We start from the raw sequence: 131501 nt of genomic DNA, 5'->3' as shown, positions 1-131501 counted from the left end.
TCCGGCTGAATAGGTCACATCACCGCAGAGCTGAGAACTTCAGTAAGGTTTTACTTATTCTGTCAATCCACATGCACGCACACACACACACACACACACATACGCGCACACACACAAACACACACACGCACACATTGTATTCTAACACCACTTCATGAGAGGAAATAGGCAGATTTATCTTTCACAGTACGGAAGAGTTATCTTTGTCCCTTTGTGAAAACAAGACAAAAGTAACAGGGTGTTTCACCTATTGCTTCACCTGTAAGATTGATCCAAGCCCTGCTCCTGGCAGTCTGTGGGACTTGAAGCTTTTTAACCAATGAAAAGGCAATCTATCACAGGCCACTCAAACTTATCTTCATAACTATGAGAAGACAAAAACATAACTTGAGTCCACCACTGTAATACACGACAAAGAGCTCAATTTTCTGTTTGTTTTGTACTGTTTGAATTGACTGGAGGCAGACCAGTCTGACCCCGATCAACTTAACAAGAAAAACTGTATCTGTAGCCTATCTTGTGCCATAAAAACTGACCGACACTACCTCACACACAACAACCAGACAGTGCTGTACTAACGAGAACTAGATTACAGACGGCAGTTTGCATTGGTTATGTAATGTGAAACTGATAATATAATAATGTCAGATAAGACTATTCATAAATAGTTTCTCAATATGGGACATTCATAAAAGTAACCCCTGCTTGTCCTCACCCAGCAGAGTTAAGTATAATGAACTGGTCTGAGGGGGGCTAGATGCTCATGCACAGACAGGCTGGACGTCTCAATGGCTTAAAGTGCGCTCAGTTTAACATGACTCAACACAATAGCTTTATTTAGTTTACATTATAGTCTATTCTTCCTCATGGCTGAGACAGTACCTGATGGGCAAACCAAACCGGAAGAACCAATACTGTTTTTTTCTCCAGAGAATCTGCAGGAGAAGAGAGAAGAGAAAGATTCTGGGAGTTGCCTTGATGACATCAACAAAACCTGATGACACTCGATACGAACATTCTTTGCTTCTCCTTGGAGCGATCATCCTTCACTTGAGAACTGGCTGGCTGTCACGATTGCTGCTTTTCTCAGGTGACAGCTGAGAAAGGCTTAGGGCTAGGCAGAGCGAAGTTCTGGCCTCTGGATTCAGGGCCGCATTGCGCAGGCACAGACGGCTGCTTCACGTGCACCACTGTTGTGCACGCTCGCTGAAAGTGAACAGGCACACACGATTATTAACGTGGATATTACACAGTCAATGTTCAACTGCCCTGGAACGGTCTGCTAAGTAGCTAAGTATACTACATGGCCAAAAGTATGTGGACACCTGAATACTGAATCGATATGTGCTTGTTGAACATCTCATTCCAAAACCATGGGCGTTAATATGGAGTATGTGCCTTTGCTGCAATAATAGCCTGCACTCTTCTGGGAAGGCTTTCCACTAGATATTGGAACGTGGCTGCGGGGATTCGCATCCATTCAGCCACAAGAGCATTAGTGAGAGCAGACACTGATGTCAGACAATAAGGCCTGGATCACAGTCAGTGTTCCAATTCATCCCAAAGTTGTTTGATGGGGTTGAGGTCAGGACTCTGTGCAGGCCAGTCAAGTTCTTCTACACCAAACTCAGCAAAACCATTTCTTTAAGGACCTTGTTTTGTGCACAGGGACATGTCATGCTGAAACAGGAAAGGGCCTTCCCCAAACTGTTGCCACACAGTTGGAAGCACACAGTTCTCGAAAATGTCATTGTAAGATTTAGCATTAAGAGTTCCCTTCCCTGGAACTAAGGGGCCTAGCCCAAACCATGATAAAAAGCCCCAGACCATTATTCCTCTTCCACCAAACTTTACAGCCAAACAGTGAAGCAGGTTTCATCACTACAAAATAATGTGTTTCTACTGCTCCAGAGTGCAATGGCAGTGTGCTTTACACCGCTCCAGCCAAGGCTTGGGATTGCGCATGACGATCTTAAGCTTGTGTACGGCTACTCGGCCATGGAAACCCATTTCGTAAAGCTCCCAGTGAACAGTTCTTGCGCTGACGATGCTTTCAGGGGCAGTGTGGAACAGGGTAGTGAGAGTTGCAAATGAGGACAGATGATTTTTGTGGAACAAATCTAAGCAAGAGTATGGTGCATGATGCTGTTGTGTAAGCAAAAACAAAAACATAATATTTTATGGACAATTATATTTTCACTACAGGTCGCTGTAAATTGGAACGTCGCATTAATATTTCATAAAAACAGAAGCAGAGAACAGTTCTGATGAACACCACATTGTGAGGAAACAAAAACAGCAAATAAAATATCTAAAACATTTTTAAAGAAATCCCAGAACCCAGAACAGTGCAGGTCTTCACTGATGTAGGGAAGCCCACTGAATCCTTCCTTTCTAGTGCATTTGCTCCACTCACATTGACAGGGGCCACATTCTGTAACACAGGGGCCAATACTGTAACACAGGGGCTAGTGCTGTAACACAATGCTGTAACACATGAAGAGGCATCCCATACTCCTGAGTGAGAAACCCTACTGTGGAACAGAACAAGCTCGTGAGCTCGTCGGGTTGAAAATGGATGTGCATCTGCAACCCACATTGGACATTCCTCTCACATTGGAAGCCATAGGTCCAACGCTGGGGTTCAAAATGGTTTGCCTGTGTTAGTTCCAAAGACCTCGTGCTCCAAGAACTCATTCTCTCCCTGGGAACTGCCTGAGGGAGAGCTGCAACAGAGCCCTGACTCAGAACTACAAGCACGGCACCTCCCTATCACCTCCCCATCAACTCGCAGCACCTCCCAGCCCCTACAATCACTCCCCAGCACCTCCCATCATCCCCATCACCTCCCAGAACCTCCAAACACCTCCCTACATCTTCTCTCTCTCTGTACCCCTTCACCCTGTGCCTCTACACCTCCCTGGCCAGACGTCTTTTTGTTTCACTTCCTGTTTCTGTGTTGCCATGAGAACAGCATTTGGTTCACTGTATCTCTTCTACAGAGGTTTGGACTTTAGAAAACAAACAAGAAACATACCCATACTCACCCACCCCCTCCACACACACACAGACACACACACATACACACAGTACCTTTCTTTCTTCTAAACATTAATTCATGATATAGGATAGTTTGTTGTTAATATGGCCTGGGTTAAGAACTGCATGTACATTAAAGACACCAGCCTTTAACCCTTTGAAGAGTACGTTTTTTGAGAATGTATTTTCAAAATGGCAAGTCAGTGTTTCAGAACTCCACTGCTTTCAGTCACCAATAGCAACTGTTGCATCAGCATTAGAATATTCAGTCAACAACATTCTATTCGCATATCTGTGATCTCACACCTTAAGGAGTTAAAACCCCATTGTGGTTCCTTTACTGTTTTTCCTTTCTCTTGCATTCCTCCTATTTTGTGCGTGTCAGTTCAGTCCTGTACGTAATCACTCAGTCTTATTTAGCTGCTCTGCAGAGAACAAAGCTTGTCCTACTTTTCCTCTCCGGAGATATAATGTTGACCCCCTCGCCTCTAACAGTCTGCTCCCTCCAAGGTTAGCTTTGCCTTTTGTGCAATATTTGTTGCTGGTGATTAAAGTCCTTTTAAGATCTCCCTCTCTCTCTCTCTCACACACACACACACATATAACAAACTTGTTAGTGCGCACTCTGGAACATTGGCAAATCCACTTGTTTGCTGCCTGCTAAGCACTGTAAAAATGGCATCTGAAGCTACTCGAGCGCCAGGACCTGCTAAGAGCAGTGACCTGCCGCAGGCTAAGGAACGAAGAAAAAGGCGACGGCACCTGCAATCTGTCGACCCGGTTTCTCAGGCGTGAGACAGAGGGATAAAGAATATATTTCATATAGTTGTGAGAATATATTATCTCATAGGCAGAATGCACACTTGCTTTTTTCTTTTTTTTTCCTTTTTATTTAGACATTTATTTTACCCGTTTAGACATTTAGGGAATGGATGGCATGTTTGACACCTGTCTCTGTCCACACAAACGTTGCCAACAACAAACAGTACTATTTATCCCTTTAGGTTTAACAAACAGTCACAAAAAGAGTGATCAGCCGTTTCCTTTGAAGACGTGGGTTTACATAGGTGAGTGGAAAGTATCCAGAGATAAACAAACAGCCAAAAGCCCAGCAAGAACTGCAAGTCTTCTCTTTCTTCTTCCTTTTTTTCCACCCTGTCATCAAGTAAGCAGAGAGTAGGGGAGGTGGCCTGTTGCAGGAGAGTGTGCTGTTAGCACTCAGCTGTGGCTTCTGCCGATCTGACGGGCATATCAGTGTCAGAAAAGGTGGGGCAAGGTGTGGGGAATTTCCATTCTTACTGATGTTGGATGATTGGCATGACCTCTCAACCTTTATCAGACCCTGTCTGTGAATTGAGAAGCAGAGTCTAAGATTTTGTTTAAATGAATTTCATGAATTGCCAGACCAGGAATTTTATGAAAAATAAAACTACTAACAAGCTCTTCAGTGGACAACAGGTTTTGCAACAGGTTTTGCCCGTCTGAGGTCAATATTTATTACCTTCTGGGTCCAAATAAAATTCCCAAACCAATTCCCTTTTCCCCTGGCCAGTTCTAGAATCAAGAAATAAAAAACAGCATTTCCCATTTTTCATGCATGTTCTGATTGGCCCAGAAAGTCATAGTGTGCGATGAAGGAAACATTAGACGCTATACCTTAGGGGTTTAGAGGTGTGCAAAAGAACCAGATTTTAAAAAGACATTTAATCGCGTCTTTGTTTGGAACTGTTTCCCACGGCACATGTGCTCAAGGAAAGACATTTCTGCGCAATATAAAAAAGGATATTTATGTTTATTGTGAATAAGCACCATAAAATTCAAGTGTTTATATGTATAGCCTCTGGTGAGAATAACACTAATGTACAAGCTGCTTTTTAGATACTTCATGTGCACTTCCTTTCTATAAACCACAAACTTGCAAAAGCTGCGATAACACCCATTCTAAAACTGACAGGTGGTAGAAAACCTCTGTATGTATGCAAATAATTTTCATCCCACACACAGACTGTCAGGGCTAATCAGAAAACATGCACCGAAACTGAAATAATTATTTTTTTTTTTAACTGCAGAAAGTGAACAATCCCTTTAAAATGTTGAAAGACAGGGAACACACAAGTTGGAACAGTGAAGTGTTTGAAGTTTTTTTTTTTTTTTTTTTAAACATTACACATTGCATCTGTGACTCAGCACCCATGGGCCCAGAGGGGGTGAGTCTCTTCCCTTTCTGAGATTAATCAGTGGATGCGTGTGCTGGAAAGGCAGCCGGTTGTGCCCTGTCACGGTCGCGGTCAAAGGCCCTGCATCGAAGTGGAATTTTCCACTCCTTCCACTGGGACACATCTAACCGGAGCTCCACCAAGGATCTGCGATGGGACAGGCCTGGCCTCGTATCGGGACTCCAGGGAAGAGAGGGGTGGAGCCACACCACTGTGGCATAATTGGAAACCGGTCTAGAGGGTTGCAGGTTTGAATCTGGCGATTGTTGAAAAAGACACAAAGTGTACTGCTTTTAGAAAATATTTAAGCATGTGGTGTAAATGTATAACATTCATCTATTGCCAGTCGTGCATCACACTCACCTTTGTCCACAAAACAACATAATTTAAAAAAAAACATATTATCCATTTATAGATAGTTACACACATTCATAGTTGGTTACAAAGTGTGATGGCTACAGACCTACGCCCTCGAATCGGCAGTGGGGGCTCACACGTGAACACGGCGGTAGCACAGAATTGGATTTTCTGTGGTGACAGAGAAACTACTCCTCACCACAGGAGATGGTTAGTTTACCACTCCTGTGTGTGTGTGTGTGTGTGTGTGTGTGTGTGTTTACGAGTGTGTGTATTTATTGGGGTGGAGATAGAGGATGTGGTCTGTGCTCTCTGGTAACCAAGTCGACATGTGGCATGGTGGCTCACCTGATTGGAGGAGCCAACCTGTCAATCGAGGGAAAGGGAGAGGATGCTGGGCCAGGGAGGGTGGGGGAGTGGGCGGGCGCTGTGGATGGAACCGCCCAATCTGATCTAACGGGATCTTTGCTCACCCCCTTTCAGCAATCGAGGTGACAGAAGCGGACAGAAGGTGGAGAATGAACTAGGGCTGCATCGGAAAGCAGGAGACCCCAGACTGGGGGGGGGGGCTTTGTGCTGCAATAACAATGAGGTGCACTGTTGTGTTTGGGTCGGGACGGGCGGGGGGCTGTTTGGATTGGTGCCCGGCGCGGCCTGTCATGACGCAGTTCAGCTGGACCGAGGTCTGTGTCATACCCCTGCCCTGGCCCAACGGCTGGGCACTAGCCTAGAAACGCCACCCTGGCCGAAGGGCGTGTGCTCTCACAATCACGGGACACACGCTGGCCGCTCACACACTCCCACACACTCGCAACTTCACAGACAAAAGCACAAAAAAAGCCTTTTCAGGGCTGTGGAGATTCTTTCATGCATTATGAAAAGACACAAACAACAAATAAAAAGGAGTGAATGGTTTCTACTGGGACAAAAAAACTCCCCAAGCTCTTTGTACTGCCAGCTTTTAGTCTGCTCCTAGAATGGAATGAACCATTCCCCCCCCCCCCCAGAGTGGAACATACCACTCGACAGTAACTGGAACAGAAGTAGAAAAAGAAGAAGAAAATAGGAAACCTCAACAACAATGGCTGTACGCACCTGAGAGAGAGAAGGTGGTCTCGGACAGGGTCTGGAGATCCTGCATAAAGCCTGGTGTGCAGACTGGGCAGGGCTAACCTGTGAGGGGGGGTGGGGGACGGGGGGCACAGGGATCATATTTCAGTGCGACACAAAGAACATCGCAGAGCGACCTTCGGAAAGGCTACTTTGCATGAGAGAACACCCCCCCACCCCTTGTTCCACCACACCATTACACCCCCCCACCCCATGCAAGGTTCAGTGAAATCAGGGTTAATCATTGCGCACCTATACTGCACATGTCATACAGTCGTTTTGTCTAAGCAGGAAGTGTTTACGGAGCATCAGAAGGAAAGGAGGGGTGGAAAAACAAACGGGACTCAAAGTTGGTTGAAGAAGGTCGTCTGGCCCGGCAGCATGAATCTGCATCTCCTGTTGGACCAGCTTTACAGCAGAGAGCGCTCAGGACAGGTGGGCCAATCAGTGGGGCTAAGACTCTCTCTCTCTCTTTCTCTTTCTTTCTTTCTAAGGGCCAGACAGAGTGGGGCTAAGACTCTCTCTCTCTCTCTCTCTTTCTTTCTAAGGGCCAGACAGAGTGGGGCTAAGACTCTCTCTCTCTCTCTCTCTCTCTCTCTCTCTCTCTCTCTCTCTCTCTTTCTTTCTAAGGGCCAGACAGAGTGGGGCTAAGACTCTCTCTCTCAATTTTTTTTTCAATTTAAGTTGCTTTATTGGCATGAATACAAACGTACTTATTGCCAAAGCATACATATATAATATGTAAAATAATAATAATATTAAAATAATAATGGTAAATGTAACATTATGTAACATGAGAGATGTAACATCTCTCTCTCTCTTTTTAAGGGCCAGACAGAGTGGGACTAAGACTCTCTCTCTCTCTCTCTCTCTCTTTCTAAGGGCCAGACAGAGTGGGGCTAAGAGTCTCTCTCTCTCTCTCTCTCTCTCAGGCCGGTATGACAGACAGGGCCCTGGAGGAGCTCCATGCTGCAGGGGGAAGTTCCGCTCTCTTTCCAACACAGGAAAGACCCAAGCTTGCCCAACGGGCAGAGGACTGCAGGAAGTTAGAATTTAAAATAGATGCACGATGAAAGGTGGAAGCCAAGAGCTTGTGATTGAGAGATCTTCTGAAAAGTCACATGTTGTGTGTGTGTGGGTGTGTAATTTTGAAACCTACATTTTAAAGCACAAAAATGAAAAACCGTCATTGCAGAAACACCGAACACACGGACATTTCACGAGTAAGACCATCCCTGGGTGTTGTCCTCTCTCACAGCCTCTGTAAGCCAGACCTGCAGCAGCTTCCCTCCAGCACGACGGTCGCTGGCCGTATTCCTCACAGAACCAGATGGACGTCGTGTCTCAGGACCCGCGCTCGCACCGCGGTGACACGCCCCTAACCACGCCTCTCAGGCAGATCTCCACCAATCCCGCTCCATCCCTTTATTTATCTTCACTTAGTTTAAATGTGGATGTTGTCAGATTAGATTAGATTACATTACATTACATTACAGGCATTTAGCAGACGCTCTTATCCAGAGCGACTTACACAACTTTTTTACGTAGCATTTTACATTGTATCCATTTATACAGCTGGATATATACTGAAGCAATTTCGGTTAAGTACCTTGCTCAAGGGTACAACGGCAGTGTCCTTACCCGGGAATCGAACCTGCGACCTTTCGGTTACAAGCCCAGTTCCTTACCCACTGTGCCACACTCCGACCTGAGGCCGGAGATCTGAGGCCTGACAGGTAGAGGGGTCCTCTCCTATGACGGCGGCTGCTTTGCGGCTGCACACACACACTCCACAGCCTGGGCTCCTGGGCAGATTAGGAGGATGTCGGTTAAAGTAAACGGAGCCCAAAGCGTGGAGATGCTGGCTGCAGATTAACTGCAGAAATTAACTGTGGGAGTTCGGCTCACTGAGCGATATCAGCCTCGGAGAACAAACAGCCAATTTCCTGTGCTAACAGCCGGAAGTAGAATGAGCTTTCTTACGCGCACACACACACACACACATACACGCACACACACACACACACACACACACACAACACACACATACACGCACACACACACACACACACACACACACACATACACGCACACACACACACACACACACACACAAATGCACAGGCACCTGCATGGTGGCGTGGTGGAGAGATCAGTGAAACAGTAGGTTTATATCTATGAGCTCTGCTGGCTTAGAGTGGAAAAGCCAATCACCTGTGAAACAACATTTCCCATGCAGAGAGAAGCTGAACACTGAATGCAGCATGTCTGAGACATGACTGTCTACTGGAGGGGGGGGGGGGGGGGGCGATTCGTCTCTCTCTGCCTTTCCTGAACACCTTCCAGCCCTGTGGTTACTAGGATACGGGTGAAACGGAGGGCAGAACAGAGGGTACGCTGTTGCCAGCTGCTGCGAGATGCCAAATGCACCCCCCCAGCCCCCAGCCCCCAGCCCCCAGCCCCCATTCCCCAACCGCCAACCGCCAAATGCGCACATCCTTCGCTCGCTACCAGAGCAACGGCTGGAGCCTGAAGCGAAAGCTGTACAGGATGTTCCCTCGCGCACATACTTACCACGCAGCGCGGAGACCAGCGCGCACACAGACATGTGCTGTCGGACAAAACCCACCAATAGCGTGAGGGATGGGAGGGGCGGAGGCGGGGCGGAGGGGCTGGCGGGGGGTGACAGTGGTAAATGTGCGGGTGGGGGTGGGGGGGGGGGAGAGATATTCTGCTGTTCTTTGGGGGTGAAGGTGCAGACATCCTTTTTGGCGATTTTGTGTCAGAGAGAGATTGGAGGTGAAACTGCTCTTGGTTGGAATCACCTGAGAATAGTTTGTACCATTATTTACCTCGTCACCAATACATTCAGTACAATATAATCTAAATATAATGTTTAGGCATATAAGTGTTGAAATGAAGCACTGAGAGAAAGCAGAAGCCTGTTATTTCTGTATGTGAACATACATGCACTTTGTACCTTTCATTGACTATAATGAGAGAAAAAAGTCTTGAGATGGTCACCTGGAAAGAAACAGACAGATGGTTTAAAACAAATCCCCAACAGGCAATTACTTTGCCAACATGGAGCTCTAACCATAAACATAAACATGGCATGGATACATAAACCAATAAGAAAAAAGAACAAAAGAAATCCCAAGACTCCAGGCTGTTGAGTCACGCTAGGAAGAATGTCGATCGGATTGCTCATACCAGTGACACAGAGGAAGAGGCCAGCATGCACAGGGGAACACACATGGTCACACAGATACACACGCTGGATACTGCACATTTTAACTGACCAATGGGAAGATCACTGGTGGGCTATGTTGTGTCCTTACTTGCAGGAGCACAACAGTGTCAGTAAGCAGTAATGCAGTAAGCAGCAGTAAAGCAGCAATGCAGTAAGCAGCACTTTTAATGGGGCTGAGAAAGAAAGTTCTTTGGCACACAGACGTTAAGGCATGCAGGTAGAGACTCCATCCCAGGACATCCCTGTTTACCAGCACATTCTCAGATTCCCCCGCCCACATGGGAGAGATCACATGACCCTTGCCATGGCTCAGTCTCTCTCCCCGCTCTCTAAATGCCATGTACATGAGCACACGCGTGTGTGGACACGATTTCAGCCTGCACCAGCTGTGCACTAAACATCTGTTCTCAACAGGGCTGAGCCACGCTGGCTGTCCACTAGCTCATTTTAATTGGCATGTAAGCAATTATTTTCATGCATTAGATTCTCATTAAGTCACCAAAATGAAATTGGACATGTGCATTTCTTCCTCTATATAAGCATACGTACACACAGTTAATGACTGATTCCCCCACACACACATGCAGTTGCACAAGCAAACGCACACACACATGCACAGCCGCACACACACGCGCGCACACACGCACAACCACATGCACAGGTACAGTTCTCTTTACAGAAAAGAGAAAAAAAAAGCAACCTACTGCAAGTTTCTGCAATTGATTTTTATTGACTTGGCTAGACATACGGCTTTTTAATAACTTAGAACAAAGAACAGGATCTTGGGAAGTAGTCGCACACGCTGGCAATCTGTCCTGTACTCAGTGGAACTGTAGAGTCCGAACGGAAAGCGCTGGAGCGGCGTTCAGCAGCAGAGCAGCGCGGCTCCGCGCCGCAAACGAGCGGCCTAACACACAAGAGCCCTCAGCGTACGGCCATCAGACCCTCTGAGGTTTTTATGGGGTTGCTATGGGAACTGTGCAGGTACATTTAGTACAGTATAGACGCAACAGTAAAGACAAATGTGTTTGACCAGAAGTAACACGTCTCTTCTGCAGCAGCCACCACAGATTCAAATATATACATTTCTGAGGTGCCTAAAAAAATGCAGGGGGGGGGAAGGGGGTTGGTGGTAGGTTTTAAAAAAACAAAATAGGCAAGAAGTGAATGAATTGCTGTTGAATTCCATATGAATGTCACCAATTAAAGGAAATACAGCGAACCCACTGAGACGTTGCAAGCAGCTATCTTACACGTGATACTGTCCATTCTTCTGCATATTAAACAGTAGCACACTGCCTGAACTCCACCTGCTCCATCTCTCGAAAATCCCCTCTCCTCCTCCCTCTCTTTCTCTCTCCCCCTCTCTCTCTCTCTAAGCCAGTGCCATGCGTTGCGGTTTCTCCAGATTGGCCCGGAACTTGTCCAGGAAGCGAGACGCCAGCTCGTCGTCCACGAGCCGCCCGTCGCTGGACAGGGTGACGGTCATGAGCTCCTGCCGGCTGAGGCCGCCCTGGGCGGGGTCCTCTGGGGGGCGCAGTTCGGCCCGGGAACGCCCCACAGCCAGGATGCAGGCCTGGGGAGGGTTGATAACGGCGCTGAACCCGCTGATGCCGAACATGCCCAGGTTGGAGATGCTGAGGAGGACAAAAACATGTCAGTGAGCTCACTCAGAGAAACAAGTGACAATGACCAATCATGTGTTCATTTCTGAAATCAGCGGGTGCTGTGATTGGTTGGAAAGAAAAACCTACTCTCTACCCTCCATGGCACATGACTGGGCACCACTGACATACTACTACTGCTACTATTACTGCTAGGGCTACTCCTAGTACTACTGCTGCTACTGTAACCGCTAGCCTACTACTAGTATAATACTAATACTAACAATAATACTAATAACAATAATAATTATTCTCAAATGAGGATAACTATTATTAATAAGAACTATTGCTAATAATATTGCTAATATGAATATTGTCCTTATTATTCGATTGCCAGACACACTTAACTTACCTATCAGACTGTAACAGTTTTTAACTGCCTAATCAGGCTCGCTCCTAGCACGAACACTTCCGCATTCCGTTTAATTATTCTCCCGCATTTCCGGTGCGTCAGTCCTTATTTGAAAATAACAGCGCTATTTTATTCTCGGTGTTTGCAAGCGCTTCCATGGATAAAAATTAACAATAAATTAACGTTGTTAATCAATTCGCAAATGAACTTGCAAGGCACCACACCTTAAGTTGGAGAAGGGACTTGAAAATCATTTTCATACAGAAATTACTGTAAAGGTAAGTAAACTTATGCAAGCCTAACTAATGTTTCCCTTTAAACTGGCTGGATAGGTAGCTAACGTTAGCTTCTGGAGGCAGTTGGTACTGTAAATGGACACGCACAGACCCAGCTAAGGTTAGCATTACGGTCTTTGTCAAATGTTGGGTACTTTCATTGTGTGACGTGATGTGTGTTTAAACTTGTAGCTAGCTATGACCATGTCAGGCATCACAGTGTTTTGTTAACCAAATACGACCGCCATGTATCACCGTGTTTTGTTAGCACTAATCAGTGTGACACAGCGACTGGCCCAGGGCGGTTAGCGTGAGGGCCTGTTGCTACAGGCGACTAAAAGCTCAGAGAAACTCCGTTTTAATAGTTTAGACCTTTGAAGTTCAACAAACAGTTTAGCCATATTCAGCTGGCAGATCTAATGTTCTAGATAGAGATGCAGGAAGATAAGTCACACGGTTTATAAGTTAATGTAACATTAGACTCAGAATCGGCTTTGAAAAGGTTTTTTGGTGATTCACTTGCTGTTCTCTCAACCTTGAAAACTAAAACAGCTCTGACGTTGTAAGGCGCTTAGCCAACCGGTGAGCCGTGCTACAGAATGCTACATCAGTATTTCATCACCTGACATTTCCTTAGAAACAGGACATGACTGTTATTTTCATATAAAACGCGTTTTCAAACGTGGATGGCATCACCACTTTAAAGTAAATGGAGGAAGTGGTTCATGAACTGCTTGCTTAAAGCATGCCACAGCCTGCGATCAATCGCAGGCATCAATCCAGACCGCCGGTTTGTTGTGAGTGAAGTAGCAGGAAAAATATATAGACGGAAACAGCATTGGCTACTGACAGGTCTAATGTGAAACATACCGGGTCATTCCGCAAATTTATTGTCTCACACTCTCTTTCTCTCCGGCACACAAATTTGATCTGTCTTTAAATGCCCCCCCATTGCCTCTGATGAGGCAAACAACAAACAAACAAAAAACCTAATAAAATAAATAAATAAATAAAACGGTCTCCCTTCCCCCTTCTGAAATGAATGCTGCTGTAATTTATGCGCTTGGGTGTCTTCGCACATCGACCAGCGTGGGCTTCCGAAGGGAACATCAATCTCCACCTCCGTACGGCATTAACTTTACATAAACGCGCGCGCATTTTTCAGCTCCGTGTTTTATGTGGCGCGACGGCTTTTTCACACAGCAGTTTGCAAAGGATTCTGGGCAGTGCAATTCACGTTAAAGCAAATGTATCAGAGTTTTGAATTCTGCGTGCAGAAATGTTGTCCCCTCAGTGAGTCAGATATCCTGAAGTACGTACAGTATATACAGATATGGAATTTACAAACCCCTGGGTTATGCCAGTCACCTTGAGTTAAAGTGCATCTCTATGAATGAACAATTCCCTGCGCTGAATGGGAGGCTTTGTGTGGGCAGTCTGGCTTCATCCACATAAGAGAGTCATATTTCATGTAAATAATCTAATCCATTTTGGGCTCAGTTGGTTAAAACTTTGGCTGCAAGTGTTGGCTGGACCCTATAGCCTGTATATTTGTTTCTGTAACGGGAGACTGACATCTCCTCAAACTAAAAATAGGTGGAGCTACCGTATGACATCGTCGTCTCACAGATTTGGACCAATCACTGTGCTGATTGTTGGAGAGAAAAACATTTTGATTTGTTGGGAGCGAGTACACTGATTGATTGACAGTGATTAGCAGTGAGTCTGAGCAGCGGTAGTGGGGGATTAAGTGGGTCAAAGTTCCTGCGGTTTCCGCTGCGTTAGCTCTGCTCCATGACAGGCAAGATGCCTGCAGTTACTGTCAGTGAGAGGCAGGCCTGTATCTCTCCATAACACTGCACTCTTACGTGCGCTTCATTTAAAAACTCCACACCCCACATGAGCAGGGGAAACACCACCAGCCAAAGCCAAACATGCATACTGACCCCACATACTGACCCCACTTACTGACCCCATGTACCGACCCCACGTATACACCCCATGTACTGACCCCACGTATACACCCCATGTACCGACCCCATGTATACACACCATGTACTGACCCCACGTATACACCCCATGTACTGACCATGTGAGATCCACGTATACACCCATGTATGACCACGTATACACCCCATGTACCGAGCCCATGTATTACACCATGTATGACCCCCGTATACACCCATGTATGACCCAGTATCACCTGTACCGACCCCATGTATACACACCATGTACTGACCCCACGTATACACCCCATGTACTGACCCCATGTACCGATCCCACGTATACACCCCATGTACTGACCCCACGTATACACCCCATGTACCGACCCCATGTATAGACCCCATTTAGTGGCCCCATTTATTGTTGTGGACTTATGGGTGAATCTGACCCAGAGTCGATGCTTTAGTGTGAATTGTTTACACGCTGTGTGTGAGAGGCGGGGGGAGGTTTTTACCTGTGTGAACTGTGTTTACGCTGTGTGTCAGAGACGGGGGGAGGTTTTTACCTGTGTGAACTGTGTTTACGCTGTGTGTGAGAGAGGGGGAGGTTTTTACCTGTGTGAACTGTGTTTACGCTGTGTGTGAGAGGCGGGGGAGGTTTTTACCTGTGTGAACTGTGTTTACACAGTGTGTGAGAGACAGGGGAGGTTTTTACCTGTGTGAACTGTGTTTACGCTGTGTGTGAGAGGCGGGGAGGTTTTTACCTGTGTGAACTGTGTTTACGCTGTGTGTGAGAGGCAGGGGGAGGTTTTTACCTGTGTGAACTGTGTTTACGCTGTGTGTGAGAGGCGGGGGGAGGTTTTTACCTGTGTGAACTGTGTTTATGCTGTGTGTGAGAGACAGGGGGAGGTTTTTACCTGTGTGAACTGTGTTTACGCTGTGTGTGAGAGGCGGGGGGAGGTTTTTACCTGTGTGAACTGTGTTTATGCTGTGTGTGAGAGGCGGGGGGAGGTTTTTACCTGTGTGAACTGTGTTTACGCTGTGTGTGATGAACTGGGGAGGTTTTTTACCTGTGTGAACTGTGTTTACGCTGTGTGTGAGAGGCGGGGGGAGGTTTTTACCTGTGTGAACTGTGTTTACGCTGTGTGATGAACTGGGGAGGTTTTTACCTATGTGAACTGTGTTTACGCTATGTGTGAGAGACAGGGGGAGGTTTTTACCTGTGTGAACTGTGTTTACGCTGTGTGTGAGAGACAGGGGGAGGTTTTTACCTGTGTGAACTGTGTTTACGCTGTGTGTGAGAGACAGGGGGAGGTTTTTACCTGTGTGAACTGTGTTTACGCTGTGTGTGAGAGACAGGGGGAGGTTTTTACCTGTGTGAACTGTGTTTACGCTGTGTGTGAGAGGCGGGGGGAGGTTTTTACCTGTGTGAACTGTGTTTACGCTGTGTGTGCTGTCTTTACCTGAAAGAGCCGCCCTGGTATTCCTCTGGAAGCAGTTTGCCGTCCCTCGCCTTCTGTGCCAGGGCCTGAGTTTGGGGACGCAAACACACAAGTGTGCTAGTCAGCTGCTGGGTGACACACACCATCCATTCTCTCTGTCCATCCTCATACTGTCCATTCTTCCTGTTCATTATCTATTCATTCTCACAGACTTCTCATACTTTCACCTCGCAAGTGTGCCAGTTAATGATCAGAACAGCAGATACTAATGCACACATGCGCGCACGCACACACATACAGAGACACACACACACACACACACACACACACAGGTGCGCACACTCACACACACCCTCAGGCATTGCTGATGCCAGAAAGGGTTCAGCACTAAGTATCCTAACCCAGACACACAGCCAGCCTTTGTCTTCACATGATGAGACTGAAACGGTCTGTTTCTGGTAGAATACCATCATATAAAAACATTCCCACTTGAATGTCAAAAGTACAATTAACTATTTTTTAAAGCCTTTTAACATTTGTGCTGTTTGTTCCCAACAAAATACGGATTTGAAGTGAGAATTCACTTTTGACATCACACATTTGCCAATGAAACAATATTATCTCAATCAGGGAACACCATCAGGATGGTGTCCACCATGACATGAATGCTACTAAGACAAAAGCACAGTGTGTATAATGTAAGATATGCATGTAGAAAGTCAGGTCAGAGGATTTATTTGAATACTAATAATTTGCTTACAGCACGGATTCATTCAACAGTAATGTATTTTCACAGTGTTCCAGTGAGCATAAGACTGGGATATTGTGAGCAGTGAATGAGCAGTGAGTGAAGGAACAGGAACTGGAAGCTGAGCTTTCATAGGTTGAGTTTGATCTGAAATCTGAACCGTACTTCTGAGACCACACCACACAACAGGTGGTTGTTCATTAATTTAACGTCTCATACTGGGGTTGGGTTAAGTGGTTCTGCCTCAGAGGTGTCTGGGTGTGTGCGTGTGCATATGTGTGCATCCACGTGTGTGTGTGTGTGTGTGTGTGTGTGTACGCGCATGGCCCTTCGTCTACTTATTAGTAAAGTCAGTGCAGTGCAACCTGTGATTATTTCAGCGAAAATACTCTAGCGCTACACCAACAGAACACTCTTGCCAAAACAATCTAACACTGTATCAGCAAATTTGTTTCCTCTGCATAAAATTAATGGTAGGGTATCTGCTCACAAATAATAGTGTTAACGGCAAATCAAATGCAACTATACTTACATTTTGGCAAAGTTTAGAGAGACTTCCAACTGCAGTACAACATTCAGTCTTCAGACTGAAGGGTGATAAGGGAATCGCTCTCATTCACAGCAGCCATCCTTGCATCATTATTCTCCTGTTTACATTATCTGCTGCACCATATCTGGTTAATCATTTAAATTATTAGAAATTCAGTTATCTTAATTATCTTAATTTGAAATCAGTAGCCTATGTGCAAAGTACAGAGGGGAATATGCTGGGGAAACAGACACTGAATTCAGCAGCACAGCAGGACCTGGGCATGTCAAAAATCATTGTTTTTTATCTCTACCTGCGATTCCCCCCTCCCCCCTTCCCGGCATTCGCTAATCTCCATTCTCTGGCGCCCCCATGATAGGAAGATTTTAAAGCCCTGCGCATGTCCTTCACAAAGCATATTTTCCATGTGACAAAACCAAATGGCAATGCGCTGATTTCGGCTAGAAACTGAAGCGCTTCTGAAAATGTCAATTTTGACTGGTTTCAGCAAAATTAATTCAGATGTGTCGGGGGGGGGGGGGGGGGGGGGAGAGCACGACACATCTGAATCAATTTAAACTCCCTGAACACCAGAGGAAAAATTTGAAAACACCTCTTGCAAATCCCCAAGATTCTTTAAACATTATTATGTTACAGACAAAAACAACAAACACACGATATGAATAAAATAATTCTGTTCCGAGTATTGCGGAAAAAAAAAGTTTCTTCTTATAGAAATTGTTGGTAATCTGTGGAGATCTTTTTTTGGGTGACCAAAGAGTTGAAGTACCTCAGATAAAAGTATGTGAATCAGGAGCACATACATGAACCTCTGACTGCCCAGACAGGACTGTTAATTATTCACCTGCTGGGATATCTTACATGTTAAAATGCCCTGAGGAGATCTGGTTCTGTTTACAGTCCCCCTCAAAGACAACCTCCATTTTGTTCTCCCAGCTTCGTTTCTCTAGCTTTGAGTTCTCCGGTTCCTCGTTCTCTCGTTTCAGTTGCGGTACGCGCTGCACGCTCCGTGCAGGCAGCCCCTCTAATCCTGAAATCTTTCACCTTTTTTTTTGCTGACGGGAGAACAGATAAATGAACCAACCGTTCTCAAACCATTCCAACTGATTATCAACCGCCAAATAAGGGGTGCAGGGAATACTTTTTATATTTCTTCCTCCATGTTGGCTCAAATGTTAGCTTTTGTTTCATATATTCCCTCAGAAACAAATCCCAGTATGGTGCACTCTGTGGCAGTGCACTTGTAAATGCTGCAATTCTACACAAAAGTGGACATACTTAACAGACTACCATTCGGAAGCCCAGTGTGTGTGTGTGTGTGTGTGTGTCAGGGTTGCCTGATTTCCTCATGGTTCTCACAAATTATAAATCTGACAACCCTGTGCGTGTGCGCATGTGCATCTGTGTGTGGAAAATAGCCCGCATTCTAAACCACGTCGCGCCTAGACGCGTATTTTATAAAGCCGAAATCTCACGGGGCATGGCCGCATCGACTCTCGCGGGCGGACCGCCAGCCGGGCTTAATTAAAAACATGCGTGTCTGTTTAAAGTCCAGGGCGGCTCGCGGATGGATTGCGCTTTAACCGAATTCTGCAGACACCGCGCCTATTCGCGCTTCTCTCCAACCGAACTCTGGACGTCAGTCTTCGCTGCTGCCAGAAACTCCAGGAAACCGACGGCTGTACTGCACGGCTGTACCGGCGTGATAAGACCGTTGCCTGTTGACCTCAGAGTTACCGGCGGATGCTCGTATCTTTGTGAATGAATACGAGAGCGATACGGCATTTCCTGCGTCCGTGCAGCCCCGGTGAGCGCGGGTATTCATGCCAGCATGCTCGGTGATGGATGTTTAATTTCTCCACGACAGGTCCGTGGCCGAACCACACAAATGCGCCTGGGTGCGACAATTAGATTTTTTTTATTTTTTAAGTTCTATACAGACATTAAGATTTTCAATCAGTGACTTGAATGAAATGTCACAGATTGCATTCAGATTTGAAATCAAAAAGGGAAGCGAGGTCCTTCTGCGTTCTGCAGCCATGCTGGGCCTCTGGACCCCAGTAATTTGGGGGTCCTGTGTTTTAAAACTTTAAGAGGAGAGAGAACTGCAGGACACCCCAGGTCTGCAGAGATAAGACCTGCAGTGTGTTCCTTCCCATGCCTGTGGGGCACAGAAGGCAGATAGAGAGATAGAGGGAGAGAGCAGACAGCAGACAGAATTTCCATATCAAATTATACGGTCTCTCTCTCAAAGGTGATAATCTAAAAACTAGATATCCAACACAATCTACTACTATGTCAGTAAATAGACTGACAAAGAAAACAAAAACAGTTAACCATAATACCAGCGGTGTAATTATTGCAGGTCTGGATTGCGTGCGCACACACACACACACACGCACATGCACACACAGTAATCCATCGCTCAAAGCCCTGAATGGGTGAAAAAACTGGTTTTTCACCTTCACTGCTAAGCTGCATCCATTTGGACTCACGATTAAGCCTGAAAGGGAATCTCCTGGAGATCAGGTGTCTGAGCTGAACATGCTGCAGCGTGGAGCTCTCTCCACAATCTCTCCCCCCTAATCAAAGCCACATTCTCACCGTCTGAACACCTCGCATTCCCAGGCCTTTCCCCTTCCCTCTCATTCCCAGGCCTTTCCCCTTCCCTCGCAAAACAACAAGTATAGGGATCTCAGAGACCAGCTCTAGTTCCCCTTCCATATTTACTGAATCTTACTGAAGTCTGTAAACTTTACAGGTGTCAGGGAATTGAAGAAATTGTGTTTTTAATATAGGTGTCTAAAATTATTCACAACTCATCACATTAGAAATCCCCAGGCAACACAAGCCCTGAGCAGACTGAAATATGTGTGTTTTATCAGATCTGCGATGAGCCCACCTGTCAGGCATGTACCAGGCGGAGAGGAAGGGGGACCCTCTGGGTATTCAGGTCCAGGCTGGAAGCAGCGCTGGATGCTCTGTAGTCTGTGAGAACGTCTCAATGGCCCGTTGTGTACTATTCAGTTATTAAAATACGGAAGCAAAGCAGAATGGGGATTTGTGCAGCAGTACGGAGGACGGTTAAAATGAGTCTCAATTTCCAGTCACTGCAGAAAAATCTAAAGGGAAACGTCTCCGTTAAAAAAAAAAAAGAAAAGAAAAGTCAAAACTCAATGCATGTATCTGGGTTGCCATTTATATGCCTACGATGCCTCTTGGCACAGATTCTGCAAGTCTCTGACACTACTGGAGGGATGGAACAGCATTCTTCCCTCATTTGGTGTTTTGATGGTGGTGGAGAGCACTGTCTAACACGTGTCCCAAATCTCCCATAGGTGTTCAACTGGGTTGAGTTCTGGTGACTGTGAAGGCCAAAGCATATGATTCCCATCATCTTCATATTCATCAAACCATTCCATAACAGAGCCACCAGACCCCCTCACTGCAGGGGTCAGCATTCAGGCCTGTACTGTTCTCTGGGCGTGGGCCACACCACACGGCCCACTTGTGGAGAATATGGTGAAGGCTGGCTCATCTGAGCATATCACTTTTTTCCACATCTTTGAAGACCAGTGCCTTTGATTTTTCCACTCTTTTTAACTCTCAAGTGTGCATTCGCCTTTGCAATGAGGGGTTATTGCACTGCAACCCTATTATAATATCCCTCTCTATGTAGTAGTTGATGGACTGTTCTTGCTGACAGTCTGATCATGTCCTGCATTGACATTCTCAGCCACCTGAGGAAGAGCTGCTCTTCCGTTTTTCCTTACATATCGCACTGATGCACGAGCGTCACCGTCATCGAATGTGTGCTTTCGACCGCCATTTCAGACCCTATTTACTGATGTCTTTCCCATAGATCTGAATGCAGATGTCGTTTTAGTCACTGGTCCTATTGAAACAATAGCCAATTGAGCAGTCTTTATGACTGAAGCTCCTGCCATCTGTGCCCCAATAATGAACCATCTTTCAAAGTCACTTATATCTTTTCCTCTTGCCATTGTGATCCAAAATCGAGGTCAACTGGGCATGCTCAGCATTTTTATACATGCCACAGAGCCTGATAGGATGTTAATTGCGTAATTGTATCATGCCGTGTACACCTGTATGAAAGCATCTGCATTCGTTATGTTTCTCCACAAATTTCTGCAGGTTTTTATTTTAATTTTTCACCCGTCGGTAGGTGTGCGTGCTCTTGTTAAACCTGGACAGCCTGGCATTTAGCAGTGGTTGTGTGTTTGAGTGATCTGTCCATCTAACCGCGGCGGGTTCCTCTCCGGCCGGGCCGGGCACTCCTGCCGCTGCGTTTGGCGGCACAGCTGGAATGTGCCGGATGTGGGCACCCGAGCCAGCGGGGCGTGTGACAGGGTTATCGCGCTCCACGCCCCCGGCGAAATTCGATTCTGCAGTAATCACAGCGATCTGCGGCCCAAACGCGAGCCAGGCCGCCGCATTAGCATGCCCCAGACGGGGCGCGGGGGCGCGTTTATCTGAACGGGGGGAGGTGGCGGTGTGCGTCCGCACGCACCTGGAGGCAGGCAGGCTGGCGGCTGCAGGTCCCCCCCCCCCCCAGGAAGGCACTTTTGCGCCGAGACGAGCGGCAGGGCCCCAGCCTGCTCTGCGTCACTGTTCACCCAGCCAAGCGTAATCTCACACACACACACACACACACACCATACACACACACACACACCATACATACACACACACACACACCATACATACACACACACACACACACCATACATACACACACATGCGCACACACACACCATACATACATACATACATACATACATACACACACACACACCATACACATACACACACCATACACACACACCATACACCATACATACACACACACACACACAGTATAGACACCGTACACACACACAGTATATACACACACACACACACACAGTACATGCGCAGAACAGCAGCTTTTCAGATACATAACTGCATTGGCACAAATGCATTTTCATAACTTGTATATCTGATTTGTAGGTATTAATTATTTATGCAGTTGTTACAGAATAGTTTTCATCATTCCATATTTTGATTAGCCTTGGTTGATTTGTGCAGCTCTTATGAATGTTATGTGACTACATTTATTACATGGATATCCTGCATTACAGCTTTATATTCCATTCATGACCACAAAGACCCAATACAGCCACCATAAAAACCACAAACCATGCACTCGCTTCCACTGCAATAACCCACAGTGGATATAATATAGTCAGGTTTGGCTGTTTTATAAGGAGGACCACACATGTCTGGTTTTTAACACAGTCAGTATCATCCTGATATTAAGCAGTGGTAACCGTGGCGACCGGTTTCCCTCTCCGTACCTTGGCATTGGCTGAGATCTCCTGCACGCCCTTGCTGGCTGCATCCCGGATGATGGGGGTGATAAGGCCTCGGTCCGTCGCTACGGCGATGGAAATATGGATGGAATCCAGGGCCTGTGGCCCCTCCCCTGCCCAGGTCACATTCACTTCCGGGAGCTCCTGTTTGGGGGTGGGGGGGTGTTGAACCACGTACTATCAATCACACTGGCAGGAAGACAAACCCTAGATTACTAAGCAACAAAACAGAGTAAAAGTGGACACAGCTAAAAGGGAGAGCAGTGTGGCATAAGATTTAGGGAGCCGGGCTCCAGACCAGTAGATTATGGTTCTGAATCCCAGAGTTTCTTTATTTATTTTTTTCCTTACTTTGAGAAGGGTATAGACCTTTCTGTGTACAGATCTACCAGGTCTGTACATGGAGTCCTTAGCAAATGAATTAGTCTTTTTTCACTCAGAAGGGAAAGAAAATGCTTCCAGACTCCAGTGCATGTGCGGCCAGCCAGTGGACCAGCAGAACAATCCCAGTGGAGCACGTCATCGGGCGTGGCTCATCCCTGGGGGGGGGGGGACGGGGCATAAATGCCTCCTGCTTTGCTCAGTGCCATCACATGTTCCGCCTCGACGCTCCGATTGTAGTGCTCATAGGGTGATCATTTCTCGCCCTGAAGAGACAGCTCACTGCATTTCCAGGACTCCCCATGTTTCCGTCACATGACTAAACTCCTGACTCCTGAATAAGCATGTGAGTGGGCGGGGCACAGTGACTGAGTGACAGAGCCTGCAGTGAGTACAGATGGCTCAGCTGGCTGTGAATCCAACTAGGGGGCCAACATCCCCACACCGCCCCCCCACTCTGGCTGATGAGAGAGAGAGAGAGACGTGTATTTCAGTGTTTCTGTAAGTCCGCTTTGGCAGTATTTACAAGTGTATTTCCTGTCATTATAGCATTTTTGCATTTGAGAAGGGGTGGGGGGGGGGGGGGGGGCTCTGCCAGCTGTCCAACTGAAATGACAAGGCGAGGCGGCTACGCTTTGGCAGAGACGGAGAGAGAGAGAGAGAGACGGAGAGAGAGGGAGACGGGGAGAGTGAGAGGGAGAGATATTCCCTGGGCTACCTCATCACTGCCAGGCAATCAAGCCAGGGAGGAAAGACAGCGTCTATTTTTAGCTTCTTCAGGCCGAAGCATTTGATATAAATACACGCGGCTGTGAATGAGACAGTTGGAGGGGGATGTCTTATTGGGGGGGGGGGGATTAAGTCATTGCCTAACCTTGCCACCCGGACAGCGCCACCGTATTCTGCGCCTTTTAGGAACGCTACAGAGCATCACAATCTTGGATTTATTTCTGTTTATTTTAATTTGTTTATCCAGGAGAGGAAAAGGGTGCAGCTCTGCTTGCTTCTCATTGGGTGCCATCGAGGGGGGCGTGGTGTCAGGACACGCGTGCGCGATCGCCTGGTTACGATCAGAGCACCGTTCTGCCCGGAGACCAGCGCTCTTCCTCATGCGTTCTTCCTCCTGCGCTCTTCCTCCTGCGCTCTTCCTCCTGCGCTCTTTCTCCTGCGTTCTTTCTCCTGCGTTCTTCCTCCAGCGCTCTTCCTCCAGCGCTCTTCCTCCAGCGCTCTTCCTCCTGCGTTCTTCCTCCAGCGCTCTTTCTCCTGCGCTCTTCCTCCAGCGCTCTTCCTCCAGCGCTCTTCCTCCTGCGCTCTTCCTCCTGTTTTATTCCTCCTGCGCTCTTCCTCCAGTGCTCTTCCTCATGCGCTCTCTCCATTTCCCGCCATCCTTTTTACAGGTCACCCCCCCCATTTAGCCCACGTTCACAGCTTAATTACCAACTGCCAGCCTTCTGGGTTCAGAGTGACGCTCCACATCACCGCATAAAATGACTGAACCCTGGGCTGTAGATGAAACAGGGTCAAAATCTCCTCATTACACCTGAAGGTACGAGCACATTAGCACTGATTGATTTGATTGATTGATTAACTACAGCTCCAATGGCATGGGTTCTGAAACTGCCATGCCCCCTCAGGATGACGGGCCTACCAAACCTGCATGCTCGCTGTGAAGGTTTTAGCATAGTGTGTGTTATCACTGGAGTCACCGATATCGCACGGCTGATTCGCACGGCTGATACTCACTTTCAGTGTGACCGCAGCGGCCTTGATGATGAAGTCATTGACGGACACCTTGATTTCCTCTGAAAAGCACACATAAGAAGCTGGTGAGAGACGGCAAGATCTGTGCAAAGACCCATAATGGCAGCCAGTGAGATACGGGCAGGAAGCTCCAGGGCTAGAGGCATATTGGCGGTTAGTGAGAAACAGGTGGTAATATCTACGGCCAGAGCCATAATGGCGGTTAGCGAGACAGGCGTTAAGATGCACGCCTAGAGCCATAATGGCGGTTAGCGAGACAGGCGTTAAGATGCACGCCTAGAGCCATAATGGCGGTTAGTGAGACATAGGCTACATGAGAATGTTCTCATAGGTGAGAACGTTCTGAATGTGTGAAATACTGCAAATGTGAATTTACACGGCTGAGAAAAAAAAACAACATTTGTTCTACTGACCCTCCCAAATTGTTCTGGGTCACCCCCACACCTTGTACTGAGCCATCCCCACAGTGAGGGGGAGGGTGCTCATTGGCACACTGGGGTCAAATATTGATAAAAAATTCCAAACATTTTGCTAGTCTTAATTAGAGGTTTCTAACCAAAACATAGTATCATATCAAAAGTAGCGGTCATGAAAATTGGGGAAATTCTTTTTAAATAGTCATCTGCAGGTATTTCAGCGGCGCTGAAGGAGTTAACGCTCAGGCGGTTGGGGGCCTGAGGCAGATGAAATGGCGCCTGGCCAAGCCTGTCCCAGCATGGCTGAGGACTGCAGCCCTCTGCCTCCAGCCTGAGCGACACCTGGTACCAGGAAACACTCCTTCCCGTCTGAGCTCGGGGGAAGCACGGCTTCGCAGCAGGGGTTATAACCATCCAGGAAACAAATGTAAAATAATCTTGGCGAAACATTCAAATTTAACCGTTTAAATTTCCTTATTCAACATCTGCTGTAGGTCCTGCCAAATTTTAAACAGCCACTGCAGGCCTTCGGCTATTCTTATGGTGAGCGACCTGGGCAACAGCTCTGTGTGTGTTGCCCTGTGTGAGTCTGTGTGTGTTGCCCTGTGTGAGTCAGTGCGTGTTACCCTGTGTGAGTCTGTGTGTGTTGCCCTGTGTGAGTCTGTGTGTGTTGCCCTGTGTGAGTCAGTGTGTGTTGCCCTGTGTGAGTCAGTGTGTGTTGCCCTGTGTGAGTCTGTGTGTGTTGCCCTGTGTGAGTCTGTGTGTGTTGCCCTGTGTGAGTCTGTGTGTGTTGCCCTGTGTGAGTCTGTGTGTGTTGCCCTGTATGAGTCTGTGTGTGTTGCCCTGTGTGAGTCTGTGTGTGTTGCCCTGTGTGAGTCTGTGTGTGTTGCCCTGTGTGAGTCAGTGTGTGTTGCCCTGTGTGAGTCAGTGTGTGTTGCCCTGTGTGAGTCAGTGTGGCTGTACATGTGACCACTGTCGGCGATGAGTCGCGCTGTTATTCCCGACACCCTGAAACCGCTTGCGCTGCACGTGCCCACATCCAAGCGCTGGGTTTGTTGGCAGGACAAAGTCTGAGGAAGCAGGTCTTCGGCAAACAGATGCAGTTCTATAGGAAGCAAATGTCAAAGCCACTCCCAACTGGGCCCTGCTGTCGGGGGCAGCCCCAGCTGCCCTCCATGCTCCCGCTGGCCATGGGCCACCAGCCACCATACGGCACTCAGCACTTTTCATTCTTTTTTCCTTTAGGGTTCTTCTCGTCTAGCTCTCTGCTCGCGGGTGGAGCACTGGTGGCGGTTGGAGTGAACGCCCGACAGATTTGAAAACTGTTACTCGAGTGACGAATGGCTTGATCTTTGAAGCCATTCTGCTTTTGAACAAAAGATAAAAAGACAAAAGAAAAAAAAAACAAAAAAGCACTCCAACTTAATGGTATAAAGAACCCGACAACCTGCATACTAAGAATAGAATAGAATTTAAAAATCACAAGGCACAGCAATTTGTCATCTGCATGTCAGGAATGATATACTTGTCTGCTGCACTGACAGGTACATATTTACAAATTTTACTCATTTTACGAGCTGCAAAAATGGAGCACATGGCGCCTTTCTGTCCTGAACCATAAATCACTCTTTGGATCTTCACTAATAACGTCTGTAATATTATTCAGATTATCTACGTGTTCCTCAGCGCCTAATGCAGGAATGTTAAAGATGTGAATGGCGGATTTGTTGGGCAGTTGCTGGGCCCAGGAGGGGCAGCTCCAGGTACCAGTTGGACAGGGTCAGGCCAGCCTGGGTCAGGACAGCCCAGGCCCTGGGGAGCTGCTGCTGGGACTGAAATGGCTTTGGACAGGCTCTCCATGCAGCTCCCACAGAACCAGGCCTTTGGCTAGTGTAGCCGCCGGCATCATCCTGGCCTGGTGTGCTCTTGGATGAGAGTGCCAGTCAGTCATTAGATTAAGGGGGGGGGCAGGGAGACCGAGGACCCCTGCTGGCTTGCGGTGCAGAATAGCCAGAACCTGCCTGATCACATTAACCAGGCCCAACACTCAGTGAGGACCAGGCCCCTGAGGCCCAATCACAGAGCACCAGGCCCCTGAGGTCCAATCACAGAGCAAGCCAGGGCCTTGGGAGAGGGATCATGGGAAAAAGTGTATTTTTCCAAATAGAGAGTGATTGCTGAGTGGGGAGGAGAAGTCTAAACGCATCAAGGAAACAAAAAACTAGTCTAGTCTTACTTCTAACTAGAACTTATAACCCCTCCCCCTCCCCCTGGACAACCTTCATTCAAGGACGTGCTGCAATTGTGCTGAACTTTGTGTGTTTCCATCACAAACCTCAGACCCCCCCCCCCACCCCCCAAAGCATGGAGGTCGTTGTTCCTCCCCCAGCTGCTGTCATGCTGGCATGCACAGTGCGCGCTAGACCCTGGGCTCGCTGTTGCGTTACCTAGGTAACCCCACACCCCCGGACAGGCAAACCAAAACATCAGAGAGCCGCTGAGAGAAGTTGTCCCTCACACCGATGAGCATCCCGGCTGGCTGCAGCCGCTGGGCGCACGTCTGGGCTTATGGTTCAGTCCGATGTGCAATGTGCTCAAGGTCAGACGCTGTGCGTAGCGCTACGTTTGGGTGTAAGCTCTGTGCGCACGATGGGAAGTGAAACTTTCAGACTATTTTCCTCGGTAACTTAAAAACAACCTCTGAATACGGTGTCTCATTTATAGGTTGCACAACCAGCGCACTTCCAGACACGAGGGAATATCACAGGACCGAATAAATCCTCTCCATATACATGGGGATAGAAAGTTGATTGACCGCTTTTGTTTCAGCTGGGTTGAGCGGTTTGAATTAATCGATGAGCTCCTACCTCAGTTACAGCACGTCTCGGACCGGAGTGGTGTGCTGTCTCCAGCATTGCAGTTGCTAATACCACTAAGATTTTATGCCAGTGGTGCTTCTCGGAATACTTTTAGGGGATATGACTAATGTCAAGAAATCCAGCAGTAGTGGTATTGTAGCCTAGCAACGCACACTGCCTAGCCACATTCGTAAGAGAGAATGTAGCAACATGAACGTGCATTGTCTACGCTGGACTTAACTTTGCCTAGTCATATTTTTAGATGGTGCAACAGGTGTAAATATTGATCACAATGCTGGATGTAGCTACAACCAACTTCACAGTTAAGGCCACCTTACGTCTTTCCTGACATGTCAACTGGCCCCAGCCCTCGACTGGCCCCGCCCTCGACTGGCCCCGCCCTCGACCGGCCCCGCCCTCGACTGGCCTCCGCCCTCGACTGGCCCCGCCCTCGACTGGCCCCCGCCCTCGACTGGCCTCCGCCCTCGACTGGCCCCGCCCTCGACTGGCCCCCGCCCTCGACTGGCCTCCCCTAGACTGGCCCCAGCCCTCGACTGGCCCCAGCCCTCGACTGGCCCCAGCCCTAGACTGGCCCCGCCCTCAACTGGCCCCTGCCCTCGACTGGCCTCCCCTCGACTGGCCCCCGCCCTCGACTGGCCCCGCCCTCGACTGGCCCCGCCCTCGACTGGCCCCGCCCTCGACGGCCCCGCCCTCGACCGGCCCCGCCCTCGACTGGCCTCCGCCCTCGACTGGCCCCGCCCTCGACTGGCCCCGCCCTCGACTGGCCCCGCCCTCGACTGGCCCCAGCCCTCGACTGGCCCCAGCCCTAGACTGGCCACTGCCCTAGACTGGCCCCAGCCCTAGACTGGCCACTGCCCTAGACTGGCCCCAGCCCTGACTGGCCCCGCCCTCGACTGCCCCGCCCTCGACTGGCCCCCGCCCTCGACTGGCCCCGCCCTCGACTGGCCCCGCCCTCGACCGGCCCCGCCCTCGACTGGCCTCCGCCCTAGACTGGCCCCGCCCTCGACTGGCCCCAGCCCTAGACTGGCCCCCGCCCTCGACTGGCCCCCGCCCTCGACTGGCCCCGCCCTCGACTGGCCTCCGCCCTCGACTGGCCCCAGCCCTAGACTGGCCCCCGCCCTCGACTGGCCCCCGCCCTAGACTGGCCCCCGCCCTCGACTGGCCCCCGCCCTCGACTGGCCTCGCCCTCACCTTTGGCCAGGTCTCTGCGCAACTGCAGGACCGCGCCCAGGTCGCAGTCGATGGTGGCGTAGGCATGCGGAATGGTGGTCTTGGACTGCGTCAGCCTCTGGGCGATGACGCGGCGCACGTTGGAGGCGGGGACTTCGGTGAAGGTGCCCTGCAGGGGGAGGGAGGAGCGTTAAGGGCGGCTCAGATGGAAAAACGCCCAGCTTTACAGCGTCTTGTGATGACTGCAGCCTCACAGTCTCGAGTTAAACCCCTCAGTCCCACATCACTGTGCCATCCGCTGTGCCCTCCGCTGTGGCAGTTTGGGCTGGACTTTAGCTTCACTGGGATGCAGCAGAGGTGCACATGGAGCACAACCGCAATTTGTTCACTTTGGGATCCGCTGCTCTGAGAGCTCACCTCCTCGGAGCACACAACCCTCAGCACTCAGAGCTGCAGAAATCCCTAAAGCAGGGTAATGCAGGGCCGAGACGCATGCCACAACAGAACCCAGCAATGTAAACATCACTGTTCTCAAAGGAAAATAATCATTAGAAAAAAACATTCCTGAAAAGGGCAGATGCACAACATAAACAGAACAAAAGCAGCTCTTGCGGTAGGATAGAAGTTACTTGCGGTCACAGAGGACAGGTGATTATCAGGCTTGATATCATCATTTAAAAAATGTAAACATGGTGGCAAACATTTGAATGGCTGGGAACTACGGACAACCCTCGGCTGGCTGAGGGTTCAATCACCCTGCCTTGCAGGCCGCCCTGCCCAAACACTAAAAGGAAAAAAGGAGACCACTTGAAAGGACCGGGATTGGGACCTGGCCCAGAGGAGGATCCAAGTCCTTGCCCATCCACTTGCGTGGGGAGGGAGGGAAATAAGTTCTCCACAGAGCGTAAATGCTAACAACGCTGATGCTCCGATTTCGCCTTCCTGCAGAGGCTCCTGGAGGACCTCAAGAGCAAACTGAGGATGAGACGACTGTCTGCCAGATGTTTAATAGCAAATGTACCAGCTGTGGGGTCTAGGGGGGAAAAAAATAAAATGCATATCAATAAAAAATTGAATAAAGACGGCTGCCAGGTGGCTCGTTTAGTTAGGGTAAACGGTGTGGTTAACGTCTTTGGGCTTGCGCGCCCCCCCCTTTGCACCTGTCCCCCCCTCTTTGGACCTTGCGGTCCCCCCCCTTTAGGTGGTGCACGGAGGCAGATCCTGGGATGAACCATGACAGGTTAGTCGATTATAGATTTGGGGAGTAGGAACGAGCTTCGCCCAATCTCTGAGGGCCGTATGGAACATGATAGAACATGTCTGGGCACAGTCACCCACAGACCTAAGCACACAAACACTGGGCCCCACTGATACAGGGTACTGGGGGTGGGGTTGGGGGGTGGAACTGGGTCAGTTCCAGTTAAAATACCTCCAACCCTTTTCAGATGGCTGTTTTCTGTAGGGAGTGTAACCCAACACTCCCTCCAGTCACGCTCGGTGGGGCAGAGTGAAGGTCTCCATCGGCTCAGATCAAACCCAAACAACCGTCTCCAAGCCTACTGTGCATTCCGCAAGGCTAGTACCGCTGGAGCCGCGTAAACCTTCCCAACACTACCCACTGGCTTTGTGGTCACATACAGGCACAGGATTCAAGTCGGGACTAAAAACTCACTTTGGCTGAGGTTCCACTCCTCTTATCAACTGGCAAAACCGAAGCTGTGCTGTCACTATATTTGCATACACCTGTGTGTTACAACTTGTATTGACAGAAAAAACGGCCCAAACTTTTTTCTTTGGAAACAGGAGAGATGAAAGGCTGGGATGGTTCCGTGACGACTGTGTGTGTCTGCAGGAAGAGGTCGTTAAACCTGCCGGGGCTGTCATAGCTGCGTCGCCCTTCATCCTGTTGCGTCTGTCGTTGCTGCTGCGCTTGTTTGCTTTAGGCTATGCGCATATCTGCACTGTTTATTTTCGAACTGTCAGGACGCGACGCGATCCGCTATTGAGGTTGAGGCCTTTGGCTACAGGCCACTCCAGCCTGTTTCCTCGCCCTGAGTCCATGGGATCGCTCCAGCCCTGTCCCTCGCTCCGTGGTCATGGACTGCTTCTGCCCTGTCCCTCCCCTGCCCTATCCCTTGATGCAGCCTGGAGCTTCACATCTGTCCTCTAAACTGCACTACACTGAACTATACCATTTGATCTTCTGTTATTCCTATTAGCTATTACCTCAGCTGTAACCTGCTTAACCTGTTTTATTTTCTCTGATAGATCCCTTGGCTATAGCATTTCTGCCACATTCTGTTCATCTGCTACTTTACACCAGGCTGGAGGATGGGCTCCCCCTCTATAGCCGGGTTCCTCCTGAGATTTATTCCCATTGGGTAGTTTTTTTCCTCACCACTGTTTGAGGGTTTTCTCTCCACTGGGAGTTCTTACCCTATGTACTCGCTATTTTTAGGGTTCGGGCCTCCACCTTTGAAGCCCTGTCACTCACAGGCATGGACTGAGCCACCACAGGCATTACACCGCTCAAAGACAGCAGAGCCCAGAGCGCATCCCACACATGCACACAGGCCGCCATTTTACATTTACATTTACATTTCAGCCTTTTGGGTCAAAAGCAGATGAGTGCAGACCCTAGGAATCCCTTAAAGAGACTCTTGAAGTTTCTCAGTAAAGACGAGTGAAGTGGTTTAATATTTTAACTGTGAAATATTGCGTGTGATTCCTTTATGGATGTAGAAACAGTGGTGCTTTCCATCAAATTTACAGGCCCTCGCTCATAAAAATGTATATTTGGCAGTTATTCATTTTATAACAATTATACTATTATTTATATATATATATATATATATATATATATATATATTATAACAACTATTAAATTATAGGTTAAATAATGAGTTTTTAACAAAAATGTAAGCACTTATATAAAAGTACAGTAATATCACTGCATGTGTAAGTAAATGTATATTTACCATGGTTAAATTACGGGTCTGGTTAGGTCTGCCTTTTGCTGGCTGCTAGTTACACTGCTAACTACAGGTTGAAATCAGTTGATACTAACCGGCGCTCCTGGCTTGCCCGGTACTGAGACTGGAGGGTACATAGGCCGCGCAGAAGCCGGGGCAGCGGGTGGTTTGGTGGCTGGTGTTGGGGCTGCCGGGGTCAGGGCGGGAGCAGGGGCTGCTGGGGCTGCTGGGGCTGTGGTTACGGTTGTGGCTGGAGCCGCGGCATCTGTCTTTTTTAACAGGTTCAGGACATCTCTGTCAGAAAAGAGAGAGTTAATGTTAGCGTTTATTTACGTGTGTGTGTGTGTGTGTGTTTGTGTACATATGAGTGTGTGTGTGTGTGTATGTGTGTGTGTGCATTAAAATGATGAATGGAAGGAAAATGGTCTACAGATTGATATTTCAGGAATTGCTCAATACTGACCAGATACCAACAATAACAAGCTAAAAACGAACACGTCTCCTGTCTGTTCTGGCCCCACGATGGTGGAATGACCTCCCCGTGGAGGTCAGAACAGCTGAGACACTGACCCACTTCAAGCGACAACTGAAGACTCACCTCTTCAGGCTGCAGCTCTCCCCATCCCTCCCTACCCCCCTGTAAATGACTGTAAGCTTAGGGTTGTAACTAGGTAGCTGTTTTGTAGGTGACTTAGTTAATGCACCTGTCTTAACTACTGCTTGTATTTTTGCATAGACTGCGTTGTTGCCGTTCTCGTTGTTAGTGTTAATCAGTTTAACCTACAGGGTCCAAGTTGAACTATGCGGTTGTTCCCTGCACTTGGACCGGTACTTCTCTCTAGGGTTTTCGTCATACTTGTTCCTGGTTATGGTTATACACTTTGTTGTACGTCGCTCTGGATAAGAGCGTCTGCCAAATGCCTGTAATGTAATGTAATGTAATGTAAAAAAAACAGCCTTAACAGTGTGAATTGAACCAGGCCTCCTCTTTCTGAGGAAAGACTGCAAATGTACTCGAGATAATCAAGCGCTTGCTGTGGATCCGTGACTATCTGTGGAAGCCCAGAGGATCCACTGTTTCCCTCCACACTCATCTGACAACATGTCATCTGTCACAAACACAAAGCACTGCAGCACGGCCTGCACTCACACGCACACACACACACACACACACACTCAGTCACACAGTCAGTCACACACACACACATGCACACACACACGCGCACACACACTCAGTCACACACACACACACACTCAGTTACACACTCACACAATCAGTCACACACACACACATGCACACACACACGCGCACACACACTCAGTCACAAACTCAGTCACACACACACACACTCAGTTACACGCACACGCACACACACACACACTCAGTCACACACATATACTCACACACACACACACACACACACTCAGTCACACACTCAGTCACACACACACACATGCACACACACACACACTCACTCACACACACACACACACACACATACACTCAGTCACACACTCACACAATCAGTCACACACACACACATGCACACACACACACACTCACTCACACGCACACACACACACACTCAGTCACACACACACTCAGTCACACACACACACACACACACACTGTTACACACACACTCACATGCACACACACACTCACTTGCACACGCACACTCACACACTCACTTGCACATGTACACTCACACACGCAAAACAAATAGTAGAGGAATGTTGTTTTTATGTGAATGGGCACACTGTACCATGGTCTTTGATGTGTGAATGGAGCCATTGACCATGTACACTGTGAGACAGAAATTCCTGGTGGGATAGGCTAAAACACAGCCCCCCCTGTTACCCCCACCCAATGAAACCTCAGAAGTAAATATGTCCCACTGAGGCCCCAATGTAAACACTGCCTAAATCTCCATCTTACCGGCTACAAGCAGGCAGGCCCAGGTAGCCTAATGAGTTCTGATTATATAATCCCACAAACATTCACAGAGTCACGTTTTCTCTCTCTCCCTCCCTCCCTCCCCGTCTTTCCCCTGCAGCACAGTTTCTGCCATAGCTACTGAAACTGAAAACATAACGGCAATGGCAAGACACCAGTGTGCCTTTTGTCTTGAAGCGCAGGCTTAATTACTTTTCCTCCTCCTCCTCCTCTCCCCGCGTTGGCACGGTAACCTGGCCACGCCGGGAGTGGCAGAGCCGCGGCTGGCGCGCCGCCACAGCGCTGTGGGGACGCGGGCGGCGAAGACATCAAACGCCGCTTTAATTGAATTGCTCGGCCTGATTGGCCGCATTAAGGCCCTGAGGCGGGATGGCGGTCCCACCTGACCGCGGCTCGGCGTGCCGACGCAGTTAAACAGCCCTTCTGAATGACTGCTCCCTCCTGGCACCCGTCCGATTCGCTGCCGGAAGGAAAGCGTAGCGCGGTCATGTGTGTTTCAGGAGATCCTCCTGATCCCGGTACTGAACCTGTAACGCGCATATGGAGACTCCCCCCCCCCCCCCCCCCCCCCCCCCCCCCCCTACAGTACCCCCATGTGCTGATGCTCAAAACAGCTTATGCCCCGTGTGGTTGGCTGTGGCACTGCAAGTCTAGTCTTCATCACGGGCGTGAAAGGTGACTGGCATGGACCTTACAGTCAGAGACAGGAAGAGCGGGAGAAAAGTACTGTGGATGTAAATCAGTCCTGTTCTCAACTTAAAATAGGTCTCAACTTAAGGCAAATAAAAAAACAATGTCATATGTACAAAGTAGTTAAGTATTAAGCTTAGTACTAAGTTAGATATATGCATTTTGCTTTGTACTACGCGTATATGTGTGTTCTGCAGTCCATTCCTTACTCACAATGCACTTATTGTTTTCAGGTTAATCATTGACTGGGCCAGTACTGAATGTTCACTCCTGGAGCTGTACTATTTATGCCGCTCTGGCTAAGAGCGTCTGCTAAATACTAAAGTGTAATTGTACTAATTATTAAAGAGTTAAAACGGTATCCGTGTACATGCACATTACATATTATTAAATATTAAAGGTCTGGCTGTGTGGTTTTTCATTTCAGATTAAGTGTTTAAGTAAAAGCACTTTAATGATTCAGCAGAAAGGACTGCTTGTGTGAATGTTAAGTATTCTCACATCAGTGCCCCCCCATCCCGTGCAACGCACACCCGAAACCAACTTAAAACATCCAGGTGCGCTGCGTGAGTCACACAATACACCCCCCAGAGCAAGATTCACTTCTGTAAAAGGCAGGCGGAAGGAGATCGAGTGAACATGAATGCAGTTCTTCATGTTAGCGTGCCGTGACAGTCGTGTGCGGTAGGAGAACATGACTGCAGTTCTCCATGTTGACAGTCGTGCGCTTTTATCAGCTGTAATGTAACGCTGGCCGTTTTGACATCGCACACACCTCCCCACCCCTGCCAGGCCCTGAAATGGGACATATTTACACTGTTCCCCCTGTCCCGACAGCAGTTACCACGTCCTGTATATCACAGCCGGGCACCTTTCCCACAACGTATCCCCTCCAGAAAGAGCAGGAGGCTGGGAGATAGGCATGGACTGGGGCAGAGAAACAGAGAGAGAGAGGGAGGGAGAGGGAGAGAGAGGAGAGAGAGGGAGAGGGAGAGAGAGGAGAGAGAGAGGGGAGAGGAGAGGGGAGAGGAGAGGAGGGGCAGAGGCATTCACCTGCCCCAGTCTGGGAGATGTGATGTGAAAGTCTTGTTCCCTTCATAGTGCGAGGCTGTTTAAATGGCTTATAAACTCCATTTCCTGAGTCGGCACAGCTGTTGCTGGTTATATTCTCCTGTGTTTTGGCAGCAGGGATGTGTCCCTGAGATGCGCTGAGCGCGTCAGAGACGGGCGGGTCATTCAGACCGAGTGCCAGGCAGGCGCTGGAATCTCCTCCAGAAAGCCGCTCCCTCTCCTGGGAATTTTCCACTGCGGGAACGCCGCTAACCGCACTGGGACGGAGCGCTCCGTTAGGGAGCGTCCCACGCACTGACCGCGGGGGGTGGGGGGTGGGGGGCAGTGACTGAGCAGCACCCATAATGACTGATTCAGAGGCTCCACTCAAACCCCATGGGGACGGACCGTATTGGGCTCATGCTCCGGACAGACACTGTTTAACAGCGTGCTGCAGAGGGGGAGGACAGGGCGAGTGAGTGAGCTTTCTGCCATCTTGCCTTCACCTGTGCATGCTCCGATCAGGAAGGAAAGTTTTCGGACAGGACGTAGCCTGCTGTACCAGCAAAAAATGGAGGTGGGGGAACTAAGCAGTGTCCCCTTTCTGTTTGCTACAGCGGGTGGTGGGCAGGGCGGGTCTGAGGAGTAAGAGGATTGGGCCTGAGCATTCTAATGTTGATGTCACAATCACTACTGCTGACTGACAGCAGCAGAGTTCCAGAACACTGAAAAACATTCCAAAGAACGTGCTCTTCAAAGGGTTAAGATGTGCTCCTTCGTTCTCCCGCCCACCACCTTAGCTTTAGAAAGAGGGGCTGTCCTGGTTTAATATGGTGGTGGACAGCACTCAGGTGTGCTCTTTCTCTCCCCCTCCCTCCCCCTCCCTCCCCCCTCCCCCCCCCAGGGGCCCCTGTGTGCAGTAAACAGCAGCTCTTTGTCTGTCCTACACCGCTCTCCACCCAGTCCTGTCACACACAAAGACCTCGCCTCCATCCTTCTTCCTCAAGCCTGTTCTCTTTTCCCCTTCCATTGTTCCCTGCATGTTTACAGGCATCTGCGCTCGCTTAGGCTAGACCCCCCCCCCCCCCAATCGCTCTTCTCTCCTCACACGGGGGCCCCACAGGACTAATTAAGAGCGATTTAATAATTACAGAGAGGTGGGTGCTGGGGCGGTTTGTCCGGATTAGCAGCAGGCAGGTACATGTAGATGGCAGCTCCAGGCCAGCCCACCTTTGTGTGGGAGGACCGTCTGAATAGAAGAAAGGAGACCAAGGAGAAAAGTAAAAAAAAAAAAAAGTCTTTGTGCCATACGTGTGAAAGACGGGGAAACACAGGTAGAAATTCTCGAGGATGTGAGCGTGTAAGACACGGCCTGTCTGCACCTAAAGCTTAAAACAAATGGTCTGTCACACTAAATAAACAGATGCATAAATGAGGAAATTAGAAAGTGGATGTTTTGCTTCCCCATTCCAGCCGTGAATGGGGGTAACATGGCAAACCGTTCACAGTACACGTGTGTTCTTTTATCTGGAACACACGGAAGAGCAGGTACAGCTGCCGTTAACAGAACAGATACGTGCTGTTAGAGAGACTGCAGACATCTGCTATTCCAACACTGTTCTCTCTCTAATCCAACGCGCTTCTCTATATTCCAACACTCTTTTCTCTCTAATCCAACACTCTTCTCCATATTCCAACACTCTTCTCTATATTCCAACGCTCTTCTCTCTCTAATCCAACATGCTTCTCTTATCTAATCCAACACGCTTCTCTATATTCCAACACTCTTTTCTCTCTAATCCAACACTCTTCTCTCTCTAATCCAACACGCTTCTCTATATTCCAACACTCTTTTCTCTCTAATCCAACACGCTTCTCTTATCTAATCCAACACGCTTCTCTATATTCCAACACTCTTTTCTCTCTAATCCAACACGCTTCTCTTATCTAATCCAACACTCTTCTCCATATTCCAACACTCTTCTCTATATTCCAACGCTCTTCTCTCTCTAATCCAACATGCTTCTCTTATCTAATCCAACACGCTTCTCTCTCTAATCCAACACGCTTCTCTATATTCCAACACTCTTCTCTCTCTAATCCAACACTCTTCTCTCTCTAATCCAACACGCTTCTCTCTCTAATCCAACACGCTTCTCTATATTCCAACACTCTTTTCTCTCTAATCCAACACTCTTCTCTCTCTAATCCAACACGCTTCTCTATATTCCAACACTCTTTTCTCTCTAATCCAACACGCTTCTCTATATTCCAACACTCTTTTCTCTCTAATCCAACACGCTTCTCTATATTCCAACACTCTTTTCTCTCTAATCCAACACGCTTCTCTTATCTAATCCAACACGCTTCTCTATATTCCAACACTCTTTTCTCTCTAATCCAACACGCTTCTCTATATTCCAACGCTCTTCTCTCTCTAATCCAACACGCTTCTCTTATCTAATCCAACACTCTTTTCTCTCTAATCCAACACGCTTCTCTATATTCCAACACTCTTCTCTCTCTAATCCAACGCTCTTCTCTCTCTAATTCAACACTCTTTTCTCTCTAATCTAACACTTTTCTATCTCTCTCTCTCTCTCACACTGCTCTCTCCCTTTTATAACGCTCCCCATTGACAGCCATACCAGAGGAGATTCTGGATGTCTGAGAGGAGGTGACTGGAATACTAAACCGAAATAACCCCCCCCCCCCCCTTGGCTCACAGACCCGGCACAAAGATTGCCTGGATACAGGGGTAAAGGGGGCCGTTTCTGAAAACCCTGCAATACACCAAAACGGCAGACTGAAACACCAAACCGTAAGAGTCAAACACCAAAACGGCAGACTCAAACACCAAAACGGCAGACTCAAACACCAAAACGGCAGACTCAAACACCAAAACGACAGACTCAAACACCAAAACGGCAGACTCAAACACCAAACCTGCAGACTCAAACACCAAAACGGCAGACTCAAACACCAAAACGACGCAGCTCAAACACCAAAACGGCAGAGTCAAACACCAAACCTGCAGACTCAAACACCAAAACGGCAGACTCAAACACCAAAACGACAGACTCAAACACCAAAACGGCAGACTCAAACACCAAACCTGCAGACTCAAACACCAAAACGGCAGACTCAAACACCAAAACGGCAGACTCAAACACCAAAACGGCAGACTCAAACACCAAAATGACAGGCTCAAACACCAAAATGACAGGCTCAAACACCAAACCTGCAGACTCAAACACCAAAACGGCAGACTCAAACACCAAACCTGCAGACTCAAACACCAAAACGGCAGACTCAAACACCAAAACGACAGGCTCAAACACCAAAACGGCAGGCTCAAACACCAAAACGACAGGCTCACACACCAAAACGGCAGGCTCCAACGCGTCCTGTGTGCCACAAGAGTAAGCTCATTTGCCTGTTAGCTGGTTGTTATGGCAGCTCGTTTATTGGGGGGTTTTAGGGTCTAACTGACAGAGTCGTACTCCAGGTCTGCAAACATACATGAGCCCCAGGGCAGACCTGTACCCATGCACTTTCCCTCCTTTTTTCCCTCCCCTTTTTTTCCTCTTTCTCGAGTCTTGGGGCGCGATCGAATCAGATTTTACCCTCCGCTATTCACACCTGACAAAGGGGTAGGCAGCTGCAAGACTCAACATGTGAGCTCACTCAACTCCCCGATTGTACTTCAAACAAAAAAAAAACAAAAAGGAAAAAGCTACCCCCTACCCCCCCCAAAATAAATCAAACCTGCTGTCTTAATCCTGCCCCTCCACCCTCCTCGCCCTGCCCCCCAGTCTACTACTTGTTTTGAATGTTTAAAAGAAAAAAGAAAATCTCACGGAATAATGCACACAGCCGAACAGCCACCTGCTGCATGGGGCTCAGAGACACACAGGCTTGGACACTGGTCCGTGCATCAGGCACTATCAGCCACAACTGTAGAAATAAGACGTGGGCACTGGCTGCAGAGATGTGTGTTGGATAGGCACTCAGGCACCAGCACACACCACAGGCACTTATTACTGCATGCACCTGGGCACACACACACACACACCTACACGTGCACGCACAAGCACACACACACGTGTGTATGCACAAACACACACCTACACAAACACACACGTACCTACACCTGCATGCACAAGCACATGTCCATGAACACACACACACATACACCTACATGTACACGCACAAGCACACACACGCGTGCATGTACAAGCACACACACACACACACACACCTACACACACACACACACACACACATGTGCATGCACGAGCACACACACACACACACACACCACCCACACGCGTATGAACAAACACAAATTGATATAACTGCTACACTCATTAAAACTCACTTGAATCAACAGCCGTTTCTTTATCAAATAAAAACCATGCAATATAAAATAAAACCTGGAAATGAAGTTAGCTTGGGTTAATGTGTGATGCCAAACAATGCAAAACAAAATATCAGAAAGTTATATAAAGACTTAGCTATTAAAAGAAATAAAGTGTTGGCATAGAATAAGAATCCCAGTCATAAGCACGGCACCAACACTCAGAAATAACACAAAAATACAAATGCAGGTACCGTCACACATGCATAAATTCAGAACTAACGCTACAAACCAGCACCACTTGCACAAACACAAGCCTGCAACAGCAACATGCACAACAGAGCTGCCAATACCCAACACAAAGAGCAGACAGGGCAGGTCAAAGTGTCCCCCTCTGGAAAAATCCGTCCATCCATCTTTCAAAAGTAACAATATCCGATTGAGTGTTCTTACAGAGTTCATTATGTGGAATTACTGAACAACACTGTACATTAAAGGCCTGACTTCTTTAAAGTACACACACACTAAAAATACATATGCTCACACATTCACAATCACACACAAAAGTACATACGCGCACACATTCACAATCACACACTAAAAATACATACGCGCACACATTCACAATCACACACTAAAGATACATACGCACACACACACACAAAAATACACACACACACACATACACAATCACACACAAAAGTACATACGCCCACACATTCACAATCGCACACTAAAAATACATACGCGCACACATTCACAATCACACACTAAAAATACATATGCACACTCACACACAATCACACACAAAAATACACACACACACACATACACAATCACACACAAAAGTACATAAGCACACACATTCACAATCACACACAAAAATACACACACACACAATCACACACACACTAATACATATGCACACCCACCACACGCACTGTATTGGCTTCTCCTTACAGTCTCTCACACGTGCACAGTCACACACAAAAGTATGTATACACCCACACACACACGCATGCACAATCACGCAAAAGTATGCGCACACGCGTGTGAAACGTGTGCTGAGCATGTGAAGGCCCTGCCTCAGGCAGTGGAGGAAAATAAGCAGTCCGGAGGCTCGAGTGTCATTTCGCAATCCTGTTTGTCAAGGACAAACACAGTGTGCTCTGATCACAGCCCCGCCCCCCACAGCCCCGCCCCCCGCCCCCCCACTGCCAGTATCTGGGGAAGACGGTGCCCCCGTGTCTTAGCCCCCTGCTCCCCTCAGCCGGCCCACGCACCAGGCCTGGGCGGGGTCTCCACAGTACCGCCGTCTGATTGGCTGACTGCCCTCCTGCCGTCCTCAATGGGCACCTGCCTTTACACACGACTTCCACGCACCGCTGTGCATTGTGGGTCGGAAAGTCCATCCCTAAACAATGCGCTGCACTCGGTGTGCCGCTGTTAGCCTGGTTTCGTCCTCGGCGTTTCTGAGACGCACCTGCAGGGGTGAAAGTCTGCGTTTGCAGACGCAGCAGAGCGGAGCGTGTCGTTAGCACTACCGGGGGATTCATCACGCGCTTCTTTACGCTCTCAGACGCAAACATCATAAACCGGCACCATCGACCGCCCCCCCCGCTCGCTATCGTCAACGAAAAAATGAGTGAAACCCGGTGGGTGGTAAGAGGGCCGGGGCGTGGAATTCAGCTGGAAGAAAAGAGAAAAGCCACGGGCGTGTCCCTGCCCCTATAGCCCCCCCCCCCCCACTCTGCTCGCTCACCTGTAGCCCCTCTCCCCCCGCCCCCTCCCCCGCTTATATAACGGGCGATGAGGTCATTCTCCTGTAACGTACATTCTGTTCAGATCGCTTTTAGCTCCTTCACCAACAACAGGAGGAAAGGGGAGGAGCCTGCCCAAGTCTGAATCGTATCTGAGGCGGGGGGGCGGGGGGGGGAACAAAGAGCGCGAAGCAGTGATGGAGGGAGGGAGAGGGGGAAAGAGAGAGAGAGAGAAACAGAGAGCACTTTTAAAAGCTCCTCAGTTGCCTTTTGGGGTGCGGAGGGAAGAGGGTTTAGGGAAGTGCAATACCTGCATGATGTCCAGTGTTAAATCACTGAACACACGGTACATTCGATCCCATTTGGATCCATATGAATTAACACTGAGCACCATGCTGTGGGGTTAGTGTGCATGAGCTCATCAGAGGACTGAAGAGCACAGCCCCCCCCCGCCTCCTCCCTGCACACTGCTCCAGCATGGGGGTGACTGTGCTGACCCCCCCCAACGCGCTGAAATGAGGAAGAGGAGCGCACTGACCCTTCCTCTAACGCAATGACTCTTCACAAGGTTCCTCTGTAGAAACCACAGCGATGGCTCTGCCCGGCTCAGCCACTGAGTCAGCGGCTCGCTGAGGAATGGCGTCTGATTGGCTCAGTAAGAAGGCAGGCGCTTCCGCACAGCCATGTTTCCTGTGTGCTGGGCTACCTCCGAACTTCACCGAGCGCCACAGAGCGCGAGCCTCGTTCTGGGTCTGACATCTCACATCCTTTAACTCTAAAGAGGAACCACTGTCACTCACTTCCTCCTCTCTCCAGCACATACAAACACACAGACACGCACAGTCCGTTTCCATGGGCACGGCGGATCCTGGAGACTGGGTTGCCTTGGAGACAGAGACCCCTAATGAGATTCCCCAGCAGTCTCCTTGGTGTGATGTTGCCGTGCCGACGACGGCCCCAGTGGAGGGATTCATCGTCAGCCGCGGTTCCCAGAAGGCCGTGCGACTGCGGGCGGCCATTAGAGGTGATGTGCCGCGGTTCTCGCCTTCTCCGAGGTGTGAGCGCGCTCAGACGACAGGGCTCCTGTCCTTTGGGACGGATGCAGGACGGTCCCGACCCGCGCTCACTGCCACGCCCACCCCCCGGCAGACCTCCCCACCCCCCGGCCCACCCCCCGGCAGACCTCCCCACCCCCCGGCCCTCCTCCCGGCCCACCCCCCGGCAGACCTCCCCACCCCCCGGCCCTCCTCCCGGCCCACCCCCCGGCAGACCTCCCCACCCCCCCGGCCCTCCTCCCGGCAGACCTCCCGGCCTCTGAGACGCCTCACCCCTGCACCCCTCAGACACTCCCGCCCTGGGCATGTCGAAGTGTCCTTGAGCAAGACACCTAACCCTAACTGCTCTGGCGAATGAGAGGCATCAATTGTAAAGCGCTTTGGATAAAAGCGCTATATAAATGCAGTCCATTTACCATTTACCATTTACACTCCACTCTCCGTCCCTACAGAGCTCCTTATTACTAACACCATCACTAATACTGTTCCTGCTCTTATTACCAGAAATCTGACTCTTTAATCTGAACCAGGTAGACAAGCCCCCCACCATACCCTATCGGGGGGCCCTACTCCTGTTAACCCACGCCCCCCCCCGCCGGGAGTGTCCCCTCACTCACTCCTTAGTGACGAGGCCTCGGGGGCCAGTGGGCGTGGCCAGCTGTGGGTCCAGCCCGAGCGTGTCCAGGATGTGGCGGGCAGCCGGGCTCAGTCTTAGCCTGTGATTGGACAGAGAGACACAGCACACAAACCGTCAGCCAATCAGCAGCCTCCTGCTCCTTGCTTGCTTGCTCCTAGCTGAGACCCCCCTCCACATAGAGTGTCTACCCCCTGAACAGACATTTTCACAGCAGTCTGTCACTGGGTTTACTGGTGTGAGTCACCGCTCATGGGGGGGGGGGAGGAGGGCTCAATCCTGCTTGACATAGCCCCCCCCTCACATGAACACATTTCCATGGTGACTGCCCCCCCCCAGTCTGCGGTCCTGACCCCGTCACGGTTCGTGGTGTGTGTTCCAGCAGTGAGCACATTCTATACCGCCCGCAAACCGTACACCTGTCTGCGGCGACCCGGAACACCAGCAGGTCAACTCCCAGCTTAATGTGTACAGGAACCAGCACCAGACACGGGCACGCACTCGCCCTGCACCCTGCGCCCTGCACCCTACGCCCTGCACACTGCACACTGAACCCTGCACCCTGCACCCTGCACGCTACACTCGCACCCTGCACCCTGCACCGCCCTGCACCCTACACCCTACACCCTGCGCCCTGCGCCCTGCACCCTATACCCTACACTCATGCCCTGCACCCTACACCCTGCACCCTGCCACTGCACCCTACACCGGCCCTGCACCCTCACCCTGCACCCTGCACCCTACACCCGCGCCCTGCACCCTACACCCTGCGCCCTGCACCCTACGCCCTGCACCCTACACCCTACACTCATGCCCTGCACCCTACACCCTGCACCCTGCACCCTACACCCTACACTCACGCCCTGCACCCTACACCCTGCACCCTACACTCGTGCCCTGCACCCTACACCCTGCCCCTACCTACACTCGCGCCCTACACCCTACACCCGCGCCCTGCACCCTACACCCTGCACCCTACACTCGCGCCCTGCACCCTACACCCTGCAGCCTACACCCTGCAGCCTGCACCCTGCACCCTATGCCCTGCAGCCTACACCCTGCAGCCTGCACCCCGCGCCCCGCACCCTACACCCCACGCCCCGCACCCTACACCCCACGCCCTGCACCCTGCAGCCTGCACCCTACACCCTACGCCCTGCACCCCACGCCCTGCACCCTACGCCCCGCGCCCTGCACCCCACACCCCACGCCCTGCACCCTACACCCTGCACCCTACACCCTGCAGCCTACACCCTGCAGCCTGCACCCTGCACCCTACGCCCTGCACCCTACGCCCCGCGCCCTGCACCCTGCACCCTACACCCTGCGCCCTGCACCCTACACCTGCGCCCTGCCCCCTCCATCCTCCACCCGCGCCCTTCACCCTTCACCCTACACCTGCGCCCTGCACCCTACACCCTGCACCCGCGCTCTGCGCCCTGCACCTACACTCTACACTCGCGCCCTACACCCTACACCCCGCACCCTCCCCCTTGCACCCTACACCCTGCACCCGTGCCCTGCACCCTTCACCCTGCACCATACACCCTACATCCTTCACCCTACACCCTGCACCCTACACCCTACCTCCTTCACCCTACCTCCTTCACCCTACACCCTTGCTCTGCACCCTGCACCCTACACCGTGCACACTGCACCCTACACCCAACACCCAACCATGCACTGCAGGGATGGGGATGAGTCCATCTCTCTTCAGGCTATCAGCTCAAATCCACTGCGCAATTTAAACTACTCCAATAATGTACAACGGGTGAGTTCTCAGGGAGTTAATTTACTTGCAATTAATTTTCTGCACTGAAGTAGAATCGACCCTGATCCTGGTTCATTGTGGGTAATTCAAATGCAACGATTACAACTTCCTTTCTTCAAAAAACATCCGACACCTTTCTTCTATTACACATCAGGACCTGGGCTTACCTGAACAAAAGAACAATACTTTAGAAACAAGGTGTGCTTGTTTGATTCAGTCTCATTAATATTCCACAAGGATGGTAACAAACCAAAAAGAAAAGAGGACCACTCTTTAGGCCCTTAGAGAACTAGCGCACGCTGAGCCTCAGCACAGCGCTGTTTGCAAATCAAATGTGTGCGGCTTTGAAGTGCAGCTGAGCTCCCCCCGGTGGCGGGGCGGTGTTTAGGGTGTAAACACGTCCAGCGCTGCCAGGACGCAGCTCAGCACTTTGTGAGATGGGGGTCCCGGGCGGGGGGGGTGCGGGACGGTCACTCACTCTTCCCCGGGATGGGCTGCGCTGGGGGCGGCCTGAGCGGCTGGGGCGGGGGCCGGGGCAGGGGGCGGAGCTATAGCCTGTGGGGTGGGGCCAGCGGGGCTGGGCGGAGCCACCTCGGGGGGCGGGATCTCCACCCGTTTCCAGTCCTCGCCCTCTTCCACCATGAGGGCGATGAGTGTGCCCAGACGCACACCACGACTACCCTCCTCCATCTGAGAGAGAAAGAGAGAGGGAGAGAGAGAGAGAGAGGAGGCTTATGGAAATGGGGGCAGTGGTTTCCTCTGCATGTGCAGCATGTGCAAACTGCCCAAACGCATACACACAGCATAATGTTATGCAACAGTTCAGTAAAGTACAGTGTGCTTTCAAATTGTGGCCCCCCGCCCCCTTTAGTTTCAACTCCTCGACACCTAGCAGCCACTTGTTGCCCCCGGCGATGACTACATGCATATTTCACACATGAAGGTAATGAGCTGTTTGCTGTTTATTTAAGGCTGATGTCACGCGATGTACACTTCAAGTTATTCTAGAATGTTCCCAGTGACTCGCAGGTGCTGATTAAAGATAAAACAGAAGGAACACCCCTTTCGCTTAGACCTGTAAGAGCAGTCTTTTTTTTCTCCAGTGCGATTAGGCTAAATCCCCAGGCAACCACAATGCAGGTTGCTCTCAACCTCGCGAAACAGATCAAGAGGAGTTTCCACTGCTGATTTCACCAGTAGACTTGAAAGAGGACATAAGCTGAAGCTTGGCGAGGCTCACTGAGGTCTGACTGAACCCAGCCCTTGCTGCCAATGTAAACCTCTGATTTTCACAAAGGCTGGTTCATTTAGGCCACTGATGAGAGCTAAAGCAGGAGTATGTGCTGGTCATCCTATGGGGGGGGGGGGGGGTGCTTGGGTAAATGTTTTCTGAAGGAGTGAGAAAATAGAGTGAAAGATAAACCATGAGAACAGGGAGAGTCTTAAACTTTTAAAACCCAGCGTACATTTTACACAATCCTGCTCCCCTGCTCTGCAGCCCCCTGAGTCCCCTGAGAGATCAGTCAGCAGGTCTGTCACCTGAGAGATCAGTCAGCAGGTCTGTCACCTGAGAGATCAGTCAGCAGGTCTGTCACCTGAGAGACATCAGTCAGCAGGTCTGTCACCTGAGAGATCAGTCAGCAGGTCTGTCACCTGAGAGACATCAGTCAGCAGGTCTGTCACCTGAGAGATCAGTCAGCAGGTCTGTCACCTGAGAGACATCAGTCAGCAGGTCTGTCACCTGAGAGATCAGTCAGCAGGTCTGTCACCTGAGAGAGATCAGTCAGCAGGTCTGTCACCTGAGAGATCAGTCATCAGGTCGGTCACCTGAGAGAGATCAGTCAGCAGGTCGGTCACCTGAGAGAGATCAGTCAGCAGGTCTGTCACCTGAGAGAGATCAGTCAGCAGGTCTGTCACCTGAGAGAGATCAGTCAGCAGGTCTGTCACCTGAGAGAGATCAGTCAGCAGATCGGTCACCTGAGAGATCAGTCAGCAGATCTGTCACCTGAGATAGATCAGTCAGCAGGTGTGTCCAAGTACACTGAATTAAGAAAGGATGTTTCAGTAAGACAGGCCTGGATAGTACGGCATTCCAAGTAAAATAAAATAACAACAATAATAATTACAATATTATTATATTATTATTACAACTCATTATTATTCTCCTTTATATGTGAAATCACTTTCCAAAATCTATTTGGCGATCAAAATGTGAAAAATGACTGTAGTGAGAGCAAATCTATAGATACACCATTCCCCTCTCTTGCAAAAGATTATTTTCTAAAGAAATGTGGAAGGAAGATGAAGAGGAAGCGAGAGAGAGAGAGAGAGAGAGAGAGAGAGAGAGCTGGGGGGGGCAGCAGCTCGATGTGCTGGAGTGAAAACGAATGATGTGCTTCTGTCAGTCTCAGTAAATCAGGTTTAATTAGGTGCCCTTTTCTCTCACTCACTGATCGATGAACGGGGAGGGGGGAGAGGGAAAGAGAAGGAGAGAGAGAAACAGGGAGAGAACGATGGAGAGAGAAGCAGGGAGAGAAACATTCGGAGAGAAAAATCTTATTGTGATGGTGAAAATGTGGATCAGTAATGAGCTCATGATCCAGTCATTAGCACTGCCCCTGCTGTGTCAGATACACACCTATAATCATTATATCACTGCCACACACTCTTATCAGATACACACCTGTAATCATTACATCACTGCCACACACTCTTATCAGATACACACCTGTAATCATTACATCACTGCCACACGCTCCTATCTAGAGCTGCTTACAGTGAGAACACAAGCGCAGAAATCTACATTAGGGCCAACAGCAACCTGATCATTCTTAAAATCATTACTGCATAAATCCAATCAAAGAAAACAGTGCAGACATCCATGGTCATTCTATTACACATAAACATTATGTCATGGACCAGAACAGGTGTGTGACCAGAGCAGGCCGTTGCCATGGAAATCAGACCAATATGGCCACGCTGCACACACTCATAAAACACACCCAGCGTGTGTAGAAGCCGGAGGAACAGCCGGTGTTCCTGTGACACAGGCGTGTGTGTAACTGTGTGTGCGATACAGCCGGTGTTCCTGTGACACACGCGTGTGTAAATGTGTGTGTGATGGTGTTCCTGTGACACACGCGTGTGTAACTGTGTGTGCGATACAGCCGGTGTTCCTGTGACACACGCGTGTGTAAATGTGTGTGTGATGGTGTTCCTGTGACACACGCGTGTGTAACTGTGTGTGTGATACAGCCGGTGTTCCTGTGACACACGCGTGTGTAACTGTGTGTGTGATACAGCTGCTGTTCCTGTGACACACGCGTGTGTAAATGTGTGTGTGATACAGCTGCTGTTCCTGTGACACACGCGTGTGTAAATGTGTGTGTGATGGTGTTCCTGTGACACACGCGTGTGTAAATGTGTGTGTGATACAGCCGGTGTTCCTGTGACACACGCGTGTGTAAATGTGTGTGTGATGCAGCCGGTGTTCCTGTGACACACGCGTGTGTAAATGTGTGTGTGATGGTGTTCCTGTGACACACGCGTGTGTAAATGTGTGTGTGATACAGCCGGTGTTCCTGTGACACACGCGTGTGTAACTGTGTGTGTGATACAGCCGGTGTTCCTGTGACACACGCGTGTGTAACTGTGTGGTATACAGCTGCTGTTCCTGTGACACACGCGTGGTAAATGTGTGTGATACAGCTGCTGTTCCTGTGACACACGCGTGTGTAAATGTGGTGTGATGGTTTCCTGTGACACACGCGTGTGTAAAGGTGTGTGATACAGCCGGTTTCCTGTACACACGCGTGTGTAACTGTGTGTGATACAGCCGTGTTCCTGTGACACACGCGTGTGTAACTGTGTGTGCGATACAGCCGGTGTTCCTGTGACACACGTGTGTGTAAATGTCTGTGTGATGGTGTTCCTGTGACACGCGCGTGTGTAACTGTATGTGCGATGGTGTTCCAGGCGGATTAATCCCCTGATGATGGCAGTGGGCTAATTAACGGGCCGGGCCGGGCGGGGGGAGGGCCAGGCGGAGGGAGGGCCGGGCGGGGGGAGGGCCGTTCCTCCAGCCCGTCGGCGCGCGGTTAGCGCTTAATGATCTAATTGGGGAGAGAGACGCGCTTCGCCATGGCGACAGCTACAGACGCGGCACAGATGGCACGCATCAAAAATACACCTCTTCTACACCTTCATGTGGAACGAGGGATGAAAAAGAGAGGATGAAAGGGACCTGCTGGTTACTTGATATTTAATGGTGTATGTATGTATGTACACAGCCTGGATAGCCACACTCACATAACACAGGTGCACAGCCAGGTTAGCCACACTCACATAACACAGGTGCACAGTCAGGTTAGTCACACACACACACACACACACACATAACAGGTGCACAGTCAGGTTAGCCACACACACACATAACACAGGTGCACAGCCAGGTTAGTCACACACACATAGCACAGGTGCACAGCCAGGTTAGTCACACACACATAACACAGGTGCACAGCCTGGATAGCCACACTCACATAACACAGGTGCACAGCCAGGTTAGTCACACTCACATAACACAGGTGCACAGCCTGGATAGCCACACTCACATAACACAGGTGCACAGCCAGATTAGCCACACACACACAACACAGGTGCACAGCCAGGTTAGCCACACACACACATAACACAGGTGCACAGTCAGGTTTAGTCACACTCACATAACACAGGTGCACAGCCAGGTTAGCCACACACACACAACACAGGTGCACAGCCAGGTTAGCCACACACACATAACACAGGTGCACAGCCAGGTTAGCCACTGCACACTACAATCAGAGCACACTGCATACTGCACACTGCTCTTAACTACCGCAGGACACACATCCATAGTGCTGCTGTCTGGTAAGACAGCAAAATCTTCCAAACCAGCTATTAGACTCTCGGTAAACAGCAGTTACAGGGGGAGGGCCGGTTTAATTGTGCTTTCTCAGGAAGCTGCTGCTGTATCATTCAGTCATCTGACAGGGTACTACAGTCCCTCCCCTTCTCCTCTCCCCAGCGGCCGAATGAAAGGCTTCTCAGCCGCAGGCCTTTCTCCCGCGCTCGATGCTGCCACCTGCTGGCTGGCAGGCTCCACTGCACCCCCCGGGCAGCCCCCGGGGTAATCTCGTGTTCTCGCTCTGCGTGCTCCCCCCAGCCGACCCACTAGCTGATGGTGCACTTGCTCCCTCCTAAAAAAAAAAGCCTGCAGCTGTTAATTGGGTGGGGGTGTGGGGAGGGGGGTCTGAAAAATTCTTCACTTTTAAAAAATGTGGACCTGGGGGGCAGAAAGAGACACGGGAAAACTCCACTGAATTTCATAAGAGAGACATAAACACCCCCCCCCTTCCCCCCATGCCTCTCACTGCAGATCCTTATTAGGAGGGGGGAGGGGAACCTCGTTCTCCCCATCAGGGAATAAGACACCGCTCGGTGCTCTATGCCACAGCCTTCCACATCAGGTCAGATAGATTGAACTGACCCCTCCTCTGGGGGCACACCAGGGAACTCCTAAAGGGTCACAACCCCCCCCCGTGATTAAAGCTAAAAATATACTGCACCACCCCATCGAGTGGAGTGGGGGGGGGGCAGGCTCTTCGTGTGTGTGCGCAGAGGGGTGTGAGGGAAGAAACAATCTCTACATGCATGTGCGCACACACACACATATAAACACACACACACATGCATGCACACACAGACTCACACATACATATGCACACACGTGCGCTCACACACACAGACACACACAGACACACACACACACAACACACATACACATATACACACACACACAAGCACACACATGCACACAAACATGCACACATACACACATTATGCACACACACACACCATACATGCTGTCCAGTTGGACCCAGTAAGCTGCCGTAAGTTAGGCTTTGGTTCCTCGGTCTTCCCCTGTTTGGATCTAATAAAGTCTGGATGTGAAGTCTGAGAGTGTTACCCTCTCCTCAGGGTCCCTTCCGAAAAAGATTCAAACTCACGGAAAAATAAATTAAAGAGCAAAATCATAAGTGGGTGAATAATGCAGCCGCTGGTTTGGGAAAGCCCTGATCTGGGAAAGCCCTGAGCGTAAATTTAGGTTTGGCTGAGGGTCCCATCTGTGACCGATCGGCAGGGTCCGGGCGTGCAGGCTCCGCCTCCCTCTCTAACCCTGGCCTCCATCGAACTGTGTAACAGGATCATCTGAACCGCGAAAGCACGGGCCTGGGGGGGGGGGGCGATGGGGGGGGTAAAACAGAAGGTAAAATCATAATAAGCTGCAGATGGGGACGGGGGACAGCGTGTGACGCTGGGGGGGGGGCTTTGAAACGGGGTAACGAGACAGAAGCACAGCTCCACGGGTCCGTGCCCCAGTCACAAGTGGAGCGCACCTGCCGTTACCACGGCTGCAGCACGCCAAGCCGCCAGAGTACAGACAGCCCCCACCGCGCCGCTACAATAACCACTCTGCTTCCTCTGTGTGATAGGCTGAGACTCTGCTGAGACTGTGTGTGATAGGCTGAGACTCTGCTGAGACTGTGTGATAGGCTGAGACTCTGCTGAGACTGTGTGTGATAGGCTGAGACTCTGCTGAGACTGTGTGTGATAGGCTGAGACTCTGCTGAGACTGTGTGATAGGCTGAGACTCTGCTGAGACTGTGTGTGATAGGCTGAGACTCTGCTGAGACTGTGTGATAGGCTGAGACTCTGCTGAGACTGTGTGATAGGCTGAGACTCTGCTGAGACTGTGTGATAGGCTGAGACTCTGCTGAGACTCTGTGATAGGCTGAGACTCTGTGTGATAGGCTGAGACTCTGCTGAGACTGTGTGATAGGCTGAGACTCTGCTGAGACTGTGTGATAGGCTGAGACTCTGCGGTGCTGTGACTGTGAGCTCTGCTGAGACTGTGGACTAGGCTGAGACGCTGCTGAGACTGTGTGATAGCTGGAGACTCTGCTGAGACTGGTGTGATAGGCTGAGATCTGCTGAGACTGCGTGATGAGACGCTGAGACCTGCGAGCGTGAGAAGCGAGAGACGCAGAGACAGTGGAGAAGGCAGAGACGCAGTGAGACAGCGGAAGGACATGGAGAACAGCAGAGAGACAGCAGGAGAGACAGCGGAGGACAGGGAGACAGCAGAGAGACAGCAGGAGACAGGGGAGGAGACAGCAGAGGGACAGCGAGAGACAGGAGACAGCGAGAGGACAGCAGAGAGACAGCGTGAGACAGTGGAGAGACAGCAGAGAGACAGCGGAGAGACAGTGGAGAGACAGCAGGAGACAGCAGGAGACAGCAGTGAGACAGCAGAGAGACAGCAGAGAGACAGCGGAGAGACAGCGGAGAGACAGCAGAGAGACAGCAGTGAGACAGCGGAGAGACAGCGAGAGACAGCAGAGACAGCAGGAGACAGCAGTGAGACAGCGGAGAGACAGCAGAGAGACAGCAGAGAGACAGCGGAGAGACAGCGGAGAGACAGCAGAGAGACAGCGGAGAGACAGCAGAGAGACAGCAGTGAGACAGCGGAGAGACAGCAGAGAGACAGCGGAGAGACAGCAGAGACAGCGAAGAGACAGCAGAGAGACAGCAGAGAGACAGCAGAGGGACAGGGACCCTCTCCAATCCGCTGTGGTTCAGCCAGCAGGGGCCTTTCAGTGTCTAAAGAGATCTGCTCCTGTCTGTGCCGGCCGCCTGGTGTGTGTGCACGATGCCAGTTGACGTGCAGCATGTGTTGGGAACACACATTTCTCCTGCTGTGGCCGTTAGCAGTGCAGACTCCTGGGGGGGGGGGGGTCTCTGTGAGCAGAGTCAGTGTGTGGGGGGGGGGGGGGTAACCGGGTTACTTGGGTCAGTATCCAGCTGCACCAGGACACGATGCGCAGACTGCAGGCTTTTTATAGGCTGCATTAGGGAGCCTCAGCTGCGGTGAAAGACCTGCCTCCCCCACCCCCCACTCTGCCTGTTATTCCTGGCCCAATTATCCGGCAGCAGTGGGGGGGGGGGCAGTTCGGTCTGGTGGGTACCCACTTGCTTCCCCCCCACTGGGATGTGAGGGGGGGGGTGCATATCCAGGGAAAGCGTTTAGTTAGCCATGCCAGGAAGCACAACTGCAGAGAGTCTGAGGTCCCAGTATTCCACGCTCCTGAGAGGAGGTTCAGGTAATGGAGCCCAGGCAGGTACCTTCATTAATGAGGGTCTCAAGCTCTCGTTTAAAAACAAATTAACTTCAGTTCTTTAAAATCTAAAATTTTCTATCCATCCATCTCTCTCCAACATTTCGGTGTGCCGCCATTTTTGCGCTGGCTTTTGGGTGAGCTCGGCTTTTCAGATTAACAGGGGAGGGTGGGGGGTGGGGGGTGGGGGTTGGGGGGTGGGTAATCTGGTGCATCCTGGTTTCCATTCCAGAGCGCAGAACTCGCGCTAAGTGGTCACTAGATCTGTCCGGGATTATCACAGGAGCGTCAGCCGCGGTAACGCCGCAGTAATGCCACGGTAACGCCACGGTAATGGCGCAGTAACGGCGCAGTAATGCAACGGTAACGTCACGGTAACAGTGCAGTAACGCCACGGTAACAGCGCAGTAACGGCACGGTAACGGCGTGGTAATGCCGCGGTAACACCACGGTAACGGCGTGGTAACGCCATGGTAATGCCACGGTAACCCCGCAGTAACGCCACGGTAACGCCGCAGTAAGCCACGGTATCGCCACGGTAACGGCGTGGTAACGCCATGTAACGCCACGGTAACGGCGCAGTAACGCCATGGTAACGGCGTGGTAACGCCATGGTAACGCCACGGTAACGGCGCAGTAACGCCACGGTAACGGCGCAGTAGCGGTTTATCAGCAGGTTGCCGTGGCAGCCCCATATTGAGCGCAGGCTCCTTGCCTCCCCAACGCAGCGGAGGAACGGCCCGGGTCTCAGTAATAAAAGGGGGGGGGCTGCCTTCCTTTCTGCGCTGTGTCCCCCACCCCCAACTCCACCCACATCTGTTTCCATGGAAACAGCCTCCCTACCCCTGCTGCAGTGGAGGCTGATGCAGGGAGAGTGTGTGGGGGGGAGGGGGGGCAGGGCTGATGCTCATTCCACACCATGTAATCCACCCCCCCAACGCACAGGGAGGTCATGTGACCGTGTGATAACCGGGCTGGGCATGTTTTTGTTTTTTCCCCCTGGAAGCAGCTGTGAATACGAGGCCATGTCAAGCTTTAAATCCACAGTAATACCTGATCTGTGACCCCCCCTGCCCCTGCCCCCCCCACTACCATGCTTTGAAGAGCTGCAAAACGGGGGGGGGGCGGGGGTGCTGGATGAACATTCTGATATTCGCGCTACACACCTAATTACCGACTCCGCCCACTGTGTGCCAGATAGATGGGGGGGGGGGGCATCAGGTGCGGAACAGGAACAAAGAGAGGTGCTCCAGCACGGAGCAGGGAGGGGAGGAGCTACACACTCACACAGCGCCATGGAGCCTCTACCCAACGGGGTCTGTGTTTCTGCCTCCCGTCTCTCACACACACACACACACACACGTACACTCACACACGCACGCACGCACACACACACACACACATACACGCACACACACACGTACACTCACACACGCGCACACACACACTCACACACACTCATACTCACTGTCACACTCTCACTCTCACACACACACACACACACACACACACACACACATACACTCACACACACACGTACACTCACACACACTCATACTCACTGTTACACTCTCACTCGCACACACACACACACACACGCACACTCACACACTCAAACAGACACACGCACACGCACGCACACACACACACACACATACACGCACACACACACACACACATACACGCGCACACACACGTACACTCACACACGCGCACACACACACACTCAAACAGACACACACACACATACACGCACACACACACGTACACACACACTGACACACATCTCACTGTCACACTCTCACTCGCACACACACACACACACACACACACACACGCGCACACACGTCTCAGCTCCTGTGGGCTCCGTGCCGGGGTCACTGCGACGGCGACAGACCCACAGACCCAGAGCTCCGCCCTCCTTAACCCTTTCACCAGCAGGATTTTCAGAATGTGGGTGTTCTAGAACACCACTGCTGTCAGTCAGCAGTAGTGATCGTTACATCAGTCAAGAACATTCTAATCACATACTTGTGATCTCACACCTTAAAGGGTTAAATGTGCTCAGTGGCTACTGGGGGTCTGATTTGCTTTAGGGACGGCTGAACCCCCCCTGTCCATGCTGACGGCCCGGTAGGTTCAGTTGGTTAGGAGTCCGTGTTTCGTTGCTCTCTAGCACCCCCTGCTGGTCGACTGGCTGTCCTTGCGCTCTTCTTTCCTGCACCGCCCATCTCTCTGCAGCTGAGCTTTATCGTTGCATTTAAAGGGGTTGGGTTGAAATGTAATGTTCTTTCATTTATTACTTTTTTCAGTTCTTCTTTTTCTCATCATTTCCTGACTGAATGAGTCATTGTGCTTTCTCTGACATCACGTCAGCGCTGAGAGACACTTCTCTATGCCCGTCGCTGAGGTGTGCGCTCCTGTCCGAGGAACTCTTTCAGAACAACTCTGCAAGAATCAAATAAATTCACTATCTCTCTCACACGCACACACATGCACACAGACACAGACAGACAGATACACACACGTACACACACACACACACACACACACACACACACACACACACACACACACACACACAGACACAGACACACGCTCACACACATACACACACCACACGCTCACACACAGACACGCTCACACACAGACACGCTCACACACACACACACACACACACACACACACGACACACACCATGCACAAACACACACACACCGCACGCACACCACACACACACACACCCACACACACAACACACACACACACACACACTACACACACAGACAACACACGCTCACACACAACACACACACACAACACACGTACACACACATACACACACACAATACACACACACACCACACCTCACACACACAACACACCCACAACGCTCACACACACACACACACACACTACACACACACACAACACACACACAACACACACGCCACACACAACACACACACCACACAGCACACACACACCACACACACACACACACACACAACGCTCACACACACACACACACACACAGACACACACACCCACACACACACTCCACACACACACACACACACACACACTCACACTCTCACACACTCACACACACACACTCTCTCACACGCTCACACACACACACACTCTCACACACACACACACACACACCACACGCTCACACACACACCACACGCTCACACACACACACGTACACACACACACAGACACACACACTCACACGCTCACACACTCACACACACACACCACCAGTCACACTCTCACACACACACACACACACCTCACACACACGCTCACACACACGCTCCACACACACACACACGCTCACACAACACACACACACACACACACACGCTCACACAGCACACACACACACACACACACACACACACACACACACACACACACCCTACAGACACGCACACACACACACGCTCACACACACACACACAGGCACACAGGCTCTTTGATCTGGAGTCTGCGCAGCTCATTCCGCAGCGCGGAGCGGCGCTCTCCTGTTCCATTAGGGACGTAAAGTGCATGATCTGTTTTCAGCGCCGTATTAAATAATAAATATGAGCCATTCAGGCTTAAAAACATGAAAGAAAGAGCCGGGCTAAACAGGCTCGTCAGCGGTGGCCTGGAGCTCCTTAACGAGCAGGGCCAATTAAAGATGGAGTGCCCCCTCCCCCCGACGCATAATCAGAGCGTGAGGAAGACGAGGCAGTGAGGTGGGAGGGCGTTCGTACGGAAAGCACAGAGCTCTCCTCTCTCTCCTCTCTCACTCTGTCCAGCTCACCCTTTCTGCCTTCACCCGACCCAACAGTCCTGCCCCCCCCCCTCCAGCGCCCCCCCTCCGGCCCCAACGCTGCTTCAGTACGCCATGTCTCTCATGCACAAGAGCTGCTTTTCAAAAAAACACAATTTAAGTACAGAGAAGACGATGGGTAATGGAGCAGGTGAATTCACCTGAGGAGGCTGCGGGGGGGGGGGCAGGGGAGGGGCGGGGGGCTGTGAAATGAAATCAGTGGAAAGAAACACCAGGACCACGCCGGCAACGCTCAACTCACCAAGATCTTGGCCAGGACGCCGTCCTCGCTGGACTCCATGGTGACCACAGCCTTGTCGGTCTCGATTTCACACAGCGCGTCACCAACAGCCACCGGCTCACCTGCAGGGGGCGCCACACACGTTTACAGTCCAAATGGGGGGGGGTAATAAAACACTGGAAAGAGTCTGAGACGCAGACATTAGAATGGGGGGGGGGGGGGGTGTTGAAAAATGCAACGTAGGGTTCCCCAGCAAGTAGGACTGTTCATTCTTCCTCAGAATATATTTACATATTATTAAAATGGACTGCATTTATATAGCGCTTTTATCCAAAGCGCTTTACAATTGATGCCATTCATTCCATTCGAATTCATTCGAACCAGCAACCCTCCGACTGCCAGACAACCACCCTTACCTCCTGAGCTGTCGCCCCCATTAAAAAGTGCCCCCCCACTTCTCTCCCTAGTACCAAGTGTGTAAAACATAAAATTTAAAAGGTGATATTGTGTTAACCCTAGCCCTAACTGTAACCCTGACTCCGCCCCCCCCCCTCGCCATCCCCAAATGATGAGGCTCTCAATGATGCTTTCTTTCATTCAGCTCAATTCTGAGGCTTCAAACTGCCACTGAAGGTCAGTCACAAATGACCTCACCTGCATAATTAACACAGACACGTATTCTGGTGAGGACTTCTTCAAATAAATAAAGGAAAACACGAATTTTCTCTCGATATGTGAAATGTTTCTAGTTTTGTCAGTGCTCCATGTTGCAATCTGCATCTCCCCCTTCTGGATCACTGGAGAACTGCATCCAGACTGGAAGCTGCTTCTGGGGTAAGCACAAACTCATTTAAATAATAACCTTACATTTATGAATATCTGCCAAAATGTATTATGAATTAAGATGCATGAATAAGAAACATATTATGGGTGCAATGGTTAAGAATACTAGTTTGGTTTGGTCGATGGTTCTCGTGTTGTGGTTTTGCTCCAAACAGCAGACTTAAACGATGTCAGCGCTGTTTTTTTCTCACGTGCTTGAAACGTGCCATTTTGCTAACCCTAACCCTAATTTTTTTACAAGAACCATTGCATCCTGAAAAAATACAGATGCATTAAGAAGTAAACATGGCAATAAATAACCGATTTGCACCGATGATTGGAAAATACGACAAGAATAGAAATTCATACTGGAAAACCAAGAAATGAAAACGCTCAGCAAATAAACAAGAAAGGACAATAGGTGTGGAAAAAAGAAAAGAAAAATATATAATTATCTGGTGTACGGAAATACTGGGGCCAATGTCAGTAACTTTAATAACCGTACTGGCTGATGCCTCCCTGTATTACATTCCAGCACAAACGCACGCTCCCACATTCACAGAAGATGAGCACAGAAGTCAGCTTACGCACACATATAAACTCATTTTATTTGTATAACAAAGCATTCAAACTTGATTATGATTAAAGAGGGAGCTACAAAGTCAACAGCTTTGCATTAAGCACAGTATACAGCTATGCTTTAAACAGTGTACAGCTGTGATTTTGGCTGGTAAAAGTGTTGAATTAACCATAAATGGTGAATAAAGAGGTTCAGTTGACTGTGATTAGGCACCTTTTTTATGCATGATATTTTAACTAAATTTACAGCGTAAACATTGCATTAAATGCACTGCCTCTGGCGCAATAAATGGCTGCAACATAAAACACGTTTGCAGCAGGTACTCTTTATTTACTGCTGAACAACACTTATTCATATGTATTAGCTCTCTTATTTATTTCTCCGTTTATTCATTCATTCGTCACTTTGCGAGGCTTTTGGTCGTCCCTACACACGGTAAACAATGTGAAATTAATTTTGCCCACAGCGGCAGGGGAATATCGTCCTTAATGAAAGATGATGTGACCACATGACTCACCAAAGAGCTGGAGGAGCGTCAACATCGGCAGACTAGTCACGACTCACCCATGGCAACCAGGAGAAACGGACAGCCCCCCCCCCCCCGCATCGATTCGCCAAGCGGGGGCCTCTGACCACAACACCATCGCCACTAAGATTAAGAGCCAGATTATTTGACGGGTGATACCAGGGAATGAAATATTAATGCTTATTGGCTTTTCCACATATTTCCCTAGGGTGGGGGCCACTGGGGGCTGGGGGAGAGGGGAGGGAGCAAGGTCAAAAATCAAATCCACAAAGATCTGACTGAGTGGAAGAGGGTAAATCAGATGAACGGAATGATCTCTCGCCTTCATAAAACACGCCAGGCCACGCCACTGCTCTTCATCCCCACACGGAGGAAGAGGAGGGAAAGGAGCGCACAGGAAGAGGAGCATACAGCACAGAGCACAAGCAGGAGCCCCTTCACTCTCCCAGAAGCCCCTGCTGTCCCTGACTAGCTGTCGGAGCTGAAACCTTACCCCCCCTCACAGGGGAACTCAGGACAGTTTCCTGTATCCCCCCCTCCAGAAGCAGGAGCTGTGCGCTCTGATCTGACCTCAAGGCCACGGAAGATCTGACCTCTGTGTGTTTATAACGGATAACCCCAGAGGTCAGGCGCTGGGTTGGGTATTAAAGTTTAAACAGGAGCCCATCCTACCCCCCCCCCCCCCCGACCTTCAACCCATTACATACTGGACCATTTCCGTTTCTCATATTGCTGCATTCTAACAGGCACACAAGCTCTCACTCTCACAACACACACACAATTTAATGTGCATGAATACACACACACCCACACACACAAGCTCATGCGCATGAATAAACACTCTCGCACGAGCTGATGTGCATGAGCACGAGCACAAACACACACGCACAAACACACACACACACACATACACATACACACGCACACGCACACACACAAACACACACACACACACACACAAACACCACGCACCACACACACACACACACACGCACAGCATCCTTGTAATCAGTGTCACATTTAAACCCCACTCCTCACTGGGCTCCAGTGCCCGGTGCTGAAGTGTGGGAGCTGTCGGGCAGAGCCGTAAATCAAACGCGGCAAATTGATGCGCTCACACAAGAGACCGTCGACACGAGCCCACGCATGCCAACGACCCCCACCCCCCCCAGCCCCCAGCCCCCAGCCCCCAGCCCCCAGCCCCCCAACCCCCCAGCCCCCAGCCCCCAGCCCCCAGCTTACCCTGAACCCATGGTAAAGACACCCAACACCATCATCTGAACCCACGGTAAAGACACCCAACACCATCGTCTTCAGGAGAGCCAAACACACATCAGCAGGGCTCTGGAGAATGGAACGGGCCCATTTCTAGCCTAATGAATCACAGCTCAGTGCTGCTGTTAAATTAATAGGCCGGGCGTTTGTGGGGATAATGAGCTGCTCAAGGCCCAAAGGTGATTTCATTATCCGGGGACGATGTGCGCTAAAGATAGAAGCGATGTCATCGTCTTACGGGGGTCAATAATTGACGACCTCCGACAGCAGCTGACTGATCGTTTCCGCACGGCCAATCATCAGCCGCCCTCTTTTTAGATCTTAATGCAGGAAGACATGCCGACCAATCAAACGCATCAGAATATGACTCATTACGAACCGCGAATGAACCGTGTTCATCATTCTTATTTTAAGTACTTATATTGATTTACACAGTGATTTTAAAGAATATTTAATAAAACCTTACACAGGTATTTACTTGCCGTATTCAGGCTCAGTTACATGGTTTCTGTTTTACATTAGATACGTACAGTATGGGAAAAAGGGTCATTTTGCTTCCTCTAATGTACAAAAGCATCAAGCTTGGGATTCAGACTGGCATTACTCTGGTCCCTTAGTGACACACTCCACTTCCAATGACAGGAAAGCTCTGTTTCTTTTACGAAAACAGCAGAACAAAGGTCAAAGGTCATGGGCCAGAACGGTGAAAATAAACGCAGAGAACAGAGTGAGCACGAGTGAGCTTTCTTTTTTACTGAGAGATCCACTCTGTGACCACAAACAGATCTATGAGAGATCCACTCTGTACCACAAACAGATCTCTGAGAGATCCACTCTGTACCACAAACAGATCTCTGAGAGATCCACTCTGTGACCACAAACAGATCTATGAGAGATCCACTCTGTACCACAAACAGATCTCTGAGAGATCCACTATGTACCACAAACAGATCTCTGAGACGTCCACTCTGTACCACAAACAGATCTGAGAGATCCACTCTGTACCACAAACAGGTCTCTGAGAGATCCACTGTGTACCACAAACAGATCTGAGAGATCCCCTCTGTACCACAAACAGATCTGAGAGATCCACTCTGTACCACAAACAGATCTGAGAGATCCACTCTGTACCACAAACAGGTCTCTGAGAATCCCCTTGTGACCAAAACAGTCATATGGATACCTCCTGTCCTCATCTGCCGATGGCCTCTTAGAACACCCATAAAGATCTGAGAGGACCACTCTGGGAGCTTCGCGAGGACCTGAGACACCTTTGCGTATTTGGACAGGGAGTATAAATCACTGGGCTCCATTCCAGATGGCTACACTTTTAGACCCTCATACCGATCAGTCTCCTCACGTCCTTGTATCTCTTCCTTGCGTCCTTTGTTGGGTGGAGCTAAGGAGCGAGGAAAGGACACGAGGAAGAGACACAAGGAGGGGAGATAAGTGAGCCCCTGCTTTACTATGGTGATGCAATCCTGAGTCCTGACTCCAGCAACACACCCTGCTGCTAGGGCTGTACTGGGGAAGCACAATTCTTCAGCCAGGAGGTAGAAGTAATTATTAGTGAAATCAGCTGGCAGCTGGCAGAGTGCATGGGTGGAAGAAATGCATGTCGAGGCTTTACAGCTCTGGTTTGGCGTGGCATATGGTTACGGCTGAGAATTCTAAATTGGGGACAAAAAGAAAAACCAAGCAGTTTATTTTTTAAAAACCATAATGATGTAATGCGTAATCTGTGTTGGTGTTTTAGTGAGCAGCCAGACACCCCATGGACACCCCATGGGCACCTTGTCCTGCAGCCCTAGAGCCAGGCGGGGCAGGGAGGGGTCTCTCTTACCTTCTTTCTTCAGCCATTTGACAATGCTGCCCTCCTCCATGGTGGGGGAGAGTGCAGGCATCTGCACCTTCAGAGGGGGCGCCCCTGGTGGACAGACAGGAGAAAAATAAAAATATATGTGCGTGCACTTAATTTACCATGTGTTCTTTAACCTTTCACATGCATGTGAGCACACACACATAAATAAAATATTCCATTATTTACATTTATTTACACTACGAAAGTTATCTTACTGCTGTTTTATTATCATCTACTTGTATATGATTTAAATTTCTCTAATGTTCTTATGTCACTGTATTATTTTACTTTTATTTTCTGTGTGCGTGTTGAGACTTCTGTGAAATGCACTTTAAAATAAACTTGATTTGATTTGGTATGTAATCATTTAAAAAATACAGGTACACAAAATAATTTCCAAAAATGTTTAATGAGCTCACTTAATTTTCAAATACAAACTTAATGCAGTGTTATTTTTTGTGTTTATGGATGACGACCTGCAGTTTATGTAGACGGCAGTATACAAAGATACGGTTTGCAAGTGTCGAAATTAGTATTTAAACCTTACCTATAGGCCTATATTTTTTTCTTTTTATAAATGTGTATATATACAAATAGGTAACATGTTCAACAGGAGTACTTAACATAATTTTAAAGACAGACAATCCGTTTGGGGGAAAGCGTAAAACTGCAGTTCCCGCTGACAACAGTCACGAGATCAAAGCGGACGCGCGCACAGGGAAGGTGGGCGTCACGCAAAAATGCGAGCCAGGGACTGAGGTTACGACCTGCCGTTTGCGCCTAGGGCCGGTTCAGAGCCACCCGTGGTGCGATAACATCCTACCGATGCCATCTGGAAGAATTCAGAAGGATGGAGGACTCGCTAACTGAACTTCATCTATCTCTGGACAACTTGATGTAAAAATAGCCGCGACTGAAATCGTCTGAGACGCTGAAAGATCGCATGTGCCGTGGGACATATTTAACCAAACGTAAGTAAAGAAACTAGAGCCAAAGTTTCCCTGCGTAGCCAGTCAACATGTCTTTAACTCTGACGCACAATTAAATTAAAGTGTTGGTTTTGCCGTTTACCGACACCACTTGGCGTGTTCGATATTGGCCAAAACGATCTCTTCCACGCTGTTTGTGAACAACGTGCGCTTGTTTGTAATGCGAACAGTGTTGATTGAAAACAGGCCTGCGTCCGGCACTGCCAGGCGATGCACGCGCGGTTTGTGTGCGGAGGCGCGTGTGATGATAAGCATGTCGTTACACTCCAGTGACTTTCACCCCTTCTCGAGCCCCTCTCGCCTAATCTGACGAGGCAGGGAAGACCATGGGTGGGTGCGGCTGAGCAATGACTGCTTAACAATACGCCAACGGCTGATCTTCAAGCCCAAACCTCCTCTGTGTGTGTCTTAATTGCATTAAAGATGCATCGTTAGCTTCCTCATTTGTGTTTGGTTTACAGTCAGTCAGAAGCAAACACACACGTACAGCCAAATAATTACTTTGTAAGTAAATTATGGTCTGTGACATTCTACAGTCGTGCCAACTACAGTCATAGAAACCCAGAGGTTTACAGATCCCGACAAAAGCTCTATGTTCAAAAGCCCAAAAACTCCAGATTCAGGCAGCATCTTTTTTAAATTTTTATTTATTTATTCATTTATTTTTAAAATCATTACATTGTTTTTAATCGGGACTGAGAATGTCACATGCTGAAGGGGATGCAGCTTGGATCTATCTGCCTCTTTTTGTAACACCAGTTAGCTGATAGTCCCAGCAGTTTGCATTGCATGCTCAGAGAGTCCCCTGGGCCAAAATTCTCCGACTCACCTTTCACTTAAGGCCGTTTAAAATAGTGCCATCTCAAAATCAACTTATTAAAATCGTACAGCCATACGGTGCAAGTGTAACAATGCAACCAGTCCTACCATTCAGTGAGGTAGCTGGCATTAATAGAGTGGGTTTGCTCACTGTTAATATACAGACCTTTATTTTGACAGAGGATTGCACGTTTTTATCATGGTCGCGAAAAATGGAATCTGAGCACGGGGGCTCTTCCATAGCTCACAGAAAGGAAAGCAGTTGCTCTGTGTCTTATGTGCTTTGTCCATTACTGCCCCCTGCTGCTGAGTTTTATTATTGTTTTCTTGTCAGGGGGTTCATTCTGGGTACTTCTGAATCTGTGTGTATGGTAATGCAGAACGGCAGGGAAACACTCACATTATGCTGGGCTGATCGCAATGTGGGGGTTTACATTGCCTTTTCTCAAAACACACAAAGTATAGTACTGGCAATGTAGCCGCCACCCTGTTTTCTACAATGCAAACCTAATCTAATGGGACATAATTTAAATATTTAGTTCAATTACATACATGCAGTGCGTTAATATCAGGTTAGCCAGATAGGAAGATTATAAATGGAAATTAATAAATGCAATCAACTAAATGGGACTTTGGCACCAGTGGCATCATGGTCCTTGTTTTTCTTAGAATCTGTCGGTCCGTTTACAATACAGAACAGCTACCCTTCTCGGCGTGGCTAAGGTTATCCAAACGGAGACGTTATTGGTCATTGTGCTATTCTGTTAGTCATTGTTTTCAGACCCCAAACAAGCTACTGGATGCACATAAATCTGAGTTCCGGAGAGAGAGAAATTATTCGGTTTCGTGGAATTTAGTGGGTAGCTTAACTTGCTAGCCAGCTGCCTAGCTAAACCCGTTCCTGGTTGTAAAGTAAACCTGAACTATGAAGGGCACTGGGCTTTCAACGTTAGATCTGTCAATCAGTATTCTTTATGGATAGCTAGCTAGTAAAACAATGTTAGCAAGCTGATCACAATGGCTTTGTGATCTCTACTAGATGGGTGTGTCGGGCAGCGCACGTTTCTGTTACAAATACTATAGCTTCCCAGCTGTGCGTACTCGTTAAGGTGGAATGCATAACAAGCTTGCTCACAGTACCACAATTAGAGTAAACATAGACAGCTAGCTGACTGCAGTGGTGTCCGCGTTCCAATATGTCAATCGAGAGCTGTAGCAACAACTCAGATGCGAAGCTTGCTGACTGCTAGATTGCAATGTCCAGTTAAAATATGGCTAACAGTAACGCATTAGTTAGCTAACCTTAGTTATCGTTAGCAGCAGTTTTGACAGCTGGCACGCGAGGGCGATTTACACTATGGCAATACTCACCAAGAAAAGATGCAGATTGGAAAAAGTGCCTCAGAAGTACATTGCCTGGTTGTGGTGTCCATGAGCATTTTTTAACTTTAATTAATCTTAACCCGATTAGAATCCCTTGACGACCCATCCGCAAGGAGGCCGCCATCTTTCTGTCCTCCGTCGGTGAGAAGTGCCCTATAAATTGCCTGGTGATTTGTAATAAACGCTTAGCAGTGTCTCACATTAATCCAGATTGTATTCCGTTGTGTGTTTAATTTATGTATGCAACTATAACACGTGTAAACAAGTTAATAATATAAGAAAACAGTTATTAATTTATTTTATAGAGGCAATATTTTGCACTGGCAGAATTATTTGGCAGCATAGGGGGCTTTGGGGTCCTTAGCCAGTTTCCGAGGCTTGTAAACATGACGGCAACGAAACGAGCAGATTGTGTATAATCTGGATGGGCTAACCTTAAATGCGAGGCACTATAAATGTCACCGGCGTTTTGTGTAGGATCAGAGGAAAAGGGGCGCTGTTCACCAGCTGTCGAATCAGTTTTTATCTGGAGCTCGAATCATGCGCATAGACATGCATATATTTTAGAAGATATTAAGTTGTTATACTACTACTACTACTACTACTACTACTACTACTACTACGAATGCATTCATTTATAAACTTTCACTTTACATGGAAAACTGGATCAGACGCACAGTACAGAGGAAAGAAAACAAAGATGGTTGTAAAAGAAAATCAATAAGGGGAAAATTTTTGTTTAAAAAAGAAGAGTAAATATATGTGTGTGTGTGTGTTTGTGTGTGTGTGGTTAAATGTCTTACATGTACAGTTGTCTGAATAAGTGGGTCTTGAGCTGTTTTTTGAATGAAGAGAGAGTCTGTGGTGCAAATGTGAGGAGGGGAGGGTGAGTAGGCCAGCAGGGTAGCGCAGTTAGCGGGTGGGTGAGTAGGCCAGAAGAGGAGTAGCATAGTTAGCGAGAGGGTGAGTAGGCCTGAAGAGGAGTAGCACAGTTAGCAGGAGGGTGAGTAGGCCAGCAGGGTAGTGCAGTTAGCGGGTGGGTGAGTAGGTCAGAAGAGGAGTAGCACAGTTAGCAGGAGGGTGAGTAGGCCAGAAGAGGACTGGCACAGTTTGCAGGAGGGTGAGTAGGCCAGAAGAGGAGTAGCACAGTTAGCAGGAGGGTGAGTAGGCCAGAAGAGGAGTAGCACAGTTAGCAGGTGGGTGAGTAGGCCAGAAGAGGAGTAGCACAGTTAGCAGGTGGGTGAGTAGGCCAGAAGAGGAGTAGCACAGTTAGCAGGAGGGTGAGTAGGCCAGAAGAGGAGTAGCACAGTTAGCAGGAGGGTGAGTAGGCCAGAAGAGGAGTAGCACAGTTAGCAGGTGGGTGAGTAGGCCAGAAGAGGAGTAGCACAGTTAGCAGGAGGGTGAGTAGGCCAGAAGAGGAGTAGCACAGTTAGCAGGAGGGTGAGTAGGCCAGGAGAGGAGTAGCACAGTTAGCAGGAGGGTGAGTAGGCCAGAAGAGGAGTAGCACAGTTAGCAGGAGGGTGAGTAGGCCAGAAGAGGAGTGCAGTTAGCAGGAGGGTGAGTAGGCCAGGAGAGGAGTAGCACAGTTAGCAGGAGGGTGAGTAGGCCAGAAGAGGAGTAGCACAGTTAGCGGGAGGGTGAGTAGGCCAGAAGAGGAGTAGCACAGTTAGCGGGAGGGTGAGTAGGCCAGAAGAGGAGTAGCACAGTTAGCAGGTGGGTGAGTAGGCCAGAAGAGGAGTAGCACAGTTAGCAGGTGGGTGAGTAGGCCAGAAGAGGAGTAGCACAGTTAGCGGGTGGGTGAGTAGGCCAGAAGAGGAGTAGCACAGTTAGCAGGTGGGTGAGTAGGCCAGAAGAGGAGTAGCACAGTTAGCAGGTGGGTGAGTAGGCCAGAAGAGGAGTAGCACAGTTAGCAGGTGGGTGAGTAGGCCAGAAGAGGAGTAGCACAGTTAGCAGGTGGGTGAGTAGGCCAGAAGAGGAGTAGCACAGTTAGCGGGTGGGTGAGTAGGCCAGAAGAGGAGTAGCACAGTTAGCGGGTGGGTGAGTAGGCCAGAAGAGGAGTAGCACAGTTAGCAGGAGGGTGAGTAGGACAGAAGAGGAGTAGCACAGTTAGCGGGAGGGTGAGTAGGCCAGAAGAGGAGTAGCACAGTTAGCAGGAGGGTGAGTAGGCCAGAAGAGGAGTAGCACAGTTAGCAGGAGGGTGAGTAGGCCAGGAGAGGAGTAGCACAGTTAGCAGGAGGGTGAGTAGGCCAGAAGAGGAGTAGCACAGTTAGCGGGTGGGTGAGTAGGCCAGGAGAGGAGTAGCACAGTTAGCGGGAGGGTGAGTAGGCCAGAAGAGGAGTAGCACAGTTAGCAGGAGGGTGAGTAGGCCAGAAGAGGAGTAGCACAGTTAGCAGGAGGGTGAGTAGGCCAGAAGAGGAGTAGCACAGTTAGCAGGAGGGTGAGCAGGCCAGGAGAGGAGTAGCACAGTTAGTGGGAGGGTGAGTAGGCCAGGAGAGGAGTAGCACAGTTAGTGGAAGGGTGAGTAGGCCAGAAGAGGAGTAGCACAGTTAGCAGGAGGGTGAGTAGGCCAGAAGAGTATTGCAGTTAGCGGGAGGGTGAGTAGGCCAGAAGAGGAGTAGCACAGTTAGCAGGAGGGTGAGTAGGCCAGAAGAGTATTGCAGTTAGCGGGAGGGTGAGTAGGCCAGAAGAGGAGTAGCACAGTTAGCGGGTGGGTGAGTAGGCCAACAGAAGACCTGAGAGATATGTGGGAGGTAGCAGAGTTTTGAAATAGTTGTAGTGTATTGACAGCTTTGTTTGAGATACCTATCAGAAGTGAATCATAGTAGAAGAAGAAGAGGAGGGTTTGGAGCTAGTGTAAGGTTGGGTGTTGTCGGCATAAGTGCAAAGCGGTGCTGTGCTCTTGCATGACCTACCCAAGGGGAAGGAGATAAGTGATGAAAAGTAGAGGAGCCAGCGCCGAACCTTGGGGAACACCTCTAGTGGCAGGAGCAGAAACAGATTTGAGAGTCTTGAGGGAAGTGTAGGGTTGCCTGTCAGGCTGATGGGATGTAAACCAGGAAAGTGCAAGAGCAGTGACACCCAGGCTAGCTAATCTGTGCAGGAGGATGTTCAGGGAGATTGTGTCAAAGGCAGCGCTCGGAGCAAGTGCGCTTAAGATGCTTATCAGGCCAGTGTTGACTGAACGGGTGATGTTGGTTACTTTAAGTAAGGCTGCTTCTGTGCTGTGGTTAGGGCGAACACTGCCCTAACAAATAGCATGCCATTCATAACCCAGCATTTATCATTGGCGGTGGCTAAAGTAAAAGATTGAGAAAATGTTGATATATTATTAAGCTCCGCATTCAATGTTTGCATCAAACATATGGAACCTGCCCCTGCCTGCAAAACACACATTCAGCAGGCTTCTTCACCATTTAAGTTCACTAGTAAAACGAGGCACAAGATGGCTCTCTTCAGGGGTGTAGCATGGAATTCTGGACCCTGTGCAAATGCAGCCTCTGTGGGCCCAAAAGAAAACTTTTCAGTCCTTTTCCTTTGCCATGTCAGAGAACCTTGTTTTATTACTTTATATTTCTTATTTAATAAGTACTCTGTATAATGAAGGTCATGATTTTAAAAATATGTCTTATTAATAAAGATGAAATGAAAACTATGGCATTATGCACTTCTTATTCTGTTGAGATTTTTGGTGATTTTTTTTGTCCCGAAAGAAGAATAGTTAGAGTTAGAGTTAACTTGTCATGTTTTAGAAAAGTTGTTGAATAAGTGCTGTAAAAGTTGGTATCAGCTGTTGAAGTCTGAAAAGAGGTGATTAGTCATACTGAAGGTTAAAACACTGAAAACAGAAATGATTTGGGTGCTGAGTCAGAAGTACATGATAGAAATGAGACTTTCAGTCACACATTAGTCGAACGGTCTCAATATCACTAATCTCACCCTCATCAGTGTGTAGCAGAAGGGTACTCAGTAAAACGGCTAATTAACTGGTTTTTGAAATTGAAAAGTTTGGTGGAAGGCTTGATGACACACGGTCTGACCTTGCCAGATGTCAGTAGATTGCTAACCTAGATAGCGACCCTGACAGCATACAGGGGCTGCAGACCCCTGTGTGGAGGTGTGATGTGGAGGCTGAGATGTTCCCCTCGCTGGGATGGCTGTGTAGCGGCTCGTACTGCACATGTGCGGCTGAACTGCTCCAGTTCTTCTGCTGATTCACTTGGGTTTGGTGGCGTTGACGTAAGAGGAATCCGGATCGTTTTCCACACAGTTCTACATGTTCTGCAGGCTGCTTTACAGATTTTAAATGTCACTAAGAGCCTGTGTAATGACCTGTCTGTCAAAAGTTGGCTTATGAATATTCATTACAGTTGGACACGCCCCCTGTGTGGAAATACTTTAAATCAAAAGTAAATGTAGTCATCTTTCTGTCTGTACGTTTTAAAAAGTTAGAGTCAATATAGATTGATTTTCTTATGGCATAACAAACACTTTAAAAGTCTAAAAAAAGCGCTTGCATGGGGTGTTTAGGCTCACGCTTAAATAAATATTTAGTTTCTTCCTCCGCAGTTTGGAGTGAGCAGCTGTGCCTGTGATATTTCCTGCAGCCCACACAAACACGGACACGTGTGCACTTCTCCATACCCTTACAGGACGTGTGTCTGTCTCTGAGTGCAGGGACAGCTGTGGGTGCTTTCTGTGTGGAGTCTGCGTGTTCTCCCCTTTCTGTGTGGAGTCTGCGTGTTCTCCCCTTTCTGTGTGGAGTCTGCGTGTTCTCCCCTTTCTGTGTGGCGTCTGTGTGTTCTCCCCTTTCTGTGTGGAGTCTGCGTGTTCTCCCCTTTCCGTGTGGAGTCTGCGTGTTCTCCCCTTTCCGTGTGCAGTCTGCGTGTTCTCCCCTTTCTGTGTGGAGTCTGTGTGTTCTCCCCTTTCTGTGTGGAGTCTGCGTGTTCTCCCCTTTCCGTGTGGAGTCTGCGTGTTCTCCCCTTTCCGTGTGCAGTCTGCGTGTTCTCCCCTTTCTGTGTGCAGTCTGCGTGTTCTCCCCTTTCTGTGTGGAGTCTGCGTGTTCTCCCCTTTCTGTGTGGAGTCTGCGTGTTCTCCCCTTTCTGTGTGGAGTCTGCGTGTTCTCCCCTTTCGTGTGAGTCTGCGTGTTCTCCCCTTTCTGTGTGGAGTCTGCGTGTTCTCCCCTTTCTGTGTGGAGTCTGCGTGTTCTCCCCTTTCTGTGTGGAGTCTGCGTGTTCTCCCCTTTCTGTGTGGAGTTTGCATGTTCTCCCCACCTCCACGTGGGTTTCCTCCGGGTACTCCGGTTTCCTCCCACAGTCCAAAGACATGCAGGTTAGGTGAATTGGAGCCTCTAAATTTCCCATAGGTATGAGTGCGTGAGTGAATGGTGTGTGTGTCCTGCGATAGATTGGCGACCTATCCAGGGTGCATTCCTGCCTCTCGCCTAGTGCATGCTGGGATAGGCTCCAGCACCCCCCCATGACCCTGTCCAGGATGTGTGGGTATAGATAATGGATGGATGGATGGATGGATGATCACCCTATGAATGAGCCCCAGAGGCCTGTGTAGCAGGAAGACGGCTGTTTAAATTTGCATGGGGGTGCAGGACGTCGGCCCAGGAGGGGAAACACCGGCCGGGCCACCAGGAAGTGAGCTGAGGAGCGTAGCGCCGTTAGCGTGAAGAGCAGGCCAAGCCCACGCCCCATTCCGTACCGCATACCCGCGCCAGCTCAGAGCCCGAGATCGCCTGAGATTACAGCTCATTACATTACATTTACTTGGCAGACGCTTTTATCCAGAGTGACGTAGAGTAAGTGCATAATAGGAGAGATATGAGAGGAGATATCTCTAAAAACAAGTTCTGACATGTGTGGCCTTTCAGGCATAATGAGCCCTGCCTTCGCCTCATTTGCATGCTGGCTTTTTAAAGCACATTCTCTCTCTCCCTGCTTTCCACGCTCTGGGCCTTGCCCGTGTGTGAGGGCTTTCATTTGTCCGTTTACCTCTGCCAGCGCCACTAGGGGGCAGCAGTGGCTGTGTCAGTGCAGCTCTGGGGAAACAGATCCACAGGTGTGCTCACAGACACATTCTTTCAGGGGTTTTTTTTGGACTGGTCTTGGCATTCCGATGCAGAACATGGAAAAATGATCGTATTGTTTTGGAACAGTGTAACCTGAAGCTGTCAGACTTGCTCAGTGTTGCTTTTCTCAGACAGAAACAGTTTTACCTTCAACATTGTTCCTCGTTTGTGAGTTGAGGGGAAAACCATTCGCATGATACAAACCTGTTTGGGGGGGGGGAGGGGTTGGATGAGTTTAATGTTTGTGGACTCTGACATTAGCCCCCCCCCCCCCACCCACCTAGTGGCTTCTTGCATACGTTCTGCCCTACTGGAAGATAAAACATGCGCTATCTGTTTATCTGATTCTACCGAATGTTCACAACTTTAATGACCAGCAAAGGTAATGAACTGGAGGACAGTGACACGAGCGTGAAGAGTGCGTTTGGATTTCGTGTTGTGCGTGAGATTTAGGGCGCAGGGCATGGTATCTGAGATTTAGGGCGCAGGGCATGGTCTCTGAGATTTAGGGCGCAGGGCACGGTCTCTGAGATTTAGGGTACAGGGCACGGTCTCTGAGATTTAGGGTACAGGGCACGGTCTCTGAGATTTAGGGCGCAGGGCACGGTCTCTGAGATTTAGGGTACAGGGCACGGTCTCTGAGATTTAGGGCGCAGGGCATGGTCTCTGAGATTTAGGGTACAGGGCACGGTCTCTGAGATTTAGGGTACAGGGCATGGTCTCTGAGATTTAGGGTACAGGGCACGGTCTCTGAGATTTAGAGTACAGGGCCTGGTCTCTGAGATTTAGGGCGCAGGGCACGGTCTCTGAGATTTAGGGTACAGGGCACGGTCTCTGAGATTTAGGGTACAGGGCACGGTCTCTGAGATTTAGGGCACAGGGCACGGTCTCTGAGATTTAGGGTACAGGGCACGGTCTCTGAGATTTAGGGCACAGGGCGCGGTCTCTGAGATTTAGGGCACAGGGCACGGTCTCTGAGATTTAGGGAACAGGGCACGGTCTCTGAGATTTAGGGTACAGGGCATGGTCTCTGAGATTTAGGGCGCAGGGCACGGTCTCTGAGATTTAGGGTACAGGGCACGGTCTCTGAGATTTAGGGTACAGGGCACGGTCTCTGAGATTTAGGGTACAGGGCACGGTCTCTGAGATTTAGGGCGCAGGGCACGGTCTCTGAGAGACAAGCTCCTGAAAAGACTGAGCCGCTTTGAGACGGAACGCTGGAGGAGCTTTAATGGTCACGAACACAATCGTCCTTCTTCAGATGGCCCACCTCCAGCCCTGACCCTAACCCAGACCCGGACCCTGACCCGGACCCTGACCCTGATCCCTGCACCTTGGTTCCCCTCATCCAAACCTCTGAACGCTCACACCTTGTTATACTCCAGGATAATGTATTTTGTGCTTTTACATTTTTCTTCTTTGGGCCTGTTACTGACGTTGTTTGTTTTCAGAACTTTTATTTAGATTCTTGCCCAGCGTGGTGAATTAAAACGAGTGCTTTAGTGATGTTAAATTTGTCTCATTCCCTGACCTGGTTAATCTGTCTGGGAGTGTTGTTCCCCAGGTTATGTAAATCAGGAGAACGGACATATTTAGCAAGCGCCTGCTGAATGAGTGCAGTGTAGCATAGAGAAGGTTGTGGTTTAAAAGGCGCACGTCTGCATAACAGACTGTGTCAAATCTGTCCAATCCGTATGGCAGACACCAGATACCACAAAGGGACCTTTCAGCGTGGAGAGAAACGATAAGAGCTGTTATTTTAGAGCAGTGATTCAGTATCTGCAGGGTGAACAATGACTCTTCTAAGCGGGCTTTGGGTAACCAACAGCGTGCCAGGGCATTGTCTCCTTAACCCTGCCCTTATCCAAAATCTATTTCCCACTTCCTCAAGCCGGGACTATATGAGATAATGTCTTTTTTTAAATGGTGAGTAAAATCATATCTCCGGAATTAAGTGCACATCGCATTCAAATGGGGATGTTATCGTCTGATGATGACATACGATTTGGAGCGACAGCACCGTTTGGTCACGCGCTATGATTTAGCTAACCAAATCTCACCAGCCCTCAGCAGACATGTCCCTCACCAGATGCTTTCAGAGAGATTGAGCATAGCAGGCAATTTGGGTTAGTTAGGGCAAAACAAAAGAACAGAGACCTGACCCGACCAGTGGGTATGCTTTCTGCAGAAAACATTGCAAAGCAGCAGGACTGAGGTATGCTGAGTCACTAGGTTGTATAATGGCATCACAAACAGGATGGCAGAAGACTAAAGCTACTCCAAATATTCTTATCTCCAAATCTACAGATCAATCAGAAGGCCAGTGCAGAACTCGTGTGAATGCTGAGACTCCAGTGCTGTGGTTGTTCTCACTGTGACGGGGATTAAGGCAGTCATTCAGTCACCTGCTTTGTAAAGGTTAAGAATATCACAGTCACAGAGTGTCATGGGAGGTGTTGTAAGTGTGTCAAAGCTGGAAAGGCTCTAAGGCCTGGAATGAGGCGTGCAGACGGCCGCATGAACAATGTCTGCCTGTTTCCACCGTCTGTCTTTCTTCTGATGGATTTAAAATGTCTCTCTCTCTCTGAGTGAGTGAGTGTGTGCGTGTATGTGTGCGCGCCTACGCGTGCTGTGTGTGCGTGTGGGTGGGTGTGCGTGTATGTGCGCACGCCTGTGCTTGTGTGTGCGTGTGTGCGTGTGTGAGTATGTGTTTGCATATATGTGTGTGTATTTGTGAGTGTGTGTAAAGTAGGCAGTATACTTTGTAAGAAGTAGAACTTTTTGAGCAAAAAGACACAATGAGATTGTGTGTTCTCACGGTGCAGTGTGCGACAGCCTCCAAGGAGAACTTTTAGAAAATGTCTTTCTTGTTCTCCGATGTCCCCCACTCAGCTATTGGTCCAAATATCACATGGTTGGTTACGTCACGGTTGAGAGTTCAGAGGGCAGACTTCACATACTAATGTACGGAGAGTCAACACCAATCTCTCTTCTGTAGAGATGGGATTTCTGTGAGTTCCTGCATGTTTGATGAATGGTGCTACTAGTTTCAGCAAGTCATCAAAACGCCTAGCACACATTCGGAAATAAGAGAAAGTGGACCCCCTCGTCTAAACTCCGCATTTGCCGAATGTACAGACAAAACTGTCCATTCTCCGTCCTACTCTGATTTAGAGGGCAAACGTGCCATCTTCTTCGCCTTTTTTTCTTCTTTTGCATAGCTAGATAAGCTAAAGCCACTTTAAACACTTTAAACTTTTTGTTTTGTGTTGTGATCTCGCGTAGCCCTTCTCTTTATACATCCATGGCTTAGCCGTGAGACGGAGATCTGGGTGAGATTCCAGCCCCGGTTAATAGCTGCCTCATAATTATTTGTAATTATTCACGCCCCAGCGGCGTGGAGTGACTTTAAACGGTGCGGTGTTCTCACTATACCGGCAGCGGTTTTGGTGGACATGTTCGCCGGTGGTTCCCGATCCTGAAGTTCTTTCTTCTTGCTGAGTATACTGCCAGCCTAAGAGTGGCAGCAGTGTGGAGATCCTCTCAGACCGGTTTGGGTGCGTGTCAGTGCCAGGGCTTTCTGCAGAAGAGCATTCACCCAGCCGGTTAGCCCACATCTGGGGCTGGGGGGGGCGCTCCCTCTGGGGCGTCTTCTCTGAGCACTGAGATAAGGAGGGGGGGCCCGTCACTTACCTCTCCTCTAATCCTGTCTAATCTCCCAGCTCTGCTTGCCCATCATCAGTCTCTAAAAATAATCTGGAATTAGCATTTCAAATTTAAGGCATACTGTGTACACTCGTATTGTATTTTGGCTGTTAGTTCTGATTATGCGGATTTACATTTCTCTATAATGAGAGCAGAGAACATGATCCAGCTGTACCATAGAAGTTTATGTCAGACAGGACAGTATAGTACAGGGGTGTGAAACTGAATTCCCAGGGGGCCACAGTGTCCACAGGCGTTCATGGCTTCCTTTCAGTTAGCTTGCAATTAAGGCTGTGAGAACCAGGTGTGTGGATTCCTTAATCAATCACTGACCTCATTTAGCCACTGGTGCTGAGCCCCCCCCCCCCCGAAAAAGCAGCAGACACTGCGGCCCTCCATGCCAGCAGTTTGACACTCAGGTTATCAGGCCCCTGGCTTTGTCTTGGGGGGTTGTTTGGGGGGGGAGGTCCATAGGGAAAATTTGTCCCATGCTTCTCTGCACAACAGAGGTTTTGTTCAGTCAGGCCAATTTGCCTAACAGCTTTGCAATCTTTCAATCAGAGTCCAATTTGTCCCAATTTCCCTGCGTGTCACAGTGAGTAACTGCTGAACTGACTTCAGTCTGGGGCCAGAATGCCTGAGGGAAGCTCGCTCGACACCGTCTCCGAGCTTCAAGTGTAAAATTCCACTTCTCTGTTGCCATATCTGCTCTGTTTAAAAGAGGCGAGTGCATTTAAAATGCTTTTTAAAGTGTTTTTTTCCCTCTTTTTGCCCACACATTAATACGAATCCATAGATTCAGTAGAATATTACAGAATAAATGTACTCTTAAGTCAGTGAAAGTTCAGTAAAATCTATGTCTCTTATATGCATAGAAATGTTTTATTTGACAAATTTTCTCTCACTAGTTCCAAAGTGTAGGTTAATAGCAGTTTTTTAACAAAGCATAAATAGTGGCCTTATGACCAGCGTTGGACATACAGGGTAAAAGAAAGTGTGTATCTGTATGATTTGCAGGGCCGTCCGCCATGATGGTCTGCCTGTAGTACCTGTACCTGTAATATTAGATTACCTGTAGTAATCCAGTCTCTCTGATTACATCGACCGTGAGCAGAAATGTCCGTCTGCAGACCGGATGACCTGCAGTTTGTGGGACACCACTTCCCATCGTCTGTGAGCCACATTCACGTTTTAGGAGACTCTGGAAATAATATTTTAATAAAACTTAATCTCTTTGAGTTTAAGCTGTATCGCTGAGCAGGTTGCCTGATTTTAGCCCTTAGCGACAGCTGCGAGATTGACACACATTTGTGTAAAGAACTCAAGCTGTTTAGTGGGAACATTTGCAATATTTTAGCATAATAACTCATAACTCATAAACATTGTATGATGTGAAGTGTTTCAGCTGCTAAATCCAAGCCCTCCTTATACCATATTCTAATGTGAGCTGCTAACAGCTGTATGCTTTATCAGGACCTGTGTGCTGTGTGCTGTGTGCTTTATCAGGACCTGTGTGCTGTATGCTCTGTCTACTTGGCTTTGTGTCCACGGGCAGAGGTGCACATGGCAACGTTTCTGTGATTATTTCCAAATCGAGTTTGCACCTATTACGCTTCCCTACAAATGTCCTTATTTTTAAGATGACCGTTTTGTGTTTATGCATTTAATCTTGAAGTAATTAAATTATTTTTATGTAGTGAATGTGGGAAATATTTGAACCAAATTCATTTAGTTCTTGCTTGCTACAATTCACTCTGTACATACATCCAATATTTTCATAGAGTTCTTGTGAATTGAACAGAGTCTTTTGTGTGCTGTGCGAAAATACCTTCGAGGTCATGCATTAAATTATAGTCAGTTTGAATTGCTGTCATGTTGAAGCTGAATATAGCCTATAAAGCAAGATGTGGTTTGAGGAGTGAGGGGGAAGAAAAGGCCTGGAATTATAAGTGTAAGCACTATGTGATGAAATAGTTTGATAATTATAGTGTGATACATAAATGGCTATAATTACTGCTCCCACGGCGAGTCAGATTTCACGGTGCATTTTTTGAAAGCTGTCGGTTGGATCCGTATTAATCACGGGTGTCCAGGGTACAGCGGAGGTAGCAGAGACATTGGGACGTGCAATGAGGATAACATTCACGGGCGCACAAAAAAACAAACACACAAACACAAACAAAATAAGCATGAACAGAGGGCAGGCTGGCCGATGCCTGTGACGTGTAAAGCAGACCCTGGAGGATTGTGGGCCGCGTTCGCTTGTGACTCGCGGGGCCGGGAAAGAGCCGTTGAGTCACATGATGCAGCGACCGCGTCCCGCCATCCCAAAACCGGTCTCTCACCCCTCAGCCCCCCCACCAGCGGGCCGTTAGCGTCTGCCGCTCCGCGTTATCGGCCATCGGCAGCCCCCGCCCCAGACTCGGCCCCCCAAAGCACGCGCTCTGGGTCAGAGCCACAACCGAAAGAGAAAAACAGGAAAGAAAACTGGATTTCCGCTCGCAAAGCTGGCATATGCACAAAAAAAGAAAATAAAAAAAATCCAACCACCCCCCCCCCCCCCCGATCGTGTTGGCACATGGAGATGCTGCAGATCGTATCTCTGGATGAAGAGGGCCAGTGCACTCAGAACTTTTTCCCGGAGCGAAAAACCCGCAACTTTCAGCCTGGATCCCGTCACTGGCTGCTGTTTGCTGTACTGTTGGGTTGAGCTGCACACTTTGCTGGGAACGTTCAGAGGCAAACACCTTCTTTCCGAATGTTGTAAGTTCTGTGGCTGCAGGTGGATTTCAGATTCCTGTTTGTCCCAGAGCTTCTGCTCTACATGTGCTCTATAACATCCACCAACACACTGAATAAACACACACTCTGTGTACCGTCCAGAATAAAAACAAAACTCAAAGGAGTGGTTCAAATAGACATACTTTATATTTCTGTTAACGTTTAAAATATGTACAGTTCTTAATACAGTACGTGGGATCAAAAATATAACATTATCCTGCGCTGTCTATACAGTTCTGTCCTCTTGAAGTTCAGCACTGTGACAGACTCCATGGAGAGGGTGAGAGATCCCTGTAACATTTTGTCCAGGCAAAAAGATGGCTCTTTGGCAATATCTGGCTTCATTTTTTTGGCTTGAAAATCATTAAATCATTCATTTTAACTAGTTAGTCTGAAATTACTTTAGCTTGATATGAAGATATAAAAAATACTCTTCCGAGGTATGAAACCCCAAGTTATACTTTTAAAATATTTTATGAGTTTCCTTAATTCATAGTGGTTTTCTCTTACATCGCTGATGACTACATGAAATGTCACGAAGAAACTAATTGAAAAGCAACTTTTATTTCCCACTATTGTGAATATGAAGAATATGAAAAATAGCCATGTCAGATCTCATTTGATCAAACCCCAAAATGCAAAGATGGCCATTCCTCTGAGTTACACAAAATCAGCTGAACAGGTGCAGTTTGTGCTCAGTATGTACCTTACCTCACCATCCTGTTTTTTTTCTGAGTTGTAAACAGTTAGACAGTTCTCCTAAAATATAGGGCTTGATTTGCTAAGACCTTTAGCATGTGCAAAGCCAGTTGGCACACGCAGAACCGATAACATGAGTAATATCATTGGTTTTGCACAGATCATTGCTTGTGTTCTGAGTTTTGCGTGTGCTAAAAGGTTTTGCATGGTGATGCCTCATGCCTCGCGAACAGGGGGCAGCTGTGGTGATCTGTACCCGTTTGCCAGATTCTGTGAAACGGAGGATGTGGAACGAGGTCACGCGGTCAGCGTTTACTGATGGCTCATCTCTGACACCTGGACTGTTTTAATGCCCTGTATTGCCTGTGTCACATTTCTACACTGAATGTGTACAACTCTACATAGGTACCATGGAAAATGACACACACACACAAGCTTTAAAGTATAAAATTGACCCGTGTCATAAAGAGAGTAGGAAAGCAAGAAGAACAAACCCCCATAAATCAAACAAATGAAATACCGCATTTCTTTTCACTGAAACCCTTATCCTTTACTACAGAGAAGCAGAAACATGTGTAAAGTGTGTTGGCCTAATTCTGAGAGGTTCTGAGACTGAAAGTTAGCCTGTCCATGGGCCCTCACTTGGCTCCAGGTGCTCCTTCGTGCTGCACTCTTGTCCACTCTGTCTCCAGTGAGAGATGACCCATTCCACGCTAAGGAAAGAAGTGAAATATGACGTGTCCTTTTTCAGCTGCAAACAAATGTAAATGTGTATAAAAAAACTTGTAAAAAACCAGAAAAAGGTGCATCACAGAGTCTTTGCAGTAACAGACTGCGTCTGATGTGATGATATAAATTAAAAGTCTTCACTTAGTGGTTCTCTGGAAACGGGGATCGGCACAAATGCTGATCTCTTCATTTCTCTGTTTCTTTCCATCCTTGCGCTGCTGATCACTTCATTTCTCTGTTTCTTTCCATCCTTGCGCATTCCTGCCGAATTTGTAGACCAGCCTGCGGCCGTCCACCCTCTCCAGGATCTCCCGCTTGTAATAATACCTGAGGGAGCAGAGACAGGCCGGAAAGTTTATTTATTTATGCAACACGTGAGCAGTTTTTAATGTAGGGCAGTTATGTAATGATGCCTGCCATATATTATAAACATGCTAATTTGTTTTTATGTTAGGTCAGCAGTACTGATATACATTTAAAGAGATATAACATCAGTCACTCTGCTGATATGTATGTAACGGTCCTATGCTGTGCTATGATGTGCTATGCTATGCTATGCTATGTTATGCTATGCTATGCTATGCTATGATGTCATGTCGTCCGTAACTGTGTGATTAGGGTGTGGTTCTGATCCGTAACGGTGTGGTGAGGGTGCGGTTCTGATCCGTAACGGTGTGGTTCTGATCCGTAACTGTGTGGTGAGGGTGTGGTTCTGATCCGTAACGGTGTGGTGAGGGTGTGGTTCTGATCCGTAACGGTGTGGTGAGGGTGTGGTTCTGATCCGTAACGGTGTGGTGAGGGTGTGGTTCTGATCCGTAACTGTGTGGTGAGGGTGTGGTTCTGATCCGTAACTGTGTGGTGAGGGTGCGGTTCTGATCCGTAACGGTGTGGTGAGGGTGTGGTTCTGACCCGTAGCGGTGTGGTTCTGATCCGTAACAGTGTGGTGAGGGTGTGATTCTGATCCGTAATGGTGTGGTTAGGGTGTGGTGAGGGTGTGGTTCTGATCCGTAACTGTGTGGTGAGGGTGTGATTAGGGTGTGGTTCTGATCCATAACGGTGTGGTGAGGGTGTGGTTCTGATCCGTAACGGTGTGGTGAGGGTGCGGTTCTGATCCGTAACGGTGTGGTGAGGGTGCGGTTCTGATCCGTAACGGTGTGGTTCTGATCCGTAACGGTGTGGTGAGGGTGTGGTTCTGGTCCGTAACGGTGTGGTGAGGGTGTGGTGAGGGTGTGGTTCTGATCCGTAACGGTGTGGTGAGGGTGTGGTTCTGATCCGTAACGGTGTGGTTAGGGTGTGGTGAGGGTGTGGTTCTGATCTGTAACTGTGTGGTGAGGGTGTGATTAGGGTGTGGTTCTGATCCGTAACGGTGTGGTGAGGGTGCGGTTCTGATCCGTAACGGTGTGGTTCTGATCCGTAACGGTGTGGTGAGGGTGTGGTGAGGGTGTGGTTCTGATCCGTAACGGTGTGGTGAGGGTGTGGTTCTGATCCGTAACGGTGTGGTGAGGGTGTGGTTCTGATCCGTAACGGTGTGGTGAGGGTGCGGTTCTGACCCGTAAAGCCGGGCAGGCTCACCTCATGGCCCTGCTGAGCTTCTCGTAGGTCATGCTGCTGTTGTTCTTCTTCTTGCCCCACAGCTGAGCCACGGCCTCCGACTTGAGGAAGCGGAACACCCCTGCCGCCCGGTCCTCCCACTTTATCAGACCCGGGTTCCTGTCGGGGTGCAGCAGGATGTCCCGGATGAACTCCCACAGGTGGGTCCCGCGGGGGTCTGGGGGGGGGGGGGGTGATTAAATGCAGGTGAGCATACAGAGTTTGAAGCTGCTGTAATTGTGGTAATTCCAGGCATAGCGAGACTCACTGTGTTTCTTGTGTTGTGTGGTTTGGGGACGGTTCTGCAGCCGCTTTGACTCTGAAATGACACGGAGGTGACGCACGTTTACACGCCTGGATCACGTGACCCTCAGCTTCAGAAACAGTGACACAATACGGTGTTTTTTTACACAAAAAAATACTTTTTTGTCATCAGGGATTTTTCCTGGAAAATCATTAAAACAGTTGAAAAACAGAATTAAACGGTTACACTGGCTAATTAAAGCGAAACTGCCTGGTTGGATGCAGCTGCTTTCCAAGCCCCTAGTCCAGCGTTTAGGCCCCTGTACCCACGCAGTAGGTGGTGTGTAAATTAGCCTATTAGCCTATGCAAGCTAAGGCCCAAACACATGGTGTGTGCTGCTCAGGCGGGGTGTGTGGTGGCCCCCATCATGCAATGCGGGGTTCTGGGGTTCTATAAGCCTCTAGCCAGCCAGGTGTAGTCCTCCTGCTGGGCTTGTATGGCCCTCTGCACTTTCATATCCTGGTCCTGTTGCGTGCTGTGATGTGTGTGTGATGTTATGTGTGTGTGCTGTGTGATGTGTGTGTGATGTTATGTGTGTGTGCTGTGTGATGTGTGTGTGCTGTGTGATGTGTGTGCTGTGATGTGTGTGTGATGTGTGTGCTGTGTGATGTGTGTGTGATGTGTGTGTGATGTGTGTGCTGTGTGATGTGTTTGTGATGTGTGTGTGCTGTGTGATGTTGTGTGTGATGTGATGTGTGTGCTGTGTGATGTGTGTGTGCTGTGATGTGTGTGCTGTGTGATGTATGTGTGTGTGCTGTGTGATGTGTGTGTGATGTGTGTGTGATGTTGGTGTGTGCTGTGTGATGTTATGTGTGTGTGCTGTGATGTGTGTGTGCTGATGTGCTTGATGTGTGTGTGATGTGTGTGTGTGTGATGTGTGTGTGCTGTGAGGTGTGTGATGTGATGTGTGTGATGTGATGTTGTGTGATGTGTGTGTGCTGTGAGATGTGTGTGCGATGTGTGTGTGATGTTATGTGTGTGATGTGTGTGTGATTTTATGTGTGTGAGCAAAGATGTTTGATTGGTTAGAAAAACAGTAGTTCAGAACAGTCATTTAACGGCTGCTCTCGTTCAAAGTGACTTTCAAAATGAAGCACCTCGTATTTTCAGTGATACAAAGTGCAGTAGATCCGAGGTTCTGGCTGTAGAACAGAGATTCTGGCTGTAGAACCCAGGTTCCCGGTTCTCACCTGGGCTGGAGGGTGTGGGGGAAGTCAAGGCAGCAGGTGGTGGGAAAGGCGTCTTGATGTCAACAAGGTCTGAAATCCAGACACACTTTCAGTAAAACAATACCTGCACGAGAACCTGAGCGTATAAAAAGAGCCCTTTTAAAAATGCCTTGGATGGATGCCTGGGAGAGGTCTGATCAGATAACACTTCCACTTCTGTGGAATGCATTTGTGAAAATTTTCCAACGCTATACAACCATCCAAATGCCTGTTGTACGTGAATCTTAATTATGCCTTGCACGCTACTGATATTACTGTGTTAAACTTTTCCTTAGAAATGTTTTATGAGTGCACAACAGTTTGGTTTAATTTTTCCACATGTATTAGAAGGGGATTCCTCAGAAGCTTTTGCCCTTATTTTAAAAGTTTGTATCAGATGAGGAGGCCAGGTCCACAGATCAAATCGATAGTCAATTAAGTAAAAGCCTGAAAGTTTCTCACTGAACTGGATGAACTTCCCTTTTTTGGGGCTTTTTTAAGGCTTCATTTTCCAATGTTTGCAAAAGTGAATGAAGTGCATTAAAACCACAGCCAAAAAAGAAAGGAAATTCAAAAGGAAAGGGAATTATGGGATACCCTGGGGGCTCATCCTTGGTCGGAGCTGCTCGTCGCCTGGGCACGGCCAGGTGTTGAAGTCTTCCCTGAGGGGAGGAATCGAGCACTGGAATTCTACGGGAATAAAAAAAAAACACCGTTATCCAAAGGCTGTCATTTCAAAAACCTCCATTTCAGAGCAAAACTATGAGTGGGTTATTAAATTCAAAGTAGTTTTTCATGGCTAAATGTGCAGATTATACACAGAAATCAGTGAAGCCTAGAGAACTTGACAAAGGTACAGTTACTCTGTTTTATCACAGCACAGGTGCATGGCAATAAAGTGCTTATCCCAGTGTTTAGTGGTGTGTCGTAAATGTACTACAGTTCTGTTGATGGCACACTTTGAGTTTGCACTTACCGTTTACCTCTGTCTTAATATCCAGTGGAGCAAAGATCTCGATGCCATATTGACCTGGACATGAAAGAGGAACATGAGGAATTCAGAAGTGCGCACACGTGTCCTGCTCAAAAACCTGTCACAGTTCATTACTGTAATTATCTGAATCAAAAACACTCTGTATGAGTCAGTAGCAGTCATTATATTAGCTGATTTTTCTTAGCTTGACCACAATTAAAACACTGCATTCTGTAATCATTTTAGTAGTACTGTGTTTTCAGCAAATTACATGAGGAGTATTTTATTTGAGTGTTTTGAGTGAGGAATTAGTGACCTCACTATGCAAGCTTTTTTTAAAGCTCTTAAGCTGTGCTTCAAAAATCATGGGCTGTTATAGGCCTGGTGTTGTTGACTGAATTAGGACACTAAAATGCAGTCCTCACTTTATGAAGAATCACACCTGCCCATGATTTTTTAAAAAGCATTTTATTCAATGATATTGAACACCCTAAGGCAGTTTCAAAAGATCTACCATGAGCAAGTGTGCATACTACTAAATCTATGCTACTGCTAATGATAATAACAATAATAATAATAATTTTACCTGATTTATCTCATTGTAAAACTGGTTAGTAAAAGCATTTTTTCTGTGTTGAAGATTGCTGGTTGCCCCCCTGACCACAGCAGCAGACTGGCTCTAGATCGCACACGAGTGGCTGTCCTGGTGGAGTTTCTGATCTCGTTATGTAACCCTGACATTTCTGTAATTAGCGGTTGCTTGTAAGACCGGCTTTATCTCGGCAGGTCTGTGACTCAGACTGCTGAGGCCCAGTTACTGTCACCGCTAATGACATGCTAAATTCCAGCCCATTGTCTCCTGTCTGTCGCTGGTGAGACCCACCGATCCAGTTTTAGCCTCTCGCCTGCAGCCTGTGTAACTGTGGTAAGAGCTGCTTGAACACCCGATCCCCGAAGCAGGTGCTGCGTCCCTGTGCACAAAGCTTTTGGTCCACATTAACGGATTTGATGACATAAGGAAAATGTGCACCTGGATTGGGCCGGTGGTCAGAGAGCAGAGGTGTGCGTGGGTTAGGGTTAGGGTTAAATGGCCCCTTACGCAGCATCTTTAAACTGCTCTATCGGAATGTGGTCCTGTGTGTTTTGACTGGCCGTTCACTTTCACAGGTAGCGAACGTTGCTGAAATGAGGTGACAGATATGGTTTTGTTGCCATAGCGAAGTTTGCTTGTTGTGTCTGAGCGTGCCGGGACAGCGATCTTTAGAGTTTTTTTTGTCGTCCAGTGGCTTTGCGAGCTGCCCTCACCCCCCCCCCCCCTCCTTTCTCGCGGGATTGTTACGGAGCTGTATTTCACTACGCTTAATGTGTCTGGCCTCTGGACTGTCCGACAGCGAGTCGGGGGGGGGGCGGGTGGGGCGGGTGAGGTGGGGGGGGATTGTGCAATAATGCCCCTAGTCCAGTCCCACATGCCTTAACCAATCAGAGCCCTACCTGGCCCATGTGTACCTGTAATGCAGTTTAGACCATGAGAATATAGACCACATTCAGGCCATCTCGCCTTGTCATGCCTCTTCATTTACCTGCAGCCGGCTCTACTTTACTCATTCGTTTTACGATCCGGATAATCTCACTCACGGCCGCTGAGTCTGCAATACTGAGGCCTTCCAGCATGGCCGCCCGCTTTCATTACCTCCGGTAATTAGCCCAAATCGCCCCTATGGATAGAAGCCCCTCCCCCCTGCCCCCGGCCCTCTCTCCCTGCCCCCACCCCCGCCCCAGACCCACCGCTCCACTTGAGGTCGGCGATGCTCTGGAAGAGGAGGGGCCCGATGGGCCCGGCTGCCTGGGTGAAGTCCTGGAAGCTCATGCTGCAGAGCTGCTGGCCGTCCATGTCGAAGTTGTGGAAGGGGATGCTGGCGGCGTCGATCTGGTGCACGTCCAGCGTCTGCTGCAGCCACTCCCACACCTGGAACTTGGACCAGAACTGCGGCTGGGTCTCCTGGGCCCAGGACCGGCCCGGAAACGCCGGAACCATGGCGGAAGCTGGGGGGGGGGGGTGGCAGAGCACAGCATAAGAGTCAGATTCTCTGCTAAGCTGTTAGTCAGGCTTTTCTAAAAAATTTCTTCATCAATCGAAAATCAAGCTATACACAGCCATTAACTATACACAAATGCTTTAAAAAAAAAAAAAATCATATTGTCATATTGACTGTTTTTAATTGCGTCAAATACTGTGTGTTATTGCACCTTCTTTTAAGCTTATCAAAGACAATTTTACATCTACATCATATTGACAGTGAATTGTTTTCAAATTAAAATGAAAAAGTTTGAAAAATTTAGCACAGGGGCGCAGTACCATCCACGCAGCTGTAGGGGGCACTCCAGGGGGCAGGGACGTGACTCTCAGCGTTGGCACTTGTGGGGACACTCATGACGCAGCTGGTTTGACGGACCATGGTCCAGAGGTGGATGGGGAGGGGGGGGTTCGACCTGTAGGAACAGCCAGCAGAAGAATGTGAATCCTCTCGAGGTCCCCTTCTGTGTGAGGGCTGGCTTTAGGGTTTATGATGTGAAATACGGACAGGGCCTTTAAAAAAGCTAAAACCTGCAAGACGGGTTAAAACAGCAGTGTCAAAACGAGCATCAGACAGCGCAAACATGTCCAGAACAATCAGTAACTGAAAGCAGTTTTCAAAAGTTACATTATCTTTTGATATGAATGTCAGGTGTTAGGGGGGAATAAAAAAACGATGGACGTTATGCATGAAGAACACAATCGTGTTCACAACCTTGTAATACTGTAGATAAAAGGGTGCAACAAAAGCCATTCCGGAGATTTCCTTTTTGTTTTTTTTTTGGTAATTTGAAAAAGGGTTATTCTCAACACTGATGCTTCATGGAAGTGAGCTGCGTTCCTGCTGGAGGCCGTGTGGAATAAGCCCTGTGGTGTGTAATGTAGTGGGAAAGCCGCTCTCTGTTTGATAATGTAGTGGGAAAGCCGCTCTCTGTTTGATAATGTGGTGGGAAAGCCGCTCTCTGTTTGATAATGTGGTGGGAAAGCCGCTCTCTGTTTGAAACCCAGTGGCCGTAGCTTTCATTCACTGGCTTTGTCTCGCCCTGGAGAAAGATTATATCTGAATTGCTTCAGTGCGAACCGTTCAGTATACAAGGTGAAAATCTAGAGCTCCTATTTGCACTCTGTCAGCCAAAAACATGTCCCCAGTGACACGCTATCAGCCAAGAACATCCCCAGAAAAGGCTTTCCTTGTGTCCCTGCCTCTGCATTAAAAGCAAAGGGTGAACTTGGCTTTCTCTGTGCAGGTCCCCAGACTGTTTAATTTTTTACTAGAAAGCATCGTGGCCTCACATTTAGTCTTTACTTTTAAAAGCCTTTTTGAACTTGCGTTTTATTTGCTGTAATTATTTTATTTTTCTTTTATCCGTTTACGCCCCAATGCATGACCTGTTTTGCCTGCTTTAGTTCCATTTCTCTCCAACCTGTATCTCCCTAGTTTTATCTCCCTTGAGCTTTATTATGTTGCCTTTCGTAAGTTTTAATGTCTGTTTTGTTGTATAAATTAAAAAGTATAATAACTGCATGAAGAGCCTGTATACAGTACGCTCGCCTGCCAATCACTGCGTGAGAGCCCGCCTTCGATACGCTCACCTGCCAATCACTGAGTGAGAGCCCCCCTTCGATACGCTCACCTGCCAATCACTGAGTGAGAGCCCGCCTTCGATACGCTCACCTGCCAATCACTGAGCGAGAGACCGTCTGCAAAATACGCTCGCCTGCCAATCCCTGCATGCAGCTGTGGCCTGTAGCTATGGGCTCTAGCTGTGGACTGTAGCTGTAACCTGTAGCTGGGATGTAGCTGTAACCTGTAGCTGTGACCTGTAGCTGTGGTCTGTAGCTATAACCTGTAGCTGTGGACTGCAGTTGAGGACTGTAGCTGTAACCTGTAGCTGAGGACAGCCATAGTACACTGATGGCATGCTGTTCCTGCAGCTCGCCCCTGTGGTCATAGGGCCTGGCCTATAAAAGCCTGTACATATAAAAGTCAGAGCAGTCTGTCTCTCGTGCATACAGACACTGTTTGTTTTCAGTTCATACATAGTTATATAATGTAGGTTAAATAGATTTAGTTAAATTGGTTACACATTAGCTTCTGTCCAAACAGATGAATGTGAGTAATCTCCTTGTAGGTCAATAGGAATGACAGGGAAGGTACAACCTGACAGTTCTGATAAACGGACATGTCTGCGTCTGAAATGGGTTGTGTTACGGTTGTGATGTTTGTACATGAACTCTGAGATCCTGCTCATGATATGGGTGAGGAGTTCATTTTATCAGTTTGTGTTTACAATGCTGTACAGTTTAATGAACAACCTGTATGGCTAGTTTCTTTCAGATGTGTGCCAGCGCACTGAATGGACCTGTGACTTAGCAACGGTGGGAGTTTCAGTTACACATGAGGAGATATCAAACAGAGGAGAAGGGCTTCAGGAAGTGTGTTCAGGGGCCCGTATTGCAACCGCACGTCCTCGGATCAGTACATATTTGTAGACTCCACAAATAATTCTGGATTCCATTTCAGAATGTATAATTTCTTCCTCTTTTATGAGTGAGGTGGAGGTGTACTGTAGTGGTTAGGAAACGGGGTTTATATACACGGAGGTTGCGAGTTTGATTCCCGGCTGTGGTGCTGTTGCTGTAGCCTCGAGCAGGGTACCTAACCTGGCTCGCCTCCGTGAAAATATTCAGCTTGGTTGTGTGTAAAAAAATGTAGTTGCTCTGAGTAAGACCGTCTGCTAAATTCTAACAGGCTAGTGCAACACTGAAAATTGTGAAAACACTGAGTTTGCGTCAGTCTTGTTTTCATTTCCAAGCTCCATCATTTTTTCAGCAGCTGATTGGTCAGTCCTATGGCAGGACATGACACAGCCCTTGTTGTCTCAGTTCTCTTCCACGGAATTCAATCCGGATTCTGTACCGTGTGCTTTTCTCTTTTAAAACAATGCAGGCGCCGTCGTGGAAAAGAAGTTTGCTCAAACAGCAGCAGTTGGATATTTTAAAATAAAGTGTGAATATACAGTAATGCTCATTAGAGCTTGTGTGTTCTCTGGGAACATTTGAATATTCCCTCACGGGAAGCATTTTGTTTAGGTTAGCATCAGGCTGTACAGTCGGCAGGGGGGAAATAAGCATTCAAATACAATAAAAACCAGCGTCCAAAAAGTGACATAAAGTCTTGTGTGATGACAACTGTCTGGCAGCTCCTGCAAAAACAGCAGTGGCTCATTTCAGAATGGCCGCATAACAGAGCGCTTTCCCTCTCAAACCGCAGATTCCTGTCGGAGCACCCGCTGTTCGTGCTGATTTGTACGGAGAGGAAGATCAATTAAATGACTCGCAGCCTGATCGTTAGCCATTAGCGGGCCATGTGCTTTGTTTTTGCCGGTGTTAATATTCCTAATTTGTGCATAACTGCGCAGGCGGGGCAGTATGTCACAGTACTGTAATAAAAGCGCAGTACCAGGCATGCTGTCCTTAAACTTTCAATACCGGGACCAACAGGAAAGAGCATCTGCACATTCAAAAAGGCTTGTTTTTTTATCAACCATTAAAATCATCCTTAATGTTCTTTGGAAATAATATTATGTTTGGCATTAGTTTTGATCCCACATTGATGTCTCCTGTAAGACCATACGGGCTGGGCACCATTGGTGTAGGCCTATGACACTTAAAGGCAATCGATTAAATAAAAAAATTAAAAAAATCCTACAAATGGTGAATACATATAAAATTTGCTTTGGAAGTTTTAGAATATGGATCGTTGTTGCTGGCAGTTGCATTGCTTTGTTTATGGAATAAGTACGCGGTGTTCCCTAACCCTAACCCTAACCCCGACTGAGATCTTCCCTCTGAGGCGAGAAGTCGGGCTGCAGTCCTCTGGCAGCCGAGCGGCGGACTGAAGAGCCGGTGCTGCAGCGAAGCTGCGATGTCTCAGCGCAGCGCTCCGAACACAGAGAGGCGAAATGATCGCGTTTCTCAGATACAGGTCAGATTTCCCCTGAAACCAGAGCCGAGGTCTCCGGAACCGGAGGAGACGGTTTCTGTTGCGGTCCGCGGGACCTTTAATTCATTTGGATCGTGTGGTGTGTGTTTAGGCGGCTCATTGATGGAGGTTGTCGTGCTTGTCGGCAGAACGGAGGCAAACACGATCCCAATGTAAGCACTGTTGACAAAGCCCCCACACAACGGCAATATTTGCATGGCAAATGTAAATGCGTCTCAGTTCTAAGAAAGGGAATTAGCTTGAAGGCATGGTAATATAACAGGGACGGGAACATTCACGGTCAAATGCATGATATGGTTCTTACAAAGCTGGTGTGATGTTTGGCTGTGACACCCTCTCAACAAACAGCACACATGCACGTGCGCACACGCACACACACACACACACACACACACACACACATACACACACAAGCACACGCACACATGTATGGTCATACACTTGCACACACGTCCGCATGAAACTGTCCATTAAAGACAAAAGATCATGCAGTTAAATGCAAAAGTATTGGGACGGCGACACAACTTTTGTTGTTTTGGCTCTGTACTCCGGCACAGTAGATTTGAAATGTAACAATGAGTATGAGGTTAAAGTGCCCACGGAAGGTTCTCGCATCCTCATTGGCTGATCTGTGTAGGAATTACACGCATCCTCATTGGCTGATCTGTGTAGGAATTACAGCCCTTTTGTAGTGCCCCCATTTTAGGGCAGCAAAAGTGTGTAATTGGGCAGACGAACATAATTCTGCGGTAAAGTTGTGATGTTTAATACTTGGCTGTAAGTCCGTTGCATGTGATGACTGCCTCAAGCCTGTGGCCTGTAGACACTGCCAGATGCTGGCTATCTTCCCTGGTGATGCTCTGCCAGGCCTGTACTGCACTTCCCTGCTGATGCTCTGCCAGGCCTGTACTGCAGCCATCTTCAACTCCTGTTTTGCCTTCAATCTTGTCTTCAGCAAGTGAAACTCGCGTTCAGTCCTCTTTCACATCTATGCCTACATGCTGGAGTGTGTTCTTGATCTGTTTGACTGTTAATGGTGTTCACTATTGAAGGTATTCTTCGGTCACTCTCTGTAGTGGTCTTCTGTGGTTCACCAGCTCGTTTGCTGGTGCGTTCTTGCTTATTAACAACGTACCGAATGGTTAATGTGCCGCGCCTATGACTGGTTTATTCTGATTTTTCAGCTTCATGGTGGCCTGCTTTACTGGCACGGACTCTTATTTGGTCCTCGTGCACGAGAGACAACAGCAGCCTCCAAAGGCAAATCCACACCTACAATCAACTCTCAAGCTTTTGTGAGCTTTTTTATGCATGAACTAATGAAGCAAAGACACACAGCTGGCCAAGAAACAGCTGAGCAGCCAGATCTCCTGATATGGGTGCAAATACCCTCTAATTAAAGCAGACTGTCTGAACCTACGCTCATAATCACGGTTTTATTTCAAATCCACTATGCTGGGGTTCAGAGCCAAAACAACAACGATTGCACCGATGTCCCAGTACTTTTGCATTTAACTTTGTATGCATTTTCATGACTTTATGATAATTACTCAATATTCCTTTTAAGGTAACACTGTTTACAAATGTTGTCTTTGTAAAAGCCAAAGGATTGTTCTGCACTGTTAGATTTTACTTTTCTTGAAAGAAGCTTTTTATTTAACATGACCTATATATTCTGAATTGATTGTGACTGGGCTTGGCAAATAACTTTTATGGCACGTAATAAACGCATAAATTTGAGAAGCACGTAGTGACATCATATAGTTTAGTTCTGCTCTCTGTATCAGTGACTCTTTAATGGTCATCAGGGTTGATACACTCGACACTTTCAGAAGAGATCCATCAACAGTGTATCGGACTTAAAATTTAAGAGATTTTTTCTGTTTATTTGTGCGTGTCTGCGTGTGGGGGTGTGTGTGTGTGTGTGTGTGTGTGTGTGTGTGTGTGTGTGGTGTGTGTGTGTGTGTGTGTGTGTGTGTGTGTGCACGTTTCTGTGCATGAGTGCGTGTGTCTGCATGCATTCTGTATGTGTGTGTGTGTGTATGTTCGGGTATTCTGTGTGTGTGTGTGTCTGTGTGTGTGTTTGCGCACACCTGTTTGCATGCAAGTGTGTGTGTCTGCGTGCGTGTGTGTTTGTGTGTGCGTGCGCACGCATGTGTGTACTCAGTGTGTGTGTCACAGCTGTGCTTTGGGGGAAAATTTCTTTCATGGCTGACTTCCTTGTGTTCCCTGTGCTGTGACAGAATCTTTCCAGAGAAATAAAATGAGTTTAAACAGTGCAGCTCATAAATAAAATAGAATTTGCATGGCCTCATTTGCAAATTCCCCTTTGCGTTTTGAAAGCTGGTGAAAGTTGTATGGAGCTCACATAGGTAAGCAATATAAACTAACGCCGCCAAGCTTCACAGCTCTCAGTCCTCCGTATGTATTCAAAAACTATAAATAATATATCTTGTAAGATGTTGGTGTACACACACCCGTCTGCTACAGACCTTATCAGAGTTCCCCTAACCCAGCGGCTCCCAACCTCAGTCCTGGAGTACCCCTGTGTATGCTGGTTTCAGTCCTGGAGTACCCCTGTGTATGCTGGTTTCAGTCCTGGAGTACCCCTGTGTATGCTGGTTTCAGTCCTGGAGTACCCCTGTGTATGCTGGTTTTCGTTCCAACCACAATTGCAATACCAGAATTTTAACAAGTTGTTCATTTTTCTTAATTAGGTGCTCTTTGTGTTTAGAGGGGTTATTAACCCACTTAAGCCACATCATGTGAAAAACAGCCATGAACAATAAAGTTCTCATGTTCGTATTGTGCTTATTGTGCTTTATTGCAAACAATTACGTAGAAAAGGTAACAAACTTTTTGGACCAATTGAAAGAATGAGATTAATCAATAGACCCCTGAACATGTAGCGGAAACACGTTTATTTTCCTGAAATTTATTGACACAATGCAGGTTCGGCTCGTTATCATTTGCTTTGTCTTTCAACTCTTCATTATCTTCCAGACGGTTAGTTTTAGTGGCCAGATGTCCAATTAGACCAATTAAAAGGCTATTGACACACCTCAGTCTTTAATTTGAGCTGCTAAAAATAATTTACCTTTCAATGTAATTGTTTGCAATGTAGCACAATAAGCACAGTGTGAACGTAGGAATTTTATTCTTCATGGAATGCTTAGCTATTTCTGACATAATGTGGTTTAAGAGGGTAAATAATCCCTCTAAACACGAAGAGCACCTAATTAAGAAAAATTTACAACTTGTTATAATTCTGGAATTGCAATTTTGGTTGGAACGAAAACCAGCATACACAGGGCTACTCCAGGACCGAAAACCAGCATACACAGGGTTACTCCAGGACCGAAACCAGCATACACAGGGGGACTCCAGGACTGAGGTTGGGAACCACTGCCCTAACCCAATGCACAGGTTTAGTTTCATTCCAAGAGCTGGTAGATCTTTTGCACAGTGGTTTTGGTATTGAAGATTTACTATCCACATTTGTATGGTGGATTTGGTGGTGGTTTGGTGGATTGGTAACATTCAGTGCTGTCAGCTTAACATCAACACTTTAATGATGTTTGATTAACACCAACATATGTTTAATATTCTGGTGGTTTTGATCCTCTCAATTACAACTCTCTCTCTCTCTCTCTCTCAAATTCAAATTCAAAATGCTTTATTGGCATGAAATACATTTGTAGATATTGCCAAAGCGTACACACAGAAACTCTCTCTGTCTCTCTCTCTCTCTCTCTCACACACACACACACACACACACACACACATATGGACAAAGGATAAAACCTTGTGCTGAACATGTTTTAATAAGGCACTTGTTACAGCATGATACTAGTTCTTTGATGCGTAATATCGGGGGAAACAGCGTTAAACTGTGGATGTTAAGCTGATGACAATGAGTATTACCTGTGAGTGTTACCTGTGAGTATTACCTGTGAGTGTTACCTGTGACTGTTGTTACCAAACCACCAAATAAATGTGGTCAGTGAATCCACATGTGAAATATCACTGAACAGAACATTTATGTGGGGGTAAAAAAAGAATCTCTCCGCTCTTGGAGTCGAAAGCAGCCTGTGCATTCTGTCAATAGGTCAGGACAGGGAGCTCAGAAACAGCCTGCAGCCGATCGGCTCTGGAGGAGAGAACATTATCAGGGCTGTTTCTCTCCCTCTGACCTCAGAGTTCAGCATTCTGTCTCTCCTTTATGTTTTTTGCTCTTGATGGCTGGCAGGCCTGTTTCCTGGGAACTGGATCCCAGTTTGGCCCTCTGTGGGAAGCCACGGCCGTGAGACGGTCAGGACAACCCCAAAACCCCTTCCTCCGCTGCTGAACTCTGACCTTTGACCTGCGCGCAGCGCGGCCTAATCCCGGCCGGATCGATACCGGCGCGATCCATACCGTCTGTTCTGTGAATGTGATTAACCAGACGCCTCCTAACGATCGCTGAGGATCTCTGGAGCTGATGCGTGTGGGCGTGCGGGTGGTCATGGCTCATGCAAATTGAAGTAACTTTTGTTTATACAAAACATGCGTGCGGGGCGGCAGGTGTGTTGGCCCGCAAGACGCGGAGACGTGCGATGAACGCGTAATATCGCATAACCGTTTAGCCTCTTGCCACGCTTCTTTGGGAGAATTTGTGAATATTCCACCTCTGCTTCTGCCCTCCTCTGCTTGTAATTCACGACGTGTCTCAAAGTGTCATAGCCCGTGAGATGCTCTGATTTAAAGCGGGGGGGTTCTCGCCTCCCACTTCTCCAGTATCTCTGATCTCACACCTCTGCTCATTTCCTCTCATTGATCTGATGCGTGAATGATCTCTGCTCAGATCGAGCCACTTAGAGCTGCGACACCTTTCAGTTCTGTGCTCCACTGACTCCCACTATGAGACACAGCTTTGCAGATTCAACAGAGAGTTCACTGATCACTCTAAGTGTGCAAATCAAACTCAGAAACATAGCTTTTGATCACTCGCAGCCTGGTCATGACAGCAGACATCACAGGATAATAATAATAATAATAATAATAATAATAATAATAATAATAATGTGTAAATTGAGTGTCTCAGTAGCATTTTTCAAACAAAGCCTGAATGGAAGTACAGTATTTGACAACAGCCTCGGCAATGGAAGAGTGAAAAACAATCAATGGTAACGCACTTCCTGATTTTGTAATGAAAAAGATGAATAATTTCATTGCATCTCAAAAGACGTTTATAGTGAAGGAAGGAACCTCAGCTCAGCCCCCACCAACACTTTGCCCCCACCAACACTTAGCCCCCACCAACACGTAGCCCCCACCCACACTTAGCCCCCACCAACACTTAGCCCCCACCTGGGTGTTACACAGCGACCCCCTTCAGCCCACCCTCGCCACACAGCGTTTGGCACACGGGCTCTTCCCGTGCTTGGGCATGTGTGGCGTTACTTCCCCGTGTTAAACAGTGAACGTGGTGGATCACCCAAAGGGGAAGCCAAGCTGAGACGTGCTTCTGTTTTGTGTGAAGCGACGGGAACATGAGCAGAGGGGCGAGGGGAAGCGAAACGCACGCGGGTTTCAGCGCAGGCCGCTAACAGTGCGCTCTGCTAAAGCGCGTAAGGAGCGCGGTCCTCTCACGGCGCTAACTGTGCGCTCTGCTAAAGCGCGTAAGGAGCGCGGTCCTCTCACGGCACTAACTGTGCGCTCTGCTAAAGCGCGTAAAGAGAGCGGTCCTCTCACGGCACTAACAGTGCGCTCTGCTAAAGCTCTGCTAAAGCGCGTAAGGAGCGCGGTCCTCTCACGGCTAGCGTGTAAAGCTAACAGTGCGCTCTGCTAAAGCGCGTAAGGAGCGCGGTCCTCTCACGGCGTAAAGTGCGCTCTGCTAAAGCGCGTAAGGTCGGGTTCCTCTCACGGCGTAACAGTCGCGCTGCTAAGGAGGTAGAGCGGCGGCGGTCCTGCTCACGCCTAACAGTTGCGATCCTGCTAACGTCGTTAAGGAGCTGCGGTCCTCTCATCGGCGCTAACAGTGCGCCTCTGTCTAATGCGCGAAGGAGCGCACCGGTCCTCTCACCGCGCTAACAGTTGCGCTCTGCTAAACGCGCACAGGAGCAGACGGTCCCCACGTCGGCTAACAGTGGCTCTGCTAAAGCCGAAAGAAGCGTCTCTCACGGCTAGCTGTTAAAGCTAACAGTGCGCTCTGCTAAAGCGCGTAAGGAGCGCGGTCCTCTCACGGCGCTAACTGTGCGCTCTGCTAAAGCGCGTAAGGAGCGCGGTCCTCTCACGGCGCTAACAGTGCGCTCTGCTAAAGCGCGTAAGGAGCGCGGTCCTCTCACGGCGCTAACTGTGCGCTCTGCTAAAGCGCGTAAAGAGAGCGGTCCTCTCACAGCTAGCGTGTAAAGCTAACAGTGCTACGTGCTGAGAGCTGGGTCAGTCCTGGGTTAAAACAGCCCTGAGAGCGTAACCAGCCAGCAGCGCTGGGATGGTCCAGAAGCTTGGCCTTGTGGCGGCCCTGCTCTGATTCGCCACACCTGTTCTGAATCCGCACACCTGTTCTGAATCCACACACCTGCTCTGATTCGGCACACCTGTTCTGAATCCGCACACCTGTTCTGATCCAGCAAACCTGTTCTGAATCCGCACACCTGTTCTGAGCCAGCACACCTGTTCTGAATCCGCACACCTGTTCTGAATCCACACACCTGTTCTGATCCGGCACACCTGTTCTGAATCCGCACACCTGTTCTGAGCCAGCACACCTGTTCTGAATCCACACACCTGTTCTGAGCCAGCACACCTGTTCTGAATCCACACACCTCTTCTGAATCCACACACCTGTTCTGAGCCAGCACACCTGTTCTGAATCCACACACCTGTTCTGATCCGGCACACCTGTTCTGAATCCACACACCTGTTCTGAATCCACACACCTGTTCTGAGCCGGCACACCTGCTTACCGGGGTGGTGTGGATGGGTCCGGCCGTGGAAGAAGGGGATGTTGTCTGAGGCAGCAGGTAACAGCAGGTGTAGCGCTCTCTGTCTCTCTCCCGCTCCCTCTCTCTCCGTGCTGTGCGGTAAGCTGGTAGTGTGGCAGCTCTAAAAGAGGGTGTCGGTTCCCATGCGGGACGGTGCTGTCCCACCAATGGGGAATTTTTCACTTCTCATTTCCTGCTTTGGCCATTGGTTACCTGCACAGGTTCAGGCCAGGTAAGCATTTGCATATGAGAGGGGAAAAAACACTCGTACCTGATAAAGCTGTTACTTTCATTCTTCATTCATTCCTTTCTCTCCCTCCCTCCCTCCCTCCCTCTCTTCTCCTCCCCCTCTCTCTCACACATGTACACACACACACACACATTTTTGCTCTCTTCTTTTCTCTTGAAGCCTACACATTTCTCCCTTTTTGTAAACAGGAAAAGACCGAAAGTGAAAATGATTTAGACCCATTAGCATTTCCCATCAGTGGATGAATGGGGGTGCAGTGGATGGATGGGCTCTTTTCTGTATTTAAAAGAAGAGCTTGTGCCAAGATCCTGCATTCCCTGTGGGGTTTTAAATAAAAATATACTGCATTTCTGCCCACTCAAGGCCAGAAGTCACAGGCAAAATTAGACTGCTGCTTATTCCAGCGACATCAGGATGCCAAGCATCCTCAGCTAACGCCAGCTAAGTGCAGTCTGCAGCTCGGTCACAGGAGCCAGACAAACTCCTTCTTAAAATGTTCAAATCTGTATCCTTTTATAACTTATGTAGTCTGTGTGAAAGCAAAAGAAAGCTGGAGTAGAGGCGTCACTAGCCGATGTGTTGATGTGTTTGCGTGTGCTGATCTCCTTATCAAACACAGTGAAAACATGAGATCAGCCTAAGTTTAGCTAAATTCTAATTTTCATCGCCCTTTGCCCTCGTCATTTTAGAATACATTTAAAATGTCAGTGCCTAAATAATTTTTGAAAAGATTTTTATTCATGAGTGCAGAGTGTCATGTTCCTGCTAATTACAGGCAGTGCACGTTTAGGGCATTGCTGCTCCTGGCGCGCCCTCCGCCCCTCGATGCTGGCAGCTGTTCTCGTTTTACTCGTTACACAGAAGAGAAAAAAAAACAAACAAAACAAACAACAAAATTACTATAAGCACAAAAAGTGGGATTATTACCCAAAGTTTTTTTTTTTTTTTCTGTAGAACTTGTTTTTACCGTCACTAGCGAGCACCAGAGGGATGCTGATCGGCTGGTGCGTGACAGATGGGTCTGGCTTAGAGCCTCCGTACGTTACACCCGATCCTGTCACAAAGTTTTATTCTGCTGTTTATCAGCTGGACCGCCACCTCCGTGAGAAATAACTGCACTACTTTCAGACTGAGGTAGTTTTTTTTATTCATTTTAATACTGGTGCGCAGCGTGGGACTGACTGGTCCCCCCTGAAACCCGTGGTGCCGCCAGCTGCTTCTTTTCACTCCGCGGCCTACAGCTAAGCTCACAGAGCGGAGTCAGAGGAGGACCTTTCATATTGCTTTGACTGCAATCTACGGGAAACCGATCGACCAGCAGGGGGCGCTAGAGAGCAATGAAATGCGGACCTTTGGCAGGCCAGACCCTCCCATAGACTGGAGCTCCCGCACAGTCGACACTGGGGGTCCAGATTCGTTGAGCCACCCAGCTGCCCCATAAAGCGTGCTCCTGTCAGGTAAGAGAACGGAAAGGTCAGCATTGATGGTGTCAGTAGGAAAGGGCTTTCTGCACTAGTACCTCTGAGTTCAGAAATTATTTTTTTTTTGACCAAAGATATTCGGAGGATGAGAGTAATGGGGGGGAAAGTGAAGAAAAAAGACATTAAAGGAAAGCAGAGTAATGCGCTGCGCGCTATAAAGCCTGTTTAATGCGCAGGGACACGGGCCGTTCTGTTGGCTGAGCGGACGCAGACGCAGGTGGTGTCGGTCTCTGCAAAGGGCACGATGTTCAGATGAATGCCATCGCAGAATGCGCGCAGAGGAGAGAGAGTGGTGGTGCAGCAGAGCAGGCTAAAGTCAGCCTTTCATCAGCGCTGGCGGGCAGAGCTGCCCTCAGCCTCGCTTGTTTACATGGAACCTCTTGCTTTTTTTCTATTAGAAAATAAATTTTACAGTCCAAACACCCACAAGATTTACATTTCGTCGCTATCAGGCACGGACCTCTTATCTCCAAAAAATGGAATTCTAAGGAACAAAAAAAAAAAAAAAAAGCGAGACAAAAAAAAAACCGTTTCTATTTTCCATTTACCAGTGGGGGGTGTCCCCCCAGTGTCCCCCCCAGTGCCCCAGTACCTACCCCCACAGTGTCCCCCCCGGTTTCCCCCCCCGGTCCCCCCCACAGTGCCCCTCCCCCCCGGTCCCCCCTGGTGCCCCCCCCTGGTGGCTGTATCAGGCGATGAGCGGTAATTCTAGTGTACCGGCCATGGAATTCCAGCTGTGATTCGGGCCAAACCTGGAGCAGGAGGAGTGCGCTGTGTTTGGGGTTCAGGCTGGAGCAGGAGGAGTGCACTGTGTTTGGGAGGCGCTGTGTTTGGGGTTCAGCCTGGAGCAGGTGGAGTGCGCTGTGTTTGGGATGCGCTGTGTTTGGGATGCGCTCTGTTTGGGATGTGCTGTGTTTGGGGGCCAGGCCTGGAGCAGGAGGAGTGCACTGTGTTTGGGATGCGCTGTGTTTGGGGTTCAGCCTGGAGCAGGTGGAGTGCGCTGTGTTTGGGGTTCAGCCTGGAGCAGGTGGAGTGCGCTGTGTTTGGGATGCGCTGTGTTTGGGGTTCAGCCTGGAGCAGGTGGAGTGCGCTGTGTTTGGGATGCGCTGTGTTTGGGGTTCAGCCTGGAGCAGGTGGAGTGCGCTGTGTTTGGGATGCGCTGTGTTTGGGGATATCATGGGAGGGTGAGTACAACGTCTCCATTCAGCTGCATAAAGGAAAAGGAATCCATCACTCCAAGCCCACAATGCTTTGCAAGCCCAATTCCAGGGGTGAGAGCACTTCTCTCCCTCTATTAAATTGTGCTACTGGCTCAGACTCTGGCCCACAGTAGAATTTATCAACCAACAGCACATATATATATATATATATATATATATATATATATGTATATGTATATATATATACACACACACACACACACACTACATTTATTTGGCAGATGCTTTTACCCAAAGCGACATACAATGAGTGCATACCGAAGGTCATTGGAGCAACTACAAAATACAGGTCTGATAAGGTTGGGGTTTTAAAAATACTTAAATACTTAAGCTAGATAAAATTTAACTCAATTAATTATCCCTCCACCTCCCTCCCACCCCTCCACCTCCAACTTTGCAAAATCAGTGATTAATTAAAGCCAAAGGAGGCTATTTCGAGGACAGTGTGTCTGAGATTTTTTCAGTAAAAGTAATCTTTTCGTGTCATTGTATGTAGCAAGTTTTTTTAATGTTGTTATTAACGTAACTTAAAAAAAAACTACAGGTGGCCTAATACTTCAGGTCTGTAGTGTGTGTGTGTGTGTGTGTATGTGTATGTGTGTGTGCATATATATAGTACACACACACAGATGCATACGCACATATGTATTTAACCTCATCTTCCTGTTCTTATCTGACAGTGTGGTCTGCTTCTGCTGTCGCCAATCTGCTGCAAAGATCGATGTGCAGTGCTTTCAGAGATATATGTGTGTGTGTGGGGGGATTGCAGTGTATTATAATGGTTAACGAACCAAGCTTGTAAACTAGGATTTATTCAGAGGTGGGGAAATGTCATTCCACCCCTGAGCAAGGTATTTAGCCAAAATTGCCTCAGTATATATCCAGCTGCTAAATTAAAAAGTTGTGTAAGTCACTGTGTATAAAACTGTCTGCTAAACAGCTGAAAATGCAGGAGATTCGCTTATGGCAGACGGCAGAATTACGCTGTCACTCAACCTTAAGCTGAAAAGTCTGCATGCTGTGCAAAATCACTCTTAATTACGAGTTTACACTGAGCCCCGGAAGCTGGTTTTAATTTAATTCAGGCATTATAGTACCATAACATCTTTAAAAACTTAACATCATATTTTCAAAAATGTAAACTAGAACACAGTTTTAAAATTCATAATACACTAAATATTCTTTGGACTGTTTAAAAAAATGAAAACTGGCAGCGTGGCTGCTTGGCTGTTTCTCGCTAAACGTGTGTGACGGCAGTTTTTACTGATTCATTAAGGCCGAGTCTGAAGGATTCCGCTGTGCTGTCGGTTTGTTCCTGCTTCACTGCACATCGACGGGAAGCATCAACAAGCGGTGACTAGCTTTATGTAAATGAGCCTGTCGCATGGCGGCATGGCATTTCAGCGGCATGGTGGCATGGCGGTATGGCAGTGGTGTGGCAGCGGTATTGTGGTGGTATGGTGGCGGTATGGCAGCGGTATGGTGGCGGTATGGCGGTGTTGCTCCAGTCAGAGACGCTGAACGTTTCCACGGTGATTCTGAGAGTAGGGGTCATACGGCGTGCATGCCCATTTTGCCCGTGTGAAGGATTGTGCCAATCTAACCTAAAAGGGGCTTCAAAGAAAGATTTCTGCAGCAAATGAATTTAAATTATTAAATTATTTGGCAAACGTACAGAACAGAGAATGTTTCTGAATTTATGTTTTATTGCAAACTACTTGTGATGTCATAATGGGTGGAATGAATGAAAAAAGCTTCTGTGCGAGGATCTTGAGTCTGAATGTGTCGATTCATAATTTCCCCAGGAATATGATTAAAAATGAGAAGGCACACTGCAGTCCATCTAAATGTATTTCAGCCCAGCTGCACAGTAGTGTTCCGTTTTGCATTTATTTATGAAACTCTGGTAATATTCTGTAATATTGTGCTTTGTACCACAGGAGCAGGTGTGGTTTTATCTCCTCTGCTAGTTGTGCTTTCGTTTCATGGCTGTCCTTAATGACGTATAAATATTATAAATGTAAGCACAGTTCAGTCAGAGCAAAACAGACGTGTGTGAATCGGGAGGAAGCTCCGACAGGACGGGGTACGCCCCTCTTGCCCTGGAAACGTTTACAATACCTTTGAGGAAAAAACCCCTAAGGGGTTAAATACCTGTTCAAATACCTGTTTAGACCCCCCCACCCTGAATGCACATTTCTCACTAATTGATCATTTTGTATGTGTGAACCTAGTTTGTGTTTCTGTGTCTGTCTGTCTGTGAGTGAGACAAACTGTGTGTGTGCATTTGTGTGCGCGCGCATGTGTGTGTGTGTTTTAAGGTGGTTAGATTTAAATTGTAAGCATAATTTCAGGCTTGTCAAAAGAGAAAATAGACCTTGCAGAGGCGGATAAATTCTCTCATACCCACAGACATGTTTCAGTTAAGTCCAATGAATACATCGGGGCGTTGGCTGATAATTAGTTTTGCATACAAATGAAAGAGAAATTTTATTTGGCCTTTTGTGTGCAATACACCCCATCGCCAGAGGGGCGCTGGAGACCGTCTCTCAGTCTGGCGCTGATCCAGAGGAGCTTCAGAGCGCAGAGACGCGGCGCACGCAGCTCTTACACTGGTCAGCGGAGAGCTGCCAGACGAGCCTGATTAAGTCCGTCCTCGTCTCTCCGCTCCTCGGGCGTTAAACGCTTCAGGCCCGGAGGAGAGAGGAGGTGAGCCGGCCGGTCTGGCAGCCCAAAGCTCGGGGTCCGGAGTCTCGTCACTCTGACGGGGCGCGTCTGGTCCGCCCCCACGCGGCGAGTCACCGAAGTCTGACCCAGACCAATCGGAAGCTTGCGTGACGCAGCTGTCCGCTGTGAGACGTCCGCTGGGTGACGGTGACGCCCCCGTAGAGCTGTGCGAAGGAGCAGTCTGCTCGTGAGACCTGTGAGGGCAGTTACTCACTACTGGGGCTGCAGTGAGCGTCTGATCTCAGCCTTTCGCTGTCGTGGTCCAGCCCTGCCTCATCGCACGTCACTGATGCTCTCAAAACGTGCTGCTGACGCTTCTCACTGAAGGAGCCTAATCTTCCCTGGGAAAACCACTGTGGGAGTCTCTCTCTCTGTCCCCCTCTTCTTTCTCTCCCCCCCTCTCTCTCTCTCTCTCTCGTCCCATGTTAATTGTGTCATTACTATGTAAATGAGATGAGTTTTACCGGTGTGATGAATTTCTGGCCTGCGGTGTTTCTCTTTTTGATTGGAGGCCACCTGCTTACCCTGTTTCCATTTGAAAACCTAACCCAATGTAAAAAAAACCTCAACACAGTGTTTAAAAAAATATTATTTTTTTTGTTTTCTACATATAAAGGGAATGCTACTGTTGACTACAACAGTTTGACTGATGTGAGCTGCAGTCCGTTCTCTTTAAAACTCAGGCGGTACCCCACACACTGGAGCTCTCACACGTGCCGAGAGGATGAAAGCGTGTGTGTGCGTGTTCGGGTGTGTGTGCGTGCGTGCGTGCGCGTGTGTGTGTGTGTGTGTGTGAGACAGTGCCACAGCTGAGGGGTTGCCAGCGAAGAGCTGGCAGTTCCTCTGCTTTTATAATTAGGAGCTGTTCCCCATTCTGTGACTAACGAGGGAGCCTCTCTCCTCTCTGTCTGATAAATATATATGTGTATTAGCAAGGTGACCGTTGAGAGCTTAATTTTGCTCCAAATCTCCCCTAAGCCCAGATGCTGTACTCTGTATCCCGTATGGACTCACGAATATGAGTTCTTATTCCCCGCTCTCGCTGTGAAATGGCTGTAATGTTCAGTGTGGGTTTTAAGTGTAGTCTGCGCTCTTTCCAAAGGGCAGGCCTCCTCCAGGAGAGCACTCTGAGATCCCCGCGCTCCTCGGAGTCGTCTGGCGTCGGGCGGGGGCGGGGGCGGGGGCGGGGGCGGGGGCTCGTACCGAGCCGAGATTAATGTGTCCGTCAAACGGAACCCGAGCCGCGCGCTGACGCGTGAGCGGCGGTTTGGGCTCTTCCCTTTCCTCCCACGCGGTCCTCCCGTCGGTGCGCACGCGCGGTCCGTCTCTGAAAGCGGTCCCCGGAACGCGAGCCCCTCAGCGCACACTTAGCCTGGAGCTGAGACACGCTAATTAGGAGCTATCGCTTAGTACAGCATGGATGCACACAGGATCACATGCACACACACACACACACACACGCTCTCTCTCACACACACGCACAACCACTCTCTCTCACACACACACGCACACGCTCACATACACACACACACGCACACCCACTCTCTCACACACACACACACACACACGCCCCACATACTGTACGCGCACAAACACACACGCTCACATACACACACGCACACCCACTCTCTCACACACACACACGCCCCCACATACTGTACGCGCACAAACACACACACACATGCACACACTCTCTCACACATACAGACACACACACCCCACACACACACACACACACACACACCCCACATACTGTAGCACAAACACACACACACACGCACCCCCCCCACATACTGTACGCACAACACACACACACACAGCACAGACAAGCGTGCCAGACGCTGGAGCTTTGGTCTGGCTCTTTCGTAAGTCTGAAAGGCGGTGATGTGTTCACAGAACACAAACCGAACCCTTGATGGTAATTCCAGGCGGTAATCAAGCCTGGCAGTTTGATGGCAGCCTGCATGGCTGTCAGTCATGTGAGGCCTGAGAGGCGCGGGCGACAGCAGGAGGCATTAGAGGGTCCTTAATGAACACGCGTCATGGCCGTCAGCGTTGTGAAATTCCTCATTCCGTCCTGTCACATCATGCCTGTTAGTGTCACCTTTGATATCTCATGTTTTCAGATCTGAAAGCAATCTGCCCGTAAAGAAGAATCATTTAATTTAGGTCAATTATAATTATAAATCATAATTTCTATGCTTGTGTTTCAATTAGATTTTATTTTATTTTTAATGCAAGAGAACAGTGAGCAGCTAATTACAGTAAGGAACGCAGCGACTTGAACATGAATTCATTAAAGGATGTTGTTTTTTTTTTGCTTGAGGCTTTGAGTGTCCCTGATTGGTGTGAGGTGTGAACCCAGGCCGCAGAAACACTGTGACCCGGGGCAGTTTCACACCAGAGCCCTGCCCTCCCACTCAAATACTGTGTCCCAGAAACACGTGCTGTGCTTGTGCTTGGCAGAGCTGTTAGCCAGGGCTGGTCCTGTCACTCATGCAGATCAGCGGAATGCTCCTAAGATCTCCTACACCGAGTCCCTGTGAAGAGGTACGCGCATCTGCGCAGGGAAATGAAATTTAATGCAGAATTATGGAGACGAGCGCCTATCCCAGAAATGACTGCGGTGTGCTTCTCTCCCTGCAGTTTGCGTTTCCACCCCTAGGTGACACTGTTGTCCCACGGAACGCCTGAGTCCTGCAGAGTCGCACGTACATGAGGCAAGCTTGTAGCTCTGAAACAAAACGAAGAAAACAGGAGGGGAAAAAAAACAGAACAATTATCTCCACCTTTGTCCACGAGATCCACTCATATCATTAAGCACACTATTGTACTGATGATGATATGTGCGCTTTGATGAATGGATTAATTATTCCTTTACGTTGGACGTCAGAGACAGAAAAGGGGGGCGAGACCCGAAGTGCACTCGGCGAGATGGACAGACTGTGGGAAAGGAGGGAAGGAGAGAGGGAGGCGTGGAGGGGATGAATGGGATAATTAGACTGAGGGCAGCCTCTCCGTGGAGCCAGCGGGTGTTTTGTGAACATCCTGTCTTTAGAGCAGCAGATTCCCTGGCCTGCCCAAATTAACACTGGACTGTCCTGCTCTAATTAACACTGGACTGTCCTGGTCTAATTAACACTGGACTGTCCTGGTCTAATTAACACTGGACTGTCCTGGTCTAATTAACACGGGACTGTCCTGCTGTAATTAACACGGGACTGTCCTTCTCTAATTAACATGGGACTGTCCTTCTCTAATTAACACGGGACTGTCCTGGTCTAATTAACACGGGACTGTTCTTCTCTAATTAACACGGGACTGTCCTTCTCTAATTAACACGGGACTGTCCTGGTCTAATTAACACGGGACTGTCCTTCTCTAATTAACACGGGACTGATTTGAGTTCTTCATTCTGTACCACAGAAAGCACTCACACACACATACATACACACACACACACGCACTGTCCCGCACATATGAAAGACACACAAACACACACAAGTTGCTTTCAGGAGGGCAGCTCCTGCATAAGGACCCTGAGAGACAGGTGGACAGATGACAGGTGAGCGCTAGCTGCGATCGGAGCTCTGGCCGTTCAGCGATACACCTGTGGAGCGCTTTCACACGCGAGGCTGAACCTGGTCTCAGCGCTGAAATGTGTGCATCTCTTAAAGAGGTGGAGCGGGATGCTGCGGCTCATTGTCTCCAGCGCTGCGAGCTCCTAATCGGGCTGCTCATAAACCCAGCCGGGGCTGAGCCTGCCTGCGCTCGCTAGCGCACGCTAGCGCTAAACCCAGCCGAGGCTGAGCCTGCTATCACTCGCTAGCGCACGCTAGTGCTAAACCCAGCCGAGGCTGAGCCTGCTATCACTCGCTAGCGCACGCTAGTGCTAAACCCAGCCGGGGCTGAGCCTGCCATCGCTCGCTAGCGCACGCTAGTGCTAAACCCAGCCGGGGCTGAGCCTGCCATCGCTCGCTAGTGCACGCTAGTGCTAAACCCAGCCGAGGCTGAGCCTGCTATCACTCGCTAGCGCACGCTAGTGCTAAACCCAGCCGGGGCTGAGCCTGCCAGAGCTCGCTAGCGCACGCTAGTGCTAAACCCAGCCGGGGCTGAGCCTGCCTGCACTCGCCAGCGCTAAACCCAGCCGGGGCTGAGCCTGCCTGCACTCGCCAGCGCTAAACCCAGCCGGGGCTGAGCCTGCCTGCACTCGCCAGCGCTAAACCCAGCCGAGGCTGAGCCTGCCAGAGCTCGCTAGCGCACGCTAGCGCTAAACCCAGCCGAGGCTGAGCCTGCCAGAGCTCGCTAGTGCACGCCAGCGCTGCGGCTACGTTTGCTAGCGGGGTTAAGCCTAATGCCTTTTCATTACCTGTGTCGGCTAGCGTGTAATCCCACTTAATAACGTCAGATTTGCTGTAATATTCAGATTCAAACCCGTGGCAATGGAGGCGAAAGCCCGCTTAAACTGTGAAAGGCTGGGGGCGCTCCGGGCCTCCGGGGGGTGGGGGGGACGGGATGGGACGGTCCCAGCCACGTTCAGATGGGGGGGGGTGCAGCATTATTTTAACCGCACTGTTGATTTATAATGGGGGTTTTCTCACCCACTTTATTTAAAAAAAAAATAAAAAAAAAAGATTTTGTACTTGACTTTTTCATGGGGAACTCATGGAATTATGCGGAATGCATTCATTGGCAAATTAATGAGGTTCATGTAGAAGTTATTCCTGGGGAAGTGCTGGATATGGATATGCACCACTCACTATGTAATATTGCTGTTTACATGACTAATAAAATTAACATTATTCAGTGAATTTAGTTGGTGGTCGGCGGTGTAGAAGGCTTGGTGTGTAATGCTAATACAGTTTAGCCACCTTGTTGCTCTTATCTCTGCCCTGCAGCTGTTAGCTGCTGTTAGCGGCTGTTAGCGCTCCCTGCCCTGGGGCAGTAATGCTAATGCTGTTTAGCCACCCTGTTGCTCTTACCTGTGCCCTGTAGCCTGTTAGCTGCTGTTAGCACTTGCCCTGGGGCAGTAATGCTAATACAGTTTAGCCACCCTGTTGCTCTTACCTGTGCCCTGTAGCCTGTTAGCTGCTGTTAGCACTTGCCCTGGGGCAGTAATGCTAATACAGTTTAGCACACACCTGTTGCTACCCTTTAACCTTTGTGTGCCTGTAGCCTGTTAGCTGCTGTTAGCACTTACCCTGGGGCAGTAATGCTAATACAGTTTAGCCACCCTGTTGCTGTTACCTGTGTCCTGTAGCCTGTTAGCTGTTGTTAGCGGCTGTTAGCACTTGCCCTGGGGCAGGGCGAGCTGTCTGCCAGTAAGCCCCGGTGCCGGTGGAGAGAAATATCCAAGTAACAATTAGTATCGGTGAGCCCAGTCCTGTGAGTAATTATGTGTGAGTTATGTGACAGAAAAGCTGTTGGGTGCGGTAATGGGATATCTGCTGCTTAATGAACATGCCAGCCTCCTTTGTGTGGCCTGTAGGAAACAGCCTGGGGATTATGACCACTGTGCGTGTGTGTGTGTGTGTGTCCGTGTTTCTGCGTGTGTGTGCGTGTGTGCGTGTGTCTGTGTGTGTGTGTGTATGTGTGTGAGTGTGTGTGTGTGTGTGTGTGTGTGTGTGTGTGTGTGTGTGTACGTGTATCTGTGTATCTGTGTGTGTGTGTGTGTGTGTGTGTGTGTGTGTGTGTGTGTACGTGTATCTGTGAGTGTGAGTGTGAGTGTGAGTGTGTGTACGTGTATCTGTGTGTGTGAGTGTGTGTGTCCGTGTCTTGGAGGTGTGTGTCCGTGTTTCTGCGTGTGTGTGTGTGTGTCTGTGTGTGTACGTGTGTCTGTGTGTGTGTCTGGGTGCGTGTGAGTGTGTGTGTCTGTGTGTGTGTCTGTGTCTGTGTGCGTGTGAGTGTGTCTGTGTTTCTGTGTGTGTGTGTGAGTGTGTGTGTGTGTGTTGTTGCTTCCTCCTTGTTTGGGCCCGGGTGATAAGCGTGTGTTCTTTCCTTCCCCTCTTCGCTGGTGTGGGTATTACACACACACTTATATTTATGGAGTCTGAATAATGAAGGCTTTTTTATTTTCCATTTCCAGATACTTTCAGAACCCAGGTAATGTAGACTGTGATGCGCAGTGATTTCTACCCTTTGGAAACGTTTTAATATTCTCCGCAGGTAGGAGGAGGATGAACGGTCTATTTATGTGTTTATGTTTTTATCATTGCCATCTAAACAGCAGAACTGCATGTGCCTTCGCAGGGCTAAGTGTGCATACAGATGGGCTTCCAGGCCCTGAATATCCACAAAACATGAAGTGCGTCTTTCTGCTAATAAAAACATTATTAATTCAATTATATATTTTTTTTTTTCAAAGATGCTTGACAGAGAAAATGGGAAAAGGAACATTGGACAATTGGATAATGATGATGATTATGCTAGTTATGATGATGGTGGGGGTAATGATGATGATCTCTTGGGTGGCTCATCCCATTAAGGCTCTGCTCCAGTGTGTGGATGGGCCCCATGGTCTGGTATCTGTTAAGGCTCTGTTCCAGTGTGTGGATGGGCCCCATGGTCTGGTATCTGTTAAGGCTCTGTTCCAGTGTGTGGATGGGCCCCATGGTCTGGTATCTGTTAAGGCTCTGTGCCAGTGTGTGGATGGGCCCCATGGTCTGGTATCTGTTGAGGCTCTGTGCCAGTGTGTGGATGGGCCCCATGGTCTGGTATCTGTTAAGGCTCTGTTCCAGTGTGTGGATGGGCCCCATGGTCTGGTATCTGTTAAGGCTCTGTTCCAGTGTGTGGATGGGCCCCATGGTCTGGTATCTGTTGAGGCTCTGTGCCAGTGTGTGGATGGCCCATGGTTGGTATCTGTTAAGGCTCTGTTCCAGTGTGTGGATGGGCCCCATGGTCTGGTATCTGTTAAGGCTCTGTTCCAGTGTGTGGATGGGGCCCCATGGTCTGGTATCTGTTAAGGCTCTGTTCCAGTGTGTGGATGGGCCCCATGGTCTGGTATCTGTTAAGGCTCTGTTCCAGTGTGTGGATGGGCCCCATGGTCTGGTATCTGTTAAGGCTCTGTTCCAGTGTGTGGATGGGCCCCATGGTCTGGTATCTGTTAAGGCTATGTTCCAGTGTGTGGTGGCCATGTCTGGTATGTGGTGTTCCGGTGGTGCCCATGGTCTGGTATCTGTTAAGGCTCTGTTCCAGTGTGTGGATGGGCCCCATGGTCTGGTATCTGTTAAGGCTCTGTTCCAGTGTGGGATGGGCCCATGGTCTGGTATCTGTTAGGCTCTGTTCCAGTGTGGGATGGGCCCCATGGTCTGGTATCTGTTAAGGCTCTGTTCCAGTGTGTGGATGGGCCCCATGGTCTGGTATCTGTTAAGGCTCTGTTCCAGTGTGTGGATGGGCCCCATGGTCTGGTATCTGTTAAGGCTCTGTGCCAGTGTGTGGATGGGCCCCATGGTCTGGTATCTGTTGAGGCTCTGTGCCAGTATGTGGATGGGCCCCATGGTCTGGTATCTGTTAAGGCTCTGTTCCCGTGTGTGGATGGGCCCCATGGTCTGGTATCTGTTAAGGCTCTGTTCCAGTGTGTGGATGGGCCCCATGGTCTGGTATCTGTTAAGGCTCTGTTCCCGTGTGTGGATGGGCCCCATGGTCTGGTATCTGTTAAGACTCTGTTCCAGAGTGTGGATGGGTCCCACGGATGACAATGTCTCAATAATAATAATAATAATAATAATAATAATAATAATAATAATAATCACAATAATGGATGAATTTATACAGTATTCTCCATGATCTGAAAAGGGCTTTATTGTGAAGGAGGGCAATCTCATCTCTCACAGCACATGGAAAAGAGCTTTCTGGTGCTGATTCTCTCAGTACAGATGCACTGGCTTGTGTATCACCACCATTTTCCTTTAAATTTGACTTGGCTTTACACTTCTTTACGCTTTGGTGAAATGCTTTAGGTGATCGTTTTCGTGTTCCTCAGAGTGAGGCTCCCTCTACCCTCCCCCCACCCCACCCCCCAGGCCGTATCTGTTCTTGGGGAAACATTTCTTTCACAAGGACTCACGTTATCCAACGAGTGTCTGATAATCCACCTGCATGATGCCATCTTAAGCACAGAGATCACCATGTGACAGTTATCCAGAGATCCAGCGCGCGTTTCCCCGAGATACCGCTCACGGACGGCTGCTCAGTGAGGCGCTCAGCGTAAAGGTGAAGATCTCTGGATCTGTGGTCCCTCCAGCGACTCTGCGGTCTGTGCAGTCAAACCCCTCCTCCTTTTCCCCTTTAAATCTGAGCGTGTCTGCCCCCCCCCCCCACCCCCCAGCTATCGCTAGTCTTCCAGTTTCTCTCATGAAAGGTGCGGGATCCGCCGAACGGAGAACACGCTCGCTCTGACTCTGAAGTCTGAAAAACAAAGCTGGAGATGAAAGTGGAAGAGCCTTCAGTTAGCAGCAGGAGTCAAACGGATTTAAATTAGATTACAGTGGAGCGAGCTACAGCTCTTTATGAACGAAAACAACTTGAAAAATGATGGAACATAATGAATAATTATAATGAATACTGAATTTTAAAGGCATTAAAAAAAATGTATATTTTGTCCATTTTCCACAATATATAACTTGAAAAAAAAGTTAAAAAAAGTATTTTGAGGCAGCCTAAATAGTGTGGAGCACATGAAGCCGGTTTCTTCCTGGTTACATCATCTGGGAACACAAGTCAGAGACGAGATGTATGGGTGACTCTCTGTTCTATTTTAGAGGTTTTTAAGAATGAGCTGGTTGCAGTGCAGCTAAGGGTCTCATGACCTGTGAATTTGGTCTTGGAAGTTTGAAGCAGATCATATCCTCAGAACTTTTACATCAGACCAGAGAGCGAGGCTTTCTGTCCACATTAGACCAGAGAGTGGCCCTGGAGCTCCAAGCTCTTCTGCCATGGCGTCCCTCTGGTGAAGTGGCAAAAGTGTTGGCGTTAGGTTTTTTAAATGTATATGGACCAGGAAATTTCATCAGATAAATGTGTATCTAACCCAAGCTATTAAGGGAACGTCACACACCCTCCGATGAGATGGCTTAGCTAAAATCCGACGTGTTGCTTGCAAACGTGCATCGACAGGCCAGGTGAGCCTGGGACGGGCTGGAGCCAGTGTCAAACTCACACCCCCTCCCCCTGGAGCCAGTGTCAAACTCACACCCCCTCCCCCTGGAGCCAGTGTCAAACTCACACCCCCTCCCCCTGGAGCCAGTGTCAAACTCACACCCCCTCCCCCTGGAGCCAGTGTCAAACTCACACCCCCTCCCCCTGGAGCCAGTGTCAAACTCACACCCCCTCCCCTGGAGCCAGTGTCAAACTCACACCCCCTCCCCCTGGAGCCAGTGTCAAACTCACACCCCCTCCCCCTGGAGCCAGTGTCAAACTCACACCCCCTCCCCCTGGAGCCAGTGTCTAACTCCACCCCCGCCCCTTCCCCCACCCCCACCCCCACCCCACCCCCACCCTCGCTGTATTCTAGTGCCTCTTTAGCGTCTGTCGCTCTCATAGCTTGTCACACGACGGCCATTTTGGCTCTGTGGCGACAGGACCGCTCCCTCCCATTTCCACCAGCGCATCACTGGCTCCTCCACGTCCAGCCTTATCACATCACCCCCCCGCCCCCTTTCCCCCAGGCGTAGCGGGACGCAGCCAACCTTAAAAGGGTCATTAAGGCTTTATTGTTCCTGCGCGTGCTGTGAGAACAGTAGGGCCCGCGGCCGGAGGGGAGGGGCTTAGCCTCGCTGAGGAATCGCGGGTGAGGAGGGGGGAGGGGCTTAGCCTCGCTGAGGAGTCGTGGGTGGGGAGGGGGGAGGGGCTTAGCCTCGCTGAGGAATCGCGGGTGACACGCCGGGGAGATAAGTCCACCGCCAGACCACCGGACTGCTGCTGACGCCAAAAACGCCAAAACGAATTAGCCTGTGCCGCGGGCGCCGCTGAACTGAGCTGCACCCCGTCTTCACCTCTGGGGGGGACGGGGGACGGGAGCACGGGGGGGGGGGGGCAAAAGAACATAATAGTGTTTGGCGTGAGGCTGTCGCCGGTGTCCTTGACGTCTTTACACAACTGACACCAAGGGCAGGCTGGGAATGATTAACGGTTGGAAGGAGCGGCGCAGTCACCTTGGCTTACAGGTGCGCTTCTCCGTACCGACAACCGCCAGGCAAGCCGTGGCCGCGTCCTGCCGCCAAACTGCCGCAGTTACCGCCAGGCGGACACAAAGCCGCGGACGCTAACCCCGCGGACGCTAACCCCAGGCTAACTATAACACTGCCTGCCACTGCGAAGCCACACTCTAACAATAACCGAGATTGACTGTCACATTAACCTTGAAGCAAGTGGTAGCTGTGGTGCAAATGGTAACATAAAGTAGCGCAAAACTGTAACATTTTCAAAGAAAGCCATCACCGTAACTTGGGGGCAGGTTTTAACAGTGACAGTAACCACAGGGTGAAATAACTGACGGAGAGGCAGCCTATAACAGTAACTCATTCAGACTGTAACGGTATCAGAGGTGAGGTGCGTGTGTAACTGAGGTCAGGTGAGCTGTGAGAGCGTGTTGCACATTAACAGTGTTCATGAGGCTGGTGGGCGGGAACAGTGGCCCAATCAGAGGTGATGGAGGGGGAGGGGTATTTCTCAGGGTCGTGGGCGGAGTCTACAGGTCCAATGTGGGGGTGTCCCGAGGGGGAAGGGGGGGGGGGCCTAAGTGGATAGTCATCTCTGCCCGATATCAGACAAGAAGCCTGGGGACAGCGCACTGGGGAGCCGTGACAGATGACCTGGGCGATCACAGCGTTTCTTCTGCTCCGCGCGTGGTCCGTGTGCAGCAGCGAAATAGCAGGTGACCCCCCCCCCCTCCCCCCCCCCCCACCCCGTGAAGGGCATCGATCTCCGCGGGAGATTTCTCACGCTTAGCTTGTTTGGAACGCACGCTTATTTGCTGATTGATTGAGGCGCATCGATCGGAAGAGCACCGCTCCACACGGGTCCTGCAATTCAGGAAGAGAAACCCCCCCCCGCCCCTCCTGCCCCTCCCTCTGTGGCCCCTCCGACTCCGGGGATAAAACACTGAGCAATTTGCTGCAGTTGAGATTGTGATGCGTACTGTGTGCAAATGAGGCCACTGGAGGAGGAGGGGGGGGGGTCATTACTGTATAAAGGGAACATGAACGTGCGCTCACCTGAAGCCGTTAAGATTAAGTGGGTCTCGGTCATTATATCGCCTTGCTAAAATTAATAATGTGCTGTAACGATCCACTTTCCAAACAAGCACCATCACAAAGCATCAGACTGCGAGCCTGTCCCTCAGGGGGCGGGGGGGGCGTTTACTCCGATCCTTCACAGCAGTGTGGAGAGGATGAAGCTGTCTGACCAAACCCCCCCCCCCCCCGAACCAGGCGGAGCTGTCCGTCCTTTATGGACAGGAGTGGGATCCCCTGCCTGGGCCTCAGAGGGGCGTGTCCTCTCTTAGCGCTCAGTGCGTCTCGGGGTGCCCCCCCAGTGGCGCTCGCAGGCGTGCTTCAGAGATGCCGTTGGAGATCGGCAGCTCATTGGCCCCTGTGGCACAGTCCAGTGCAGCCACGCTGAGATCATCTTTAGACTTTAGCAACATGCTTATCACCGCTTACATATGTGGATGCATATAGGATGGCTTCTTTATTCTTTGCGCTGTTCTTTAATATTTAAATTAAATGATTGTTTTATTCAAAGCTCCATGCTGCTGTATGTAGGTTCGCTATGGGTTTGAGCCTGCAGCCCATACGGTGGTGGCACAGTCTGGGTCATTTAAAGATTGCGTCTTTAATTCCATCATTATTTACTTTTCTGCTGAAGGCCCCGCCCCCATCTGACTGACAGAAACTGTGTGCAAATATCAGCCATCACTTAACATTCAGCAGGCTTGCAGTGCTAAACAGCCTTCCCGTTTCTAAAATATCAAATAATACCTACCATCTCATATGAAATGGAAAGCGTGGCATAAACACTGACCTGCAAGGTTAAACAAGCAATTAATCCACGAATAAAAACAATAAAAATAAACTAATAAAAACAGTAAAAAAATAAATAAATTAAAAAAAAAAACGATTAAATTGAGTCAAGAATAATAATGAAATAAATTATCCAGTATTTTTTCAACACTGAAACATTTAAGTGCCCTTCTCCTCCCCGCCCCCCAGGGTGACGGAACCTTCCCAGCGTGCACCTGGCTGCCTAATTAGAGACTAATAACTCTGCTGCCGGGGGCTGAAGGATCTTCAGAGGCGGATGGCGTCTGTGGTGGAACTCGGAGAGAAAGGCGGTAAAAGAGCTTATAAATAAATATAATTAAAGGTAAAAATGGCGGCGTGCTGGTGCAGCGAGTAGCGCTTCTGCCTCACAGCAAGGAGCCGCCCGACGGGAATCCCGACCGCGGGACGCTGTATGTGGGGTCTGCGTGTTCTCCCCTTTCCGTGTGGAGTCTGCGTGTTCTCCCCTTTCCGTGTGGAGTCTGCGTGTTCTCCCCTTTCCGTGTGGAGTCTGCGTGTTCTCCCCTTTCCGTGTGGAGTCTGCGTGTTCTCCCCTTTCCGTGTGGAGTCTGCGTGTTCTCCCCTTTCCATGTGGAGTCTGCGTGTTCTTCCCTTTCTGTGTGTTGTCTGCGTGTTCTCCCCTTTCTGTGTGGAGTCTGCGTGTTCTCCCCTTTCTGTGTGGAGTCTGCGTGTTCTCCCCTTTCCGTGTGGAGTCTGCGTGTTCTCCCCTTTCCGTGTGGAGTCTGCGTGTTCTCCCCTTTCTGTGTGGAGTCTGCGTGTTCTCCCCTTTCTGGTGCAGTCTGCGTGTTCTCCCCTTTCTGTGTGCAGTCTGCGTGTTCTCCCTTTCTGTGTGGCAGTCTGCGTGTTCTCCCCTTTCTGTGTGCAGTCTGCGTGTTCTCCCCTTTCCGTGTGGAGTCTGCGTGTTCTCCCCTTTCGGTGGAGTCTGCGTGTTCTCCCCTTTCCGTGTGAGTCTGCGTGTTCTCCCTTTCCTGTGTGGAGTCTGCGTGTTCTCCCCTTTCGGTGCAGTGCGTGTTCTCCCCTTTCGTGTGGAGTCTGCGTGTTCTCCCCTTTCCGTGTGGAGTCTGCGTGTTCTCCCCTTTCGTGTGGAGTCTGCGTGTTCTCCCCTTTCCGTGTGGAGTCTGCTGTTCTCCTCCTGTGGGTTGCGTCGTGTGGAGTCTGCGTGTTCTCCTCCCTTTCCGTGTGGAGTCTGCGTGTTCTCCCTTTCGTGTGCAGTCTGCGTGTTCTCCCCTTTCGCGGTGCGTCTGCGTCCGTTCTCTCCCCTTTCTGTGTGGAGTCTGCGTGTTCTCCCTTTCGGAGCGTTTCCATGTTTCCCTTCGGTGGAGTCTGCGTGTTCTCCCCTTTCCGTGTGGAGTCTGCGTGTTCTCCCCACCTCCACCTGGGTTTCCTCCAGGTACCCCGGTTTCCTCTCACAGCCCAAAGACACGCGGGTAGGCTAATTGGAGACTGAATTGCCCAAAGGTGTGTGAGCGAATAGTGTGTGTGCCCTGCATTGGATTGGCAACCTGTGCAGGGTATATTTTTGCCCCTTGCCCACTGCATGCTGGGATAGGAGGTGGGGGGGGGAGCTTAAGGGGGCTGCTCTCGAGCGTCCAAGAGGTCTCTCTGACGACCGCGATCCCAACCGCCATCTTCGCCAACATCCCTGCTGAGGGAGCAGGAGCTTCAGAAACCCAGGCTCTGTGTCTGGGAGGGCCCAGTCCTCTGCGCCGCTCATCATCGGGATCAGGATCGGATCAGAATGCAGTTTCCGCCATTTCCTTTTGTTTTGTTTTTTATTGCTGTTGGAGATTCTGTGGATGAATATCTACCTCTGAAAAAGGGACACTTTGACCAGAGCCCTGTGACCCCTGTTGCATGTATGATTACAGCAGTTATTCTGGCAGGCCTGTTCACCCCACCTGACCGCGAAGGAGAGATAGATCCTCATATTAAAAGTAAGTCTCTTATCTGAGGCTGAAAAACATGGTTTTAATTTTCCAAGAGTGCAGGGGCGACAGGAACAGGTGTGTGTAGATGGAAAACGTGTACGGGGGGATGGATGAACATCTCTCACCTCTCTCTCTCTAACTATCCCCTCTCAATTCTCATGCACACACTCTCTCTCTCTCTCTCCCCTCCTCTCTGTCTCTCTTATACTTAATTGCATCATCTCTTTCTTCACTCCCTCCTTTTCACTATCTCCCATCCTGTTTCATTCTTTATTTCTCTGCCTGTTTCTTATTCACTCCTTTCTTATTTTCTTTCTCCATCCCTTCCCACCCTCCACCCCCCCTTTCTTCCCCCTCTTTCTCTGTCTTTCTCTCCCTCTCTTCAGGGACGCTGGGCTATTGCAGGGAGATTCCTATCACAACATGGATTGATTTGAGCGGGGCTCGGCCGTGTGTCCTGAATGACAATGCGGGCGGCGCTCTCGCTGAGCCGTTAGCCTCCGCTTCGCCGTTAGCTCTCGCTGAGCCGTTAGCCTCCGCTTCGCCGTTAGCTCCCGCTGAGCCGTTAGCCTCCGCTTCGCCGTTAGCTCCCGCTGAGCCGTTAGCCTCCGCTTCGCCGTTAGCTCTCGCTGAGCCGTTAGCCTCCGCTTCGCCGTTAGCTCCCGTGAGCCGTTAGCCTCCGCTTCGCCGTTAGCTCTCGCTGAGCCGTTAGCCTCCGCTTCGCCGTTAGCTCTCGCTGAGCCGTTAGCCTCCGCTTCGCCGTTAGCTCCCGCTGAGCCGTTAGCCTCCGCTTCGCCGTTAGCTCCCGCTGAGCCGTTAGCCTCCGCTTCGCCGTTAGCTCTCGCTGAGCCGTTAGCCTCCGCTTCGCCGTTAGCTCTCGCTGAGCCGTTAGCCTCCGCTTCGCCGTTAGCTCCCGCTGAGCCGTTAGCCTCCGCTTCGCCGTTAGCTCTCGCTGAGCCGTTAGCCTCCGCTTCGCCGTTAGCTCCCGCTTCGCCGTTAGCTCCCGCTTCGCCGTTAGCTCCCGCTGAGCCGTTAGCCTCCGCTTCGCCGTTAGCTCCCGCTTCGCCGTTAGCTCCCGCTTCGCCGTTAGCCTCCGCGTCGCCGTTAGCCTAACCTGCGCGTCTTCAGACTGTCGGAGGAAACCAGAGTACCTGGAGGAAACCCACGTGGAAATGGGGAGAACACGGAAGCTCCACACAGATCCTGCCGAACCCTGACCCCCTTTCTGGTGAGGCGACAGTGCTACCCACTGTGCCACCATACTGTTAGGGCGACAGATAGTAATTGGGGAAAGCTGCATTATTAGCACGAATAGCCTGAAAGCTGCATTATTAGCACGAATAGCCTGAAAGCTGCATTATTAGCAAGAATAGCCTGAAAGCTGCATTATTAGCACGAATAGCCTGATAGCGACGTTATTAGCAAGAATAGCCTGAAAGCTGCATTATTAGCACGAATAGCCTGAAAGCAACATTATTAGCACGAATAGCCTGAAAGCTGCATTATTAGCACGAATAGCCTGAAAGCGACGTTATTAGCACGAATAGCTTGGAGGAAAGGCCTGTTCTCGAGGGCGAGTCGGGAGGGAAATTTAGCTCACATCGCAATGGAGGAATTTTAGCTCATTCTTCTTTGCAGAACTGCTTTAATTCAGAGAAATTGGTTGGTTTTTAAGCGTGAACAGCTTGATGCAGTCCTGCCACAGCTTCACTATTGGGTTCAAGTCAGGGCTTCAGCTCATGAACAGATGACGGGTCATTCTCAAGAATTTTCTGGTACAGAGCCTTATTAATGGTCCCTTCAATAACGGCATGTCGTCCAGGTCCCGTGGCCACAAACCATCCCCACACCATCACACTACCACCACCAAGACCATCCCCACACCATCACACTACCACCACCAAGACCATCCCCACACCATCACACTACCACCACCAAGATGACTGTCCATCACACTACCACCACCAAGACCATCCCCACACCATCACACTACCACCACCAAGATGGCTGTCCATCACACTACCACCACCAAGATGGCTGTTCACATGATCTTCTTAATGTGAAAGGCTGAATTTGCTTTACGCCAGATACAATCGGATCTCTGTCATCCAAAAGGTTCCACTTTTGACTCATCTGTCCATAGATGATTATCCCAAAACGCTTAGGGATCATCCAGGTGCTTTTGTTTTTGCAAAAGGGACACCACATTAAAATTAGAATTTTAATGTGTTTTGTGTTTGCTCAGTTTCCCTTTGTCTAATATAAAAATTTGTCTAAAGATCTGAAACCATTTAGTGCAAAAAATAGGAATACTTTTTCACGGTTTTCAAACTTTTTCAAGTTTTTGTTAAGTGACTTAATACCAGATTGTCAATTCAGCAGTCCACCATTACTGCATATTATAATATTAAAAATAGTATATTTACGCGGACTCATTCTTGGATGACCTCCAGCAGATGGCGGCTACGCGGGGGAAATCGCGCACGCATCGCACACGCCCACGGCCGTCCCACGCACCCCCGCTGCCGATGCCTTCTGAATGTTCACCTCGCTGTCTGCGAGGCGCAGCCTGTTCGTCCCGCTCTCAGGAGAGCCCGTACCGCCTGAGACGCGGGCAGCCAGGAGGCAGCGGAACAAAGGGTGCGCTTTCTCGCAGAGCTCACCGGCTCATCGCTGCTAATTCCAGGCTATCCGTTTAATAGAAAGTCATGAAAAACAACATTGACATCAACCTTAGTAATTATAGCACCCCCCTCCCCCCCTTATGTCACAAACCTCTAAAAATATACTCAAATATACAAACTCCTGGCATCCAAAGACAGAACAATACCGATTCCAATCAAGAAATACACTGAAGACATAAATAACTCACAACCTACAATAACACATTTTCTCTGACATGCAATTCCAAAGCACAACTAATTTAGTATAATTTACTTCACAGAACCCACATTAACCCTCTCAAACTCTACTCTATGGGTTTCACCCAAAGTCATACATGTTCACGCTGTCCAACCTCAAGAGTCATATTGTGATCATTGTTGCGATCAGACATATCATTGGTATAGTTGTTGTGTTTAATATGGAAAAACAGCAGAACTCAGTGCTGCTGGTATCAGTGTGGTTGGTATTGATTACAGCAGAACTCATAGCTGCTGGTATCAGTGTGGTTGGTATTGGATACAGCAGAACTCATAGCTGCTGGTATCAGTGTGGTTGGCATTGGATACAGCAGAACTCAGCAGCTGGTATCAGTGTGGTTGGTATTGGATACAGTAGAACTCATAGCTGCTGGTATCAGTGTGGTTGGCATTGGATACAGCAGAACACAGCAGCTGGTATCAGTGTGGTTGGTATTGGATACAGCAGAACTCATAGCTGCTGGTATCAGTGTGGTTGGTATTGGATACAGCAGAACTCATAGCTGCTGGTATCAGTGTGGTTGGTATTGGATACAGCAGAACTCATAGCTGCTGGTATCATTGTGTATTTACGACGTGTGTTGTGTATTGGTCAAAAATAAAAGGAAACAGCAGAACTCATAGCAGGCTGGTATCAGTGTGGTTGGTATTGGATACAGCAGAACTCATAGCTGCTGGTATCAGTGTGGTTGGTATTGGATACAGCAGAACTCATAGCTGCTGGTATCAGTGTGGTTGGTATTGGATACAGCAGAACTCATAGCTGCTGGTATCAGTGTGGTTGGTATTGGATACAGCAGAACTCATAGCTGCTGGTATCAGTGTGGTTGGTATTGGATACAGCAGAACTCAGCAGCTGGTATCAGTGTGGTTGGTATTGGATACAGCAGAACTCATAGGCTGCTATCAGCGACTCACCTGGGTGTGGTTGGTATTGATACAGCAGAACTCTAGCTGCTGGTATCAGTGTGGTTGGTATTGGATACAGCAGAACTCATAGCTGCTGGTATCAGTGTGGTTGGTATTGGATACAGCAGAACTCATAGCTGCTGGTATCAGTGTGGTGGTATTGGATACAGCAGAACTCATGCAGCTGGTATCAGTGTGGGTTTGTATGATACAGCAGACCTCATAGCTGCTGGTATCAGTGTGGTTGGTATTGGATACAGCAGAACTCATAGCTGCTGGTATCAGTGTAGTTGGTATTGGATACAGCAGAACTCATAGCTGCTGGTATCAGTGTGGCTGGGGGTTTGGGGGCGGGGTTGCGCTGGGGCTGGTGTAGTCCACCCGGGGGGGGTGGGGGGTGACAGGTGGTGGGAGGTTCACTGCCCTGGCTCGATCCCACTCTCTGCCTGTTATATTTTATGGCATTGCCACGAAAACGCCTCCTATCTCCCTTCGCCATCCCCCCCACCCCCATGCCCGCCGGTAACTGAGTTCAAAAATATGTGCTTTGTGCTGGTTTTCCAGATCATGCCGGAAAATAAATGGATGTGAAAGAAATACGAGGAGAGGAGATAACCGGTGACCTGAGGTGGAGCATCAACACCCCCCGCAACCTCCCTCCCCAACCTGCGAGCCCCAGGCCTTCAAGTGCGGTCTGATAATGTGGCTTTTTTGTAGAGTCTGTAGTTACACACACACACTGACATCACACACAAATACTCATGTGCAAAGACAACCATATGCATATGAGATGTGCACATACACACACACACACACACACAGTAAATACACACGCATTCGCACACACACATAGGGGCATGCCTTGTTGATTGGACAGAGAAAATAAAAAAAGCGTGAGAAGGTTTGAGTGAAGGGAAAGGCTTTGTTTATCTGTGTGTGTGTGTGCAGGCCTGTGTGTGTGTGTGTGTGCGCGGTCCATGGGACGGGGGGGTTGGGGGAATTGAAGTGAAGAGAGAGTAAAATCTGCTTGGGAAGCCAGTGGATTAATGACCTTCAGAATGACATTGCTCCTGCTGCTCCCGCTGCTCCCGCTGCTCCTGTGCTCTGAGGAGGTGCCATATTGTAAATCTGGTTTCTGCCAGGCGAGCTTCGTTATGAACCATCCTGAGCGCTACATTTATTACAAACACGAGACGCACCTCATCCCCCAACACCCGCCGTCCGCCATCCACACCAACCCCCCCGCCCCCCCCCCCCACTACCTGAGCCAGCATTCCATTTCAATTACATTAGGGCTGAGGCTGATGTACACAATGCTCTTTATCATTTTAGAGCCTGGCACAAAGAAACAGACATAAATAAATACATAAATGCATAAATAAATAAAAAGAGGAGAAGAAGCGATCGTTAAACACTTCCATCAAACCCGCACATCCACGCGTGCGGGGGTGGGGTGATTGATGTGGGGTTGAACTTTCCGTTTGCGTGTCTGCTATACGACTCGACAGGGAGGTGCAGACAGCTTACAAAGGGGCTTAACACAAACTGCAGGAATGGTAATTAAGATATCAACGCCTTATCCTTGGGTGGTAATAATATTTATTGTGTTATTATCATTTTTATGGGTCTCTTCCTATAAAAATGAAATGTATAAGGGTGAGATATATATTTGCCATCTGGTCCTCTCCAGCAGATTGCCTCCCTTCGGATTGTGTAATTTACAGGATGTTCTGGGAAGACTGGCTCAGACATGAGACTCAAAATGAAACCCTTCTGACTGCAGGGGGCGGAGCCAACTGCTGAGGCTGCTGGACCTGCCCTGCACAGGTCACATGACCTGTGTGGGGTGTATTCAGGGGCCAGCAGGAGGAGGGGGTTGGGGCTGGTGGGGGTTAGAGTGGTGGGAAGGCAACATTTAGAATATGAGAGAGAGAGTGAGAGGGAGGGAGGGAGAGAGTGAGAGGGAGGGAGAAAGAGAGAGGGAGGGGGGAGAGAGTGAGGGGGGGGAGAGAGAGGGAGGGAGGGGGGAGAGAGAGAGGGAGGGAGGTAAAGCAGTGTAGTAGTTCAGACTCGTACTGTGGTGGGATGACTGATGATGGTGATGGGCGGGAGACTCTGAGGAGACGTTCTTTTAAAATCAGGTTTACTGAACTTGGCAAAGTTTCTGCTTCTGAGGAACTTTCCTATATAGTGGCGGGCTTGATACATTTGTGCTTAAATGGGGACATGCCGTGTGTGAATGCGTAATAAGGGTGGATGAGTGTGAAACACAGAGAGCTTTTTGCAGGCTCACACTGGCTGTGCACGGTTGCATGCAGTCAGAAAGGTAGACGCTGCCTACCGTCTGAAAATCCAATAAAATCAAAATGGTTAAATTGTGTAAGATTGTTCGTTGCTCACCTTTGACCTTTGATGTAATAAGAGATTGCAGGTGGTGGGAAATTGTTGCTCACGTAGCTATTCCCATTAGTTTGGCTCGAGGTGGCAATTGTCAGGAGATTAGATCTTGTCAGGGCTGCTCTTCAATACACTGATCCTAGAGCAGATGCACTTACAGGTGCTCTGGCTTCAGACCGGGCACGTTCACATGACAGACTGACCACAGATCAGCTACTTGTACACGGGTGCCTGTCTCCGAGCAGTTCAGATGTTCCACATGGAAACGCAACTCGGAGAAGACAGGTTCTCATGGAAACGGAACTCGGGGACACACGTTGACATGGAAACCGAAGCTACAAGGGTTCTGTTCACATGGGACTGATCTCAAAACGCTCAGCTTGGCCACTGATCTTGGGTCAGTTCCTGATCACGCTCATCTCCTCCACTTGTCCATTGTCCGATATTGATTTATTGCCCAGGGGTGTTTCTTGAGCTTTTCCCTTTACGATATCTTTAAGTTCTTTGTTCTCTTGAGTCAATAATGTTTCACAAAAGGAAAATTTATTTCCCCAGCACTGAAAACAATTCTTTGAGCAATTTTATTAGAATGAAAACTATAATTTCCCCATTTTTCTGGCAAGAGTTTCCCTATTTTTCTGACTTTTCTGCTCATCTTTGTCACGGGCGCCAATAGTTTTGCACGGTGCGGCATATGTGAAGCCTTATTGAAGTCCTAGCGCATATGGCCGCATGACTTAGTCTATAAGGAGCTACTGGGGGTTAATGGCATTTCAGTCATGCTTAATAAAAACATGCTAAGTATAACAGCCGTCTAAAGAGGCAGGAAGGGTGAGTGGGAGCGTAATTATGATTGTGATTGGATGTGCCAATCATCGTTAAGATTACGTGCAACACAGCTAGCCTCTGCTCTCGTCAGCCATGTTCAGAAATATTACGATTTTATACTTTACATTTTTACAATGGGGCATCGGTAACTAAAATACTTAAATTTGAATTACTGATGCCCCATTTTTCATTCATTTTGGCAACTTCTGAAACTCGTAGGAGAAGAGGAACACTAGTTTAATTTAGTTATTCAGATTTACACACAAAGCCCACTACAGTTTAATTGAATCTGGGCCTTAGGGTAAAGCAGAGTAATTGCTTTGTCAAGTTGTTTCTCATAAACGAAAGATGGAAAAACTATCTTTCATCAGCACTCTGATATTGAAATCGACACACAAGCCAACAGAAGCGTGCAGGTCTTTGAACACTGGAGGAGTACTCGCATCCTTCTCCTCGATAAACGGAAACCAAATAAATATGGCAGATTAAAAGCCCTCAGGAAGCTGTTGGTGTCAGCATCACTGGTGCTTCTGAGCGTCTGTTGGCACGCGCCTCAGTGTTCTGTCCCTCTGCCACTGCTTTTTCATTCCCGTTGAGAACCAGACGCTACCCGAACAGTTTGTATCTTTTGTCCCTGAAATGCCTTGTTAAATTGGAAGAATTTAGCTGCTGGTGAATTTTAATCTGATGCTCGGGTACCTGTTAGTCTGTGCTCGTCTCCTTTCGGTTTGAGTGGCAGAAACGATGAGCGTTCTTCCTGTCTGTTAATCACCTCCAGTTTTAGAGCTTCTGAATTTGTCTGCGCTTGGCTGAGGAATGGCGGGAGGGCGAAGCTCGCGATGCGTGCACGCGGCGGTGTGGCTACGCGGCTGGGGTGGGGGGGGGGGGTGACAGCGTGAGGTCGCCTGTTTAATCACACCCTGAGAACGGCCGCCTGTGCTGCTCTGGGCCTTCTCCCCTTCTCCCCTGAATCCCAGTTCATAATGAATCAAACCTTCTCTCCTCAATCCCAGTTCATAATGAATCAGCCTTCTCCCCTGAATCCCAGTTCATAATGAATCAAACCTTCTCCCCTGAATCCCAGTTCATAATGAATCCGCCTTCTCTCCTGAATCCCAGTTCATAATGAATCAAACCTTCTCCCCTGAATCCCAGTTCATAATGAATCAAACCTTCTCTCCTGAATCCCAGTTAATAATGAATTTGGGGGGGGGGGGGGTGGGGTGCTGAGTTACCTGCTGTGCCCTGCCTCCTTTGCTCTGGATGCTTTGTGAAGACCGGGGCAGGCGGTGTGGGAACTCATCCCCAAAAAAAGAGGTCATACTCCGGAACGCGGGGACACAGGCGGCGGGTAATGTGGCGAGCGTGAATTATTAATGCATGATGAATGGCAGCCATTTTAAAGGCCTCCAGCCCCTGAGAGTCCATTTAATATGAGTCTGTGTGTGTGTGTGTGTGTGTGTGAGAGAGAGAGTGTGTGTGTGTGTGTGTGTGTGTGAGAGAGAGTGTGTGTGTCTGCCAGAGCCTGAATCCAGCCCCCATCAATCTACCATTCCAGCAGAGAAAAATACCCGGAAAAGGAGAGAAAAGAAGAGGAGAGAGCAGCAGAGGGGTTTTAATCATCGCGCCCCCTCCTCGCGGCGTGTCGGGGAGTCGTCCTCCTCGTGTTGGGGAGTCGTCCTCCTCGTGTTGGGGAGTCGTCCTCCTCGTGTCGGGGAGTCGTCCTCCTCGTGTCGGGGAGTCGTCCTCCTCGTGTCGGGGAGTCGTCCTCCTCGTGTTGGGGAGTCGTCCTCCTCGTGTTGGGGAGTCGTCCTCCTCGTGTCGGGGAGTCGTCCTCCTCGTGTCGGGGAGTCGTCCTCCTCGTGTGGGGGAGTCTTCCTCCTCGTGTGGCGGAGTCTTCCTCCTCGTGTGGCGGAGTCTTCCTCCTCGTGTGGGGGAGTCTTCCTCCTCGTGTCGGGGAGTCTTCCTCCTCGTCCTCCTCGCGGCGCGTCGGGGAGTCGTCCTCGTTCCGAAGGCTCCTCCCGGCCCTCGTTTGCCAGGGTCTCTGGATCAGGATCAGAGGCGAGCACCTTTATTACCCAGCCGGATAATTCGGGAGCCCGTGACTCCAGGGGTCACAGCGTTCCGATCAGGCTGCGCTGCGGATACGGAATATTTAATGTGCCGTTGTCACGGGGAGATGGGGTAGCAGAGAGAGACGCGCGGTGGGGGGGTCGACATGAGAGCCCCGCTCCGCATTCAGGTTTGAGCGGAGAGATCTGTCTCTCCCCCCCCCCCCCCAGACTGCCGTCTGAAGCCCGCACAGGGGGTTTAATTAACAGGGTTATTTTTACAGTCGCAGGGAACCCTGGGAATCCGACTGGCAGCTAATCACCCGCCGTTAGCCGTCTCACTTTCATCGTCTGATTCTCCCGCCGCTGCGCTCTCTCCCCGTCAGCGGCGTCCTGTCACCACCGCCGTCATCACCACCGCCGTCATCTTCACCACCGCCGTCATCACCACCGTCATCATCACCACCGCCGTCATCTTCTCCAGAAGTCTGATGTTAAAATAATTTAATCCAGGGGCGGGGGGACCCCATTCCTGAAGGGTCCAATGCATTTATGGATATCATAATTCACCAATCATGTATGCGATGTGAAATATTAGCTGTGCTCACTAATGACCTCATGAAGGAGGAACAGTCAAGACTCTTATGACACTTGTGGTCTAATCTATGAATGAGCCAGCACTGGTGTGTAAGCAGCTAATTTAGCTAAGCCGGGTGTTTGGTGTGAACACAAAAACCAGGAATGGATGTCGCTGTCTAGGAAGGAGTGGCCTTTGGAGTAATGTGTGTGCGTGCGTGTATCTACGGTAGTGTGTGCGTGTGTGCGTGTATCTACGGTAGTGTGTGTGTGCGTGTGTGTGCGCATGTGTCTATGGTAGTGTGTGTGTGTTTGTCAGCATTACTGTACACCTGTGCGCTTGCGCTGAGAGGCTCCGCCCACCCCACACATCTGGTGTGGCAGCGTCCCTGTGAGGAGTGAGTGTTTGGGGTCTGAGTGTGAGGAGTGAGTCTGGGGTCTGACTGTGTGGAGTGAGTGTCTGGGCTCTGAGTGTGAGGAGTGAGTGTGTGGGGTCTGAGTGTGAGGAGTGAGTGTCTGGGCTCTGAGTGTGAGGAGTGAGTGTGTGGGGTCTGAGTGTGAGGAGTGAGTGTGTGGGGTCTGACTGTGTGGAGTGAGTGTTTGGGGTCTGAGTGTGAGGAGTGAGTGTCTGGGCTCTGAGTGTGAGGAGTGAGTGTGTGGGGTCTGAGTGTGAGGAGTGAGTGTGTGGGCTCTGAGTGTGAGGAGTGAGTGTCTGGGCTCTGAGTGTGAGGAGTGAGTGTTTGGGGTCTGAGTGTGAGGAGTGAGTGTCTGGGCTCTGAGTGTGAGGAGTGAGTGTGTGGGCTCTGAGTGTGAGGAGTGAGTGTCTGGGCTCTGAGTGTGAGGAGTGAGTGTTTGGGGTCTGAGTGTGAGGAGTGAGTGTGTGGGCTCTGAGTGTGAGGAGTGAGTGTCTGGGCTCTGAGTGTGAGGAGTGAGTGTCTGGGGTCTGAGTGTGAGGAGTGAGTGTGTGGGGTCTGCGTGTGAGGAGTGAGTGTGTGGGCTCTGAGTGTGAGGAGTGAGTGTTGGGGTCTGAGGTGAGGAGTGAGTGTGTGGGGTCTGAGTGTGAGGAGTGAGTGTGTGGGGTCTGAGTGTGAGGAGTGAGTGTGTGGGCTCTGAGTGTGAGGAGTGAGTGTGTGGGGTCTGAGTGTGAGGAGTGAGTGTGTGGGGTCTGAGTGTGAGGAGTGAGTGTGTGGGGTCTACGTGTGAGGAGTGAGTGTGTGGGGTCTACGTGTGAGGAGTGAGTGTGTGGGGTCTACGTGTGAGGAGTGAGTGTGTGGGGTCTGAGTGTGAGGAGTGAGTGTGTGGGGTCTGAGTGTGAGGAGTGAGTGTGTGGGCTCTGAGTGTGAGGAGTGAGTGTCTGGGGTCTGAGTGTGAGGAGTGAGTGTGTGGGGTCTGAGTGTGAGGAGTGAGTGTGTGGGGTCTGAGTGTGAGGAGTGAGTGTGTGGGGTCTGAGTGTGAGGAGTGAGTGTGTGGGGTCTGAGTGTGAGGAGTGAGTGTGTGGGGTCTGAGTGTGAGGAGTGAGTGTGTGGGTCTGAGTGTGAGGAGTGAGTGTGTGGTGGTCTGAGTGTGAGGAGTGAGTGTGTGGGGTCTGAGTGTGAGGAGTGAGGGTTGGGGGGTGAGTGTGAGTGGAGGGTGGGGGAGGAGTGAGTGTGTGGGGTCTGCGTGTGAGGAGTGAGTGTGTGGGGTCTGAGTGTGAGGAGTGAGTGTGTGGGGTCTGCGTACAGGGCAGGGGGTTCTCTATAATGAGCGCAAGGATTTTGTTTTCCCCGCCCAGCAGCCTGTGCCGCCCGTCTCCATGGCGATTTTAGTGGAACAGTTTAAGGCTGTTTTTGCTGAGTGCGTAATTTGTTTTCCACTCTGGAAACGCGCGCCTTTCTCCCAGTGCACTCTGGGTGCCCTCAGGAACATGGGCACACCCCGCGTATATAAATAACGTCTCCTCAATTATCCTCCGTGAATTTGGGTTTTTACTGCACGTCTTTATTTTCCAAACCCAGATGGGCTTTAGAGAGTCTGTGCGCTCTTCTCTGGACTGTTTTCTCCCCGCTGATGTGATTTTACGAGAGAGAGCTTCTCCTCGGTCTGAAAGGATGGCTGCTCTGCGGTGGGTTTGTGGTCCTGTGAGGAGGACATCTCTGAGATTGCACACGTCTCTTTTATAATTGCCTCCACTCAGCCTGCTGGAGGTCAACGAGATGGAGCGGGGGTGGGGACTTCTAATTCAGAGCACGGCTGCCCTGAACACACTTCTGGCTAAATGCCCCATCCAGAGAAAGTATAGGGAAAAAACCGGAATGAACAGAGAGAAAGAGGAGGAAATTTATAATGTGTTATATCCTGGAGTTCAATCAACATTTCCCCTTAAATTTGACAAACAAACGCAAAAGAGTTTGTGTCTGATTCAGTGATCACTAAAACTAACTGGCGAAGAAAAGGTGTACTGTGAGTGTTTACTTGTAAATCAAAAATGTAAGACAAAGGTTGATGGGATACAATGTCTTTGTGATGTGATTGGGGGGTGTGGTTCGGGCTGCTTTTGGGGGTGTGGTTCGGGGTGTGGTTGGGGGCGGTATTGGGGTTGTGGTTCAGGTCATGGTTTTGGGAGTGTGACTTGGGGTATGATTTGTGAATAATATGTTGGTGCTAGAGGTGAATTCCCTCCCATCCTATAGGCATGCCAAGCTGTAACATCATTTGCGGCTAGTCCAGTACATTTTCTGTGTTCCGTAACAAATAGGGGAGCTTTTGATGGTCATTTAAAGCTTTAAATTCAGGGCATATTTTGGGTAGAAATATTGTTCGTTTTCTCTCCCCCCCCCCCTTTCTTCCCTCTCTATCTTTCTCTCTCCCCCTCTCTCTTCCCTCTCTCTCTGTCTCCTCCCTCTCTCCCCTTTCTCTTTTTCTCTCTCTCCCCCTCTCTCCCCCTCCCCTGTTTCCTAATGAAAAGCGCATGCTGGAAGTGGGTCACTGGATGATAAGTTGGCAGGCCAGCTTGCCCCCCCCAGACTGAAATGAGGTGTGAAATGCAGATGAACTGGAGCGCTTTAAACTGGGCTTTTTTTCACAGGGCTGACACCCCCCCCCATTTGCTTCTTTCTCCTGCTCAGATCACACCCCTGTCCCTCCTTCTTTCTCCTGCTCAGATCACACCCCTGTCCCTCCTTCTGTCTCTGTCAGCAGATCCCTGGGTCACAGGGCTTGTCCAAGGGGTCCCTCTGCATGCTGGTGAGGTCACCAACTCCCAAACAAAGCGTCAGGACAGGGGCCGCTTGCTGGAGTCCGGGACCCTGAGAGAGTAGGAAGTGAAGTGTGTGTGCAGGCCCCAATTTGGCAGTCGCAAGGGTGCAGTCAAACAGCTTGGGTGGTCGGTCACTAGCTGTGCCTCAGGCTTCATCCTGGTCCATTGGGGCCTGTAGGCCTCCCTGCTGGGGCCCTGCTGGGGGCCTACCGGGGGCCCTGAGATGGGTCTTGGCCTGCGTGACCGTATATTCTGCTCTTTTCATAATGAAATGAAATGAAATGGAAACTAGTCGCGGTGCTCGGGCAGTTCTGACACACTGCATGCTAATGACATGTGAATTCCGTGTTTGAGCGTGTGTATGAGGCCTGCTTGCTGTGTTGTGTGTATGAGGCCTGTGTGTATGAGGCCTGCTTGCTGTGTTGTGTGTATGAGGCCTGTGTGTATGAGGCCTGCTTGCTGTGTTGTGTGTATGAGGCCTGTGTGTATGAGGCCTGCTTGCTGTGTTGTGTGTATGAGGCCTGTGTGTATGAGGCCTGCTTGCTGTGTTGTATGTATGAGGCCTGTGTGTATGAGGCCTGTGTGTATGAGGCCTGCTTGCTGTGTTGTATGTATGAGGCCTGTTTGTATGAGGCCTGCTTGCTGTGTTGTATGTATGAGGCCTGTGTGTATGAGGCCTGCTTGCTGTGTTGTGTGTATGAGGCCTGTGTGTATGAGGCCTGCTTGCTGTGTTGTATGTATGAGGCCTGTGTGTATGAGGCCTGCTTGCTGTGTTGTATGTATGAGGCCTGCTTGCTGTGTTGTGTGTATGAGGCCTGTGTGTATGAGGCCTGCTTGCTGTGTTGTATGTATGAGGCCTGTGTGTATGAGGCCTGCTTGCTGTGTTGTATGTATGAGGCCTGTGTGTATGAGGCCTGCTTGCTGTGTTGTATGTATGAGGCCTGCTTGCTGTGTTGTGTGTATGAGGCCTGTGTGTGTGAGGCCTGCTTGCTGTGTTGTGTGTATGAGGCCTGTGTGTATGAGGCCTGCTTGCTGTGTTGTGTGTATGAGGCCTGTGTGTATGAGGCCTGCTTGCTGTGTTGTGTGTATGAGGCCGGTGTGTATGAGGCCTGCTTGCTGTGTTGTGTGTATGAGGCCTGTGTGTATGAGGCCTGCTTGCTGTGTTGTATGTATGAGGCCTGTGTGTGTGAGGCCTGCTTGCTGTGTTGTGTGTATGAGGCCTGTGTGTATGAGGCCTGCTTGTATGAGGCCTGCTTGCTGTGTTGTATGTATGAGGCCTGTGTGTATGAGGCCTGCTTGCTGTGTTGTGTGTATGAGGCTGTGTGTATGAGGCCTGCTTGCTGTGTTGTGTGTATGAGGCCTGTGTGTATGAGGCCTGCTTGCTGTGTTGTATGTATGAGGCCTGTGTGTATGAGGCCTGCTTGCTGTGTTGTATGTATGAGGCCTGTGTGTATGAGGCCTGCTTGCTGTGTTGTGTGTATGAGGCCTGCTTGCTGTGTTGCTGTGTATGAGGCCTGTGTGTATGAGGCCTGCTTGCTGTGTTGTGTGTATGAGGCCTGTGTGTATGAGGCCTGCTTGCTGTGTTGTATGTATGAGGCCTGTGTGTATGAGGCCTGCTTGCTGTGTTGTGTGTATGAGGCCTGTGTGTATGAGGCCTGTGTGTATGAGGCCTGCTTGCTGTGTTGTGTGTATGAGGCCTGTGTGTATGAGGCCTGCTTGCTGTGTTGTGTGTATGAGGCCTGCTTGCTGTGTTGTATGTATGAGGCTTGTGTGTATGAGGCCTGCTTGCTGTGTTGTGTGTATGAGGCCTGTGTGTATGAGGCCTGTGTGTATGAGGCCTGCTTGCTGTGTTGTATGTATGAGGCCTGTGTGTATGAGGCCTGCTTGCTGTGTTGTATGTATGAGGCCTGTGTGTATGAGGCCTGCTTGCTGTGTCGTATGTATGAGGCCTGTGTGTATGAGGCCTGCTTGCTGTGTTGCCGTGGGTGAGCTCAGGATGGGTGTCTCTGGGGTTCCGCTGATGAAGCAAAGCTACAAATGAACCGGTATTTTAGGCAGGTTCAGTGGCTGCCGGATCTTTGTTATTTTTTTTGGTTT

The 131501-nt window shown here is 49.3% G+C and overlaps 2 protein-coding genes and 1 long non-coding RNA gene across 6 annotated transcripts; 1 reads left to right on the top strand and 2 right to left on the bottom strand.

The window, feature by feature from the left end:
- Positions 1–10682: 10682 nt before the first annotated feature.
- Positions 10683–65867, bottom strand: pdhx (pyruvate dehydrogenase complex component X). The gene is made up of 11 exons (XM_064311992.1): positions 65701–65867; positions 62504–62587; positions 57479–57579; positions 45656–45867; positions 43390–43488; positions 31996–32194; positions 28950–29097; positions 24446–24504; positions 22307–22465; positions 15673–15737; positions 10683–11612 (listed from the first exon to the last, which is right to left on the bottom strand). The coding sequence occupies exons 1-11, from the start codon at positions 65834–65836 to the stop codon at positions 11351–11353; spliced, it is 1524 nt and encodes a 507-aa protein (XP_064168062.1). The 5' UTR covers positions 65837–65867; the 3' UTR covers positions 10683–11350.
- LOC135241514 (uncharacterized) lies at positions 63204–129843 on the top strand. Of its 3 annotated transcripts, none has more exons than XR_010326014.1 (3): positions 63204–63492; positions 81337–81453; positions 129274–129843. It is a non-coding gene; the product is annotated as an uncharacterized LOC135241514 (long non-coding RNA). The 3 variants fall into 3 exon arrangements; XR_010326013.1 differs by having other exon boundaries at positions 129310–129836; XR_010326015.1 differs by lacking the exon at positions 129274–129843 and adding an exon at positions 81601–81802.
- Positions 78399–86381, bottom strand: ehf (ets homologous factor). Of its 2 annotated transcripts, none has more exons than XM_064311993.1 (8): positions 86134–86381; positions 85563–85820; positions 83781–83834; positions 83402–83494; positions 82694–82855; positions 81561–81611; positions 81275–81470; positions 78399–80029 (listed from the first exon to the last, which is right to left on the bottom strand). In XM_064311993.1, exons 1-8 carry the CDS (start codon positions 86231–86233, stop codon positions 79930–79932), a joined length of 1014 nt encoding a protein of 337 aa, XP_064168063.1. In that variant the 5' UTR covers positions 86234–86381; the 3' UTR covers positions 78399–79929. The 2 variants fall into 2 exon arrangements, with proteins under 2 accessions (XP_064168063.1, XP_064168064.1); XM_064311994.1 differs by having other exon boundaries at positions 82787–82855; positions 86134–86367.
- Positions 129844–131501: the final 1658 nt, after the last annotated feature.

Source organism: Anguilla rostrata, chromosome 16, assembly GCF_018555375.3.
Source record: "Anguilla rostrata isolate EN2019 chromosome 16, ASM1855537v3, whole genome shotgun sequence".
Classification (NCBI taxonomy): Eukaryota; Metazoa; Chordata; class Actinopteri; order Anguilliformes; family Anguillidae; genus Anguilla; species Anguilla rostrata.
This window is presented reverse-complemented; position numbering and strand designations above follow the sequence as displayed.

Bases quoted from the DNA above. Each gene is read 5' to 3' on its own strand.
- pdhx (XM_064311992.1), bottom strand. From the start codon at position 65,836: ATGGCGGCCTCCTTGCGGATGGGTCGTCAAGGGATTCTAATCGGGTTA. The intron at 45,868-57,478 runs GTGAGTTGAGCG...TTTCTCTCTCAG, and splicing joins GCGTCCTGGCCAAGATCTTG to ATGGAGGAGGGTAGTCGTGG. The intron at 43,489-45,655 runs GTGAGTGACCGT...GTCCAATCACAG, and splicing joins GCAGCCCATCCCGGGGAAGA to GCTAAGACTGAGCCCGGCTG.
- ehf (XM_064311993.1), bottom strand. From the start codon at position 86,233: ATGGTCCGTCAAACCAGCTGCGTCATGAGTGTCCCCACAAGTGCCAAC. The intron at 83,495-83,780 runs GTAAGTGCAAAC...TTATTCCCGTAG, and splicing joins TATTAAGACAGAGGTAAACG to AATTCCAGTGCTCGATTCCT. The intron at 82,856-83,401 runs GTATCCCATAAT...TCTGGATTTCAG, and splicing joins ACCAAGGATGAGCCCCCAGG to ACCTTGTTGACATCAAGACG.